General features: G+C 33.1%; 10 protein-coding genes, 2 long non-coding RNA genes and 3 pseudogenes across 16 annotated transcripts; 4 read left to right on the top strand and 11 right to left on the bottom strand.

Annotated features, from left to right (window-relative positions):
• Nucleotides 1-5,932: 5,932 nt before the first annotated feature.
• On the bottom strand, nucleotides 5,933-9,273 carry LOC146898742 (Protein kinase superfamily protein). The gene is made up of 2 exons (XM_085733743.1): nucleotides 8,220-9,273; nucleotides 5,933-6,919 (listed from the first exon to the last, which is right to left on the bottom strand). The coding sequence occupies exons 1-2, from the start codon at nucleotides 8,683-8,685 to the stop codon at nucleotides 6,327-6,329; spliced, it is 1,059 nt and encodes a 352-aa protein (XP_085589869.1). The 5' UTR covers nucleotides 8,686-9,273; the 3' UTR covers nucleotides 5,933-6,326.
• Nucleotides 9,274-15,567: 6,294 nt separating this feature from the next.
• LOC146898741 (acid phosphatase 1-like) lies at nucleotides 15,568-19,758 on the bottom strand. Its single transcript, XM_085731775.1, has 3 exons — nucleotides 19,320-19,758; nucleotides 17,832-18,041; nucleotides 15,568-15,944 (listed from the first exon to the last, which is right to left on the bottom strand). The coding sequence occupies exons 1-3, from the start codon at nucleotides 19,712-19,714 to the stop codon at nucleotides 15,767-15,769; spliced, it is 783 nt and encodes a 260-aa protein (XP_085587901.1). The 5' UTR covers nucleotides 19,715-19,758; the 3' UTR covers nucleotides 15,568-15,766.
• A 3,874-nt stretch (nucleotides 19,759-23,632) lies between these two features.
• On the bottom strand, nucleotides 23,633-25,397 carry LOC146898740 (uncharacterized). The gene is made up of 2 exons (XM_085739062.1): nucleotides 25,178-25,397; nucleotides 23,633-24,943 (listed from the first exon to the last, which is right to left on the bottom strand). The coding sequence occupies exons 1-2, from the start codon at nucleotides 25,317-25,319 to the stop codon at nucleotides 23,775-23,777; spliced, it is 1,311 nt and encodes a 436-aa protein (XP_085595188.1). The 5' UTR covers nucleotides 25,320-25,397; the 3' UTR covers nucleotides 23,633-23,774.
• Nucleotides 25,398-27,306: 1,909 nt separating this feature from the next.
• LOC146898738 (F-box/kelch-repeat protein At3g06240-like) lies at nucleotides 27,307-37,743 on the bottom strand. Its single transcript, XM_085732602.1, has 2 exons — nucleotides 36,322-37,743; nucleotides 27,307-29,089 (listed from the first exon to the last, which is right to left on the bottom strand). Exon 1 carries the CDS (start codon nucleotides 37,610-37,612, stop codon nucleotides 36,455-36,457), a length of 1,158 nt encoding a protein of 385 aa, XP_085588728.1. The 5' UTR covers nucleotides 37,613-37,743; the 3' UTR covers nucleotides 27,307-29,089; nucleotides 36,322-36,454.
• Nucleotides 29,126-36,296, top strand: LOC146898739 (uncharacterized). Of its 5 annotated transcripts, none has more exons than XR_015021471.1 (4): nucleotides 29,126-30,208; nucleotides 32,229-33,346; nucleotides 33,479-34,171; nucleotides 35,780-36,035. It is a non-coding gene; the product is annotated as an uncharacterized LOC146898739 (long non-coding RNA). The 5 variants fall into 5 exon arrangements; XR_015021470.1 differs by having other exon boundaries at nucleotides 29,127-29,383; nucleotides 29,516-30,208; nucleotides 31,884-34,171; XR_015021469.1 differs by lacking the exon at nucleotides 35,780-36,035 and adding an exon at nucleotides 36,252-36,296 and having other exon boundaries at nucleotides 29,128-30,208; nucleotides 32,229-34,171.
• A 2,632-nt stretch (nucleotides 37,744-40,375) lies between the features above and the next one.
• Nucleotides 40,376-43,149, bottom strand: LOC146898737 (geraniol 8-hydroxylase-like). Its single transcript, XM_085739061.1, has 2 exons — nucleotides 42,117-43,149; nucleotides 40,376-41,401 (listed from the first exon to the last, which is right to left on the bottom strand). Exons 1-2 carry the CDS (start codon nucleotides 43,029-43,031, stop codon nucleotides 40,787-40,789), a joined length of 1,530 nt encoding a protein of 509 aa, XP_085595187.1. The 5' UTR covers nucleotides 43,032-43,149; the 3' UTR covers nucleotides 40,376-40,786.
• A 2,837-nt stretch (nucleotides 43,150-45,986) lies between these two features.
• Nucleotides 45,987-47,413, bottom strand: LOC146898736 (F-box/kelch-repeat protein At3g06240-like; annotated as a pseudogene).
• A 1,896-nt stretch (nucleotides 47,414-49,309) lies between these two features.
• On the top strand, nucleotides 49,310-51,757 carry LOC146898735 (uncharacterized; annotated as a pseudogene).
• Nucleotides 51,758-57,557: 5,800 nt separating this feature from the next.
• LOC146898734 (uncharacterized) lies at nucleotides 57,558-59,687 on the bottom strand. The gene has a single exon (XM_085739056.1). The coding sequence runs from the start codon at nucleotides 59,438-59,440 to the stop codon at nucleotides 57,800-57,802; it is 1,641 nt and encodes a 546-aa protein (XP_085595182.1). The 5' UTR covers nucleotides 59,441-59,687; the 3' UTR covers nucleotides 57,558-57,799.
• Nucleotides 59,688-63,761: 4,074 nt separating this feature from the next.
• LOC146898733 (geraniol 8-hydroxylase-like) lies at nucleotides 63,762-66,817 on the bottom strand. Its single transcript, XM_085739058.1, has 2 exons — nucleotides 65,811-66,817; nucleotides 63,762-64,863 (listed from the first exon to the last, which is right to left on the bottom strand). The coding sequence occupies exons 1-2, from the start codon at nucleotides 66,723-66,725 to the stop codon at nucleotides 64,249-64,251; spliced, it is 1,530 nt and encodes a 509-aa protein (XP_085595184.1). The 5' UTR covers nucleotides 66,726-66,817; the 3' UTR covers nucleotides 63,762-64,248.
• A 4,870-nt stretch (nucleotides 66,818-71,687) lies between these two features.
• Nucleotides 71,688-72,274, bottom strand: LOC146898732 (uncharacterized). The gene is made up of 3 exons (XR_015024099.1): nucleotides 72,048-72,274; nucleotides 71,870-71,941; nucleotides 71,688-71,747 (listed from the first exon to the last, which is right to left on the bottom strand). It is a non-coding gene; the product is annotated as an uncharacterized LOC146898732 (long non-coding RNA).
• Nucleotides 72,275-77,922: 5,648 nt separating this feature from the next.
• Nucleotides 77,923-79,687, bottom strand: LOC146898731 (F-box/kelch-repeat protein At3g06240-like). The gene has a single exon (XM_085739059.1). It carries the CDS (start codon nucleotides 79,505-79,507, stop codon nucleotides 78,254-78,256), a length of 1,254 nt encoding a protein of 417 aa, XP_085595185.1. The 5' UTR covers nucleotides 79,508-79,687; the 3' UTR covers nucleotides 77,923-78,253.
• A 1,471-nt stretch (nucleotides 79,688-81,158) lies between these two features.
• LOC146898730 (oxidoreductase/transition metal ion-binding protein (DUF3531)) lies at nucleotides 81,159-88,696 on the bottom strand. Its single transcript, XM_085739060.1, has 8 exons — nucleotides 88,633-88,696; nucleotides 87,270-87,782; nucleotides 86,618-86,703; nucleotides 82,220-82,298; nucleotides 82,063-82,122; nucleotides 81,818-81,939; nucleotides 81,640-81,711; nucleotides 81,159-81,519 (listed from the first exon to the last, which is right to left on the bottom strand). The coding sequence occupies exons 2-8, from the start codon at nucleotides 87,702-87,704 to the stop codon at nucleotides 81,417-81,419; spliced, it is 957 nt and encodes a 318-aa protein (XP_085595186.1). The 5' UTR covers nucleotides 87,705-87,782; nucleotides 88,633-88,696; the 3' UTR covers nucleotides 81,159-81,416.
• Nucleotides 88,697-97,354: 8,658 nt separating this feature from the next.
• Nucleotides 97,355-100,734, top strand: LOC146898729 (large ribosomal subunit protein uL5-like). Its single transcript, XM_085731749.1, has 5 exons — nucleotides 97,355-97,450; nucleotides 97,536-97,643; nucleotides 97,731-97,773; nucleotides 99,707-99,902; nucleotides 100,363-100,734. Exons 1-5 carry the CDS (start codon nucleotides 97,409-97,411, stop codon nucleotides 100,556-100,558), a joined length of 585 nt encoding a protein of 194 aa, XP_085587875.1. The 5' UTR covers nucleotides 97,355-97,408; the 3' UTR covers nucleotides 100,559-100,734.
• Nucleotides 100,735-101,645: 911 nt separating this feature from the next.
• LOC146898728 (uncharacterized) lies at nucleotides 101,646-102,369 on the top strand (annotated as a pseudogene).
• The last annotated feature ends 17,601 nt before the right edge of the window (nucleotides 102,370-119,970 follow it).

The raw sequence follows: 119,970 nt of genomic DNA, 5'->3' as shown, positions 1-119,970 counted from the left end.
CTCATCTGTTTTATCCTCCATTCCAACTTACTATATGCAAATAAATTGGCTTCTCCAAAATATTTGTGATAGCATTGACCAAACCACTCGGAATTTCATTTGGAAAGATCACAACAACAAAGGCATCCATCTTGTGAATTGGAAAACGGTTGCTAGCCCGAAAAAGTTTGGTGGCTTAGGCATTAGAGCAGCCAGAGAAGCTAACATTTGTCTCCTAGAGAAGCTAGTTTGGAACATAGTGCAAAAAACAAATAAATTGTGGGTGAATCTTCTTTCTAACAATTATTCAAGTGGCCACAATTTCCTTCACACAACAACAACCCATCATAATAGCTCTCCTTCTTGGTCATCCATAATTCAAGCCAAAAATGTTCTAAAAAGCGGTTACACTTGAAGAGCCGGCTCGGGTAATTCTTCTTTTTGGTACACTAATTGGAGCTCTCTTGGCCTGCTCGGCACACAGGTACCTTATGTTGATATTCATGATCTTCATCTAACTGTTAAAGATGTTTTCACTATCGGCAGGCAGGACACTCAATTGCTATACACCATTCTTCCAACAAATATAGCAGAAGTCATTAACAATACTCATCTCAATTTTAATGCTTCCATAGATTATGCTTATATTTGGTCTCATAATTGCAATGGTGTTTTGATGAGATCAAGAGCTCATTAAGCATGTGGAAGGAAACATATAAAAAAAAAATGAATATTTTTATTCATTTTTAATACCAAACAAGCATGTTATTTTCCTAGTAAAATAATTTGGCTATTAATCCAAATGGTCAATTATTAGTACTGTTATGGTTTTAATAAAATAATTGGCAGCAGGTGGCAAGTTAGTGATTATCTCATGGAGATGTAATTAGCCCAAGGTGCTGATTCATGTTCTCATCTCAAAAAGGCCAATAACATGATTAATCACGTTGGAATTATGGTGGTTAATGTTCAGTTTTGCCTTTGGTATTTCCTTTGCATAAATCAGTTGGAAACTACTCAAACTTCAAGAATTAAATGAGCCAATTCACTTCATTTTGAGAAGTAACGGCTTGACAATCAAATGGAGAGATTCTTCATTGTTATTGGCCCATTCAATTGGAAATGAAATGCATGGTACTGATTGTGTGAATGATAACAGCTACATGGGAGAATGGAAGTTGTAAACGTGCTCATACTTCATTTGTCATTACATAGAATTATTTGGTGCAGCTCAAGGAAGTAATTGGCTACTCACATCCCTTTAGTAACGTTTTCATAATTTATTTCTAGAGAATAAATGTAAGGCTAATCAGCCATTTATTTGGGTTTATTTTAATTTATTAGAGTCCATTAGGTTACTTTGTGAACACTCTATAAATTGTAACTTTCTCTATGAAATAAGACAAGTGAATTTTGTAGAATTTTACACTTATGTGTATTGAGAGCTTTGTCTCTTATGGTTCTGGATTGAACCATCCTTGATCTTATCAAGAAATTATTTTCTTGTGGCGATCCTCGCATCCATAGACTTATCACTTTCTTGGATTAGAAAGTGTGGCGTCCCTGTCTATCCATTCCATTTCTTCATTATTTTAGTCTTTTCACCATTTCCACCAAAATTATTCATATTTAGCTTCCGACGCTTCCGTTTCACTCATCATGTTTACACTACAAAGAGCGGATAAAATTGGATTCTATCACAATCAGAAACTGTAAACTATAATAATAGTTCTTGGTCTTGGATTCGGAGATTGAAAATTTCGGAAAAATACAAGTTTTTTCTTTGGCTTGCTTGTCACAACGCTAATCCCACTTTATCTCTTCTCAACCACAGGAACATGGTCAAATCAGCCATCTGTAGCAAGTGCGGAGATCACAAAGAATCATTCTTTCACTGTGTTAGGGACTTCAGATTTTCTAGCATTATTTGGCATAAAAATGGCTTTTCTAGTCCGACTTTCTTCTATTTCTCTTCGGTGTTGGACTGGTTGAAGGAATGAATTAGCTGCCACCGTTCCACTACCTTTCTCGCAGGATTGTCTTGTATTTGGAGACACTGCAACCTCATGTGCCTTAACAATGAAACTCGTTCAGTTTACCGACTCAGCATCATTATTAACAGTACAACAAATATGATAAATCGTTGTTTTCAAAGTGATACAAGCGCTCCCCGTCAATTAAGGCTTGTCCATTGGAATAATGAACATCATGCTTGTTCTATTCTAAATGTCGATGGAAGCTGCATCGGAGATCCTATTTGTAATGGTTTTGGAGGTGTGATCTGAAACTTCACAGGTAGTTATGTTACTGGCTTCTCGGGCTTCATCAATAGCCCCAATGACATCTTGTTTGCTGAACTGACAGCACTGCACTGAGGTCTTACAATGGCAGCTAGCATGGATTTTGCAGTTTTGGTTTGCTACTCTGACCTACTCCATTTATATAAATAAAGGGAAGATGCAATTTGGAAAGAGATAGACACAAAAAATAGGGCAAAGATCCTCTCCATTTATAAAAATAAATGGAAGATGTCATTTGGAAAGAGATAGACAAAAAAAAAATAAGTGGTGGGTCCCAACATCATTAATTATTTTTTACTTTTTGTGTGTTTTTATCTCTCTAAATGGAATAAATGGAGAAAGTTATAAATTGAGAGGATCCTAACCCGTAAGTACTTAATTAGTATATGTTTATGATTGATTTTGTTTTATGTTGGGAATAGTTGTAAGTTGTTCATATGGGATTGAAATTCTTGGTCATCCTCCATATGTTCGTCCAGTAGCAGTGAACCAATAAGTTAGTTGTATAATATTATTGATGCATCACCTTCAACTATCATGAAGCTTCCATATAATTGCAATTGTAAAGAGCTTGTGAAGGACATTAGTGACATTATGAAAGATTCTAGATTCAAGAAAAATGAGAAGTTGAAGAAGAAGATTGAATATTCAAGGAAGAAGGCCAATTTTTTTTTTTTTATGGTGTAATTGATTGCAGCTTGGCTAATTTCTTTGCTTATTAGAAGATGTAATGGTGTAGTTCAACCAAAAGTTTGTAACTTGTTGAATTATCAATGAATGAATGAATGAATGAAAGGAAGTTTCTTTTATGTGTCCAATTATTTTGTAGTGTTCAACATCAAATTTATGTGAATTCATTTGGTTTCATAGCAAGCTTGATTGTTACTAAATTACTAGAAGTCAATAAATAATGCAAACTTATCACATAAGCTCGATATATAATAAACTGTCCTAGTGATTGCCAATTACAAATCCATATGGCAATTACTAAAAGCCAAAATGTACCAAAATTAACATAAACAGGAAAATATCCATAGCATAAAATAGCACTATAATGTCATCTAAATGCACCAAAATGAATAGATTGTTCATCATGACATCTTCTAATCCTTAGATTCAATGTCCTCAACAAACATCAACTCATTTTCCTTTCTTTACCCTTCCAACCTTCTCATTCCATTGGACCATTCTAGTGACATTACTTCCAGTTCAATCAATATGGCCTCTACTTGATTTCTTGAGTGGTTTTCAACGCTCTTCACAGTTTTTCCTTGAGTTTTTGAAATATTCCTTTGGCAATTCACAAGACCTGCAACTAAACCATTCATTGTGACATCTAGTTTGTTTGATGGTAGTGTGTTCAAGTCATTCATTATCATGTCAACTTCATTGTCAATATACTGCAAATAACAATATCAAATCATTTTGGTTCTGATTACCCTAAATGTAGTAATATACAAAAGGTTAAGTTATCACTACCTTCTTGTTATTGTTATCAATGTCATCAGCAGTCTGGGCAGAATACATTGGTTATGTGGTGTTTCCCTTAGTCTAGCATTAAATAACAATGAGACATATAAAAAGAACGAGGCATACAAAACAATGAGATTGTTCACAGTTTTTAAGTTTAAGTTTTAAATTTAGATAGGAAGCTTGCAATGTTGACAGTTTGAGAGGAACTACTCAATTGAACACCATTGTTAGACCTTATTGACGACCTTGTTTCAGCTGCATTTTGGTCAAACGTCCGGTTCCTTCGCGAACGAAGTTCCATTTGGGCACATTATTAAGAACAGCCAAATTTCTTTATAGGGTGTATATATAAATATTTTTGCTATATCGGTATATATAACAAATTGCGTCAAAAATATTGACAGATTTTAGCCCAGTCCTTCATCATGTCAATATTTGAGGCCTTTCGGAGAATTTTGCTATATATATTTCTATATACACCCCTACCTTAAAAATAAATTTGGACCCCCTACCGACATGGATCCTAGGCCGTCACACCCCCGACCTATGTCTAGGGCCGGCCCTGGGTGATTTGTATTTCTTTTGTCATTTGGAAGTTCCTTCTATGGTGAAAAATTTCATGTGGAGAATGCTTAGATTGTTCTCTCAACTAGAAGCAAGCTTGCAACAAAAATGGCATTGTATTCGTAGTGGTAATTACGGTGAAAATGCTTGGCACTTTTTTGTTACTTGTCCAATTGCTATAGATACTTAGAAAGGTATTGGTTTATGGGATTTAACTTAAGCCTCGCATTTTTACGGCGTATGGCATAATTGGTTTATTCTTCACCAGTAACGGATCTAAAAATTTTGAATAGTGGAGACAACATACATACAAATTTGTAAAACTAAATATATATAATATTACATTTCATTTGTAAAGGCATGACTATACATCATAATTTTTTTGTACATGTGTGTGTTAGAGTTGATGTCAAATTGTACTATTGATGCTTTCTTTAATGGTATGAGATGAGTTTGCTTTGGTAAAAAAAAAAAATGTAATGGAAAAAATATAGCTGATAAACGTGGGAAGCAAAGTATTGCATGGATCATGTTAGGTTACCCCACCAAGTATTTTATATGTTCCCCACATGCCCCCCAATTTGTTTGGAGAAATCACGGTTAATTGGTTCTTCATCAAGGTGACAACCACGTTCTAAAAGCACATTATATAGATTTGACTAAAGTTTTAGTACCAACTGTTATTGTGGTCTTTAAGAAATAAACAACCAAAATTCTAAACTAATTTATATTGATTGTTTAGCTAGATAGTGATGTACCAGCAGTAAATTATCATAACCTCCAACACCTACCATCCCAACTACCACTTCCCACCTGTCTCAACTTATCATTTAAAAATTATAATGGTGGTTGTTAATGTAATTATCTGTTTGATAAACTTGCAAAATCAGAATCATCTGAATTCAGAGAATAATAATAGGTTACTTAGACTATAAGGTCCATAGCTGAAGATTAATATTTTATTAAATAAACAAACAATGTTTACTCTAGAGAATTATGACTGCAGTAAATAAAATAAAAAATATTATCTATAAACAAGACCAAAAAAAAATGATCTATATTCACGCGATTAGTGTATCGATATTGTCTGATCAAGATTGAACGACTCAGAGTATGTGCTTAGAACTTGGACGGAGCCAAGTTCATGGCTGCGTAAATGCAAGGGATATCGGACTGCACACGACTTGTTTTCAAAAACTATAACTTCTTCTAGGTGAGATTTTGAAATCTACCATAGTTTGAGACATATCACACATGTATAGTGTGCATATGACTTATATGAGCCATGTTCAAAGACCAAATGATCCCATTACCTGGTTTACACTATTATTGAGATTCCTTTGTACCTTTACAGGTTCAAATCTAAGGCAATAACATGGAATTTGATGGGGACACTATTGATTAAAAAACAATTTTCTGTCACAGATCCTATCTTTCCACAACAGAAAAACTCAGACTAGCTACAAATTATTTGGCAGCACATTCTTGAAAGTACAAGAATGTGTCATATCCTTTCATGAAAACTGTGCAATTAAGCAATATACGGCGAGAGTAGTATTAAGACGAGTGACGTAGCAGAAATTTATTTGCAACTGTTAATGTCACATATTCCCTCATTTTACCAAATAATGTTGAAATTAAAGTCAATAATTTGAGAGCCAAAATTTTACATCTAGAAATAGGAAGCATTAGTTTCATGCTATAATTCCTCAATTGATTTTAATACTTAACATCAACATCAACTGTTCAGAAGTCTGTGTTTTGTAGGAATTGAATTGGTACCTCGAGGTTTACAACACTCACACGCAATGCCGTGTACCAATCACTTGCGCTATATCCCGGAGATTCCTGAAGTCTGTTTGATATCCAATTTCACATTTTGTAACCAATACAGTTACATTTTTCTCTTCAATTTCTCATGTACAAATGTGAATTGTCTTTAACCACATTGTTCAAGATGAATTTGAACAAAAATGTGAAATATCAATGCTTGCATTTCCCATAAGACTTCTAATGTATAATTTCTTCAAGCTTCCTAATAACTTGCTTTATGTTAGGTCTAATTGAAGGCGAAGGTGAACAACAAGCCATAGCAAGTTGAAAAAATTTGAGAACACATTCTTCTGTAACTTGAATTTCATCGTCTATGCCGTTTCTGAGAAGAATAGCAGGATGATATAAATCAGAAATTCTATGTCCAAGAACAGCATTTCTCATGAAATTCGGCAAATAGAAGTCCTCGTCCGGAGTTGGATGTTCATTGATAGGTTCCTTTCCTGAAAGCAATTCAAGCAAGATTACACCGAGACTATATATATCGGTTTCTTCGCTAGCATCCTTCATTTTGATTAGTTCAGGTGGTTTATAGCCTTGAGCAGATGAACTTTCAAGCATTTCTTGGCCAGCAGTTGGATTCAAGAGAAGATGGAGTCCTGAATCTGAGATGTGTGGATGATAGGAGCTATCCAAAAGGATGTTTTTCGACTTTAGGTTTCCATGGATAATTGGCTTTTCATGTGATGTGTGAAGATGTTCTAATCCTTTTGCTATACCAATTGATATTGTACATATGTTTGACCATTTGTAACTCTCTCCATTTCCATCTGATAAGTAGTAAACATACATCTTTGATCAATAATTGTAAGATAAAATCAGATTCAAAGAGTAAAATATCCAAATCAGTCCTTGAAATTGTAATACTTTTCAATCCTCACATTACTGATATTCCAAGCGATCCTTGATATTGTAAGAATCTAATCTAATTTGTCCCTCTATTAGTATTTGCAAGGACTAGAACGAAATTTAGTTGATATTATTAGGGATAAATTTGAAACTACATAAATGATTTTAAGTGGACAGTGGGATTGGATCCTTCGGATTAGTCGGTCCTATGACCAGATACCGAGTTTTAAAAGAAAATAACCAGGGATGCATTTTGATATTAGATCAAGGGAAGAAATTGATTAATATTATGCAATTTCAATGTTCATTTTTGGAATATTAATAATGTGGAGGGCTAAATTGATACAACACTACAATTTCAAGTACAAACTTAGGTATTACTCAAAATTCAACATAAAAGACACTGTGTTAGGTAGAAAGTGTATATGAGTATTGATTATGTTTCAAAGAGATAGGTTGCAAATTTAATTCCTAACTATTTGTTCACTTGCCAAATTTAATGGAGACTTTAATATTTACTAGTCCAATTTAAGACATAGTAACAGATGAATGAAAAGTGTTGTCATAAACCAAAACATTGATTAGTAATAATGTTAGCCTTGAAAATGGAAAAAGAAAAAGAAGAAAGGAAGAAAGAAAGAGTAGTAGTATATGTATTCAGCTTTCAACCACTAGAAAAGAAAAAGTTCAATTCAAAAAAAAAAATAACTATTAAAACATTGGAAAGCCAAAAACTATATTTGTACATAGAAAAACTCTGACCATTTTAACATTAATTTCTAAAATAATAGTAAAAAATAATGATCCATATATACACCAACACACATTCTCTCTGCTATGTAAAAATGATATAATTTTTAGGTGCCTAAATATCAATATAGATCAACATTTAACACAATCTGTCAAAAGAAAAAATAAACATTTAACACAAGCTTGTAACCAAAAAAAAACATTTAACACAAGCTAATGACTCTTCATAAATGTTTCTTCTTAAGATTTCAAATCCCCAAAATTCAACATTTTCCATCTCCTAGTAAACACCTAACAAAGATTAGTGAATGATTATCAAATTTATCAAAGATCAAACATTAACATGCCTTCTAAATCTAAATCACTATCTTAAACAAAACAATACACAACACCAAATGAAGAAAGAAAACTCAAAATTTCAAGTAAACCAAATTGGATTAAGAAAAGAACAATAAGCAAGAGAATAATTACCTCTTATGAATTGAGTAAGATTCCCATGTCTATAAAATGGATGAACAAGAAGCTTCTCACCCCTTGGTCCAGTATAAAATCCCAAAAGAGGAACCAAATTAGGATGCTTTAATCTTCCTAGAAACAGAATCATTTCATCCAATTCTTCACCTCTTGTAGTACAAACAGGTCTCAAAAACCTCAACAATCTCACTTTATTACTCCTTTGCAACAAAGCCTTATAAAGTGTTCCATAATTTGATTTTCCAATCACTTCACCTGGTGCATCCAATATATCACATATTGTCAAATCCTCTCCACCTTCAAAGATGATCAAATCCTCCTTCACCTCTTCTTGCTTTTCTTCCAAGCTTTCTATGTCTTTAGTCTCATGTTTTGATGATCTTTTCATGTAACAAATGCCATAAACTGCAACAATAATCACTGGCAAAGTAGCTGAAATTAGTCCTAGAACTAATATCAGCATTAGGGTAATTTTTTTATCTTAAAAATCTAATATTTTTTTATTTTGAGTAGCAAAATGGACTCAGAGAGTGTAGAAAAATAAGAATTTGAGATAATGGGGTTGTAAGATAGTGAAAATTAGGATCTTGGTCTCATGAAAAATATTGAAAGAGGCTAATTTTGTGAAATTGGTATAGGACAAGGAGGAACATGTTGAAGGGAACTTTGTGGTGTGTAATAGAAGGGGGTGGGAATATAGATTGTGAGGTGGCAAAAGTTATTGAATTATTGAAGACATAGGAAAGGAATAGATGCAAAAGAAGAGGAGTTGGCAATAGAGACTTTTTTGTGAAAATTTGGAAGAGTTAGATCACACACGTTGGAATGTTAATGCAATGTGACATAGATAGATCTAGGACATGTGATGTTTTATCTATACTTGACTCTAGTGTCAGTGGTAATGTTTGTGAAAGTACTTATTTGCCACCTATATATGTTTTCTTTTTCTTTCTTTCCCTTTCAAGTGTGTAAATGTGTGTGAGAGAGGGAGAGAGATTTGGAATTTTGTGAGGAATACCAAATTGAAGTTAGATGCTTGTTTAAGGAGAATGAATGATGGAGTGAATTGCGGTATTGTATCAAAGAGATAATGTTGTGTGGAAAATGTTTTTTTCTTTCTTTCTTAAAACTATATTTTTTCTTATTAAGAAAATATGTATTTTTTCTATAGAAAAATTAGTGTAAAGATTATTTATGATCATTTGATCTGGCCATTTAAATGTTGTGTTTAAGATCATCTTATTTTTCAAAAAAAAAATTGTGTTTAAGATTTTCTAAAACATAATGGGGGAGTGTGTGGAGCTGTCTGCTTTTGTTTTGCATGATGGTGTGGCTGATAGGTGGGTGTGCAAGCTCCATCCGTCTCACAAGTGTACGGTGAAATCTGCTTATTCTTAGTTAACAGCGATTGACATTAACATTATTGAAGAGTTTGATCATTTTTTGTGGCTTAAAGCGGTTCCGTTAAAGGTGAATATCTTTGTCTGACGTCTCTTTCTGAATAGACTTGCTACAAAGGATAATTTGTGTAAGAGAAATGTGCTTGATGTTTTCCATGTGACTTGTGCGGCCCTTTGTGGTGAGTTAGAGGATAGGGACCATTTGTTTTTTAAGTGCGATCACTACGGTCGTTTGTGGCTTTTGATCTCGAATTGGTTTGGTATTGTTATAGTTTTTCATGTCGACATAAATATTCATTCAAAACAGTTTAGTGCTCTTGGAGGCTTTTCCAAACATATTGGTGGTTGAAAGCGCACTACATTATGTTCGATTTCGACTATCTCTTTTGGAGGTTAAATCATTTATGTTGTTTAAAGGTTGTTGTGTAATGTTTTTGTTTTTCGTTTTCCATGACTATTTGTAGCCTAACGGTTATGTAATTCTCACTTTTCAGTTTTCTCCAACACGTCTTGAGCTTGAGGGACTGATAGTTGCATCTTTAATATATTTTCGCTTAGTTTATTCAAAAAATAATATAGTATAGTGGAAGAGATTTGATAGCTCAATTGATTTAAATCAAATGAGTTAGATAATTCCGGTTCAAACCTTGATGAAAGAAAAAATATAATAATATAATTTAAATAAGGGTCTTGTTAACAAGTGCCCTAAGGGCATTGTTTAAGGAACCCATAAAAAGAAATTATGTCTTGAAAATATAAGTCAAACACATGTTAAAGTCATAACCGTACAATTTTCAATACAAAAGTTGCTACTTGTAGATGCTTAAACAATGCCCTTAAGACACTTGTTAACATTTTCCTTTAAATAAAAAGGAAAGAAACAATCTAGAGGGGTAATTTAGGGAAATTTTTTTACACTAAACCATATTTAACTGATTGCGGAAGATGAAAAGAGGAAAAGAGAAAATTTCAGTAGCGGCTAAGTTAAGGCGTATGGTCGTAAATCTTGCTATGATTAAATTATGGGTCATGTTAACTTGTGCCCTTAGGGCACAAGTTAAGAAACTAAAAATGAAATTTAAAGATCACTTTTGCATTGAAATATAAAATTTTAAACATTTAATACAATGAATGTACAATTCACAAGAAAAAGTTTTTATGTTTAGTTTTTAAACTTGTGCCCCAAGGGCACAAGTTAACATTTCCCTTAAATTATTACTAGGATCATATTCGAGCTTAAGTGAAAATTACATTAGCTTCCCTCCCTTGAGTTATATTAAAAAAAAAAAGAAATGATATTTGTATAACTATTTTGTGACAATTTTTATGACAACTTTATTTCTCATACTTACATTATATTTTTATTATATCTTTCTATTGATTTTGGTTTCCATGTCAATACCAACATTTTTCTTTGTAAATTTATGATTGTTTTATAAGTTATCAAATGGTTATTCAAATAACATTTTTCTTAAAAAAAAATTATTGAACACAAATCTCCCTTAGACATTAACACCCCTTGCGATGATCAATATATTGTTTTTGGAAAATGTTAACTTGTGCCCTTAGGGCACAAGATAAAGATATTAAAATAGAATATAAAAATAAATATTGCATTGAAAATATAAGTTTTGAAGTTTTTAAGGTTATGAATGCACAATTTCCAATATTAAGTTTCTACATTTAGTTTCTTCTCTTGTGCCCTAAGGGCACAAGTTAACAAGACCCATTGTTTTTTTAATAAAAATAATACTCCCTCCGTTTCAAAATACATGTCCAATTTTTGCAATGTGCACTATTCACTTGATTTACTTTGACCATACTTTTTTACTAATGTACAAATACAAATATTAGCATGTAAGATGTTGTTTGATTTGTCTCGACAAATATTTTCAAAATATTAAATTTTTATAATTTTTTACTTTAGATAATTAAATATATTAACGGTCAAAATTGTGCATTGGCATATGTGAAGTGGTTGACTTAGACATGTATTTTGAAACGGAGGGAGTATACTGTTTTTTTGACAAACTCGCACCATCAATTGATGCGCATCAATGCAATAGATGTCAGCTTCTCTATTTAAGAATTTGGACGAATTCTTACTACTGGCCAAATAATTGTGTTGAATTTGGTGACCCAATTAATGTTTTAATAGCACCGTGGAGACCAGTATCACTTCTACTAAAGAGGAAAATGTCATTCAACCCATAAAAAAGGAGGACGATAATTAATGTATGTTTTGTTTAGTGTGAAACAATCTCCATTTGTTGTTTACATGGGAGAAACATGACAAGAAATTAAATCAAACGGTGTTAAGTAGATCTTTGTACTCTTGTTACAAGCAGTCGTTAGTCAAAGAGGTGGAATGTGTTATCTCTTACACAAATTAAGGGAGGTTTGTGTTCATTCAAGAAATAGAGTGTGTGTGAGACATTTCAAGAAACCTCAAGGTATGTTAGTGTAATTTTCTAGCAATGATTGTCTTGACTCAAATCAGACAAACTCTAAAACAGAAAATTAATCAAAACTAAGAATTAATGCACAATTAAATGGATACTATTAGAGCATATAAAACCAAAGGTTTATAGGAACACAAAAAAATTTAAGTGTGTGTTTGGTTTTCCGTATGCAACATACAAAAATACGTTTGCACGTTTTTTGATATATTTTTGGTGTGATTTCTAGAAACTTCAAATACTAACTTCTACGTTAATGTGGTTTTTTTACTGTGATTTCATCAAACTCCGTTTTGCAAACAGTACCAAACAAAAGCATAGAGTATCTAGATAGACAATTACAATGCTAAATTGGTAATTCAACACATGCAAAACTCTTTCTTTTCACACAATTAGCATAACTAACCTTAATTATTTTCCCAGTAAACAATAGCATAACAAAATAGATGTCTCGAAATTAAAATACCCCATTTCATATTCTTAACAAAATTAGGATAACTAACCTTAATCAAAACAAAATAGATGTCTCAAAATTAAAATACCTCACTTCATAATCTTACTTGCAACAGGTTCTATTGATTGAAGTTATTTAATTTCTTCGTGTATTTTATTTTTTGGTAGATAGCTTTGTGGAGGATTTATAAATAATGCACATTGTTTATGTTAAATATGACATAAGATATGTCATTTTTTGGAAACAGAAAAAATGAGGTTAGTATCCCGAAAAAGAAAACAAAAGAAAAGAGGTCGTGGAACTTGGTCAAGATTGGAAGCAGATCTGAATCACATAAGTGTGCAAAAGAAACTTCCACTTCAATAGTTGAAAATGACTGAAGCAACTTTTTCCCATTAGAGACAAGTTCATATGGGGACCAATTTGTTTTAACAAATGTCACATGAATTAAGAAAATGTAGCTATTTTTTGAAAGAAAAAAAATTATGACTTACTTTTTAAAATTTCCATTCACTACCTCCATTTTGTAAAAAATTTAAGAAAATGAGGATTACAAAGAATTGCAGAAAGAAGGCAAACCACCATTTTGGTTCATAGGAGTATATAACTCATCGACACATTGGTCAACTAAATGTATCAAAATTACAATTACATTCAAAAGTGTCTCTTTTATTTCCTTCAAAAAAAAAAAGTGTCTCTTTTATTAGATTTTGGTCCTCAAATATGTGTTCTGGTAGTCAATTTAGTCATAGAACATGTTTTTTCGTTGATCAATTTAGTCTATAAAATTACTAACAAGATAGGCGTTAAAGTTGTGTTTCCAATTTTAAAATATTTAAGGATCACGGTGACAACTTTTCACAAATTATGAAACCGAATTGATTGTTTGCTCTAAAAAGAAAGAGTAATAAATATTTTATTGATCGTAAAACTATATATATGAGATAATATTTACCAAAATAACTTATAGTCTGGAGTGTATGTATAGTCTTATTATTGATGGTAAAGTGTGGTCCTCTTCCATAATGGGAGTATGCGGCTGATGGAACAAGTACTGCATTACATTAATTATACAATGAAGAGAGGTAGACATTGGCGTGGCCATCTCATCCAGCTGAAAACACAATCTTTATTAAAGGATTGAAAGGGATAGTGATGGATGATCTTTAAGACTTTAAGTAAAGATAAAAGAAAAGAAGAAAAGAAAGTAGAACCTAGCTAGCTACATGCATACAAGCTGCTGACTGGCCAAATCAATCATATGTTGTGGCTTATGAAGAACTTATCTAGGCTTAGATAGATATCGACATAACATAAGTACTTAGCATAGGCTTATGAATAACTTATCTAGGCATGGAAGTTGACATAAGTACTTAACACAATGTTTAACAGAACTTATGAAAACAATTTAAATGTATATTTGGTTCGTTGTTGATAAGAATTGATTTAGAGTGAATTGATGATGTAAAATCGATTATACTTCCTCCGTCTTACAATAACTGTCTCTTTACCCATTTTTCTTTTTCTCAAAATAATTGTCATTGTAAAATACGAATGCAACATTTATAATTTTTTTTTCATTATTATACCCTTATTTATTGAATTTCATCCAACTTAACTACTCTACTAACTACAATTAATAAGGGTGTTTTAGTAAATGATACTAATTTTATCCTCAAAATTAACACAATTAATCATTTCCTTAATAATCATATGCATAAACCTTAAACGTCTATTATTTAGAGACGGAGGGAGTAACTAAAAGTGAATTGAAGGTAAAATGATTTATGTTGGAATAGATTCATGTAATAGTGAATTGAACTATAACTTTGAGTGTAAAAATCAATTTTATAATAAAAAAAAAAAATATAAATTTTGGTTTCAAATAAAACCAATTATACTGAAAATGGAAAGTAACCAAACATGACATAATCAATTCCACACATCCAAAAACAATTTTGAGTCCTCTAAAAGTGGAACCAAAACTTACTCTAAGTCATATTCATAAGTTATTTTCAACTAATTTTGACAATTAATCTAAGATGATTTATAAAAACAGTTTATAATTTATACAAAAATAAATTGACCATATTTTCATTTTGACTAAAAAAGTCGTTTATGTGTAAATGCTTAAATTGTATTCATTTATCATATAAACGCTTTTTTTTCCTTTCAGAAGGCACTATTTGATTGGTCATTCTAGCACATAATAGCATAGCTACATGCAACATCTCATGGTCATTGATGCTGAGTGGGGAGTGCCTCAACTCAGAAGATTAATTTATTTTTTTTTGGTTGTGAGAAGATTAATTTATTTAGTAACTGGGACAAATACACAAAACTGACATAGCATAGAGCAAAAGGAAAGGTTGTGGAATTCAGAAATTCTGAAAATGATTGCATAATAAGAAATCAATCATAAGAAGAAATAAAGAATTTAAATATTGTGGTGGAGTATGCCATAGCCTATAGGAGCATGCATAAAAGCATAAAGTTTATCCTCCCATTTCTTTTCCATTTTTCATTATTTTATGATAAAACAAGAGAAACCTTGTCCAGAAAACAGAAATAAAGGGAAACCATAGAGAATTGGCAGACACAACAAAGCAGATGTATGATAGCCAACCTCATCATGAATCGATGAAGAGAGAAATCATCTTAAAATAATTCTTAAAATAATGCAAAACAAGACAAGTCACATTTGTGTTCATTTCTTTTACTACCACCATCTATTGGACTATACTAAGAGCCTAATTAATTACAGAACAGGCAGGATATGAATTTGGAGAAGGTTGGCACTGCTGCTTTGGTTGGAGTTGAGTGTTTTGCACGGTTTTGTAGGGGGTGAAATTGTGGGAAAAGTATTTACATTCACTACCTATAAGACAATACTACTGCTATAAGTTTAATTGTCGAATTTTAGGGTCGCAAGGTCTTTGATCCATCTTAGTATATTTAGGGTCATAAGGTCTTTGATCCATCTTAATTTGATGTCCTAAAATGACAATTCAATTAGATATGGTGAGCATTAGTTTGAAAATAAGTGTTTGAAATTAAGATCTTGTACTTGAATATAATGACTGAATTATCCCAATGGAAATTATACAAGTTTTCTTTTGGTGCTGACAATTACAAGTTTTCAATGGCATGTGCCATATATGAATTAGTAACTTCCATTTATGTACAGCTCAAAGTTTTTGAGAGCAATTATTTGCAAATAAATGAGCATTGCTAAGCAATGTAATACATGGGATTTGGAAGCTTGAAGGATCTAACAGATACTGAAGAACCTAATAAATCGCTCCATTGATCACCAGAATTTCCAAGAATCCTGAATCCCTCTTTCTCCATCTCACTTCTCTTCTCTGATTTGTAAATTACAGCTAGTTTTCCTTTATCGTCTGAGGATCTGAACACAATAGCAGAACAGATTCAGAAAAATAAGCAGAAAAGAGACAGCATCAAGGTATAAAATACAAGATCAATATTTTAAGTTCACAGACGAGGTAAATTATGCAGGCATTTCCCAACGGTACAATGATCATAAAACTGTATAAGATCACAGTATAAGGAGAAGGCCTTTTTACATTGTAAATAAAGCATAAATATTGAGGAAAAGTGAAAAGCAAGAGTCCTAATATAATCAGTGGCTGAACAAGCCACATTAATGACCAACAACTGTGATATATGAAATGATTTTTTCACACACAATGAAGTTTCAGAGATAAACTAATAACATGAAAAAATGGAAGAGAAATAAGAAGTCATGGAAACAATCATAGATAAATCTCACAAAAACAATTAATTTCGCGTGGATATATTCCGTACTAAAAAGCATTAGTAATAGTGAATGTCCAAATATGATAACAAGTTGACATCAAAAAAGAGGTTAGACTCTTAAAACATAAGCCAAAAACTAAGCGGATACAACTGTGTTTGGAAATCTATTGGAGTTACTTCAAATGTATGTTTGAGGTCTCTCTAATGAATTTTCAAACATGCGCTGAATCATGATTTTCTGATTTTAAGGCATTAGATGTTAAAAAAGTGGGTTAATCCAAATCAATGATTAGGAAAGATTATGGATTTAATTAAAATCAGGTCCTAATATCTTTATTTTATACGGAAGTACACATGCAATATGCATCTAGAAAAAACTTAAATCAATGCCGATATTTCACATTGTTAAGACTGAAGACAGTGGCTGTTAAACCAAACACATTTCAGGTTGAAGGACATTCAACACTACTTCAGTACTTTAATCACAATAGAAACTGGGAGCTATTGTAAGGAAGGAGTATGAAATGGATTCAATTATTTTAGCACACAAAATTAACTTACTACATAAGACAATTTCCACAAGGTGAGGGTCGACTACATGAAGCAGCCAAGGTTGTTAAGTCATGTCAAAAGCCACTTTAATGAGGCCATTTTGATCTAAATCTTTTATTAGTGGTTTCACTAAGTTGTTCTTGAAACCGTGTCTTAATTTCAGATCTTTCTTCATCATGGCGAATATCATCTTTGGACTCCGGCAAAATTATCCTATTAGAGTTTGATATTGTAGAAGTAGAGGGTGGGTCAAAGAGTCACTTTCATGATTCCTCCAAAAGTAAAGACTAAATACACGTTTAGGTACTATCCTATTTCTCAAGCTAATTCATCCAAAATGGACTGATGTAAAACTATTTCCCCCATGCTAGAGCCACTTGTGATGAGGAGGATTTGAGAATAGGTATCAAAGCCTATGTACTAAAACCATATGTCTAACGTGACAAGTACATACAGTATCCACCAAGTGCAATGTATCTGGAGAGTCAATGGATCCTTTCCAAGCTCCTCCTAAAATGGGCCAAAACAGAGTTTACCTTTCTTCAATGTTGTGTGTCATCCAACATTGCTTCTATATCTATATAATATAGTATGTCTTCTCCAAAAATAACATTAAGCATACTAGGACACCGAACAGTTGACAGAAATCATTAAATTTATAGTTGAAAAATCCACCATAAGGGAAATGATAATATTTGTGTCACTGATTCAGGTTATTCCCTACCGAAACATGCTAACTCTTCCACTGTTAAAGATATCACAACAACAAAACAGATAATAATGGAAGGGACTGGTAAAATTTGCATAAGAACATGATTTTGTTTAAACACAAAATAACAAAATATGTCAAAGAAAAACACAAAATTACAAAACTCATCTACATCACATAAGCATTACACACATGTATTATATTCAAATCTTTGAGCATTTAACATATAGACTTAACAAGCTTTGTAGGAATTACCTTAATATGAGCTGGTGCCAATCCCGAAACCCGGCATTTATCAAATTATCAACAGTAACAGCCCTATGACTTTCCCTCCGCCCTGTAAGTAGAATGACCTTATACCCCAGATTCAAAACATCTTCATAAAGCTTTAAACTGGGTTCTATGGCTGGTGCTACCCCCTGCTCCACCCACTCATCAAACTTCGCATGGTCAAACACCTCGAACCTGCAACCACATTTAAAAAATTTGATACAGAGAAATAACTGGAGGTATGTAGAAAACTAAAAACATCCATTTGTTGAGGAAATATATACAAAGAAACCTGCTAATGCCCAAAAATAAGGCCAAATACTTCAACTATTTGTATTAATATTTTTGAATTTTTGGAATCATAAAAGAAAAGAAAAAACTTATTCAAAACTAATTTTTCCAAATCTCTCACCAAAAAGCAACATTGGTGTAAGACTTAAGGAAAAATAAGATGCCACAAAATGTGATTAAATGCACCATGAGTTTAAGTTCCTAGTTCCTACTTTATCCAAACACAACTAAGGACTATTGTTTTTGTACATTATTACTATCTTTTGCGCCTGGGGACAATAAGCATATAGTATTTGGGTATATTAGATCCTGAAAAATACCAAAAACTGCTAACAACTAACCTCAAACACCTAAAATCATAAACAATTGTGCCTAGTGCCTACCCAATGTTCTGTTTATGAGCTGATTAGTTATGTTAATAGTAAGTTCCATTCAAAATTGCATTACTTTTTTAATGTTGCGTATGGCTAACATTTTCCTTATGTTTTGATTCTTGAAATTTAGTTCTTCAAATTATAAAAAAAAAAAATAAACAATTCTTAAAATTGAAAATTCTACAATCACATTTATCCCATTAAACTTGCCAATATTTTTCTAAACATAAGAATTAAACTTCATTCCCTTAACAGCATGCTTAAGGAATCCAAACACTTATTAGTGAAATATGACAATTTAGTCCCTTAATCTTGATTTTTTGTTTCTCATATATTCCCTACATCAGAGGTAATCCTATTCGAGCCATATCTAACCGCTAAATGTGACACATCTTCCAACCGGGATTTGAACATTGGTCCCCTTCCACTAGACCCAACCCCCAAAGATTAATCCATAAATTGTTTCTAACAGATTAATATAACAAATTTATTTATCCAATCCCTATAATTAGAAAATTAAAATAGCAATTCATAGTTTTTCATCCAAAAATTCATCACCACAGCTGCATTATAATTTCCACATTTTTAAAACACATCTAAAATTAGATATATAAAATAATCATACTTTCACCCTCCCTAAATTAACCTCCTAATTCATGAGATACTGATCAAATACAAAAATTATAAACATAAAAAAAATTACATGTAGATTAACCTCCTAATTTATCAAATACAAATCAAACACAAAAAATCATAAACATAAAAAAAAAAATAAATAATATATGAGAAAAAAGATTAATATAATTACCCATAACCGTGTGCAGCATAATAAGGCAAATTAGACAACAAAGTCTCATCAATATCAAAAACCCAAGCATCTAATCCATCTTCTTTAAGCTTCACACTTTTCGCAAATTCACCAGCTTCTTTATTCGCTATTTCCAAATCATATACATAACCTTTTCCATTCATATACTCCTTCACATGTTCCACACATTCTTTCGGCACAGTTTTCCATGGACTCAAGTTATTCGCTTCACCCGCGAATCTCCAACTTCTGCACCGTAACGATACTTCTTCTTCGTGTTCGGCGTATTCGAGAATTAAGGGACGAGGAAAACCGTGGTGGTTGGGGGTTTCTTGAGAGAAGGAAAATGCGAAGAAAGAAAATAGAAGGAAGAATTTCAAAGAAAGAATCGTCATTGTAATGAATGTGGAAAATGAATGGAGAATTTAATAGAAGTGAGAAATGCTTTTCGTTGTTGAACAGTAAACTTCGATGAAGGAGAAGGGGTGTAAGGAGTAACGTGACGTTAGAGAGAAGCAATGGAGAGAGATAAATAATGGGAACTGTTGGGAACGTGGACTAACGAAGTTTGGAATATTCCGTCTTATTGGGATAGAATCAATTGGGAGGGTTTGGTCGGTGGGGTTTTCTGAAAAAGGTTTGATGACGTGGACTCAACTGGGACCCACTCTGGGTTTTTTCGCCAATAAGGATTTCGTATTTTGGTGTTTAATTTTCATTCGATAATTGGGGGTTTTTGTTTTTTTATTGAACAAAAGGTTTTTATTTTATTTTATTAAATAAGAGGAGTTCTTTTTTCATATTTTGTGTTATTTTTAAATACGATGCCACATATGAATGAGTTGACTTGATGATGAGGATGGATGATGGCTCCTAGAAATTGCTAATTTATGTTTCGCCAAACGTGTGACCCAAAACTTAGTTAAAATTAGTCACATTAATTTTTAATTAAGAACCCTTGCACACAGTAATACAATATGTGTAGCATTGTATTCGGAGACCAAACAAAATATTTTAACCAATTTTATATTTGATGAATTGCGGATTTGTATGAACGACTATATCAACTTGCTCATTCAAATTATGTTGAGCTCCATCTTGATCTGCTACACAAAACTTGCACCTGAGTTGAACTATGCGTCATTTTGGCCTCAAGTTAATGTCCAAGTGAAGCTATTGTCTTCTTGGGAAGTGCATCATTGGTTGCCACATGTTTCGCACCACACGATGAGTTATGTGAGTTATGTGTGCTTCAGCTCCACATGCCCCATACAGATGAGTTGCATGTAAGGAATAGCCAAATCCACTTAGTATAGTACTCATGCGTACGAGTTGTGTGAATCTCAAAGGTGTAATCTCTAAGGGGAAGGAAATGGTTTTTGATGAAGGATAGGGGTGTTATCGTTATGTGACGTGGCATGGGAGTGAAAGAATGAAGAGGTTTTGTGAACTATTGGTAACGTGGGAGTGACGGATTTGGAATATTATGTTATGAGATTGGATTCGTGAGTAAAGAAACGTTGGAGGGTGATGGTGAGGATTTGGTTGGTTAAGGTTTTGGAAAAGGTGTGATGACGTGGGTTCAAGTGGGACCTACTTTGAGTTTTTTTACCAATCAAGATTTTGTATTTCGGTGTTTATTTTTCATTCGTTAATTAGATGTTCCTTTTTCTTAAGAGGAATGATATTTTGACAATCAATTTTCAACAACTTTTGTGACAACTATTTTTCATACTCTCATTATACCTTTATTCTCTCTCTTCCTTTTTCTCTCTCTATTGTTATTGTCCAATAAGAATGGAGGAAAAAAGTTGTCCCTAAAAAGTTGTTTAAAATTGGATGTCAAAATATCATTCCTCTTTTCTTAAACATTCCTTTTAGTTGACTTTTTTTTTTTAATACTCCTTCCGTTTCACAATACGTCGCTTTTGAGAAATTTACACATACAAAAAAATTAAATAAATTTTGTTATTTTTGGTGAAATTTTATATGTTTTTTCTATAATACCTTTAACCATTTATTATTTCATTCTATTATTTCTCTCTATATAATAAATAAGTAAGGGCATTATTGACAAGTCAATAATTAATGTTGTATTGAAACTTAGAAGTAACAAGTAATATGAAACAAAATTATTCTTCAAAAGCGACAAGTATTGTGAAACGGAGGGAGTTTGTTTTTAAGTCTTGTAAACATATCAAGTTTTTATTTAAATCTCTCTAAAAAAATTATTTGATTTTTGATACCATTAAACATTCTGTTTTCAATTTTAGTCTAGACTTTTTTTAAGGTTTTATCAATTATGTGTTATAAAAAAAAAATCGTTTGTAACACAAAACGCGTACTTTTGTAAAAAAAATAACTAAAACTGAAAATATAATGTATATTTTTTTTGACAAAGTTGAAAATATAATATTTAAAGGAGAAAAAATTGAAAAAAAAATTAGATAAACTAAAACGAAAATTAGATCTATTTAAAAGGATTAAAAACATGTTTATCTTCTTTATGAATATAGTATTTTCTATGTGTACACACAACTAAAAAGATTAATTTCGATGTTATATTAAGATATCAATGGGTAGAAAATTCTCGCTCAAAAGATTGAACAATTGAATTTGAATCCAAATATTTGGTTAAGTTAAAATAGATTTTTTTTTTTTTTCCTTCTCAATTCTCATCCAAATGTTGTTAGGTATTTTTGAGCTGACTTGATGATGAGGGTGGGCGATGGAAATCATTAATTTATGTTTTGTAAGCCGCCTAATAAAAAAATTAACGCTGGTTGCTTAAAAAAATAAAAATTTAACGCGGTCTTTGTGACATTAATTTTTAATTAAGAACCCTGTACCCCGGAATAGATTACGTGTTGGTTTAGAGCATTTTTCAATACAAACAGTGTTTTTTTATTGTTTAAGCCTTTAAAAGTGATAATTTTTACATTGTAAATTGTGTAGTTATGAGATTTGAATGTGCTTAACTTATATTTAAATGTGTTATCGGAGGAAATACATCTTGCGGTGGTATTTTTTGTGACGATTTGAGAACTCATTTAGGTTCTTTTGATTGTAATTTGGGACATGGTACTGTTTTCCGGTCAAAAATTATTGGTTACATTTATGCTATGGAGTATGCGGCCATGCATGGTTGGAGGAATGTTTGGTTGGAAAGTGATTCGTCTAGTGCCTTGTTGTCTTTCATGAATGTTTCTCTTGTACCCATTAATCTTCGCAACCGGTGGTATAATTGCTTACAATTAGGTGTTCAAATTATTTTGTCACATATTTTTTGTGAAGATAACTGTTGTGCTTGTTAGCATTGGGCGGTATGTTCAAGGGCATGTTTGGTTTGATGAGCTGCATGCATGCATGCATTCATGTTGATTTTTTTAATAAAAATTTTCTGAGATGTCAATCTAGTTGGGATGTTGTGGTTTCTTCCTCCTCATACATGTCTTTTCTCCTAGCCTATTAAAAAAATAACAAATTTTGTTTTTTTGATTCCTTAAACAATGTCCTTAAGATACTTGTTAGCAAGACCCAAATTTGTATTACAAATGAATAAAAAATTCTTTTTGTGAATAATAAACTATATCCCCCTCAAAAATAAAATATAATAAAGTATATTCAACACAATTGCTTAACCTATTTAGGATGTTTGAAAAGATCAAACGTAAGACTCACTTTAGTTTTTATTTTCTTCTCTTGTTATGAGAACAATTTCAAATTTTCAATTGAACTAATTATTTATTTACCAATATATCTTATGTTAATTCTTTGTTTATAATCTGTCGTAAATATTTTAATATAAACAATAATTAATCATCTCTTATGAAGGATAATCTTGCAAAAACAATCAACTAACTTATTTATTATTCATTATAAGTCCACCTATTTATTGTATTGGTGAGGCATTCGATCTTAACTCTTGCGTATGGAGAAAATTCAGTAGATTAGTTACCACTAAACGGCACTAAAAACTTTGTATCAAAATTATGATAACACAACATAAAATCTGTTATTAGGTAACTTGTCTGTTATCCACTATATGTTCTTTCCTATTGAAAATCACCCTCTTTTCTCTACTTCATCTCATTCTCTATTCATTTTAGCTTATTTTTTAGAAATCTTGCGATTATCCAGCAGGTGTAAGACATATTTTTAAATTGTGATCCACAACTACCATTGCAACAACAATATACTGAGTTTTGAGGTCTTCGTCACAGCATTACAACTGCAACTTTGGTCGCATCGGCTGCATTTTCCCACATTTTTCAGCAATATAAAGGTTTGTAGAGGAGTAACCGTAACTTGTAAGAGATAATAGATAACAATTTATATATAATCAAGTAACTTGTAAGATCATTACAACTTTGCATTTGCAATGTAAAGGTTTGCATTTATTGATGTGCAAGTGTGAGAAAGGAATGAGTAGAACTAGTTCATTATAGTTCTCCCTTAAGAGGAAAACCAATATGACACATAGGCTCCAAATGCAGCAATCACTAGAACTGCAACACCTACATTTTCAGCTAAATGTCTCTCTTCACCACTCAATTTCCCTTCAGCAATTCTTGTCACAAACCGAGAAGAAGTAGCAGCAAATTTTCTGATTCCATTCTTCCCTTCTTGATTGGGAGGAATTCTGCAGCAAGCTTCCTTTTCCTTCTCTGGAACATTTGGAGCAAAATTTTCTGCTTTTTCAATTTCATTTTGTTCTAAGTTTTGATTCTTGCTTGACTCATAAGGCTTCTCATTTTTCTCTTCAACTTCCTCCTTCTTTGAGTTCCTTTCTTTCTCAGCATCTTCAGCACTCATTCCTACTATCTTTTCCTCTAAATTTTCTTTGGTAACCAATTTCTCTATTGTTTTTGGCTCTACTTCCTCTTCACCCTTTTGAGCCTTTTCATTTGTTTGTGTTTTGGTTCTCTCTGTGGATGTTGGTTTTGACTCCAAATCCTCTTTACCATTTTGAGGCTTTTCATCTATTTGTGTTTTGGTTCTCTCTATGGATGTTGGTTTTGTCTCCAATACTTGACCATTTTGCGGCTTTTCATCTATTGATGTTGGTCTTGTTTCAAATTCTTCTTGACCCTTTTGAGGCTTTTCATCTATTTGCTTTTTGGTTGTGTCTATGGATGTTGGTTTTGGCTCAAATTCTTGTTGACCCTTTTGAGGGTTATTGTCATTGCTAATTGTTTCTTTAGGAATTTGAGATGGTGTGTCATCATCATTTTGTGTCTTTTTTTCAATGCTTTGAGAAGTTTGAGGTGAATCACTTTTCATGTCTTTAGTTGATTCTTCCAATTTTTGTGGTGGTGGAATATTGGTCTCTTGAGCTTTTTCAACCTTTGCTTCATCTAAATCTTTATTATTTGAAGGACTTTTTTCTACTTCTTGTTGAGGAGCTACTTGTGATGATTGTGAAGTTGGCTTCTTTTGCATTTTAAGAATGAGAGTTCCTTGTTCAAATTTGGCTTCAAGTTTCTCTGCCACACTATTTTCAGGAACAGGATATGTTTGGTCAAATTTTCTCCATTTGTTAACTGGAATCGGTCGTTCGCCTGTAACCCTCAACTTTCGTGACATGTCCAGCAACTCAATCTTCATTTGATCCTTTGTAAAACCTACAAAATCAAAACAGAAATATAGTTTTGGTTTGATTATATAGCAGGCCATACACACAAATTTTGACTTTAAGTAAAAAATAAATAAATTCGAAAATAATACAACAATGACACAGTTGATGCGAGGAATTGTCGATTCAAACTCACGCTGCAATATTAAATATTCTAGCGTGCGTATCATATGAATTGTACTTACGGAATTAACGACCATGTAAACAAGTTAAAGGCATATACCAGGAAGATAAACATGAAGAAGGTAAGCTTCAGGAGTTTCTTTCATCTCTGATAGAGGCTGCAAAGTCTCGTACACACGACGAACTGAAAGTTGCGACCGGAAAGTTGGTGCTCTAAATGTACGTTGTGAGTTGAAAGCCATAATAACTTTAGAGTAAATATTATTATTTGTGCCTCACCAAATTGTAGTTATACAAATGCTTTGATTACGACACTTGTTGAGTTATATGTTTCATTGTTTGTGTATTTATATGAAAATCTAGATATTATGGTTAAATGAGTTTTCTTGTTATAGAGATTATTCTTTATTGTATATTTTGGTTTTTTGATGCAACTAGGTTGGGTATTCCCTTTTCCTTGCTTAGCCAGAATCATATAAGGTATAACTTCTTAATTTGCCCAAGAAAGTAATTGTTCTTTGTTTTACCCAAATGCATGGTTATTCATATTTTGCCCAAATGATCGTAGTTAGATAAGTTTTTTCAATTTTGACAACTTTAGTTTGTTACCGTTCACATTTTTTCTTTTTAAAACCAAAATACTGTAGAAAGTTAGCATTAAGGACCAACAGTGATCATTGACATACATGGTTAAATCTTCAGCTTACATGACATGGATTTTAAGTTCAAAATTTCTCAGTTAGTAGTTTATAAATAAACTCAATTGTAAATCTTTAATGACATTAGTGGTTTTCCATAGCTAACTTTGTATGAAATGTGCTTCCAGTTATCTAAATTTTCTTCTTAAAAATTAGTCTAAAGGGGTACTCTAATCCAATCAAAAAAATTCAAATACAAAAGCTCAACCTATAGAGTATCTCAATTCTCATGTACTCGTTTACCATATTTATCAAATATAAATACGAAAGAACTCTAATGAGTTTCTATTTCTTTCAAGATCTCATGCTTATTTTACATGAGATTCATCAAAATCTCTATGTTCCTGTGATTTCTAACACAAACAGAGGAGCGGCTCACAGATAAAGCGCTCTAAAACACGATTATATATATATATATATATATATATATATATATATATATATATATATATATATATATTCTACAAGAAATTTCAAATGGTTCATCTAATCCCAAATGATGGAGAAACCCATAGCAAACGGACAACTAAAATTCCTTGAAATTGTTCAAGTCACGTTAAACGAAAGTGCAAAAGCAGATGCAATTGACATTCATTACTTTATAAATGCTAGTTGAGGCATAACCTGAATATGCATGTATTATCTACTAAAAGTTTCAATTCCATATTATCAGAGAGGACTTCCACCCAAACTTGGATTGTCTTAGATTTACAATCTTCAACAAATGCAATAATAGAACACACTATTTAAAAGCATTGAAATAATAAATAACTAAAAAAGGCATAAAAATCATGAAGACAGATGTACCAATTTACTAACTTTTGTCTATACACATAGGTTAACTTTTCCTCATCAATGAACCAATGGCAGTAAGGAATTTTTTGTATTCAACCATGTTGCTCTAAGCCCTGATATTCATGAACATTAGGCTTGAGTATGCTGGTTTCTCCAACTCACCACAAAAAACAGTAAATTTGTAATTAGTTTTATATTAGTCAAATGAATCGCTCATTAGAGAAAGAAAAAAAAATAGAACCTCGTCTATTGGAGAAGGATTCTGATTACAGGGTTACTTTCTGATTCAAACCCTACATTTGTTGTTTTCGTCTCATGGTTTAACAGTAGGATTGGATAAACTCATGATCATAATTATTCTGACTATTCATACATTCAATCTCTAAGTATGTGTATTTGGAATAGGTTTTGCTCACAAAGACCAAACCTCAAAACATGATAAAAGAACAAAGCCAAAGAAACATTAATATCAGAAATTGGATTCACCAAACCCAACTTGGGAAGATGTTATTAGTATACAAAATCAGCATATCTAAAGAGTTACCTAACTTGCACTGTTCCAAACTATAGTACATTCATACCTAACTTCTAAATTTTCAATTTCTGCATTTATATTTCCTATTAAGCAGTATTATCAACCAGAAGATTGTGCATCAGAGGCAAAATAAAGCACTGGGTAGTATTTTCAACTGTTTAAAGACGATTATTCACTTTGTTTCTCTAGAGAGTGAAAGAATGAAGAGCAAGACCTGTGGAATTCATTAAACCTGATACTTTAACAAAGATGCTCAAAACGAAACTCGAATATTTCAAAGTCAGCTTGTCTTGATTTTGCCTAAAACCTCATTGCTAGCATACAACTTTTTGCACGTCCAAAATCATACAAATTCAAGTAAACTCTTGTATATTATTATGCAAAACATATTTAGTAACCCAGCAAAGCCAGTTGAAGATTCCTTAAAGTAGGAAATAAACATACAATACATGAATATCAAAATGTTAGGCAAGATATGGAATGAAGAACTGTGCGTTTGGGAATCCAACTTTCCACAATAACACTTTCGAGACACGGGACCAGACATGTTGGAAGTTGGTCTAGAAAATTAACTTAAGATTGTAAATACAAAAACCTTTGATAAAACTTTGTTCATTTTAATCTCAACGTAACATGCATGTATAACCATACACTTCAACATGAAAGTACTGAAATAGAGCAGAGTAAACAAAGCAATCTAGATCAATATATTATACCTCACATGCTACTAGTTAGTGTTAAATCAAAACTATAATTTAGCATTGGAGTCTTTTAGACATTCCATGTCTCAAAATCTACAATAAAGGATTCTTGTTAACTAGACCAGATCTTATGTGTATAAGATGGCACTCTTGAGAAAATTAAGATGGATAGCCCTCAAATCTTAAACTTAAGTTGTTTTAGTATATTAATCAATCCAAGTGAGGAATTAAACAATACGGCAAGCAGTATGGTTCACTGCAGGCAGTAGTGATACATCCCAAAATAAGAGTAACTATAAGTTACAGAAAAGTCCAAGGGTAAATGTACAGCTTATCTGATACATTCACTCTTTCAACATGTACCCGTATATAATCCCTTACAAAAAATCCATGCACAATCACATTATTTATAACACTATATCATAAAACCTTTTGTCTAAAACAGAGAAGCTGAACTATGTATGCTGGGGAATATAAAATCAGTCATTCATAAAACCTATTGTCTAAAACAGAGAAGCTGAACTATGTATGCCGGGGAATATAAAATCAGGCATTCATAAAACTTCGCTTTTATGCACATAACACCTATATCATAAAGCTCAATAGTTAAACTATGCAATACGAAAACCCCCACAAAGAAAAGGTATAATGCCGGTTTGCAAAGGAACACACAGATTGGAATGAAACCTATAATTGAGTTCATCTAACATCAAATCCCTGGCATTTACTCCAACTTATTCTTCCAAATGACTTACACAAGGTATACTATGATTAGGCTAGAAATAATAAATAAAAAAACAAGTCTATTGTACATAAACAAGCAATAATCCAACTCTGCTACGCACACCTAATACACCAAACCAGTCTATCCTCCCAATTTGGCATGTGATATCTTTCTTCTGTGATATGTTTTAACTAAGATAAAGCTTCAATTTTGTAGAAATAATGCAGTCAAATATGTGTATCACCAAAATAATAACACTACTAACAATATCAAGGCCGTTTACAACAAAAGATAGAACTAACTAAGCATGAAGCAACAAAACAATACCAGACCTTTGGTGCTGAGGAAAGGCATATGATGTGGAGAATCATCATTCTGAAGCAACAAAACAATTCTATAACTGACTTCTAACAACCAAATTCGCATGCACTGATCATGTGGTACACTCGAAGCAACAAGGCCTTAAGCTTTTCCACATTACATAAACAGAGTAGAGTAAATAGGGCATTTATATCAATCAATTAGGTTTTAATTGCCACCAAGAACAAGTAGGTTATATGTAATATCCCTCAAGATTTTTTTTAAGCAAGGGATAGAATTGTAATTTTGCCACTCAAGATTATTTAAGTGGAAAAAATCCACAATTTTCTACATTCTTCCACAACCTTTCTACCACAAAAAACATTTTCCCCTTCTTTCTTTTTCCTCCCTCCCACGTGTTCCTTCATTCCTCTCCATCTTTGCACAACCGCCCACTCCTTCAACTTTCCAATTCTTCATTTCTCTTTCAAATTTCTTGGGAAATCACATATAACCTTGTTTCTAGGGGACTCAAGAGTGGTATAATTACAAGGTAAGTGACAAAATTCATTCCTTCTCTCTTTCCCTTATGAACCGCACCATACACACACCATGTGTATAATTCCCTTTTCATGGAAATTTATTTAATTCAAGCTTTGGTGTATGTTTTATGTGTAATTTGAAGATGGTTATGTGTGGTAATGGCATTTAGAAACATGATATGAAGAATGATAGAAAGTTAGAAGCTTGTATGTGTAAAATTGGAGTTTTACAAGGTAAGAAAATTAAGCTGTTTTAAGAAGTTAAGTTGTAGCTTTTGAGTTGGAATGATTATGTATTTTGGGCTATTAGGACCACCAGAAATTTGTTGGGGTGCTGTTTGGAATGAAAATCTAGAAGCCAAAAAGCCATAAGCTGTTTTCGGGTAGGATTAGAAGCTGTTGCAATTGCTGTTCGGACAGCTTCTGTTTTCGAGTCATATCTTTTACTGTGTAAATCAGAATGAAGTGATTATTGGATATTTAGATGGTACGCTTAATTCCCTTCAATTCGGATATAAGATTTGTATGATTCGGAATAGAAATGAATTCAGAAAACGCATTAGAAGTTGGACTTAAGTGCTGAAAATCTGCAGAAAAAGCTATACGGGTTTTGGCGTGGAAAGTGCAAAATAAGCGATTTTGAAGTTTAAGTTGCTGAATAAATGATCTAAAAGTTGTTCATAAGTGTTTGGCTGTGCGGATTGAAGTTTGTAATGAATTCGGAACACGCAGAAGCCATAAGCTATAGTTAAGATGTTTCGGATAAAAGTGCTTACGGAGCACACCGGAAGCTTAATTAGGACTCAAGCAGCGAGGAGACTTTAGAAAATGTTAAGGTGAGTTCCCCTTTAGTTTTATAATTTGGTAACCATAAGTCCAAGCATATGTCTTATTATTTTAGTTGATCAGATATGGTATTTCTCTTAGATTGAGTAATTTATTTTATACGCATCTCATACGTGTCACTTTGAAGGTAGTAAGAACCATCATCATTATTAAAGAATTATGATTCATAATATGCATGAGATGTTTGTGAAATGTCCTATATGAGTATTAGTGTGTAGATTAGATGATTTGTTAGAGTTTATTAGTAATGATATTGTTACTAGTGTATTTGACATTGATAGTTCGTGGATTTAAAGAAGTATATGGATGATTAGTAATAAAAAGAACATATAAAGTTATACGATATGTGTATAGATAATTTAAGAACTTGTTCGGAATTGGATTAAGATAGTGATTGATGGAATGTTTATGAATTAATAGAATAAGTTGGGATAATTATAGCATGACTATTATGCCATATGAATGGTACATTTGAAACATAATAAATATGAGATAGTGGAATGACTATTTCTGAATTAGGTATCCTTATTAGTGTATCCTAAAACCTCTTTTATGTTAATAAGTATGTTTATGCTAGTATAATATAAATGTTGGAGGGAAATTCTATTAAGACAATTGATGTATAAAATTATAGAAATGATTTGAAAGAAAATTTGAAATGCAACCAATGAGTAATATGCTCATAGTGAATTATAGAAAATCACAGAAAAAGGAAATGATGAGAAAAATTGAAATGAGTAACATGCTCATAGAAAAAGAAAGAAAGAAAGAAAGAAAGAAATGAGAATATTGAGAAAAAAAAATCCGTTAGCTGCAACGAAGAGATAATGCAGCCTATGAGTAACAAGCTCATAGATATTTTATGAAATTCCGTTCGCCACAACGAAGAGATAATGTGGTATATTCCGTTCGCCACAACGAAGAGATAATGTGGTATATTACCGTTCGCCACAACGAAGAGATAATGTGGTATATTCCGTTTGCTACAACGAAGAGATAATGTAGCCTATGACGTACGGGTCATAGTAACGAATATGAAAATTCCGTTTGCTACAACGAAGAGATAATGTAGCCTATGACGTACGGGTCATAGTAACGAATATGAAAATTCCGTTTGCTACAACGAAGAGATAATGTAGCCTATGACGTACGGGTCATAGTAACGAATATGAAAATTCCGTTTGCTACAACGAAGAGATAATGTAGCCTATGAGGTACGGCTCATAGTAACGAATGAAATGTATAATTAATGATATGAAATTTTAAGTCTAAAATTATTGGAATAATATTTGAAAGAGAACAAAAAAAATAGAATTGTGGAACCAAAGAAAATTCTAAGGACCCTCCAACATGAATACTAACATAGCATACACATATTAACATAAAAGTTATGTTTAGAATGAATTAGCTACGGAGCAATGTTTCATGGGTGTTTTATCAATAGTTGGAAATGAGGAGTGTTAGTTATGGAACTAGGGCTTAGTTAGCCGAAATTAGATATTATCGGAAAAGGTTCAGATACATACTCAGATAAGTATGTCAAAGTATAGGTTATATCAGAATACGACATATTGGATATATGATTGTGATTGATTTGATTGTGGTGATTATGATTATATTTGATTTGTTATATGATTTTGTTATTGTTGCTGAAATGAATTTTAGAAGTTGGTGCCGAGCGGAGCATTGCTTTCTCTGATGCTAGGGGGAGAAAGGACTCACTTTGTCCTTGCTATTGTTAATGGAATTCATGAGGTTCCATTCTATTATATGGATATTGCCAGTAGTTTAGATTATGGAATTGATTAACGTTAATATTGACGCATCTTGATGACATAGAAAATGATTGTAGACTAATGTCAAACTATATATATATGAAGTATATGATAGTAATTTTGAATCAGAAGTATTTATCTGATAAGATGTTTTATTTTAAATTGTACAATTAGTATGAAAATAAAGATGTTATTTGGATATTCTGGCTGATAGAACAAGTTTTTTTTAAAACAGGATTTACATCTTGGAAATGTTAAAAATACAGAGGAAACTCTGTCGAATTCCAGTGAACATTTATTTGAAATGAAATTCAAATTGGAATTTTTATTTATTTATTATAGTTGTCAAATTTGTTTAATAGGCTTGCCGGACTAGAATGATCTAGTTCGTGCGCCGGTCACGATGATTGTTTTTGGGTCGTGACAAAGTTGGTATCAGAGCTGGTCGATTCAGATCGTGCCTTGGGTCAATGGAATTCAATAAGATGTAGTGTGACTATTGGGTTCCAGATATTTATTTCAAATGTCATGTCTGGCTGAGCCTGATCAACTCAGACTAGTATATGACAGTTAGAACAAATGTCTGAGAGCTGAATATGACCTTGGAGGAATGAAGTACGAGAAGAAGAAAAGTCTGGAAGCTTACAATGAATTTCGTTAAGGAAGTATTCAACGCCACCAGTGTCTGGTGATTTATGAAGATGAAATTTTTTCAAGAAGGGATATAAATTGTTATGGGTAAGACAGAGTACTTTAATATTATTAAACGTTACATCGTATGTGGATACAAGAAAAGTAAGAAATTTAGGAATGAATGAAACCTTAACAGAAGACGCAGTATAAGGAGTATGATGTAAGGTGTGAAGAAATAAACCAGAGTGACGCCGCGGAAGCGTGGTGGCTGGTACCTGTGCAGTTTAAATTAGTCAGTCAGAAAGAACCAGTTAGTAACAAATGTACGTTAGAGCCTAAAGTCAAAAGTATAGAGGAATTATTGGTACTTATTAGCAAGTAAATCCCTAAATTTCGAGGACGAAATTTCTATAAGGGGGGTAGAATGTAATATCCCTCAAGATTTTTTTTAAGCAAGGGATAGAATTGTAATTTTGCCACTCAAGATTATTTAAGTGGAAAAAATCCACAATTTTCTACATTCTTCCACAACCTTTCTACCACAAAAAACATTTTCCCCTTCTTTCTTTTTCCTCCCTCCCACGTGTTCCTTCATTCCTCTCCATCTTTGCACAACCGCCCACTCCTTCAACTTTCCAATTCTTCATTTCTCTTTCAAATTTCTTGGGAAATCACATATAACCTTGTTTCTAGGGGACTCAAGAGTGGTATAATTACAAGGTAAGTGACAAAATTCATTCCTTCTCTCTTTCCCTTATGAACCGCACCATACACACACCATGTGTATAATTCCCTTTTCATGGAAATTTATTTAATTCAAGCTTTGGTGTATGTTTTATGTGTAATTTGAAGATGGTTATGTGTGGTAATGGCATTTAGAAACATGATATGAAGAATGATAGAAAGTTAGAAGCTTGTATGTGTAAAATTGGAGTTTTACAAGGTAAGAAAATTAAGCTGTTTTAAGAAGTTAAGTTGTAGCTTTTGAGTTGGAATGATTATGTATTTTGGGCTATTAGGACCACCAGAAATTTGTTGGGGTGCTGTTTGGAATGAAAATCTAGAAGCCAAAAAGCCATAAGCTGTTTTCGGGTAGGATTAGAAGCTGTTGCAATTGCTGTTCGGACAGCTTCTGTTTTCGAGTCATATCTTTTACTGTGTAAATCAGAATGAAGTGATTATTGGATATTTAGATGGTACGCTTAATTCCCTTCAATTCGGATATAAGATTTGTATGATTCGGAATAGAAATGAATTCAGAAAACGCATTAGAAGTTGGACTTAAGTGCTGAAAATCTGCAGAAAAAGCTATACGGGTTTTGGCGTGGAAAGTGCAAAATAAGCGATTTTGAAGTTTAAGTTGCTGAATAAATGATCTAAAAGTTGTTCATAAGTGTTTGGCTGTGCGGATTGAAGTTTGTAATGAATTCGGAACACGCAGAAGCCATAAGCTATAGTTAAGATGTTTCGGATAAAAGTGCTTACGGAGCACACCGGAAGCTTAATTAGGACTCAAGCAGCGAGGAGACTTTAGAAAATGTTAAGGTGAGTTCCCCTTTAGTTTTATAATTTGGTAACCATAAGTCCAAGCATATGTCTTATTATTTTAGTTGATCAGATATGGTATTTCTCTTAGATTGAGTAATTTATTTTATACGCATCTCATACGTGTCACTTTGAAGGTAGTAAGAACCATCATCATTATTAAAGAATTATGATTCATAATATGCATGAGATGTTTGTGAAATGTCCTATATGAGTATTAGTGTGTAGATTAGATGATTTGTTAGAGTTTATTAGTAATGATATTGTTACTAGTGTATTTGACATTGATAGTTCGTGGATTTAAAGAAGTATATGGATGATTAGTAATAAAAAGAACATATAAAGTTATACGATATGTGTATAGATAATTTAAGAACTTGTTCGGAATTGGATTAAGATAGTGATTGATGGAATGTTTATGAATTAATAGAATAAGTTGGGATAATTATAGCATGACTATTATGCCATATGAATGGTACATTTGAAACATAATAAATATGAGATAGTGGAATGACTATTTCTGAATTAGGTATCCTTATTAGTGTATCCTAAAACCTCTTTTATGTTAATAAGTATGTTTATGCTAGTATAATATAAATGTTGGAGGGAAATTCTATTAAGACAATTGATGTATAAAATTATAGAAATGATTTGAAAGAAAATTTGAAATGCAACCAATGAGTAATATGCTCATAGTGAATTATAGAAAATCACAGAAAAAGGAAATGATGAGAAAAATTGAAATGAGTAACATGCTCATAGAAAAAGAAAGAAAGAAAGAAAGAAAGAAATGAGAATATTGAGAAAAAAAAATCCGTTAGCTGCAACGAAGAGATAATGCAGCCTATGAGTAACAAGCTCATAGATATTTTATGAAATTCCGTTCGCCACAACGAAGAGATAATGTGGTATATTCCGTTCGCCACAACGAAGAGATAATGTGGTATATTACCGTTCGCCACAACGAAGAGATAATGTGGTATATTCCGTTTGCTACAACGAAGAGATAATGTAGCCTATGACGTACGGGTCATAGTAACGAATATGAAAATTCCGTTTGCTACAACGAAGAGATAATGTAGCCTATGACGTACGGGTCATAGTAACGAATATGAAAATTCCGTTTGCTACAACGAAGAGATAATGTAGCCTATGAGGTACGGCTCATAGTAACGAATGAAATGTATAATTAATGATATGAAATTTTAAGTCTAAAATTATTGGAATAATATTTGAAAGAGAACAAAAAAAATAGAATTGTGGAACCAAAGAAAATTCTAAGGACCCTCCAACATGAATACTAACATAGCATACACATATTAACATAAAAGTTATGTTTAGAATGAATTAGCTACGGAGCAATGTTTCATGGGTATTTTATCAATAGTTGGAAATGAGGAGTGTTAGTTATGGAACTAGGGCTTAGTTAGCCGAAATTAGATATTATCGGAAAAGGTTCAGATACATACTCAGATAAGTATGTCAAAGTATAGGTTATATCAGAATACGACATATTGGATATATGATTGTGATTGATTTGATTGTGGTGATTATGATTATATTTGATTTGTTATATGATTTTGTTATTGTTGCTGAAATGAATTTTAGAAGTTGGTGCCGAGCGGAGCATTGCTTTCTCTGATGCTAGGGGGAGAAAGGACTCACTTTGTCCTTGCTATTGTTAATGGAATTCATGAGGTTCCATTCTATTATATGGATATTGCCAGTAGTTTAGATTATGGAATTGATTAACGTTAATATTGACGCATCTTGATGACATAGAAAATGATTGTAGACTAATGTCAAACTATATATATATGAAGTATATGATAGTAATTTTGAATCAGAAGTATTTATCTGATAAGATGTTTTATTTTAAATTGTACAATTAGTATGAAAATAAAGATGTTATTTGGATATTCTGGCTGATAGAACAAGTTTTTTTTAAAACAGGATTTACATCTTGGAAATGTTAAAAATACAGAGGAAACTCTGTCGAATTCCAGTGAACATTTATTTGAAATGAAATTCAAATTGGAATTTTTATTTATTTATTATAGTTGTCAAATTTGTTTAATAGGCTTGCCGGACTAGAATGATCTAGTTCGTGCGCCGGTCACGATGATTGTTTTTGGGTCGTGACATTATATATCTCATTTCTCCATACAAATAAATGTCAAACAGAGTATAGAACTCTGGAACTAGTCACATGTGCAGATACCACACATACAAAACTACAGTTTCTAAATAACTTCATAATAGTTAAACTACAAAAACAATAAATTATTCATTCCTAGGAAAAGGAAGCAGATTTTCCTTGAAAATTGCCATGTGAAATAACGCTCCATTAACTTCAATTTCCTGAACTCTTTGGGTACTTAAATCAAGCCATCTTAGCTCAGAATCTTCTTCCCTGAAGAATATACGGTTCTTGTTCCCTACTGTGATAGGAGAGACAATCGAACAATTATAAGGCCCGACAACAAACATCTTGGTCCATGATTCCTTGACACCCACTTCACCCAAAACCCAGATATGAAAATCAGGCGTCCTGTCGTAATTATAGATGACAGAAAGAGACTCACTTAACTCCACCAAGTTAAAATTGTATGATCTATATGTTACATCTGAAGAAGGTAAGGTAGTTGCAACAAATGTCTCGCTGCTAAAGTCAAAGGACACTATATCATTATCATGTCTATCGGTAAACCAGTGGCAAAATCCATTCAAGTTCACCATAGACGTTATACCTGGGAAATAATCAGGTATATCATCAACCCCGTCGAGTTTCCTCCAAGAATCACTCCTCAGGCTATATATTTCCCAAAAAGGTCCATACAACTTGCCTTCAAATTCCATGGGATATGTAAGCTTCCGAATCACCTTAAAATCATTTGTAACACAGTCATAACCAAACCCATGAGGACGAAACATGTTTTCCATTGGTTGATAGCTTGGTGGAATGATCTTGAATTCTGAGGTACTAGGGTTCCATAACACAGTCGTTAACCCTTGGTAGAGACAAAGAGTGCCATTAACACTGGCAGAGCCCAAAATGAAAATAGGAATGGAAAAAGGAGGAGCATCGGCATCGGCATTGGCATTGGCATCTTGTTGAAATGGAAGTGGCCAATCTAAATTAGCCCTAATCTCAAAACTTTCACCAGAAAGAATGGAAAGAGATTGCTGAATGGGAAACCCTGACCGTTCTAATATGAGGAGACGCATTTCAGTGTCGTCGTCGTGTTTAGAATTGAGGAAATTGGTGCGGAATAGGTTCATGAAATTAGGGTTTTGGAAAAGAAGTGACCATGATTTGTTGGCACAAGTAAAACGTTTGAGAGATTTGAGAGGTAATTTGGAGAGAATGGAGAAAGCAATGTCATCGTGAATGTGAGAATCAGAAGAACTACTAACCTTCTTCTTTGAAGTAGAAGCCATGGAGATTGGAGTGAGTGAATCAGAAAATCACGAAGCAGAACTGAAGAAGAAACCTAAGCAGAAAATCGCTATCGCTGAAGTGTGAAGTGAGTGAATGAACACACTGTCAGTGCAAAGCAAAGTGAGGGGAGATATTTACTCTTCTCCTTGTTGGCGCGTACCATCACACATTGACCCATTTTCAACACATTTTCTTATGTTATTTTTTTAAGCTAACAAAGTTTTTTAAGTTTTTTAAGGTAGTAACCTTAAAAAAAAAAAAATTAAGTTAGTATTTAATTCCTTCAAAAAAGTTAGTAATATGTTGGTTTTAAATTTTTTTCCGTACCACTTACATTCTTTAAATGATTTAATTGTTAAAAGTTAATTCTTTAAGATTTTTTTCGTATGACTTAGATTCTATAAGTTATTTATTTGTAACAATTTAAATTTTAAATCTTAAAAATGTAAGTTATTTAACGTTTAAAAGTTACAATCAAGGAACATTAAAAACCTTAGTGGTATGAAAAAAAATGAAAGACTAACTTTTTACAATTAAATAACGAGTAAATTACGCTCTCCTCCCCTAAGAGAATATTGAATTACACTCTCCTCCCCTCTTATGTTAAAATATACACTCCCTTGAAAAGTAAACTTTATTCTCCTCTTCTCTGTAAGATGTTTGAATTACACAATCATCTTCCTTAATCACTACAACCGATTCACTAACATAACCATCTTCCTTAATCACTACAACCGAATCACTAACACAATCATCTTCCTTATATTTTTTTTGTAAGAAAATCTACGTGTTTTGAGTAAAAAAAAATCATCCAACAAAACCATTTCCAAATCACTACAACCGAATATAATGAATGTGCTAAGAAATTCACAACATTCAGGCTAGTAGCATACCCAAAAAAAATGCTTACAATTATGGCAAAATCTACAAGTATGATGAAATTAATGTGTAAGAAATATTAATCATGCTGATAACGTTGAAGACGCCAAAATATATGCACCGAAGTGAAACCAATCTATCGATATGAGATGAATGGACATCACAACGAGAAGAGAAAACAAGACAATGTTGCATCAAGACAACATATAAGTTAACGTTGCAATAAGACGACAAAATCACAAAAGAAAAAATTAAATATCTATTTCAAATCTCTGTGGCAGCTAGTGCGGTCGTGGATCAGATTTGATGGTGTGGATTCTCAGGTGATTACGTATCATTTTCAGCAGTTCATGTATTACACAGATGGTCTGAAATCGCAGCGGTCCTTTCTTCAGTTGATTTGGTTACTGTGTGCTTGGATTGTGTGGAATGAGCGTAACAACAGGGTATTTAACTAGAAAGAAAATACTATGTTTCCATTATTAGAAAAAGTTAAGTCGTATTCTTTATGGTGGCTTCAAGTTAAGAAAGTTTGTTTTGTTTTTGGGACTCATATGTGGTGGTCGAGCCCGCTTGTATGTTTGGGCATCATCTGATTTGTATCTGTATTCAGGTGCTGATTTTGTAAATTCTTTGTGGTCTCTTTGGTACACCTTATGCTGAAGAGATTGCTTGTCAGTGTTAATATATATTATTTTTGCTTGTTAAAAAAAATATATCTGAAAATTATTTATTTGCAAAATTATAATTTTAGTCCCTTAACTTAATTTTAGGTAACAGTTTGGTCCTTTAACATTTTTTCATTTCTCTTTTGTCTTTTTGGTCCATTTACATATGAATTTTCAAGCTTCAAATTCATGGTTTTTTCAATAATCAATTAATAAATCATTATATATATATATATATATATATATATATATATATATATATATATATATATATATATAAAGGATTACTTACACATGAACAGAAGGCAAGCATGCAACAAGTTGTGCCGCTAAGCCTTTTTGGATGGCAAAACTAAAAGGACAAAATTCATGGTTTTATTTTCCTTAGATTTGAAGCTTGAAAATCCATATGAAAATGGACCAAAACGACAAAATTGAAATTAAAAAATAAAATAAAATAAAGAACCAAACTGTTACCTGAAATTAAGTTAAGGGACTAAAAATGTAATTTTGTCTCATTTGTTTAAACAAAATGAATGAAAATAAAATGTTCTAAAGGGAAATTAAGAAGGAGGTTGTGAGTCCTCTAAACTATCATAACCACTACTCTCTATGCATATGTTACTATAAATCGCTTTATCAATGCAGCAAAGGATTGCCTACTTGCACCCCAAAGTTCTGAAAAAACGGTAGCCTCCAAGACAATCTACAATGAAGTGTGGTTTTATTGAACGCAGGAATAATGGGCAAATGTTAAGGTTTGATGGGGAGGATTGAGTAAAGTGTAATTTATTTCTATTATTTAATTATCATCACTATAAAATAAGACTGAGAAGCGTGGGGAATGTATGTCGTTTTATCTAAGTTGTCACCAAATTGGTTGTTCAAATAACACTCCTCTATTGTCTTTGACATTGATAGATACCCTCATAGTTGTTCAAGATATAAGCTTAGGACAGATGTGTATCTAGATCGAGTGATTACAAATTGTAGAGCTATCATTCAATACAAACAAAATTTTATCGTCAAATTTGCAATGCTACAAGTCAATACCGGTTGTCCACTTGCTAGCAAAGACATCCATCCATATTCTTTTATAGTTTTCATATACTCCATTGTATTCTAAATTGTACTACTGAAGTTGTTAACAAAGCTTAAAAATAAAAACTAAAGCATAAGGTAAAATAAATTAAACTCCAAAATCAAGCTTTCAACTCAACAAAGATGAACTGATCCATTCACTATATTGAAGCTACCAAAATTATACATTCTTTGTAGCTACATCCCGTTGTAAATTGAATATTGGTTGTTCTCTTAACATCACCTAGGAAACTTACTAACACTAAGACAAAAAGGTCACAACAAGGGGTATTACAACAAAGTCAACAAAGAAAACAAAACACCAAATAATACATACATTTGACCATAATTGTTTATTTTATTAGAACTAACACACATGTGTATAGCATGTGTGTATAGCACTCAGATCCTGTCTCACAGTGTCGCGCTGCAGTAAAATATTTTTTAACTAACTCAATATACCACCCATGAGGTAGCACTTTTCTACGCGATTTTTTTGTTGTTGTGCCTCTACATTGTGGGAGAGAATCGTGCATATATGGTAGATTATTGTTTAGTCAATTTGATTGGAACAATTCTCACAGGTTGAGATTTTTCCAAAGTAATCCCATATTCATCTTCTTTATTCAAACCATCCATATTCAATCCATCTTCAAGTTTCCAATCAAAGCAATTAACTAGAGATCCCAACATCATAGGCAATATTCTAATAGCCAAAGGCAAACCAGGACAAATTCTTCTTCCAGACCCAAATGGAATAAGCTCAAAATGATGTCCTTTAACATCAATTTCACTGTCCAAAAACCTCTCTGGTACAAAAACATTAGCATTATCCCATTTATTTGGGTCTCTACCAATAACCCAAGCATTGATCAAAACTTGTGCATCTTTTGGAATAATGTAGTCACCAATTTCAACATCTGTTTCTGTTTTACGAGGAAGTAATAAGGGAACTGATGGATGTAAACGAAAAGTTTCTTTCATAACTGCTTGCATGTATGGTAACTTAGCTATGTTTGTTTCTTGTATTGGAATACCTTTGCCAACAACTTGTTCAAGTTCTTTTTGTACTTTTGACATGATTTCTGGATTGTGCATTAACTCTGCCATTGCCCATTCTAGTGTGTATGGTGTTGTGTCTGTTCCTGCAACAAATATGTTCTGGTAGCAACAAATATGTTCTGGTATACATACCAAAATTATTTAGTACAAAGTTTAGATTATAGAATTTTGAATTAATATCTAATTTGGTATTTGAAATTGTAACACTCTACCTGATTATTAATATTTAAATATATGCAAGTTCAACTATGGACATGTTGAAAGGTGGCCTCCCTTAGATCAATACTTAAAGTCGTTTGAAACTCTAACGATTAGGACACACGTTGGCTCTCAAAAAATAAAACTTTATGGGTGTCCTTGATGAACTGAGACAATGACCTAGATGTTAATTTGACAAAACCAAGCAAAACTAAATATGTGTTCATCAAAACTCAGCTCGTATTTGTTTTCTGTCAAACCGGTACTTATCGGGTGACTTTCTCGGTATCAGAAATAAATATAAGTGAACATCTGCTTCAAAAGAAATACACATATCGTTGATGTTTTAGCCAATTTTAAGTACTAGTCTATGATGAAAGTGGTCCACCACTAAATATATTATGGATTCATTTTCATACCGTGCCAGTGAAAAAAAGTTATATTGTCGACAAATCACAACCACTCTTGTGATTTTAAAAATAGTTATGATTAAAGTTAACTATTTTTAGTGATCCAATGGTCATGATTGATACATGGTGTATATAAATTAAATCCAATATATTAACAAAATAGATTTAGATACCAAATATTCAACCAGGAATCAGAGAAAACATACCAGCAACAAATGTTCAATCTCATCTTTATCCATCTCAATCTTCCCATCATCCAAAGAAATGTTAAGTAAAACATCAAGCACATCATCATTACCAATAGAACCAGTACCTGCCCTCATCTCCAACCTTTCCCCAACAAAACTCCTAAAAATACTCAAAACCTTCTTAACAGAAATAACAGAACGCCTTCTGATACCTTGCAAATCAAAAATCTTCAACATAGGAAAAAAATCTGACAAATTTGGTGCTCCAACTTCCTTCAATATACTCGCAACAATCTCCTTATACTCTCCAGCTTCCTCGGCGGAATGCACAAAATCTACCGAGAAAAAAGTATTTGACAACAAATTAATCGTCGTCATGAAAGCAACTCTTCCAATATCCACAGCTTCCTCAATTTCGCTACACTTTTTGATGTCGTCTAAGAGGTCTTGTAATTTCCTCCGCCTTAGTTCCTGGCTCGAATCGAGAGTTTTGTTCGAAAACAACTGGTTATTGCAAATTTTTCTAAGGTCACGCCAACGCGGGGAAACACGCATAAATGACAAACTATATTGATCATGGTTGAGAACGGAGAGTGCGTCCGGGACAGTCCGGTTTGATAGTATGTTGTCATGTGTTTGTAGGACTTCTTTTGCTATGTCTGCTGAGGATATTACAATGGTTGTTACTTGGCCTAATTTTAGTGTTATTATTGGACCATGTATGTTGGAAAGATTTGCTAAAGAATGATGTGGTTTGCTGCCTAGTTTTAGAAGGTTTCCTATTATGGGAAGTGGTGAAGGACCTGGTGGAAGCTTAGAGTGGTTTTTTTGGTTGATTTTGTTTGTTGGAATAAGAAATTTGAGAAGCACAAGTATAGAGAAAGTGAAAATTATTACTAGGTAGGTAGGTGTGGAACTTTGTAACAAGTCCATTTTTTTTATATAGTGGAACAGAAACAGAGAGAAATATGTGTTGTAAAGAATTGAGACAACTATGAACTATTGAACTTGTTCAATACAAGTGAGTATCATGAGGAGCTCAATATGTCTATTTATATAATATGATCAACTTGTACTTTGTTTTGGTAGATCCGGCAAATAATGTCTAGTATTTCCGGCAAATAAAGTTTTTAAGTGGTTAGGTAGATCAAATATAAACTTTTTTTAATTAATTTTAAAATAAGTGTAGTTTGGTTTCATAGAATAATACTCATCCATCCATAAGGACGTGGATTCAACTTTCGTTACCGGTGTAAAGATCTCTTTGATAAATGATATGTAAATGTCCTTTTTCTTTGATATAATACGTTTTTGAACTTTGAAGTCTGTCTTAACTCTGATGAATCTTTGGAACCCAACTCATCTAAACTTTTTATTAAAAATAAATAATAATAATAATAATAATAATAATAATAATAATAATAATAATAATAATAATATGATTTAAACTACGCATACTTTACTGATTTTCGTAGAATATTTACTTAATTGTTGTTAGTTGACCCAGGACTAAATGATCCGACATGAACTATATGTTTATCATTGATTATTTTTTTTTTTTGAGTGTTCATCATTGAATTAGCTTGGTTTGAAACTATTTAAGAAAATTAGATTTGATATCACGATCCACAACCAAAACCAAGAAGATTTTATTGACCGGATAACAATTTTGGTCAAACCTAGACTTATTAAATTAAAAAAAAAATATGGAACAGCCGGTTAACAATTTTATTGAACTGCAAGGAGGAAATAGGTGCTCAGTTATTCTGTGTCATTTTGTGGAAAACTCCTTGTCAATACACATAGCTAGTCTTAACTTTTCCTTATCAATGAACCAATGATATGTCAGTGAGGAATTTTTCGTATTCAACCATGTCGCTCTAAACCCTAAAATTCATGAACATTAAGCTGAGTATGCAGGTTTCTCCAACTCACCACATAAAACAGTAAATTTGCAATTATTTTTATATTAGTCAAATGAATCATTCGTTAGAGAAAAAAATAGAACCTCGACTATTATTGGAGAAAGATTCTGACTACAAACAGGGTTACCTTCTGATTCAAACCCCTACATTTGTTGTTTTAGTGTCATGGTTTGATGGTAGGATTGGATAAACTCATGATAGTAAATACTCACAATTCATACATTCAATCTCTAAGTGTGTCTTTGGAATAGGTTTTGCTCACAAAGACCAAACCTCAAAACATGATAAAAGAACAAATCCAAAGAAACATTAACATCAGAAATTGGGATTCACCAAACCAAACTTGGGAAGATGTTACTAGAATACAAAATCAGCATATCTAAAGAGTTACCTAATGTTCTAAACTATAGTACATTGATACCTACCTTCTAAATTTTCAATTTCTGCATTTATATTTCCTATTAGGCAGTATTAACAACCAGAATATTGTACATCAGCGGCAAAATAAAGCATTGGGTAGCATGTTCAACTATTTAAAGACGATTATTCGCTTTGTTTATCTAGAGAATGAAAGAATGAAGAGCAAGACTTGTGAAATTCATTAAACCTGAGACTTTAATAAAGATGCTCAAAACGAAACTCGAATATTTCAAAGTCAGCTTGTCTTGGTTTTGCCTAAAACCTCATAGCTAGCATACAACTTTTTGGACGTCCCAAAATCATACAAATTCAAGTAAACTCTTGTATATTATTTTGCAAAACTTATTTAGTAACCCAGCCAAGCCAGTTAAAGATTCCTTAAAGTAGGAAATAAACATACAATACCTGAATATCAAAATGTTAGGCAAGATATGGAATGAAGAATTGTGCATTTGAGAATCCAACTTTCCACTGTAAGACTTTCGAGACACAGGACCAAACATGTTGGAAGTTGGACTAGAAAATAAACTTCAGATTGTAAATACAAAAACCTTTGATAAAACTTTGTTCATTTTAATCTCAATGTAACATGCATGTATAATCATAAACATGAGAGTACTGAAATAGAGCAGAGTAAACAAAGCAATGTAGATCAATATATTATACCTCACATGCGATGCTACCAGTTAGCGTTAAATCAAAACTATAATTTAGTATTGGAGTCTTTTAGACATTCCAAATCTCAAAATCTATAATAATAGATTCTTGTTAACTAGACTAGTCTTATATGTACGTGGGGAATATAAAATCAGGCATTCATAAAACTTCCATTTTATGCACATAACACCTATATCATAAAGCTCAATAGTTAAACTATGCAATATGAAGACCCCCACATAGAAAAGGTATAATGCCGGTTTGCAAAGGAACACACAGACCGGAATGAAACCTATAATTGAGTCCATCTAACATTCTCTGGCATTTACTCCAATTTATTCTTGCAAATGACTTACACAATGTATACTATGATTAGGCTAGAAATAATAAATAAAAAAAACAAGTTTATTGTGCATAAACAAGCAATAATTCAATTCTGCTACCCACACCTAATACACCAAACCAGTCTATCCTCCCAATTTGGCACGTGATATCTTTCTTCTGTGATATATTTTAACTAAGATAAAGCTTCAATTTTGTAGAAATAATGCAGTCAAATATGTGTATCACCAAAATAATAACACTACTAACAATATCAAGGCCGTCTACAACAAAAGATAGAACTAACTAATCATGAAGCAACAAAACAATATCGTACCTTTGGTGCTGAGGAAAAGCATATGATGTGGAGTATCATCATTCTGAAGCAACAAAACAATTCTATGACTGACTTCTAACAACCAAATTCACATGCATTGATCAAGTGGCACAGTCTAAGCGCAACATGCCTGAATGGCTTAAAACTAATTATTAATTGAAGAAACAAGGCCTTAAGCTTTTATACACAATGTCATGTCAATATAACCACGGGAATACATAAACAGAGTAGAGTAAATAGGCAATTTATATCAATCAATTAGGTTTTAATTGCCACCAAGAACAAGTAGGTTATATATCTCATTTCTCCATACTAATAAATGTCAAATAACAAAGTCACATAGTGTTATGGAGTATAGAACCCTGGAATTAGTCACATGTTCAGCTGCAACACATATAAAACTACAGTTTCTAGATAACTTCATAACATTCATCTTGATATAAAATGCTAAATCTAAGAACAAAGTTCATGAATCACTAGCTGAAATTATTCATTCCTTGGAAAAGGAAGAAGATTTTCCTTATAGATTACCATGTGCGTACAAAATGACTCGCCTTGAACTTCAAATCTTTCAACCCTTTCGGTACTTAAATCAAGCCATCTTAGCTCAGAATCTTCTTCCCTGAAGAATATACGGTTCTTGTTCCCTACAGAGATAGGACAGACAATCGAACCATTATAAGGCCCGACAACAAAGAGCTTGGTCCATGATTCCTTGACACCCACTTCACCCAAAACCCAGATATGAAAATCAGGCGTCCTGTCGTAATTATCGATGACAGAAAGAGATTCATTTAACTCCACCAAGGCAAACGAGTACGATCTATATTTTACATTTGAAGAAGGTAAGGTAGTTGCAACAAATGTCTCTGTGCTAAAGTCGAAGGACACTATATCATCATCATGTCTTTCGGTAAACCAGTGGCAAAATCCATTCAAGTTTACCATAGACGTACTTGCGGAAGAAACAGGCATATCATCAAATCCATCAAGTTTCCCCCAAGAATCACTTTTGAGCACTTTTGAGGCTATATATCTCCCAAAAAGGTCCATAGAACTTGCCTTCATCATTCGTAACACAGTCATAACCAAACCCATGAGGAGGAAACTTGTTTTCCATCGGTTGATAGCTAGCAGGAATGATCTTGAATTCTGAGGTATTAGGGTTCCATAACACAGTCCTTAACCCTTGGTAGAGACATAGAGTGCCATTAACACTGGCAGAGCCCAAAATGATAATAGGAATGGAAAAAGGAGGAGCATCGGCATCGGCATTGGCATTGGCATTGGCATCTTGTTGAAATGGAAGTGGCCAATCTAAATTAGCCCTAATCTCAAACCTTTCACCAGAAAGAATGAAAAGAGATTGCTGAATGGGAAACCCTGACCGTTCCAATATGAGGAGATGCATTTCAGCGTCGTCATCGTGTTTGGAAATGAGGAAATTGGTGCGGAATAGGTTCATGAAATTAGGGTTTTGGAAAAGAAGAGACCATGATTTGTTAGCACAAGTAAAATGTTTGAGTGATTTGAGAGGTAATTTGGAAAGAATGGAGAAAGCAATGTCATCATGAATGTGGGAATCAGAAGTACTAGCCTTCCTCTTCTTCGAAGTATCAGCCATGGAGATTCGAGGGAGTGAAACTGAAAAGCAATGTTCATGGTACTATTGTTTCTCTCATTAGGAAGCTATCATCTCTTCCTTGGATAGTCTCCTTTACCCATACCTTGAGGGAAGACAATGAATGTGTTGATTGACTAGCTAAATTTGGGGAAACGAATGTCGTCTCATTTACTACATGGACTTCTCCTCCACCACAATTAGTTCTCACTCTATTAGCCGACTCATCCGAGGTCTTTAGGCAACGAGTTGATTAGTTTGTTTGTTTTTCTTTTTCCCATTATTAAAAATAAAATAATAGAAAAAAACCGAACAACACAAATTCAAAACTGTTACAAAAAATAAATATGCAAACAAACTTACAACATTGAGATTAATAATAACATACAATGACAAAATGCTTCCAATTATGATAAAATGCCTCCAATGTATTCGGGTCTATAATGTTGGAGACGCCAAAATATATGCACTTTGTCAGAGCTAATATGTCGATATGAGCTTAACGGATACCACAACGAGACGAGAAAACAAGACAATGTTGCACCAAGAGAATGAAAAAACCAACGTCCACACTAAGACAACAAAATCACAAGAAAAATTAATATATGTAAAAATCACTTATTTAAACAAAATGAAGGGAAAACGATATGAAGAGGTGATTTCAGATGAAAAAAATTAGCTGCAAAAAATAATCCGTGTAGAATTGCAATGACTAGCAAAGTTTTCCCTCAAGAAATTTAGAGTGGATTTGTTTTGACTTAAAATATATATCATTTTACTTTTGAAAATATAGAGATCTTTTTTTTTTTTGACTTTTGAAGAAAAAAACTGAAGTTAATTTTCGTTTGTTTTCTATCATAAGTTTCTCTCTCTCTCTCTCTCTAATCTTAAGTTCTTACACTTGATTACCTTTTTTGTTTTAGAAAAATAGATTTTACAAAAGCTTTTAGGAATAACTTTTCATTTTAAGCTTAAAAATAATAAAAGTGTGTTTTTGTTAAAAAAATTCCAAACAAATTGGTCCTTTACACCGTACATGCACATAGCTGAATTCAAACTCAGCCCTCTAGCTAACCTAAGAGATGTTACGATTCCCTCTAAATGTTTTGAGTATGTTACATTTTTGTATTAACTCTTCGTTTCTAGGGAAAAGGACACTAGTAATCTCGAATTTTGCTGAGAGGTAAGTATAGTCTGACAAAAAAGTATTTACTCTAACAATCGAGCTCAAATTCTTCCAAACAATTTATCATTTGATGATCCCATCTAATTGGTTTAATATGTTACTTTTTTCTAATTTTTTTTATTATTATATATTGAGAAATGGAAATAATTAATTACTCCCTCAAACTTTTTTTTTTTTTAAAGAATTAATCCCCTAAAACTTGTAACATTTATTTTACCATCTACGATTGAATTTGATTTTCATCATATAAATAGTAGCTATAGATCTTTTAATATCTTTCAAATGATATAAAGAGAATTTTACGTGGACAATTATATTTACCACTAAAAAAGAAAATCTTTCAACACTTTTCGACATGTGGTGTTCGCTTTTGCATATGACTTATGTAGTTAAAGATGATTTGTTACCAATAATTTTTTTTAAGTTGATCTTGAGTTGTTCGTGAGATATGCTGTTAGGTGTTTGTTTCATTTTAAAATGACATTTGTAACTCAAAGAATGACATAACATTTACATTATTAAAGTTATTAACATAAAAATTATACGAAATGATTAAGGGATATTGAAAGAGTATTAAGAAGGGGTTGTGAGTTGGATCTCGTAAACTATCATAACCACTAAACGTTAAATTTGCCTAATTCAATGCAGCAAAGGATTGCCACCAAGACAATGAAGTGTGGTTTAAATGAACGTAGGAAGAGTGGCAAATGATAAGGTTTGATGGGGAGGATTGAGTAAAGTGTAATGAAAATTGGTATTGTCAAATTCTGTGCCAAACTCCCTTCAACACACGCTCACACACAAAAGCCACCGAAGATTTATGTTACAGTAGTGCACTCTGCTATCATTCTTAAAGGTATGGTAAATATTACTATAGTTTGGTATAGAATTTGATGGCACTATAAAGATATAAATGTAATATAAGCACTGTATATGTGGAGTTTAGACAATTTGCTTTAGATTTTAATTTTTCTACGTAGTATATTTTTATTCATCGTTGCCAACTTTTTCTAAAAAAATAAGTTTTAATCTTTATTTTACTTGGTAATAGTTAATCATTTTTTGCTGAGCTATCATTACTTGTTTAATACATACAGTTATGATTTGAAATATAGGAATTAATGGAAGTTGTTGATGGGAATGATGACAATGTTATTGATGGGAATGAAGAGCAATCTTTCACTGAGATTGTTGAGAATGATTCATGTACGGTTGGGAGGCTAATGATAGAGCCATACATTGGAATGGAATTTGATTCACAAGAAAATCCTTATTCATTCTACACTCATTACGCTGTCTGTTAGGTTTATAGAGAGTTTATTGATGTAAGTTATGCACTTATGCTCGCACAAGATAAGGGAAGACGCGGGAATCCACTGCACAAAATTTGCGTCGTTGTTTAAAGGTGGAATGTGAGGCTAGCTTGCGTATTAAAAAAAATTGTGATGGAAAATGGATTGTTCACAACTTCATTAAAGACCATAATCATGAGCTTTTTCCAGCATATGCACATTATTTTCTTTGCCATAGAAGAATCAATAAAACTCAAAAGCATTGTATTGAAACTATGCAAGATGTTGGAGTGAGAACAAGCAAAATTTATGCCACTCTGGCCAAACAATATGGAGGATATGAAAAAATTGGTTGTTTGCAGAAAGATATCAGAAATCATTTAGATATAGTCGGCGTTTGACATTAGAATTGGGAGATGCAAATGCAATGTTGGACTGTTTTATGCTCATGCAAGAAGAAAATCCAAGATTCTTTTATGCAATTGATTTGGTCAAAACAACAATTTGAAGATAAATGGCATGAAATGGTGGAAAAATTTCAACTATTGGGAAATGAGTGGATTCACTCTTTATATGAAGAACGTGAATGATACATTTTTTGGTGGCATGTCAACAATTCAAAGATCAGAGAGCATTAATTCTTTTTTTTTGTTGACAAATATGTATGTAGAAAACTACATTAAAGGAATTTCTAGAAGAAGGATCACTAAGTTTTGAGAGTTACAATTTGGCTTGCCATGCACTTGATGAAACATTGAAACAATGTGCAACTATTAACCAATCTTTGAAAATGTCAGAGAAAGATCCTAAAAGTGCAAACACAAAAGGGGCTCCAAGAAGAATGAAGAGTGCGATCGAGAAAGGTCGTAAGAGAATAACTAGTTGCAAAGTAAAAAAGGTTAGAAGATTTTAACTATATCAAAATTTGTATAATGCTCTTATTTTAGCATGATTTCTCATTGTTATGTTATTGCTGTGATTTTAAGTCTGCTATTGTTCAAAGAGAAGCAGTAAATACCTCAAATGTTTCCAATAATGAATCGACAGTTGGATCAAGAAGAATGGTATGCCACATTATTCTGAGGTGATTTAATATTTAGTTAGTAGATGCATTTTGAATTTTCACCTAATTGTCTTTTGTTTTGTCATTTTCACAGGAAAATCATTAGGGTTCAAGGAGTTAAGAATGTTGTTTTAGAGACTTGTTGGATATATTTTTGTAAAGACTAGATGATGATTCAATTGGATTTGATAATGATGATGTGATAATCAACTGGATCTCTTTATGAGGAGAATTTCTGTTATGAACTTTTGATTGATGTATAATTTATTAAAACAAAAAGTTGAGTGATATTTTGACATTTTCTATTATTCATTAAAGAAAAACGTTGGTTTTACTAGTTTTTCTTTGCAATATACACACAAATAAATATCATTGGTAGTTAGCTGGAGACTACAACTCATGTGATGCTAACATGTCTCTCGTCCAGGTCTGTACAAAACTAGAAATATTGTCTCAAATTGAACATTTTAAAGAGCCTTATAGTGAACAAGCAAAACCATGTTTTCAATGTGTCATTGGAAGATGAGGATGTGAATCACATAATGGAACAAGCTGACCCTACCAAATTTGAGCATCCCATTTTCAATGAAAAAGATAATATTGCCAATTGCAGGGATAAGATGGAGTTTGATATGTTGATCTCTATATCATATACATGTTACTCTGGTTGTGAAGCAGTGGAGTAACAGAATTGCTCAGTTGGCACTTGGTAGAAAAGAGGACATTTCTGTGTCACCCACACTGGCTGAAGCACTAGGTGTTAGATGGGGGCTACAAATGGCAAAGGAGTTGAATTTGCAGCAGATCACTGAATGTTCATTGATAAGGAAAAGTTAACCTATGATATGGCAGTGAGGAATTTTTCGTATTCAACCATGTCGCTCTAAACCCTCATATTCATGAACATTAAGCTGACTAGCTGAGTATGCAGGTTTCTCCAACTCACCACAAAACAGTAAATTTGCAATTATTTTTATATTAGTCAAATGAATCATTCGTTAGAGAAAAAAAAAAAACAGAACCTTGACTATTATTTGTTAATGGAGGATTCTGACTACAAACAACGTTACCTTCTGATTCAAACCCCTGCATTTGTTGTTTTAGGGTCATGCTTTGATGGTAGGATTGGATAAACTCATGATAATAAAACAACACATTTCATACATTCAATCTCCAAGTGTGTATTTGGAATAGGTTTTGCTCACAAAGTCCAACCTCAAAACATGATAAAAGAACGAAGCCAAAGAAACATTAACATCAGAAATTGGATTCACCAAACCCAACTTGGGAAGATGTTACTAGTATACAAAATCAGCATATCTAAAGAGTTACCTAACTTGCACTGTTCCAAACTATAGTACATTCATACCTACCTTCTAAATTTTCAATTTCTGCATTTACATTTATTATTAGGCAGTATTATCAAGCAGAAGATTGTGCATCGGCAGCAAAATAAAGCATTGGTTAGCATGTTCAAGAGTTTAAAGACGATTATTCATTTTGTTACTCTAAAGAATGAAAAATGAAGAGCAAGACTCGTGAAATTCATTGAACTTGATACTTTAACAAAGATGCTCAAAATAAAACTCAAATATTTCAGTCAGCTAGCCTCAATTTTGCAGAAAATCTGATTAGCTAGCATACAACTTCTTGGACGTCCCAAAATCATACAAATTCAAGTAAACTTTAGTATATTAGTTTGCATAACTTATTTAGTAACCCAGCCGAACCAGTAAAAGATTGCTCAAAGTTGGAAATAAATATACAATACCTGAATATCAAAATGTTTGGCAAGATATGGAATTAAAAAGTGTGTGATTGGGAATCCAACTTTCCAAAATAACACTTTTTGAGACACAGGACCAAACAGGTTGGAAGTTGGGCAAGAAAATTAACTTCAGATTGTAAATACTAAAACCTATGATAAATTTTGTTCATTTTAATCTCAATGTAAGATGCATGTATGATCATAAACTTAAACATGAGAATACATAAATAGAGAAGAGTAAACAAAGCAATTAGTGTTGAATCAAAACTATAATTTAGCATCGGATTCTTTTAGACATTCCATGTCTCAAAATCTATAATAAAGGATTCCTGCTAACTAGACCAGATTCTATGTGTATAAGATGGAGAGCTTGAGAAAATTAAGAAGAATAGCCCTCAAATCTTAAACTTGGTGCTGAGGAAAGGTGTATGAATTCTGAAGCTACAATACCATACCTTTGGTGCTGACGAAAGGTGTATGATGTGGAGAATCATCATTCTGAAGCAACAAAACAATTGTATAACTGACTTCTAACAACCAATTTCACATGCATTGATCAAGTGGTACACTCTAAGCACAACATACCTGAATGGCTTAAAACTAATTACTAATTGAAGAAACAAGGCCTTATGCGTTTATCCTCAATGCCATGTCAATATAACCACGGGAATACGTAAACAGGGTTTAATTGCTACCGAGAACAAGTAGGTTATATATCTCATTTCTCCATACAAATAAATGTCAAATAACAAAGTCACATAGTGTTATGGAGTATAGAACTCTGGAATTAGTCACATGTTCAGCTGCCACAAATACAAAACTACAGTTTCTAGATAACTTCATAACATTCATCTTGATATAAAATGCTAAATCTAAAGTTCATGAATCACTAGCTGAAATTATTCATTCCTTGGAAAGGGAAGAAGATTTTCCTTATAAATTACAATGTGCGTACAAAATGACTCGCCTTGAACATCAATTCTTTCAACCCTTTGGATACTTAAATCAAGTCAGCCTAGCTCAGAATCTTCTTCACTGAAGAATATACAGTTCTTGTTCCCTACTGTGACAGGACAGACGATTGAACAATTATAAGGCCCGACAACAAAGAGTTTGGTCCATGATTCCTTTGGAAGCAGAGAGAGGGAGGATAAGGAAATGAGCTTGAAATCCTTCCAAAGAAGAAAACAAGCATTTCCCACTAAGTGGGATTCGCAACCCAGATCATACGACATCAATGTATTCATATGATGAACCAAACCTTCAAAAATTCCACATAAATCCCTTTCTTACGGTTTCACCTACAATTTTTCTTAGTTTTCCTCTACCTCTAACTATAGTTCAACTTTTCATCAATATATTTTTTATTGGGGCTTCAATTGGTATTTTTCTTTCATAACCATCGCAAGTCTTATAACCATACAGTAATTTTTTAAAGCTTAGAGGCACCTTTCAGTAGTAAATAACACCTGTTATATTTTTGCTTTTCAACTGCCCAACCCGCTATTTTTGCAGAATCTTGTATGATAAATACAAGATATTTAAACCTTGCTTCTCTTGGGAAGGCAGGCACTATACTACATTTTCACTGCTATGAACATTCGATCATCCTATCATGCTCACTTTAACCTCCTCTTGGGTAATGTTGTGCATCCTATCATTCCTTCATTTAAGCTAATCTTAAGCCCTGCACTAAAATATCTGAAATTCAAATCGTTTTCATGATTGCTACTCTTTTGTCTTTACATTAATGGACTCCCTTCAATTGCTTCTAGTTCCATTCATTGTACCACCCTGCTTTATTTTGCCTATAGTTTAACTTCATTTATCAACTAGCAAACAATTATACTGACTTGAAACTCAGTACCAAAATAATTTCGGCTAAGCACACTGCTAGCCAGTAAAAAGTGGAGGTTAAAGAGTTGATGGATCTTACCCAAGCTCCTCCTAAAATGAGCCAAAACAGAGTTTACCTTTCTCCAATGTTATCTATATACTATAGCATGTCTTTTCCAAAAATAACATTAAGCATACTAGGACACCAAACAGTTGACAGAAATCATTAAATTTATAATTGAGAAATCCATTCAACCATTAGGGAAATGGTAATATTTGTGTCACTTTTTCAGGTTAATCTATACCGAAACACGCCAACTCTTCCACGGTTAAAGATATCAAACCAACAAAACTGATAAGAACGGAGTGGACTGGTAAAATTTGCGCAATATATGTACACGATTTTGTTTGAACACAATAACAAAATATGTCAAAGAAAAACACAAAATCCATCTACATCACATAAGCATTACACAAATATATTCAAATCTTTGAGCATTTAACATATAGGCTTAACAACCGGTCAAACAAAAACATATAGGCTTAACAAGCTTTGTGGGAATTACCTTAAAATGAGATGGTGTCAATCCCAAAAGCCGGCATTTATCGAATTATCAACAGTAACAGTCCTATGACTTTCACTCCGCCCTGTAAGTAAAATGACCTTTTACCCCAAATTCAAAACATCTTCATAAAGTTTTAAACAGGGTTCAATGGCTGGTGCTACACCCTTCCCCACCCAACCTTCAAACTTTGCATGGTTAAAAACCTCAAACCTGCAAGCACATATAGAAACTGGGCTCTACAACAAACTGTGATTGACATATATGGTTAAATCTTCAGCTTACATGACATGGATTTTTAAGTTCAAAATTTCTCAGTTAGTAGTTTATATATAAACTCAATTGTAAATCTTTAATGACATTAGTGGTTTTCCATAGCTAACTTGGTATGAAATGTGCTTCCAGTTATCTAAACTTTCTTCTTAAAAATTAGTCTAATAGAAAAAAATACAAAAGCTCCACATATAGAGCATCTCAATCGTCATTTACCATCTTTATCAAGTGTCAATATGAATTCCAATCAGTTTCTATTTCTTTCAAGCTCAAATGCATATTTTACCTATGAGATTCATCAAATGCTTATTTTACCTATGGTTTCTAACACACAGAGGAGCGGTACACAGATAAAGCGCTCTAAAACATGACTATATTCCACAACAAATTTTAATGGTTCATCCAATCCCAAATGATGGATAAACCCAAAGATAATGGACAACTAAAACTCCTTGAAATTGTCCAAGTCACGTTAAAAGAAGGTACAAAAGCAGTTGAAATTGACATACATTACTTTATAAATCCAAGTTGAGGCATAAGGGTGGCAAATACATAATCTGAATCTGCACGCATTATCTACTAAAATTTTCTATTCCATAAAAAGATCTAAATACATTTATCAGAGAGGACTTCACCCAAACTTGAATTTCTTAGATTTACAATCTTCAACAATTGCAATAATAGAACACGATATTTAAAAGCATTCATATAATAAATAACTAAAAAGTCATACAAATTATTACGACAGACATATGCACCAATTTACTAACTTTTGTCTATACACATAGGTTAACTTTTCCTTATCAATGAACCAATGATATGGCAGTGATGAAATTTTGTATTCAACCATGTTGTTCTAAACCCTCATATTCATGAACTTTAAGCTTGAGTATGCCGGTTTCTCCAACTCATCACATAAAACAATAAATTTGCAATTATTTTATATTAGTCAAATGAATCATTCATTAGAGGAAAACAAAATAGAACAACCTCAAAACAGGATAAAAGAACAAAGCCATAGAAACATTATCAGAACTTGGATTCACCAAACCCGACCTGGGAAGATGTTGCTAATATACAAATTCAGGATATCTAAAGAGTTACCTAACTTTTACTGTTCCAAACTATAGTACATTGATAACTACCTTCTAAATTTTCAATTTCTGCATTGATATTTCCTATTAGACAGTATTATAAACCAGAAGATTACACATCAGCTCCAAAATTAAAGAATGAAGAGCAAGACTTGTGAAATTCATTGAACTTGATACTTTAACAAAGATGCTCAAAATGAAACTCGAATATTTCAAAGTCAGCTAGTCTCAATTTTGCAGAAAACCTCATTAGCTAGCATACAACTTCTTGGACGTCCCAAAATCATACAATTTTGCATAACTTATTTAGTAACCCAGCCAAACCAGTTAAAGATTGCTCAAAGGAGGAAATGAACATACAATACATGAATATCAAAACGTTTGGCAAGATGTGGAATTAAGAAGTGTGTGTTTGGGAATCCAACTTTCCAAAATAACATTTTTGAGACAAAGGACCAAACAGGTTCGAAATTGGGCAAGAAAATTAACTTCAGATTGTAAATACAAAAACCTGTGATAAAATTTTGTTTATTTTATCTCAATGTAAGATGCTTGTATGATCATAAACTTAAACATGAGAATACATAAATAGAGCAGAGTAAACAAAGCAATCTAGATCAATAAATTAGAACTCGCATGCTAGCAATTAGTGTTAAATCAAAACTATAATTTAGCATTGAAGTCTATTAGACATTCCATGTCTCAAAATCTATAATAAAGGATTCTTGTTAACTAGACCAGATTTTATACGTGTATAAGATGGCGAACTTGAGAAAATTAAGATGGATAGCCCTCAAATCTGAAACTTGAGTTGTTTTAGTATATTGATCAATTCTGAAGCTACAAAACAATACCATACCTTTGGAGCTGACAAAAGGCGTATGATGTGGAAAATAGTCATTTTGAAGCAATAAAACAATTCTATAACTGACTTCTAACAACCAAATTCACATGCATTGATCAAGTGGCACAGTCTAAGCACAACATGCCTGAATGGCTTAAAACTAATTATTAATTGAAGAAACAAGGCCTTAAGCTTTTATACACAATGTCATGTCAATATAACCACGGGAATATATAAACAGAGTAGAGTAAATAGGCAATTTATATCAATCAATTAGGTTTTAATTGCCACCAAGAACAAGTAGGTTATATATCTCATTTCTCCATAATAATAAATGTCAAATAACAGAGTCACATAGTGTTATGGAGTATAGAACTCTGGAATTAGTCACATGTTCAGCTGCCACACATACAAAACTACAGTTTCTAGATAACTTCATAACATTCATTTTGATATAAAATGCTAAATCTAAGAACAAAGTTCATGAATCACTAGCTGAAATTATTCATTCCTTGGAAAAGGAAGAAGATTTTCCTTATAGATTACCATGTGCGTACAAAATGACTCGCCTTGAACTTCAAATCTTTCAACCCTTTCGGTACTTAAATCAAGCCATCCTAGCTCAGAATCTTCTTCCCTGAAGAATATACAGTTCTTGTTCCCTACTGAGATAGGACAGACAATTGAATAATTATAAGGCCCGACAACAAAGAGCTTGGTCCATGATTCCTTGACACCCACTTCACCCAAAACCCATATATGAAAATCAGGCGTCCTGTCGTAATTATAGATTACAGAAAGAGATTCATTTAACTCCACCAAAGCAAACGAGTACGATCTATGTCTTACATCTGAAGAAGGTAAGGTAGTTGCAACGAATGTCTCCTTGCTAAAGTCGAAGGACACTACATCAGGTCCTTGGGTCAACCAGTGGCAAAATCCATTCAAGTTCACCATAGACATTATACCTGGGTACGAAACAGGCATATCATCAAATCCATCGAGTTTCCTCCAAGAATCACGCTTGAGGCTATACATCTCCCAAAATGGTTCATACAACTTGACAATGAGCCCCTTCTCCTCCCAAAAACCGTCATTCATGTCAAGGTAGTGTACATCAGTCTCCCAAAAAGGGTCATCCTTGTCCGGCAAACAAACCCAATCATCACCTTCAAATTCTAAGGGATATCTAACCTTCCGAATCACCTTAAAATCATTTGTAACACAGTCATAACCAAACCCATGAGGAGGAAGATTAAACTCAATGTTCTCCTTCGGTTGAAGGCTAGCAGGAACGATTTTAAACTCCGCAGTAGCAGGGTTCCACAATACAGTCGTTAACCCTCGGTAGAGACAAAGAGTGCCATGAACACTAGCAGAGCCCAAAATGAAAATAGCAGGAGTAAAAGGAAAGGGATTGGCATTGGCATCACCCAATTGAAAGGGAAAGGGATTGGCATTGGCATTGTCATTGTTGTTGCCCATTTCAAAAGGAAAGAGATTGGCATTGGCGTTAGCATTGTTACCAGCACCCATTTGAAAAGGAAAAAGATTGGCATTTTCATCACCCACATCACCCACTTCAAAAAAAGCAAAGTCATTGACATTGATTTCGTTACCACCCACTTGAAAGGGAAAGAGATTGGCATTGACATTGTCATTGTTGTCGCCAAATTGAATAGGAAAGAGATTGGCATTGGCATTGTTATCACCCACATCACCCTCTAGAAAAGCAATGTCATTGACATTGATTTCGTTACCACCACCCATTCCCATTTGAAAAGCAAAAGGAAATTGATTGGCATTGTGACCTTGTTGTTGAAGAGGAAGCGGCCATTCCAAATTAGCCCTAATTTCAAACCTATCACCAGAAAGGATGGAAAGGGATTGGTGAATGGGAAACCCTGACTGTTCCAATACGAGGAGACGCATTTCAGCGTCGTCATGGTGTTTGGAAATGAGGAAATTTGTGCGGAACATGTTCATGAAATTAGGGTTTTGAAACAAAAGTGACCATGATTTGTTAGCACAAGTAAAACGTTTGAGTGATTTAATAGGCAATTTGGAGAGAATGGAGAAAGCAATGTCATCATGAATGTGAGAATCAGAAGTATTTACCTTCTTCTTTGAAGCAGCATCCATGGAGATTGGAACCTAAGCAGAAAATCGCTATCGCTATCGCTGAAGACGAAGAAGAAACCTAAGCAGAAATTGCTGAAGTGAAGTGAGTGAGTGAGTGAGTAAATGAACACACTGCCAGTGCAAAGCAAAGTGAGTGGGAGATATTTACTCTTCTTCTTCTTCTTGTTACGCGTACCATCACACTTTTTTGACACATTTTCAACACATTTTCTTATGTGTTTTTTTTTTTTTTTTGAGAGAAACACATTTTCTTGGGTGCGTTTGATTTGCGAAAGGATGGATACTGGACAGAACAGTACAGGACAAATGACTGAGTTACAGGACAACCTTTTGTACTTCACTCTGTTTGATAGTTGATGCACAGGACAAAGAATTTTGTGCTATACTTTGTTTGATATGTTAAGGTCCTGGACAAAATAATACAAATTTACTATAATACCATTTTTAATTGTTATATTATTATTATTTTGAAACTTTTTTTAACTATTATATCTATCATTATATTATTATTATTATTATTATTATTATATTATTAACACACTTAAAAATTATTTAAGCAATATGAATTTATTAATTGTGTTTATATATATAAATTTGTTCATCATCCCACTACGTAAAAAAACAATTATAAAAATTAAAGATAAGTAAAAAAATACTATATAAGAAAAATGGAATACATTTTCTACTTTCTTTTACACATGTATAGATCAGGAATAAAACAAATAATTAAGAAAATATTATATCAAAGATGAACATGTCTATTGTGGGTACAAACAAAAAATAGAAACTAAAAATGGCTTTTATGTGATGACAAACACGTGAATGAGTTAAGGAAAACACTATACTGACATGAATGGAGACAAAAGATAAAGTAAGCAAACAATAACTGGAAGAAAAAAATAAAATTAAACGGAATAAGAAAAAGCAACGAGAAAAATATAAAATAGCAAACACGAGAGATGCAGCGAGAAACCGAAGGATGAGAACGTAAATTTAGAACAGTAGACCGCTGGACAAAAAGTTGTCCCCAACTAATGCAGTGGACAGAAAAGCGGATAGTTGTCCTGTTCTGATTACTTCTTTTGTGCTGTCCTTTTTTGTTTTTATAAATCAAACGCAGTACAAATATTTTTTGTCCTGTCCAGTCCTTATGTTATATTGCCTCAGTCCTTACTTACTTATAAGGAGAATGTTTTTTTCCCCTTTGTATAAGACTTCTTCCATATTTTCAACTATGTTAATTATTTTTTTACATACATGCTTTTATTTATTATACATATTTTTCTTCAATCGACAATAAATAACATGTTGAAAACATAAACTAACCATCTTTCTCAAGGGGTAAAATTGTAAAAACAATAGTAATTACAAACAACTTTAATATAAATATCCACTATCTTAATTCCCGTGATTTTGATAAAAGGGTCTTATATATAGGGACGGAGGTAGTATTTGCTTTTTTAAAACTACTCCCTCCGTTTCAAAATACATGTCCAAGTCTACCACTTCGCATATGTCAATGCACAATTTTGACTGTTAATATCTTTAATTATCTAAAGTAAAAATTTATAAAAATTTAATATTTTGAAAATATTTGTCGAGACAAATCAAACAACATTTTTACATGCTAATATTTGTATTTATACATTAGTTAAAAAGTATGGTCAAAAGTCAAGTGAATAGTGCACATTGCGAAAATTGGACATGTATTTTGAAATGGAGGGAATAGTATTTTAAATTATTTAATCATGATAAGTTGATTTTAAGTTTTTTTCGTACGACTTAGATCTTTTAAATTATTTAACTGTTATAACTTAGATCTTATAAGTTGTTCATCTGTAACAATTCGGAGAATTTCAAATCTAAAAAATGTAAGCTTTTTAAAAAAAAAAACCTTAAAAATGTAAGTTATTCGACATTTAAAAGTTTCAATTAAATAACCTTAAAGACATAAGTGGTATGAAACAAACATAAATGACTAACTTGTTATAATTAAATAATTTAAAGGACGTAAGTGATAAAAAAGAAAAAACTTAAAAGCCAACTTGTTATAATTAAATATCGGGGTAATAATCATTTTGGTCATTAAATGTGTAAGGAGTAGTCAAAATAGTCCCCAATGTATCAAAATTTCAAAGTAGTCCTTGATTGTGCACTAAGTTATTGAAAATAGTCTTTTACGATAAAAATGATTCGTGAATATTGTCATATTAATCCCTCAATATCCTTACTTATTATCATATCAATCCTTATAAATACTTACTTACTGTTTTTTCAATCCTTATATGAAAATAATTAATGTCAGTATTGAGGAATTATTTTGACGTTGGGGACTATTTTGACTAACGAAATGTACATCCAGAAACTATTTACAATTTCGATACATTGAAGATCATTGTGACTACTTGTTACACATTCAGAGACCAAAATGACTATTACCCCTTAAATAACTTAAAAGACCTCTAGTGCAATTTAACCTTTTTTATTATAAAAAAGTTACTTTTTCCATAAAATTCTGTTTATTTTGAGTAAAAATACATTCATTCATTCAAATTGATAGAAGTACATCGAACAAAACAATTTCCAAATTAATCACTATAACCGAATAGCATGAATCTGCTAAAAAATGATAAGTCGATTTATCATTTTTCACACATTAAAAAATGCAATTGTGGGAAAGAGAAATTAGTGGTGATTTTACAAAATTATCTTTTCAGCTAAAGACATAGGAAAAAGATATTAAAAGAATTGAAAGAAGATAGAGTAATGACTCTTGCTAGTTTCACCCCATATAATCATAGTTACACCCAAATTTATTAAAATTTTTACAATAATACCAAAATTGCCCTCTTCATCTAAATTTCTAAAAACCCTTCTTTCGAAAAACCCTTCTTTTATTATCATTCTGAACCCTCACCCCTTTTTAACCCACAAACCACCATGGATATGCAATCAATACCTACTAAAATCGTCAATTGAATCAACATATCTTCCATTGATACGTACTCGATTAATACAAGTAAGAGAATTTCATAAATTTCTTCGAGTTTCTATTTATCGTTTGCTCTATGATTTATTCGATGTTGTTAATTTTACCATGGATGTTTATAGTTGTTGTTAATTTCACGTTTGTCTATCGACATCGATTTGTTTGATTTAAGTTTACGTAGAAGGGTAACATAATTTAAGTTTACATATTCTAAAAAGGAATAACATACACCTAAACTCAGTTTACTTGGTGTATGTAAACTCAGTTTACATAAACTACGTAAACTCAGTTTACATGAACTAAAAACTCAGTCTTAACTTACTTATGTAAATTCAGTTTACATAGTGTATGTAAACTCAGTTTACGTAGTGTATGTAAACTCAGTTTACTTAACTCATGTGAACTGAATTTACATACACTACGTAAACTGAGTTTACATAACATGAATAAAGGGTATATTAGTAACTTTGGGGTGTAACTTGGATTATTTGGGGTGTGGGTAGTATCTGTCTAGAGTAATAAATAGCAAATGATACCATAGAAGAAAATCATTAACGGTACATTAATATTATAAATATTATAAAGTGACATATAATAAAACATAATTTTTTTTTTCAAAAGTGGCATGTAATAAAATATTGGAGGAATAATTGCTAACATTTGCCTAATTCAATGCGAAAGAATTGCCTACCAAAAAGGGGCACACTAAAGTGCTGGAAAAATGGTAGTCTCCATGACAATGAAGTGTGGTTTTATTGAACGCAAGAAGGGTGGGAAAATGTCAAGGTTTGATGGGTGTAATTAATATGCATTATTTAATGGATCTTATTAATAAGTGTATGTGGGACACTCTTTAAACATTTCTAATTAAGAAATTATTATTTAAAAAAATTAAAGACTTCAATTTTCAATACAATATATGTATAAACTTTCATAAAATCTTTCTATTTTGGGTGCTTAAAAAGTGCCCCGGAGACACTCGTTAATATTTCCCTTATTTAATTACCATCAGAATAAAACTTAGAATCCTGGAGATTGGATTATAGACCATAGGGTTAATTATGTTTCTAGTCCATATAAAATAGTGACCTTGTAAGTTTAGTCCCTACTTAATTTTAATAGCATTTTTAGTCAATTTTATCCAAGCCAAAACTAAATGGTGTGGGTCTATTCTTTTTATCCCCGAATGAGAAGCTTGGCGACTGTATTTAGCTTTATCTAAGGTTTGATTTAGACCATGTTGTTTTCATATTGATACCCTCATAGTTATTCAAGATTTAAGCTTAGGACATATTTATCTAAATTGAATGTATAGAAATTGTAGAGCTATCATTCAATACAAACAAAACTTAATTGTCAAATTTGTAAGGCTACAAGTCAATAATGGTTGTCCACTTGCTAACAAAGAGCCAAAGACATCCATCCATATTCTTTTATAGTTTTCATATATTCCATTGAATTCTAAATTGTACTACGGAAATTGTTTATTTATATTGTCTTAACATCACCTAGGACACTTACAACACTAAGACAAAAATGTCACAATAAGGGGTATTACAATTTTCAACAAAAGTAGACAAAGTAAATAAAACACTGTATAACACTTACATTTTACCCTAATTGTTTATTTTATTAGAACTAACACACATGTGTATAACATGTGCGTATAGGACTCAAATCCTCCCTCAGAGTGTAGTGGTGCAGTAAAATATTTTTTAACTAACTCAATATACCATTGCATGAGATAGCACTTTTCTACACGATTTTTTTTTTTGCTCTACGGCTACATTGTGGGAGAGAATCATGCATATATGGTAGATTATTGTATAGTCAATTTGATTGGAACAATTCTCACAGGTTGAGATTTTTCCAAAGTAATCCCATATTCATCTTCTTTATTCAAATCATCAATGTTCAATCCATTTTCAAGTTTCCAATCAAAGCAATTAACCAAAGATCCCAACATCATAGGCAACATTCTAATAGCCAAAGGTAAACCAGGACAAATTCTTCTACCAGACCCAAATGGAATAAGCTCAAAATGATGTCCTTTAACATCAATTTCACTGTCCAAAAATCTTTCTGGTACAAAAACATTAGCATTATCCCATTTATTTGGGTCTCTACCAATCACCCATGCATTAACCAACACTTGTGCATCTTTTGGAATAATGTAGTCACCAATTTCAACATCAGTTTCTGCTTTGCGAGGTAATAACAAGGGAACTGGTGGATGTAAACGAAATGTTTCTTTTATAACTGCTTGCATGTATGGTAACTTAGCTATGTCTGTTTCTTGTATTGGAATACCTTTGCCAACAACTTGTTCAAGTTCTTTTTGTACTTTTGACATGATTTCTGGATTGTGCATTAACTCTGCCATTGCCCATTCTAGTGTGTATGTTGTTGTGTCTGTTCCTGCAACAAATATGTTCTGGTATACATCCCAAAATTATTTAGTACAAAGTTTAGAGTAGAGAATTTTGAATTAATATCTAATTTGGTCTTTGAAATTGTAAGACTCTATCCAATTACTAATATTTAAATATATGCAAGTTCAACTATGGGCATTTTTTTTTCTTTCAAAAAAAAAAAACTATGGGCATTTTGAAAGGCGGTCTACCTTGAATCAATACTTAAATTCATTTGAATTTCTAGCAAAGATGACATACATTGGCTCTCAAAAATTAAAACTTTAAGGGTGTCCTTGGTGTAACTGAGACAATGGCCTAGATGTAATTTGAAAAAACCAATCAAAACCAAATATGTGTTCATCAAAACTCAGCTCACATTTGTTTGTAACAAACCGGTACTGATCGGGTGACTTTCTCGGTATCAAAAATAAATATAAGTGTGAATATTCGTTTCAAAAGAAATATGCATATCGTTGATGTTTTAGTCAATTTTTAAGTACTAGTCTATGGTGGAAGTGGTCTACCGCTAAATATATTAGGGATTCATTTTCATACTATGCCACTAAAAAAAAGTTATATTGTCTAGAAATCACAACCACTCAACCACTCATGTGTGATTTTAAAAATGGTTATGGTTAAAGTCAAATATTTCAGTGATCTTGTGGTCATGATTGATGCACGGTGTATATATATTAAGGGAAATGCTAGCCGGTGCTCTTAAGACAGTGATTAATGATACTAAAAAGGAAATTATATAGTAGTTAATGCATTGAAATTATGTAATTAATTTATAAAAGTCAAAAAAGTTTTTTTTTATGGTAATAACTTCCTTTTTTGGTATCTTTAACCAGTGCCCCGGGGCACCGGTTAACATGACCCATAAATTAAATCTAATATATTAAAATAAACAGAATTAGATAGCAAAGATTAAAAAACTTAAATAGAGAAGGAATCAGAGAAAACATACCAGCAATAAATGTTCAATCTCATCTTTATCCATCTCAATCTTCCCATCATCCAAAGAAATATTGAGCAAAGCATCTAGAACATCATCATTCTCAATAGAACCAGTACCTTCCCTCAACTTCAACCTTTCCCCGACAAATCTCCTGAAAATACTCAAAACCTTCTTAACAGAAACAACAGAACGCCTTCTAATACCTTGCAAATCAAAAACCGTCAACATAGGAAAAAAATCCGACAAATTCGGTGCTCCAACTTCCTTCAATATACTCACAACAATCTCCTTATACTCTCCAGCTTCCTCAGCAGAATGCACAAAATCTGCCGAGAAAAAAGTATTCGACAACAAATTAATCGTCGTCATGAAAGCAACTCTTCCAATATCGACAGCTTCCTCAATTTCGCTACACTTTTTGATGTCATCTAAGAGGTCTTGTAATTTCCTCCGCCTTAGCGCCTGGCTCGAATCGAGAGTTTTGTTTGAAAACAACTGGTTATTGCAAATTTTTCTAAGGTCGCGCCAACGTGGGGAAACACGCATAAATGACAAACTATATTGATCATGGTTGAGAACGGAGAGTGCGTCCGGGACAGTCCGGTTTGATAGTAAGGTGTCATGTGTTTGTAGAACTTCTTTTGCTATGTCTGCTGAGGATATTACAATGGTTGTTACTTGGCCTAACTTTAGTGTCATTATTGGACCATGAATGTTTGAAAGGTTTGCCAAAGAATGATGTGGTTTGTTGCCTAGTTTTAGAAGGTTTCCTATTATGGGAAGTGGTGAAGGACCTGGTGGAAGCTTAGAGTGGTTTTTTTGGTTGGTTTTGTTTGTTGGAATAAGAAATTTGATAAGGAGAAGCATAGAGAAAGTGAAAATTATTACTAGGTAGGAAAGTGTGGAACTTTGTAACATGTCCATTTTTTTGATATAGTGGAACAGAAACAGAGAAATATGTGATGTAGGAAAAAAAATGTGACAACTATGAACTATTGAACCTGTTCAATACAAGTGAGTTTCAAGAGGAGCTCAATATGTCTATTTATATATGATGTTAAGTGGTTTCTTGGTAGATCAAATATAATTTTATGAGTTAACTTTAAATTATGTGCAGTTTGATTTTGTTGAATAAGAACAGCCATTTAATTTGAACTACTCATTCTTTAGTAGTTTACTTGGAATATTCTACTTATTGTTTATTGACCCATGACTAAATGACCCGACATGAACTACTATTTGTTTATTGACTCATACTTTAGTAGTTTACTTGGAATATTCTACTTATGGTTTATTGACCCATGACTAAATGACCTGACATGAACTACTACTTTTTTTTAATCATGGACATGAACTAAGCGCTACTATGTTCATCATTGAACGTCAAAAAAAGAAGTTCATCATTGAATTAGTTTGGTTTGAATATACTCTCTCCGTTCCAAAATGAGTGTCGTTTTAAGTGTTTACACACGTATTAATAAATGCAATGATTAAAAGAAAAAGAATGATTATTTTACCAAATTATCATTATTAACTATTGGTTAGTTTTAAAAGTAATACTTTGGAAGTAGTGTGCATAGTATTAATTGGAGGGTAGAATTGAAAAGAAAAAGTTATTATTGCGTTGGAAACTGAAAGTGACATTCATTTTAAAACAATTTTTTTTGGCTAAAGCGACACTCATTTTGAAACGGAGGGAATACGATTTATCGATCCACAACACAAACCAAGAAGATTGTATTGACCGGTTAACAATTTTGGTCAAACCACCAAGAAGATTTTATTGACCGGTTAACAATTTTGGTCAAACCTAGACTTATAAAATTATGAAGGGTTTGTGTAACATGTGCAACATAGCACATGTTAAAATAACTAAGGGTCTTGCTAATATGTGTCCTAAGGGCAGAAAATAAAAAATTAAATGCAAAAATTTAACTTTGAAAATTATGCATTCATAACCTTAAAATCTTAAAAACTTATCTTTTCAATGCAACATTTATTATTTAATTCTATTTTAAGATATTTATCGTGTATCTTGTGTCCTAAGGGTATAAGTTAGCATTTCCAAACAACTAATAGTAAACTTTTTATTGGAAAACAACAATTATTTATTCAAAAGTTTTATATTTAATATTAAATGTACAAGTTTCAATACAAAATTTCTATTTTAAACTTCTTAACATGTACTCCCTCCGGTCCTTATTATAAGAAAAAGTTGACTTTTTAGGTTCATTGTGTAAGTGATGTATCTAGTCCATATTTATAACAAGATACATTAATTATTTTATGAACAAAAAAAGTCAATTGTTTCTTATAATAAGGACCGGAGGGAGTACAAATTTGCACATGATAGAAAAACCAAATTATGAACTGTGATATTTGAACAACCATTTGTGACAACTATTGTGATAACTTCCTTTTTACTCCTTTTTATTGGTCAAAAACAATGAAGAGAGACAAAAGAAGAGAGAGAATAAGAACATTTTTTTTTGAAGAAGAAGAGAGAGAATAAGAGCATAACGTGAGTATGATATAGAAAGTTGTCAAAAAGTTATCACAAAATGATTGTACAGATATAATTTCTCATGTACTTCATTATTTTAATCGATTAAGATTTTTTTTTTATGATAAATATTATTTCTGACAAATTTTATTCATAAAAATTAGTAGTTTTGGTAAAAAAAAAATGATAAATGTTAGTAGTTAGTCGTTTGGTTAATATTTTATTCATTATTTGAATTTAAACTCAAAATTTCAAACTTTTATTCTTTAGTCCCAACTTTATCCACCCAACCATTGAGTTTTGGCCAAGAATAACTCAAGTTTAAAATTTATTAGACCTTTTTTTTGGGAGAAAATTTATGAGACTTTATTTATTTATTAAGCAAACTCCGTGCATATAAAACTAAGGGTTTTTCTATCATGTGCAAATTTGCACATGATAAGAAGTTTAAAATAGTCAAAGCACATGATAAGAAGTTTAAAATAGTAATTTTGACTTGGAACTTGTACATTTATATTAAATATGTAAGTTTTTAATAATTAATTGTTGGTTTTCAATGAAAAGTTACTACTTTTAGTTTCCTTAACATGTGCAATATTGCACATGTTAGACAAACCCTAAAACTAAAAGAAACCATAGTGAGGGAAGCAGCTTTTACTTTTACTTATATGTTGCAGCATTTAAAAAAAGATTTTTTTTGGAGCAACCCATGCATCATCATACGCAGCCACCCTCCTCCCCAACATACACTATCAACCAAATGATATGATAATTAAGCATACACTAATAAAGTTGTTCATGACTCTCCATCAAAGCTCATGAGTATTTTTTGACCAAAAAGCTCATGAATATGTAAAAACACACCCGGGCGGTCATGTAAAAGCGCAACAAACAAGTGCAACAAGATCTTTAACACATGACCTTGAAGTAACGGAGTTAAATTTTTTTAACATATATATTATGTAAGTTGATGATTTTTTTTTCTTCAAAAAATGTCGGTTTTTTAATTAACTAGAAGATTGATGTTAGCTTGAAATTGTATTTTGATGTTATAGATCACCTCCTCTATTTCAAAATACATGTGGCAATCAACTACTTCACACATGTCAATACATAACTTCGATCATTAATATTTTTAATCATTTAAAGCAAAAAATTATAAAATCGTAATATTTTGAAAATACTTATCGAGATAAATCGAACATCTTACACGCTAACATTTGTATCTATATACTAGTTAAAAAATATGGTCAAAGTAAATCATGTAAATAGTGTATGCGACATGTATTTTGAAACGTAGCGAAAAAAAAATATTTTGTGCTTTTTTTATGAAGGTTTAATTTTTAAAATTAGAACATGACATTTGAATTGTTTAATACAATCCCGAAAAACATTTAACACTGAAATCAAGACAAATATTTTCTCGTATTTTATTATAAGCCATTTTGACATTTTGTATTTATCTCCCTCTTAAAACACTATTGGGGCTCGAACCAATAATTTTTGAATTTGCTTTACCACTAGACCAAACTTTTGGCTCCGCGTCTTTACAAATACATTGAACCTCAATAAAATGCATAAGATAAAATGCTCTAGAAGACGTTTAGATCTTGTGATATGCCAAAACAAACTTCATTGTATTCTGAATTGGTCGTTTGGTGCCATAAATGTCTTGAAAATTAAATTGGAAATTTGATGCGACGGTCTTTTGAGACAATTGTTTAAGGAATATTCAACTACAGCTAGCAGATTTAGCTTCAAGTCCCTTTTAATGTGAAAATAAAGGAAGAAAAATAATAATAAATTTCACTAAGATTAAAAAAAACAACTCTTTGCCTTTAAGATTTTAGTGATACTTTCTGATTTATACTCTCCGATTCTATTTATAAAAAAACATTTAAGTCAACAAAAGTTGATTATTTGGTCCAAATTTTGAATCAATACATCAATTTTTGTTAATTCAATTGTCTCTTATAAAAAATGATACTATGAGATAGTATTTTTTTTTTAAGGAGATATGAGATAGTCTTATAATTGTAATAACTGCAATTGGTTAAAAACTTACTATTAAACGTCTTTAAAAAATACTTCAGGACACTCGTTAGCCTTTCTTAAAATTAAACTATGATCAATGCCATCAGTTATGACCAAAATATTTTGCTTTGCTAGTAAAAAAATAAAATATAAACAACCAGTTTCAACAATTATATTTTGGGTAAAAAAAAAAAAAACATTACTGTTATATTAGGCCATCAGATTCTTTTTCCAAAAGGCAAAATAATTGTATTAATTACTATAACACACTCAAAAGTGAGCAAGGATGAAAATTACAGTCATAAAGCTATAAAACCAAACTCAAATTACAAAAAAAAATAGACAAGCATCAAAACAAGGCTTAATACTCTGAGTTTGGATCTCTCAAGTACATGAGGTCTATTTGGATAGGAAAAATAAAGTAATAATTTAATGATTAAAATATTCAATACATCAATTTTCATTTTTCTCTCTTCAGATAAACCTCTCAAGACAAGACAAAAATAGAGTAATAGATTGGTCTAAATACCCAAGACAATAATTCCAAATATTCCACACCAAACTACATTGTCAAACCATGAGACCAACAATTCATACTATCCACCAACCATCTTCATAAATAGCAAGAATGTGATCAATGTAACATATTCTACACCTACAACCGATTGACTATTTCAAAATATTTCTTCAAGTGAATATTTTAAATTTAATCGAACTAATATTGAATTTATTGCTTCAGAAACCCAATAATAAAGATATTAAAAATAAATGGTGTTAATCCTTGTTTCTGGAAGGGGCCTAGTAATTTAGAGTTCGGCCGGAAATTAAGTAAATTTGGCTCAAATTTATTATTCAACTCAGTTTTACAGATGTCTGTCAATAGATAAACAACTTTAAATTAGACACACTTTTAACTGAAACATTCATTCAAAATTAATTTTTGTCAGTTAATAGACACATGCTAGTGGAGTTGTGAATCTCCACAAATTCCATAAGCATTTTAGTACCTGCTGCGAAATAATCAAATATACATCCAAGAGAATTTAGTTTTTTCTTAAAGAAATAAATTTAACTCATTTCATTCATCAAAATTGTTTCAATACAAATACATGATGGGATATGATCAAACTCTTGATGGCTAATGAAAGACTGTGACGCTCTTGCTAACAAATGAGCAACATTGTTGACTTGTCTCCTAATAAAATTTATCTAAAGTTTGATGACAATTGTAACCATGATTTACTCTTCATTTGACCATATGCCTAGAAAATTTACTCTTCATTTGACCATATTCCTGGAAAATTGGCTAGATCTTATGAACACCATAACCTGAATCCTCTGATGTTAAATCCTCTTTCCAATTCTCAAATTCTTCTCCATCAAACACTACTTGCTTGATCCCAACAACGCTATCAGAAAACAAAAAGCCAAATCAACTAATTGGATTAATACAAACGTGTAATGAGAAAGAAAGGGAAAATAAATGAACTGCAGTAGTTAATTAAACAAACAGAGAAAGTAGAGATCGTACTCAGAACTTATCTGTGTCAATGCATTTATCAAAACATCTAGAATCAATGGTTCATTAGTCCCAATATCTATCCTGTTATATCACAAGAAGAAATTATTAGAATTTTCACTTCAGTTTACATTAACTAATATGTATGACAAAGCATTAAGAATGAAGGAATATGTGATTAGTTCTGCACCATATTCAAGCCAAGTTGTCTTGAACCTCAAGATCCCCAATGTTGTAAAAGGTTGTTGGTGTTACACTCGCTCCCTGAATATAATCGTAACTTAGTCGTTTTTCTATCTGAGACTGTGAAAAAAGTCTGGCTGGTTAATTGTATGCAACAGCAACACTTACATTGTAAACGTATAGCATCTCTATTAGATACAAAATATATGTGATATTTGGAATACACACAATTATCTCTAGCAAATATACTAACACCGACTAGATCTTCGGTAATTGATGATACAAGTGAAAGATTTGTGGGTGACATATTCAAACACGGGGCTGTGTTGGAGAATGATAGGCACGTTCTGCATGTGTTGTAAAAAAGGTAAAAAGGGGCAGGGAAATGGAAGGGGGACCAAGGGTGTAGACTTGTGTGAATGAGAGAAGGAAATATGTTACGCGAGGGGGATTAGAGAGGAAGGAGAACAACAGAATGCCTACATGGAAACAAGTAAGTTGGTAAGGGATATGGAAATCATGGAGAGATGAGGTATTTAGAGGAGGGTAACTGAAATACCGAACCAAAGGACAGCGAGAAGTGTGAAGTAGGGAAATTATGGTTCTCACTGCTCGATTAAGGAGAGGTTCCTATCTTCTTGAGAGTACAATTATCATTTCTGCAAGGAGAACAATCCGTACATTGTTATGGTTCAGTTCATTGTTCTTTTCTTTTGCATCATATCATGTTAGGATATAGAAATAAACTAACACATTCTTGTGGTGTAAAAATATATACAGTTTCTACTGATTCTATTTGGCTATTAGATAAATATGATATGATGTGGCATGCAAATCAGCATACTTATGATGCTGTGTGAAGAATTTTTAAAGCGCAGCAAGAGCCGCCATTCAGAATGGCTGTTGAGGAACTGGCAAATATGAAACTGGAGCTGCAGTGAAGGAGCCCTTTGTAGGAAATAATTTGACTAATCATAGAGGACAAAGAACTTGAACTTGATAAGATAAAAAATATCAAACTCAAGAGAAATGGAACTACATGAGAGATTGTATTCATAGCAAAGGAAATAAACATATTTGGATTCCCCTTATGCAGGAATTCTGGATCCAAAATAAACCAGGAGAACAATCTCAGAAAATATTCCCAAGAGAAAAGCTCTTCTCAAGAGAAATGGAACTACATGAGAGATTGTATTCATAGCAAAGGAAATAAACATATTTGGATTCCCCTTATGCAGGAATTCTGGATCCAAAATAAACCAGGAGAACAATCTCAGAAAATATTCCCAAGAGAAAAGCTCTTCGCAAACAAGAACTCTCCCTCCATAATGGTTCATAACCTATGTTTAACACCGACAATGATACCCTCATACTATTAGTACCCCACACCTCTCACATTCCTTGTAACCGACAACCAGCTCCCAACAGAAAATTCCCCAGCCTGCCCGTTATTCTTCATACTCAGCATGTGAGACAATAGGACTCATATTTCCAGATTGGGCCCATATGAAAGTTGGTCAATGAGTTCAAGACTTGGATGTCTATCAGATACTCCTGCTTCCAACATGAATGAAATGATTGTGAAGACGCTTATGAAGAACAAGATAATAAGGCGTATTTGTAGTAAAAGGAAGTTGATCATAGTTATGGCCAAAAGTATGGTAACCAACTTAAGCATCATGATTTTCATGACTGGTCTTTTAGCATACTAGACACCATGCCTTGAGACTAATTTCGTTGACCAGAAGCTTAAGAAAACATACACTCATGAAAAGCATGCAATTGTTCCTGACTTAAACTACACAGATGCAATAATGAAGTTGTTGACTTAGTTTTGGATTGTTTCCGCACCATATTAATGGGAAAATATTCCACAGTTGAGGCCTTCTTTCTTGTTATTCTAAATTCTGGCTTCATGAGCAAGCACTAATGATCTATTTTACCACCAGGGTAGGGATCAAAATGGCTATTTACAGATGTTACAGAGGCACTATACATTCATAGTCATATGGTAAACCATCCAGAACTGCCTCTAAATGTTCTTGTGATGATACAGGAAATCCAATGGACACTAAGAAATCAATCAAAGCTTTAACTATCAGTAGACACTTGTTAGACAAGAGGATGAGCCCCCCACAGAAACTAAGAGAACCCCGTAGGTCTAATATAAATGAAGCAGAATAGGGGTCAACTAGACAGTTAGGAGTCTGTTAGTTTCAGTTCTACAATAACCCTCTAAAGTCTAAACGAAGAGGAAGGCATGTGTGAATGATTGAGTTGTAACCGGTTAATCCAATGATGATGTTTACAACTAGGCATACCAAAATTTACTAGTGCTAAAATAGTCAAATTATCAAGACTCCAGATTACAAGTGGATTTTGATGTAGTTAGTGATTGTTAATCAAAAGCCAATGGTTTTGGAAACCTGTTGGAGATACTTCAAATGTATGTTTGAGGTCTCTCCAACGAATTTTCAAACATGCACTGAATCATGATTTTCTGATTTTAAGGCATTGAATGCTAAAAAAGCGGGTTAATCCAAATCAATGATTAGGCAAGATGATGGGTTTAAATTATAAAATCAGGTCCTAGACCTACTAGATACTGTGATTCAAATTATCGTACTCCCTCCGGTCCTTAATATAAGAAACAATTGACTTTTTAGGTTCATTGAATAATTAATGTATCTCATTATAAATATAGACTAGATACATCATTTACACAATGAACCTAGAAAGTCAAATGTTTCTTATAATAAGGACCGGAGGAAGTATAGAGTAAAATTTTCAGGCATCCACCAACCAATAAAATTCATCCATCAAAATTCAGTCAACATTTCAGTTCACTTCAACAAATGTTCTGAACAACAACAAATGCATAAAGAGCTGACAAAATGTCCACGACAGAACAGCAGAAAAGATTGTGGAATTTAGAAAATCTGAAAATGAATTTCTTAAAATGGAAATAAATTACGAAAAGAAATGAGGAATTTAAATATTAGAGTATATTTGTAATTACAGAATAAAGGCATAACATTTATTCTTTCATTTATTTTCCAATTTTCATTATTTCATAGCAACGACATTGACAGCAACGGTGATTCAGTAATAACCTTATCCAAAAACTTTACATGAAGATGGATAGAGCATTGGCAGACACAACAAATCACATATATGATAGCAGACAACATTAGGATTGGCTTAAGAAAATGGACAAATGCACGACAAGACCAGCCACATTTGTGTTCATTTCTTTTACAATAGATGAATCAGCTCATAACTTAAGCCTAACAACTTTATTTTATACGGAGTATACATGCCATACATATGCATCTAGAAAACTTAAATCAATGCTGACATTTCACATTGTTAGACTGAAGACAGTGGCTGTTAAACCACACACATTTCAGGTTGAAGGACGTTCAGCACTACTTCAGTACTTTAATCACAGTAGAAAATGGGAGCTAATGTAAGAAAGGAGAATGAAATGGTTTCAATTATTTTAGCTTAATTTTACCGCGCCGCTCCGCTATATCGGCTGAAGCGACCGCTTTTGACAACAAAGGCTCTAACTATAGGTCAATTTTTCCTCAATATATTTTTTATTGGGGCCTCAATTGGTATTTTTCTTTCATAACCATCGCAGGTCTTATAACTATGTAGTAATTTTTTAAAGCTTAGAGGCACCATTTAATAGTAAATAACACCTGATATATTTCTGCTTTTCAACTGACCAACTTGAATACTAAAGTTTACATCTCCCGCTATTTTTGCAGAATCTTGCATGATAATACAAGTTATTTAAACCTTGCTTCTCTTGGGAAGGCAGGCACTATACTACATTTTCACTGCTATGAACACACAATCATCCTATCATTCCTTCATTTAAGCTAATCTAGAATTAAGCCCTGCACTAAAATATCTGAAATTCAAATCTTTTTCATGATTGCTACTCTTTTGTCTTTACATTACCGGACTCCCTTCAATTGCTTCTAGTTCTATTCATTGTACCACCCTGCTTTATTTTGCCTTTACTTTTACTTCATTTATTAACCTTGCAAACAATTATATTGACTTGAAACTCAATATCAAAATGATTTCGTCTAAGCACACTGCTAGCCAGTAAAAAGAGGAGGTTAGAGAGTCAATGGGATCTTATCCAAGCTCCTCCTAAAATGAGCCAAAAGAGAGTTTACCTAATGTTCTGGGTCATCCAACATCACTTTTATATCTATATACTATAGCATGTCTTCTCCAAAAATAACATTAAGCATACTAGGACACCAAACATTTGACAGAAATCATTAAATTTATAATTGAGAAATCCATTCAACCATTAGGGAAATGGTAATATTTGTGTCACTTTTTCAGGTTAATCTATACCGAAACACGCCAACTCTTCCACGGTTAAAGATATCAAACCAACAAAACTGATAAGAACGGAGTGGACTGGTAAAATTTGCGCAATATATGTACACAATTTTGTTTGAACACAATAACAAAATATGTCAAAGAAAAACACAAAATCCATCTACATCACATAAGCATTACACAAATATATTCAAATCTTTGAGCATTTAACATATAGGCTTTACAACCGGTCAAACAAAAACATATAGGCTTAACAAGCTTTGTGGGACTTACCTTAAAATGAGCTGGTGGCAATCCCAAAAGACGGCATTTATTAAATTATCAACAGTAACTAACAGTCCAATGACTTTCACTCTGCCCTGTAAGTAGAATGACCTTATACCCCAGATTCAAAACATCTTCATAAAATTTTAAACTTGGTTCTATGGCTGGTACTACACCCTTCTCCACCCAATCATCAAACTTTGCATGGTCAAAAACCTCAAACCTGCAAGCAGATATAGAAACTGGGTTCTAGGACCTACTGTGATTGACGTATATGGTCAAATCTTTGGCTTTCACGACATGGATTTTAAGTTCAAAACTTCTCACTTAGTATGTTATAAATAAACTCAATTGTAAGTCATTAATGACATTTGTGGTTTTCCATAGCTTACTTTGTATGAAATGTGCTTCCAGTGATCTAAATTTTCTTTTCAAAAATAGTCTAAAGGGTACTCTAATCCAATAAAAAAAATCAAATACAAAAGCTCCACATATAGAGCATCTCAATTCTCATTTACCATCTTTATCAACTATCAATATAAACTCCATTGAGTTTCTATTTCTTTCAAGCTCAAATGCTTATTTTACCTATGAGATTCATCAAATGCTTATTTTACCTATGGTTTCTAACACAGAGGAGCGGTACACAGATAAAGCGCTCTAAAACACGACTATATTCTACAACAAATTTTAATGGCTCATCCAATCCCAAATGATGTCTTAGATTTACAATCTTCAACAATTGCAATAATAGAACACAACATTTAAAAGCATTCATATAATAAATAACTAAAAAAAGTCATGCAAATTATTAAGACAGACATATGCACCAATTTACTAACTTTTGTATACACACATTAATTTTTCTTTATCAATGAACCAATGATATGGCAGCGATGAATTTTTTGTATTAAACCATGTTCCTCTAAACCTTCTTAGTCATGAATATTAAGCTTGAGTATGCCGGTTTCTCCAACATTAAGCTTGCAATTATTTTATATTAGTTAAGTGACTCATTCATTAGAGGAAAACAAAATAAAACAACCTCAAAACAAGATAAAAGAACAAAGCCATAGAAACATTATCAGAGCTTGGATTCACCAAACCCAACCTGGGAAGATGTTCCTAATATACAAAATCAGGATATTATAGTATATTGATACCTACCTTCTAAATTTTCAATTTCTGCATTGATATTTCCTATTAGGCAGTATTATAAATCAGAAGATTACACATCAGCACCAAAATAAAAGAATGAAGAGCAAGACTTGAGAAATTCATTGACCTTGATACTCTAACAAAGATACTCAAAACGAAACATGAATATTTCAAAGTCAGCTAGTCTCGATTTTTCAGAAAACCTCATAGCTAGAACAAGTAGGTTATATATCTCATTTCTCCATACAAACAAATGTCAAAAAACAAAGTGACATAGTGTTATGGAGTATAGAACTCTGGAATTAGACACATGTTCAGCTGCCACACATACAAAACTATAGTTTCTAAACAACTTCATAACATTCATCTTGATGTTAAAGACTAAATCTAACAACAATATTCATGAATCACTAGCTGAAATTATTCATTCCTTGGAAAAGGAATAAGATTTTCCTTGTAGATTACCATGTGCGAACAAAATGACTCTCCGTTAACTCCAATTACCTCAACTCTTTGGGTGCTTAAATCAAACCAACCTAGCTCAGAATCTTGTTCCCTGAAGAATATACTGTTCTTGTTCCCTACTGAGATAGGACAGACAATCGAACAATTATAAGGCCCGACAATAAAGAGCTTGGTCCATGATTCATTTACACCCACTTCACCCAAAACCCAAATATGAAAATCAGGCTCGTAATTATAGATGACAGACAGAGACTCATTTAACTCCACCAAGGCAAACATGTGTGATCTATGTTTTACATCAGAAGAAGAAGAAGAAGGTAAGGTAGTTGCAAAGAATGTCTCTTTGCTAAAGTTGAAGGACACAATATCATTATCAGGTCCTAGGGTCAACCAGTGGCAAAATCCATTGAAGTTCACCATAGACGTTATACCTGGGAAATAATCAGGCACATCATCAAACCCATCGAGTTTCCTCCAAGAATCACTCCTCAGGTTATATATCTCCCAAAATGGTTCATAGTCATACAACCTGACAATGAGCCCCTTCTCCTCCCAAAAATCCTTAATCAAGTCGAGGTGGTGTACATCTCTCTCCCAAAAAGGGTCATCCTTATCCGGCAAACAAACCCAATCACAGCCGAAGGGATACCTAACCTTACGAATCACCTTATAATCATCTGTAACACAGTCATAACCAAACCCATGAGGAGGAAGATGAAACTCAATCTTTTCGTTCAGTTGAATGCTAGGAGGAATGATCTTGAATTCTGAGGTACTAGGGTTCCACAATACAGTTGTTAAGCCTTGGTAGAGACAAAGAGTGCCATTAACACTAGCAGAGCCCAAAATGATAATAGGAGGAGTAAAAGGAAATGGATTGGCATTGTCACCTTGTTGCTGAAGAGGAAGTGGCCATTCCAAATTAACCCTATTCTCAAACCTTTCACCAGAAAGGATGGAAAGAGATTGCTGAATGGGAGACCCTGGTAAATGTTCCTTTATGAGGAGACGCGTTTCAGCTTTGTTCTCGTGATTTGTGCGGAGAGTGTTCATGAAATTAGGGTTTTGGAAAAGAAGAGACCATGATTTGTTAGCACAAGTGAAACGTGTGAGAGATTTGAGAGGTAATTTAGAGAGAATGGAGAAAGCAATGTCATCGTGAATGTGAGAATCAGAAGACCTAACCTTCTTCTTTGAAGCAGCATCCATGGAGATTCGAGTCAGAAGAACAAGAAGAAGAAACTCGCTCTCGATGAAGTGAAGTGAGTGAGTGAATGAACACACTGTCAGTGCAAAGCAAACTGAGTGGGAGATATTTACCGTTCTCCTTGTTGGCGCGTACAATCACACTTTGATACATTTTCAACACATTTTCTTACAAGAAACGATGAGTTTGTTATATCAACACCTCCTTGATTTTCTAATTTTGCATGTTTTTTTTTGTGTGGCTAGAAAAATTCAGCATAAACGTATTCAAGTGGGATGTTTAGGGTTCGAACCCCGGCCCTTACATATAATATGCATTATTCCTTACCAAGTGAACTAAGCTCATGGGGACATTTTTGCCTTTTTTTATATATAGAAATAATGTTGTTTTTTAAATTTTTTTTTTTTTGAAGCGACAATTTTTTTTAAATTATTTAATCATTAATCATGATAAGTTGATTTTTAAATTATTTAACCGTTATAAGTTGTTTTTTAAGTTTTTTCGTGCCACTTAGATCTTATAAGTTGTTTATCTTAACGGTTTGGGGAACTTCAAATCTTGAAAATGTAAGCTTCTTAAAAAAAAAAATTAAGAATGTAAGTTACTCAGACGTTTAAAAGTTACAATTAAATAACCTTAAAGACATAGTAAGAGGTATTAAACAAACATAAATGACTAACTTATTACAATTAAATAACTTAAATGACGTAAGTGATCTAGAAAATACTTAAAAGCTAACTTGTTATAATTAAACAATGGGGTAATAATCATTTTGGTCCTTGAATGTGTCAGGGTTGTAGTCAAAATAGTTTCTAAATGTATCAAAATTTCAAAATAGTCCTTGATTGTGCACTATGTTATTGAAAATAGTCCTTTAAGTTAAAATGATTCGTTAATATTGTCATATTAGTCTCTCAATATGCATACTTATTATCATATCAATCCTTATAAATACTTACTTACTGTCGTCTCAATCCTTGTATAAAAATAATTAATGTTAGTATTGAGGGATTAATTTGACTATTTTGACTAACGAAATGCACAACCAGAAACTATTTACAATTTCGATACATCGAAGGACCATTGTGACTACTTGTTACACAGGGACCAAAATGACTATTACCGATTAAATAACTTAAAAGACCTCTAGTGCAATTTAACCTTTTTTATTATAGAAAGTTACTTTTTTCCGTAAATTTTTTTTATTTGTTTTGAGTAAAAATACATTCATTCATTCAAATTGATATTGATAGAAGTACATCAAACAAAACAATTTTCTTGTCCTACTGAGCTTAGTTCAATTGGTATGAACAATGCATAAAATATGCAAGGTCTAGGGTTCAAACTCTGGCCACCACAAAAAAAAAAAAAAACAACAATTTCCAAATTAATCACTACAACCGAATGGCATCAATCTTTAGATTTACAACATTCAGGTTAATATCATACCAAAAAGAAAAAAAATAACCCACAAGTGGGGGTTGTGGGACATTTAAAAAAATTCCCACAAGGGAGGATTGTAGGATGACAGGGAATCTGAAAAGTAGTAGGGTGTATTTGAAATTTTTTTAAGAAGTAGGGTAGAAAAATAATTTTCGATTTTTTTAAGGGTGGAAAAAAAAATTCTCAAATATATATCCCGGAAAATTGTTATTTCTTAAAAGAAATAAATTTCACTCATTTCACTCATCAAAAATTGTTTCAATACAAATATTGGATGGGATATGATCAAACTCTTGATGGCTAATGGAAGAAAATGACGCTCTTGCTAACAAATGAACAACATTGTTGACATGACTCCTAATAAAACTTATCTAAAGTTTGATGACAATTGTAACCATGATTTACTCTTCATTTGACCATATGCCTAGAAAATTTACTCTTCATTTGACCATATTCCTAGAAAATTGGCTAGATCTTATGAACACCATAACCTGAATCCTCTGATGTTAAATCCTCTTTCCAATTCTCAAATTCTTCTCCACCAAACACTACTTGCTTGATCCCAACAAAGCTATCAAAAAACAAAAAGCCAAATCAATTAATTGGATTAATACAAACATGTATTGAGAGAAAGGGAAAATAAATGAACTGCAGTAGTTAATTAAACAAACAGAGGAAGTGGAGATCGTACTCGGAACTTATCTGTGTCAATGCATTTATCAAAACATCTAGAATCAATGGTTCATTAGTCCCAATATCTATCCTGTTATATCACAAAAATAAATTATTAGAATTTTCACTTCAGATTACATTAACTAATATGCATAACAAAGCATTAAGAATGAAGGAATCTGCGATTAGTTCTGCACCATATTCGAGCTAAGTTGTCTTGAACCTCAAGATCCCCAATGTTGTAAAATGTAGTTGGTGTTACATTCGCTCCCTGAATATAATCGTAACTTGGTCGTTTTTCTATCTCAGACTGCGACAGCTGTAGAAATTATGCCAGTTCTATAAGCAATACAATTATGTTTTAAAAATTCACTATAAATAGAAAGGAAAAATGAGAGAGAAAGAAATTTGGTTTCCATGGCAGAAGAGAAGAACAACTTACTTGCATGTTCATGGCATTGCATCCTCCAAGTCGTCCTACAATGTGCCATGCTCGAATAGCCTGCAAAGATCCAAATTCAACAAAACTTCCTAATTGAAGCATGTGTGCATCGTGGAGAATGTACAACAAAATAAAGTCATAGGATGGAGTTACTTACATCACAAATTAAGTTGATGTCTTTTGCCAATGGAGCATTGTAAAATTCAAACCATATATATGAGTTTGAAAAATCAAATCTGGAAATGCCAGCATCAGGGGTAAGAAAGACAGAATATCTTTTTGACAGAAAAGCAAATAGAATATGTGATCATTGCAGCATGTGGAACATGGACAGGCATTTCGGGAATCAAAAGTAAATTTTTTTTAAATATGATGTGGCATCTCTATTAGATGCAACAGAAACACCTACAATATAAATGCGTAGCATCTCTATTAGATTCAAAATATATCTGTGATATTTGGAATACAAACAATTGTCTCTAGCAAATATACTGAGAATAACAGAATACCTACATGGCGACAAGTGGGTAAGGGAATCATGTAGAGATGAGGTATTTAGAGGAGGATCACTGAATCAAAGGACAGTGAGAAGTATGAAGTAGGGAAATAGTGGGTGGTCGGTTAAGGAAAGGTTCCTATCTCAGTGAGGAGGCTCTATCTTCTTAAGAGTGCAATTATCATGTCTGCAATGAGATCAATCCATACATTGTTATGTTTCAGTTCATTGTTCTTTTCTCTTGCATCATATTGTGTTAGGATATAGAATAAACTAACACATTCCCATGTGGTTTAAAAATTTACAGTTTCTACTAATTATATTTTGCCATTAGATAAATATGATGTGCTACGTGAATCAGCATACTAATGATGCTGTGTGAAGAATTTTTAAGGTGCAGCAAGAGCCGCCGTTCAGGATGGCTGTTGAGGAACTAGCAAATGTGAAACTGGAGCTGCAGTGAAGGAGCCCTTTGTAGGAAATAATTTGATTAATCATAGAGGACAAAGAACTTGAACTTGATAAGATAAAAAAAATATCAAACTCAAGAGAAATGGAACTATATGAGAGATTTTATTCATAGCAAAGGAAATAAACATATTTGGATTCCCCTTATGCAGGAATTCTGGATCCAAAATAAACCAGGAGAACAATTTCAGAAAATATTCCCAAGAGAAAAGCTCTTTACAAACAAAGAACTCTCCCTCCATAATGGTTCATAACCGTTTAACACCTACAATGATACCCTCATACTATTAGTACCCCACACCTCTCACACTCCTTGGAAACCACAACCGGATCCCTACAGAAAATTCCCCAGCCTGCTCGTCGTTCTTCATACTCAGCATGTGAGACTACAGGACTCACATTTCCAGATTGGGCCCATATGAAAGTTGGTCAATGAGTTCAAGACTTGGGTGTCTATCAGATACTACTGCTTCCAACATGAATGAAATGATTGTGAAGATGCTTATGAAGAACAAGATAATAAGGCGTTTTTGAAGTAAAAGGAAGTTGATCATAACTATGGCCAAACGTATGGTAACCAACTTAAGCATCATGACTAGTCTTTTAGCATACTAGACACCATGACTTGAGACTAATCTCATTGACCAGAAGCTTCAGAAAACATACACTTATGAAAAGCATGCAATTGTTCCTGACTTGAACTACACAGATGCAATAATGAAGTTGTTGACTTATTTTTGGATTGTTTCTGCACCATATTAATGGGAAAAGATTCCATAGTTGAGGCCTTCTTGTTATTCTAAATTCTGGTTTCATGAGCAAGCACCAATGATCTATTTTACCACCTGTGTAGGAATCAAAACGGCTATTTACAGATATTACAGAGGCACTATACATTCATAGTCATATGGTAAACCATCCAGAACTGCCTCTAAATGTTCTTGGGATGATACAGGAAATCCAATGGAAACTAAGAAATCAATCAAAGCTTTAACTATCAGTAAACACTTGTTAGACAGGAGGATGAGCCCCCCCCCCCCCCCCCCCCCCCCAACAGAAACTAAGAGAACCCCGTAGGTCTGCTATAAATGAAGCAGAATAGGGGTCAACTAGACAGTTAGGAGTCGGTTAGTTTCAGTTCTATAATAACCCTCTAAAGTCTAAACGAAGAGGAATGCATGTGTGAATGATTGAGTTAACCGGTTAATCCAGTGTGAAAGGAGAGTGATCCATTGGTTACTCTTCTGAACTTTCCTTTCTCTGTTCTTGCCTGATACAGAATTCTATTCTTTCTTATCCTTCTCTATTTTTGCTAAGTGTTCTTCTACTGAATCTTAACTTTCCAAGGAAAAGATTCTAACGATGCTCTTATATAGATCTTCCACCATTTTTTGTATTCCCCAAGTCAAGAGCAGAACAAAACTGTCTAACTCTAACCTCTAATATCAATATGGATATTTATGGGAAAACCACAGATAAGTGCAATAGATGACCCCTAATAATGGTCCCAATCTGTTGCTACTACCAGATAACAAAGTTTTTGTCATCAAACTTCACTGAAACTAGATGCAAAAAAAGGTCATAAGGCTTGTCTCCATATTTCTAACTTTCTATTTATTTCTCTCAATTCTCTAATTAAAACTATATCGTCTGAAAAAAACATGTATTGTGGCAGAGTCTCTTGCATATATTTAGAAAACACAACTAGAACCAGGATAGAAGCCATATATATAAGGGCTCCAGGTTTTATTCTTGGTGCCCAACCGTAGTTACAGGAAAATCTTTTGTATTTTCACCATGTGTTCTCACACAAATGGCACCCTCCTAATATGGGATTAGTAGTTTGAATATATCAAGTGCTTTCACTTTAACAGCATGTTTCAGATCGAAATCGTAATTGAGGACCTGGAACATACCTGAGGGAGAAGTGGGAAAATGAAATTAGATTTTACAGACACAAACTACACATGTCTACAGAAAGATCTCAAAAGAGCACGAAATCTTCAGCAAGACTAATGCAGTGTAGGTCAAATATCGGCCATGGAAGATTGCGGTGATGGATTTTTTGACAACTGGTCACAGCCAATTTGTGAAGATTGGCAGTACGGCGGATTTTCGGTTTTCTGGCATAGTCACAATCCACAATCGGTGACACCGGACTGATGTCCATGTTCACAATTTTGTTGAGTGTGGGAAGAAATAGAAAATCATGTATTGAGTCCTACCTAAGAAGTATAAGCTTTCATGGTTATCATTTGTTGACAGAGATCAGAATAGGCCAAAAGTTAAAACTGTTATGAGCTACAAAATCAGGGGACAATGATACTTTCATACAGTACAATCGGTCATGCAATAATACAGAGATTTTAGGTCTGTAATCAACAAATCATGGACCTATACTTGCAAATAGAAATGAGGTTCAGAAGACCAGTCTTTCTGTGTGTAGATTATTAAACGAGCATCAACTAAAATAGTAAAATTGTAGAAACTAAACTTCAATTGAAACTAGTATCGTGGCAAAAGCTGCAGATTTGGTAACACCAGCAATCGGAAGGTACTCTTTTGTCCCCTATAGCATCATTTTAGTTACTGTCATAACCCTAAACCATATGATTATTGTTCTTAGATTGCAGAATATAAGCAATCTGAATTCTTTTATTTTCTAGAGTCTCCCACTACATCTCTATGGGTACTTTATCATATGTATAAATCATTAATCATATCAAACCATAATCGTAATTCAAAGTACTTATTATTTGTCTTTCCTCTTTCCACATCTAAACCCTACAGCTTCAAACTGAACCATCCTAGCATTCTAGTTTTATTTCAATGTGTCTTGAAGAAATTATGCCTGAGAAGTTATACCTGAGATAATCATAATCTAAAACCTATTTAAATGCTTATTTCTATTCTACCCTTAAAAAACATGAGAAGTTAAGCCTGAGTAATCAATATATCACATATGTTCCTTAAATACATTGAATTCCTCATTCAATAATTTAATTGTTTATGTTACATTTTCAAGTCACTTGTCCTGTCAGGCATCTCCTACTCTGGCTGTTATTACTTACTAGAGCAGATATACTGTTAGTTGAAAGGAAATATCTTAAACATCATTCTTTGGTGAAAATTGTAGAATGAATTTACATTATATAGACTATTCCTTATTACTACTTTCCAATAATAGAGCTACACTAATGGCTTAAAATCTGTCCTGATAAAAGGAAACTAAGTAACAAATCAGTACAAGGAAATAAAATAATAACAGGTATTACAACTCTCAACACCACCAACGTTGTATTTATGTCCTACTTCCTAGTCAGTGGGAAAGAAATTATGAAATTAAAATATGACCAATCTTGCTGGCTATGTGAATTTACGAACAATAATAACTTCAATTCCTCCACTGTACAATTCTACATTCTTGTAAACTTAACAGTAGAAGAGAAAGAGAAACTTAATGATAAGAAACATGCAACTACATCAGCACAAACAATATAAACTGCATGGTTCAGTCACGTATATGTATACAGTTTTTTTTTTTTTTTTTTTTAATATAAGCATACGTATATACAGTTGAATTGAACTTACTTATTAAATGACACTTTCATTGGTACTCCTGATCCAGTCTTTGTGTGGAGTATTTTGTTCCTGTTTTTTCTTAGTCTCTCTTCCATCTGCAAATCAATCAGGCTCAATAGATTTAATCTTGGTATCATAGTTGGAAAGTAATTTGAAGCTGCTACTCTTAAATTTTCAACAACGTTAAAGGTAACAAACATCACCCTTAAAACAATGGAAACGAAAGAAAACACCCTCATGAAGATAGATTCCACTACTTGATGTGTAAGACTAAAGTCATTAAACCAATGTTTTAAAAAGCAGACCGGAGATCAAACCGGTGAGGCTTCTAGGTCATGGTTCAATTGGTTCAACCGTGGTTGAAGCGGATTACATATAAATAGTTAAAAAATAAAACAATACAGAAAATAAAAAACAGTTGAATTGAATCAACCGCTATATGGAAACCTTATAAAAACAAATTTAAAATCAAGGGCATATCTGATATACTATCCTTAAATATAAGGAAAAAAGTCAAAATTGTTTATATTTTGTCATAACTAAGATAGTTCAACTAGACTGCGATGCAACCAAAATCACATCAACCAGAAAAACATTTCCGGTTCAACTGGTTCTGATTTTTAAAACATTGTATGAACTATCAATAGATGACGTTGCTTACTCTGGACTGTGCCTTTTCCGGATCATCTAGATAACCACCAAGTATTTCAGCAAATTCTGGATTTCTATCAAAATCCTTCTCATCCCCGCCTTTATACGGTCCTCCACCTGAATATCTTCTGCCATCACCATCATCTTGTCCTTCATCTACATCAATAATATCATTTGTTTCCATCCCTTGAGCTGAAAACCCACCATAATCATCTTTCTCAAGTATTTGATCTTCCTCATTGATGTCTATATCAAAGTCCAAACTGTTCGAATTTTCACTTCGTTCACTTCTAGCACGACATAATAATGTTGATGTTCTGTCATTTCTCAAGAGCAGAAAAGGAGGTATATAGGATTTGATAAAGTGATTGTTACGGGAAAAAGGTTTGGAGCATGTAATGGTAATACAAGAAGGAACAGGTGTAAAAGGGTGTGATATAATCATGTGTTGTTAGAAAAAAGTGTATTGTTGTGTCTCGGTTATTGAAAAACTAAATTCAGCTTTTGAACTCTATGAATTAACCTGCAGCACAAATCACAATGTTACCACAAATGAATCAACATGAATATACAACACAAATCAACTATTACTAAGTTTTTTTTAACAACAAATGTTAGTAATTAGTTGTTAGATTAATATTTACTACTTCGTCTGAGTTTGAACCCATGACCTCAACTCCTAATCCCTTAGGTCAAATCAGTTGAGTTACCCAACTCCCCGCAATTGCTTGTATTGCTCAGTTAGTATGTCAAGCTATGAAGCACGGATATGGACATAGACACCAGACACGACACAGATAGTGACAGCGCTAATAATTTAAGAAAATCACATAATTTAGCATTGGTGTCGTGTCGGACACAACACGTGTATGACACCGGAACACCGGGACACGCCTAATCTGAGGAGTGTCCATGCTAGATGGCAAGTTAACTACCAATAGATATTTCAATTTAAACTAGAAATGCCTTGTCCATTAGAAACATTAACCTAACTAAAATCATAAAAATTGTGTGTTTTTTTCTCTCTCATAGGTTCCCTTTGGTGGAGGTAAATCCTAAACCCAATCCTCATTGGTATTTGTGCATGTACATATAATATCGACCATTAATATCTTCATCAAATATTAATATAACTAATTCTTAACTAACTAACAGTTGAGTAATTCTATCTCTAATATTACTCAAAAGAGAAACTGAAAGAACAATGAACAAAATTGTAAGATAATGAATGTTGCAGAAGTGGGAAATTGATTCGGAAATAAAGAAGATATCGATAAAATAATAGCCAGGAAGAGAATAAAACAAGTTATTTGAACACAATGAAGACGACAGTTAGCGAAAATGAGAAGAAAAGATAAAAGGTTAGTGCTCACAGTCACAGAGGTTGGCGGTTGTGTGAGGGAACACTGAGTTGAGCAGTATGAAATGAAATGAATCAAATTTTTAAAAGCAGATGACTCGTTTTATCAAGCACCGAACACTAATTATAGGTCTCAAATTTAAATTGAGTAAATAGGCAATTACTTTTAAGTTTCATCAATTATCGCTCTGGAATTAACAAAATTTCAATTCTCCTCCTGAAATTGTACAACTTTAATCAGTTTACCCCCTCCGTCAAATTCTTCTGTTAGTCAGCATGACGTTTTACAAATACCCCCTGAAGTTTTGCACTTATGTGCAAAATGCCCCCGAACTTGAAAATTTATATATTTTTTTCTTATCCATGGATGAATTATAGTAGTATTGATATTTCTTCATCTCCTCTTCCACATTTGTCAAGGATAAGAAAAAAATATATAAATTTTTAAGTACGGGGGTATTTTGCACATATTTGCAAAACGTCATGTTGACTAACAAAAGAATTTGATGGAGGGGGTAAATTGATTAACGTTGTGCAATTTAAGGGGGGTAATTGTCTGTTTACTCAATTTAAATTTGAGTTAAATATCTCTCTAAAATTTTCTTCCAACTTTTGTCCTTGTAAAAATTTCAATCATTACTTTTAGTCTCTATTTTTAAGTTAATTTTTTTATTTATTAATGAAATGTTCAAAAATGTATAGAATATTATAAAAATCTTTCTCAAAAATATTAATTTTTTAAAATAAAAAACGAATATTAAATATAAATTTTTAACCGTCAAAAATCATATTTAATTCATGTTTAGTTAAAAAATTCTAATTTTTTTGAGAGATTCTTATAATATTATAAAAAATTTATTCAAAAATATGAATTCTACATTCGAGTTTACTAAAAGTGAAGATGAAAAACTTTTGGGAACTAAAAGTTGAAGAAATTTTTTAGAGAGACTAAAACGAAAAGTTGACATATTTAACCCTTTAAATTTAATGAAAATAATAAGTATGGTTAAATATGTTTTTAGTTCCTACAAAATTACAAACTTTTAAGTTTAGCCCCTACAAAAAAATTTATTCAATTTTAATCCTATTTGCATTTTATATGGATTGTTTTAGAGGATTAAAAAATATTCATTTTTGTAAAAAAAATTTGAAACAGGGACTATCGTTACAAATTGCTATATTTTGTAGGACTAAAATTACCACTAAAATTTTATAGGGATTAAATTTGAAAACTCGTAATTTTATAAGGACTAAAAACATATTTAACTTTAATAAGTAATCTCTAAAATATATCATATTCGTCAATTTAATTTTTAAAGTACACCACCAAAAAAAATTAATTTTAAAGTATGTGAAAATATTTTTTTTTTCGTAAACAAAAAATTCAATTATAAGGAATACAAGTAGTGCTCAAACTTTATATAATTCAAAGATATATAATCCTTATACAAAAACATGTTAATTTATTCTCTAAAATTGAAGGAATTTATATACTTCATGAACCACATTATATTTACATAGTTCAATGACTTATTGATTGCTTATTCCAAAAATATTACTCAATCGTTCAGTTTTTTGTTTTGTTTTATCAGTTTTGCTGACAAGTATCTTAATGGTAATTGTTAAGAATTTAAAATTAAAAATGATTGATGAAAATTTAGGTAGAAAAAAAATTACTTTTGGTTGTTTCAATGTCTTGAATGTACAATTTCTAAGATAAATTTTTCATTTTTAACTTTCTTAACAATATCTTATTTCTCTTATTTTATAAGAATGTGTTTTCAAATTGGTTTTTGGAGAATTTTCAATGGGATGGGATGTCTATGTCTATATTTTGATACATATTTCATATTTAAAAAAAAAAAAACAATATGAACAATACGAATTGTAAAATTGGACACGTCCCTTTTCTTTATTTGAGGCTTCCTATTGGGGGTGATCCCAGCAAATTGAAATTTAGGTAGAAAAAATTACTTTTGCCTGTTTCAATGTGTTGAATGCACAATTTCTAAGATAAAGTTTTCATTTTAAACTTTCTTAACAATATCTTATTTCTCTTGTTTTATAAGAATGTATTTTCAAGTTGGTTTTTGGAGAATTTTGAACGGGATGGGATGTCAACATCTATATTTTGATACCTATTTCATATTTAAAAAAAAACAATATGAACAATACGAATTGTAAAATTGGACACATCCCTTTTCTTTTTTTTTGAGGCTTCCTATTGGGGTGATCCCCGCAAATTGAATTTCTTGCAACCTTTCCTGGATCGTATTAAATCTATATTGTTGAGTTGGAAGGGTAGAAACATTTCTTTGGGTGGCTGATTGGTTCTTCTGAAGTCTGTCTTGTCTTATCTTCCAGTCTACTTTCCTTCTTCAAGGCTCCCACATATATCATTTCCTCTATTGAATACATTTTTAATTGTTTTTTCTTGGGGGAAGTGAGGATGTTAGGAAATTTTCATGGATAAATTGGGATATTGTTTGTTATAAAAAAGGAGAATGGAAGTTTGAGGGTTAGGAGGTTAAGGGAATTTAACATGGCCCTAATAGGTAAATGGTGTTATAGGTTGAAGGAGGAATGTGTGAGTTTGTAGTATAGAGTGTTAGTAGCCAGGTATGGGGAGGAAGATTGTATTTTGCGTTTAAGGGGAAAAAGGGGCTTAGTGTGGTGGAACAATTTAATCAATATTAATTTGGGTGTTGGTGTGAGTGTGGGAAGATGGATAGATGATAATTTTGTGTGTGAGTTAGGTGACAGAGTTTCATTTTTTTGGTGGGATCCTTGGTTGGAATGAGGGGTTTTGAAGGATAGGGTCAGCCGCCTTTTTGAGCTCTCTGAGAATAAAATGACAATTGTGGCTTAGGTGAAGCATTTAGATTGGGGCGAGGGTGGTGAGGTTTGGAATTGGCGTAGGAGGTTATGGGCTTGGGAGGAGGACCAGCTGAGGGAGTTTATTGGGTCATTGAATTCAATTGTTTTGCAAGATGATGTTAATGACAGGTTGTGGAGATTGCATGCTTTTAAAAAAAATACAGTCAGTGGTGCATATAATTTTTTATTATCAGCAAAACATTGGAGATGATAATCATGTAATTTGTTTGTGTGTCGCTTACTTCACAACCTTCTTCCAACGAAAGACAATTTGATCAAAAGCGTGGTAATTATGCTAATGTTCAGTCTTGCATGGGAGGTTGTGGTAATCCGGAAGACGCGCCTCATCTTTTTCTTCATTGCGGTTGTTTTCGTCACCTTTGGATAGCTTTTTATAATTGGTTATGCTTTGTTGTGATCACACCTTATTATCTCTCGGATCACTTATCACAATTTAGTGTCTTGGGAAGCTTCTCAAAATACAAAGGGAACCTACTTCGATTGATTTGGTTTTACACTCTTTGGGTCATCTGGAAAGGAAAAAAAAAAAAGCTAGAATCTTCAAGAATAAAGATGATACTATCCACTAGTTATGAGTGGTTGAAGGTGAAACACGTCAACTTTGCTTTTAGTTACCATATGTGGCGGTTCAATCTTCTATAATACTTGTAATAGTATTTAACATTCTCTTATGCGGGGAAAAGTAAAGTCGTTTGGTTATATAATTTCATTTTAGCTTTTTAAAAAAATATATTCTAAAATGATATTTATATTTAAGTTTTTTTTAACAAATTTATATTTCAGATTTTTAATATTAATATTATTAAAAAAATCATCGAATACCAAAATAATAATTCTATTATTCTCTTTAAAAAAAAAAATCTTCCATTCTAGAATGAGTGACAACTTATAAAAATATTTCTCCAAAATGAATGTCTGTTTATTTTTAAATACAATATTGTTTAATTGGCGAAGGAGTCTTCAAGTGGCGAAGGAGTTGAACCTTCAACACATCGCAGTTGTCTCCGATGCACAAGTTGTTGTCAAGAGCAGTAATGGCAAGCCATTCCCAGCTGAAATAGTTTTAGTGATATGCAAGATTGTATTTCCCTCTCTTTTTTTTTGTTGGTCAAAGTATTTTCTTCTTTAATGATTGGTTTTCTATTTCTTTTGTTTATGTTGAGAGAAGCCTAAAGGTGGAGGATGCTCATTTCTTAAAATATGGACATCTCAGTTACTATAATTTTGTTGTATAAATGTCAAATTAATGTCTTTAATTATAGAAATATATGCATTTATAATTTTTATTTAATGCATTTTGTTGTATAAATGTCAAATTAATGTCTTTAATTATAGAAATATTTGCATTTATAATTTTTATTTATTGCAAAACTATAGTAATGGAAATGTCCATTTATTTTAAGAAATGAATAGGATCTTACCTCTATTTCATTGGCCTAGACTGTTTTAAAAGGTTCAGGACTTGGATAAGGGACTGTATCAAATACGTCAAACTTATCATACTATTCTCATGTTCCTTTTATTTAATCTAAGAACAATGTTTATTGTCAAAATAATTTAATAAAGGAAAATAATTATTTTTTTGCAAACTAATTTGAGAACAACGTTACTTAAGAGGAAGAGTTTTAAGAGGTGGAAAATATAAGCAAAAATGGAGAAATCATTCATATTTTTTGAAAAATATTTTTTAGAGAATCATAAATTAATATTTTTTCAAGAAGATAAATTAATACTTATGATTAATATATTTTTATTTAAAAAATATTTTTTAGAGAATCATAAATTAATAATTTTTCAAGAAGATAAATTAATACTTATGATTAATATATTTGTATTTTAAAAAATATTATAACAACATAAATTAAAATTGAAATTTTTTATATAAACCCTCCAAAATCATTCTCCAATACAACTTTTGAGTTTCTTTAAATTATGAAGGTTTTGTATTATAAAAAAAAAATGAACTCTCAAAGTCTTCCCTCTCTCAAAGTTCTATATTTCTTATACTTACTCGTCCTTTTTTTCCCCTTTCTTCCAAACCTTCTCCCTCCTTCCTCTTCAAAATCACATTCCTTTTTTTTTTTTTTCTTTCTTCAAACCTTGATCTCCTTCCTTCCTCTTCAAAATCACAAACAAAACATAATATTTGTGTCTAACGCAGGTTCGTTAATAAAAAGTAAAATCATATTCATAACTATCACCAGCTAACTATCATATCAACTTTGATTTGATATTTCATTTTCACTATTTTTATTGTAAATATTTATAAAACACAACATATATTTGTTAAAAACAGAAGTAAACAGTGCATGAAAGAACATAAAGGAGCTAATAAAGTCAACCAAAAACTAATGGAATGCATTCGGATTAAAGTTCAACTGAATCAATAACAACTGAATTCAAATAGGATCACGAAAGTCGTGTAAATATTAGATCGAGGTCTATTTGGTTTAACGTTTATGCTGTCCAAATTCACGTTTCACTCTCCAGGCACAACATTTCAATTTCTTGTGATGTTTGGCCATAATCAAACGCAAATCTGGAGTCATGCATGCTTCTACCTCCAAAATGCGAGTCTACTCCAAGTCACATATTATAGCTTCTACGGGAACTCAAAGCGATTATGGATATTATGGGATATTTTTTTGTGACAAGTATATTTTCCTTAATTACCTAACTTCAACTCAAGCTTCAATGTTTATTTTCTTTCTCAAGCTTCAATTTTTTATTCTCTGACTTTTTCCTTATTTGTGCAAAATTGGAGAATAATGAAAGTAGGCGAGGAAGATTGAGGAAACTCCAATCTTTATAGAAGCTTCAATGGAGAACACAATGAAATATTAAAAAAAAATTGGCAAACTAAAACAAAATTAAAGGGAAGAAAGGATGTTGTCATCCATGAAATTGAACAAATTGAGACGACAATTAAGATTACAAAATAAACAACTTGAGAGAGATTAATTTTCGCAAGAGAACTTTAGAGACATTGAATGGTTGAGGAGGGGAAGGGAGGGGAGGATTTTCTTTTCATTTTTAAATTACGGACATTATGAAATGTTTTTAAAAAAATTAAGATATCAACATGATAAATGATCACATAACACTTCAGTCACATTGAATTTATTTTAGAAAAACACGTTATATCGTCCGTAATTTACAAATGAAAAATAAACACTCCCCTCCCTTCCTCTCCTAAACCCTCAATCCAAACACACCCTAAAATGATAGTTTGGTCATTACACATTCAAATAAACTCTAATTCAAACCGGCTAAAGAACATCAACTCATAAGAATCACTTTTAAATGTGTGTATCTAAACATAAACCAATTTACATCCAACTTTTTTTTAACCAAAATCAATTCTCTCAAACTTAATTTTATCAAAATCAATTCTGGATACTGCCAAACCAAATACATACTCTGTCAAAGTTAAGTGAAATTTGACAACTTGACGTTTCACTTGAGTTTTATGTTTACTTGGCCACTAATCAAAGCAGATATGGTTTGCTTCCTCTTTAGATGTTGTATTTAATCCTCATCATCCCAAGTACGTACCTTTTTCGGAGTGGTTGGAGAGAAATATTATTGATGCTGATGAAGATATTATACTTCATGTTTTGGCCCTGTGTTATGAAATATGGTGTGCTAGAAATAAGAAATGTTTTGAGGGGACTGATGTTTATGTGACTGTCATTGTTCAAAAGACACAAAGATCTATTGTGAATTTTAAGAGTGCTCATACGGTGTTGTTGGAGGCACTAAGTGGAGATCCAATTTTGTCAATATCTGATGTTCACTAGACACATCCTTTTAGTGGTTTCTATAAACTTAATGTTGATGCATCAAGTTCGACAGATGATGGTAAGTGGGGTATTGGTGTTGTGGTCAGAGATAACGAATGTATTGTCATTGCTGCTAGCTGTTGTCAAGTCTTTTCTTTATCAGACTCAGAGGTCGCAGAAGCTTTAGCTATGCGAAAGGGTTTGAAATTTGCGAAAGACATGTGTTATATGAATCATATAGCAAAATCAAATGCTTTGAATGTGATCTTGGCGTTGAATGGTCATCAACAATCTTCCACCTATGTCGACTCTATTATTGAAGATTGTATCAGTTTCAATGTTCGTTTTCCTAGTTTAAATTTGTTGCATGTTAGGTGTGAAGCCAACCAAATTGCTCATTATTTAGCTAAACATGTTCTTTATAATGTAGATTGCATACGGATCGAAAAGATTCCACCTTATATTTTTGTAGTCTTAGTATTTAATTTATTGCTAGACTTTTGTTAATAAAATTATCTCTAACGTAAAAAAAGGGAGTAAGACGATGTGTTTCTTACGTACATCTTTATCCCATTTATAAACTAGTTGACATTCCCAAACATATTTGATTGCTTCTTCTTGATCAAACATGATTCTAGCTCGTCCTTCATGCTTCAAACTTTTTAGCCAATATAACAAGCCTTCCGTAGCCAAGAGCTTCCTCCCAATATGTTGTTCCTTCCACTAGCTTACTATGTTGTACACTAGGGGTAAATCACGGGTGGCACTTTGGTGACATTAATGTCACCGTGCCATTGCATCTGGACCACACATTGTCATTGCCATTGCATCTGGGCCACACAACACATCTAATGTCACCCAATGTGTGACCCAGATTTAATGTCACCGTGACATTAATGTCACACAAGTATTTCCCGGTAAATCACTATACCCTTGATCCTATGGAGGTGAGTTGTTGTTTATGGCATTTTTTTTTCTTTTCTTTTTATCACTATTTTTTTTTATCCTTTTAATTCTTTATAGGCTAAGAAAAATCTCAGTAGGTTCTTAAAAAAAAATCTCGGTAGGTTTGGATGCAGAGCATCTTTGGCACGGGTAGCATAGATGAGTTTGGGAACAAGTGGTCTAGTAAACACACTCACATAAGACTGACTGGTAATTTCTTAAGACGTTGAGAAGGAACACACTCTCATATCCTAAATTAAGTCTATCAAACCAGCTCAAGTGGATTAATGCCATAATCTTTCATATTAATAATATATTAATACATTATTTCTTATTAATTTTTTTTCTTTTCGAAACTAGTAAGAATAAGAAATAAATAACAATGTAAATGTGTGTGTATATATATGTTTGTGGTTTAGTTCAATTTTAAAAAATCAATTCAAATTCTCATCCGTTCCAAACAATGTTCTAATACATTAAATAATATTAAATAATAATTCCTTCAAAAAAAGAATACATTAAATAATATTAAATTTTACCTTGACCCAAAATAAAAAATTTACGCCATTTTTTTTACCGCTTTATGATTTTAATTTCTTCTTATGATTTTTTTTTGGCATTAACTCTCTGGTTCCTAGGATGAAAGAAGATTTGCTAATTGAAGTTCGATCATGAGGTAAAAATAACCTAATCAAAAACTGGTCCACTTAGAAATCAAACCCAGATTCTTAGGAACGATTCGTCTTTGATGGATCTCATTAAACACTTAAACTCGATTAATTGATATTTTACGAAATTTTTTCATTCATTATATGTTTCGAATTGGAATGCATAAATGTAAATGGAGTTGATAGAAAAAAAAATATTGTACAAAAAAAACCAAAAATATAACTAAAAAAATGTCCAAGTTTTGTTTTTTAATTTACCAAAAGACTTCAAAATAGCAGGGTAAAAGTCTGTTAACCCAAAAATATTTTACAAAAAAAAAACCAAAAAAAAAAACTAAAAAAATGAAATACAAAGGGGTATTATAGTCCATACACATCCATCAAAACCCTAGTAACCTTCTCCTCTCCAGTATTAAATCTCGTTCTTTCTCCTTGCTTCACTGCAGCACCGCATCACATCACATCACAACCTCTCTTCTTCCGTTTCCAATCCCAAATGGCACAACAACAACCTCTCTTCCGTTTCCAACCCCAAATGGTACGCTTTCTTTTCCATTCTTTCTGATTTTCGTTCCTTTGTTGTTGTTGTTGTCTTCTGAATCGAAAAATGCATTTTCTTACAGGTTTCGGAGAAGAAACTCTCGAACACCATGAGGGATATCAAGGTTCAGAAACTCGTTCTTAATATCTCTGTTGGTGAAAGTGGCGATCGTCTCACCAGAGCTGCAAAGGTAATTTTAATTTTAGTTTTAATTTTTACTTTTTTTTTAATTTTATATATTTTTTTATTCTTACATTTCATTTTTTGTATTTATCAGGTGTTGGAACAACTCAGTGGCCAAACCCCAGTGTTTTCCAAAGGTTTATTTTTAATTTTGATTTTTTTTTTTGCTATCTTAATTTGATTTTCAACTTTAAATTAAATAAATCAAGACTTTATTTTTATTTAAATATTAACATGTATGTATATGTATATTCATTGATGTTAATGTAATTGATAGTAATTTGTGCTTAATGTGAATCAATATCCTAGTTGATTGTATATTGAATAAACAGTCAATTTAGTTTTTAAACTATTACTCTCTTCAATTCGATTCGTAAACTATTAAAATCAACAAAAAGGTCCAAAAAATGTACGTCTCATCCTTCAATTTGGTTTACTTCGGAGGGACTAAATTGAATGGGTGGATGCACATTTAAGGGACCTCCTAATTGATTTTAATAGTTTAGGGACTAAACTGGCGAGAGAGTGATAGTTTAGGGACTAAATTGACTGTTTATTCTCTTATATTTGAATAAGATTGTTGATAAAAATTAAGGGCTCTATTATATAATGAGTCAACAGCAGGGGTCTGTTTAATGACTACCTGACTGCCGCTTGGAGCCTAAATGTAAATACCAGAAGAAGATCCTTGAAAGTTTTTGGTTGTTTTCAAGACACAATTATCTGGTGAAATTCTTACGTTTGTATCATATGTTAAATTGCATTGATAGAAAGGTACTTTATAATCTCATCAAATTGATTTTCATATGTTCCCAATTTTTTATTTTTGTCTTGAAAAAAATGGTTGAAAACGATAGAATGGTTATATATCCTCAAATAATAAAATGTGTGATCCATGTTTAATAGTGGCTGCTTGACTTGTTTTTGATTTGTATGTGTTTGTGTATTGCGTCGATGTTTTTCATTACACCGATGTTGATGATTTATAAATATAATTGATAGTATTTTTTTTTTTTGCTGCACAAAGGAGTAACAAGAAATGTGAAATATCACAGTTTAGTAGTGATTGTGTTTTTTTACTAAAAGGAGCGATTGTTTTGTATATCAGTAGGATCATTGAAATGATAGTTCATAAGTTTATGAATTTGATCAAATTATGATTTGAATGAGAATAAAAAGGAAAGGGCTCCATTTTATAATTGAGTCAACAGCAGGGGTCTGTTTAATGACTACTTGACTGCCGCTTGGAGCCTAAATTAAAATACCAGAAGAAGATCCTTGAAAGTTTTTGGTTGTTTTCAAGACACAATTATCTGGCGAAATCCTTAACATTTGTTTTCTAAATTGTAATACTATAATTCATAGCTTAAATTAAAATGCCTAAATGTCACATGTTTTGAGTTGAAACAGTTTTTGTTGAATTCGTGTTTCCTGCATGCTAAATAATCAAGTTTTCTGGCTGCAATTACCATTCTATTAGATACTGGTGCTGATTGTTCCTTGCTTTTATTTTCCTCTTCTTTTCTTATTGACAGCAAGTTACACTGTACGTGAATATTACAGGATTATTGATATGATTGTTTATAAGTTTTAGGATCTTGAACAAAATATGTTTTTAACGAGAATTGAACTCAAGGGCTCTATTATAATTGAGTCACAGCAGGGGTCTGTTTAATGACTGCCTGACTGCCGCTTGGAGCCTAAATGAAAATACCAGAAGAAAATCCTTGAAAACTTTTGGTTGTTTTCGAGTCACAATAATTTGGGGAAATTATTACATTTGTATCATATCTTTAATGTTAATGATGATAGAATGGTGCTTTAATTTTCCTATACACCAATTTATTTTTATTATTTTACCTTGAAAATTGGTCGAAGATGATGGAATGATTATTTATTCTTGAATGATAAAATGTGTAAATTCCACGTGTTTTGTGCTGAAATAGCTTGTGTTGCTTTCATGCTAAGAAATCAAGTCTAGTTGCAATTATCGATCGCCAAATTTTCATATCTATTAGATGCTGGGCCAGTTAACTGATTGTTGTTTTTCTTTCTCTGTCTTTTTGACAGCTCGATACACTGTCCGTTCTTTTGGTATTAGAAGAAATGAAAAGATTGCTTGCTATGTGACTGTTAGAGGCGACAAGGCAATGCAGCTTTTGGAGAGCGGTTTGAAGGTGAAGGAATATGAATTGCTGAGAAGAAATTTTAGTGATACTGGTTGTTTTGGATTCGGAATTCAGGAGCATATTGATTTGGGAATCAAGTAAGCTCTAAATATCTTGTATCTGTAACTGAAGTATATGTGCACGTTATACTTAGTATGTGCCATGCGAAACTGGTTTAAACAAACTTTTCTAGAATGTTGCTTTATTTATGTTTCATTTATCTACTAATCATTTAGTTCTACAAAAGGAATAAAGCATTCATTTATCTACTAATCATTTAGTTCTACAAAAGGAAACTATGGTTTAAGCTATTAGGTGTTCAAAGTTTTACATAATTTTAGGATAGGTGTTTATCACAATGCATGTTGGATTTGAAGTTATGAGTTGAGTTAATCTGATTTTTGTCTTTTGAGTTTATTATAAAAATTTGAAATTATGTCTTTGGTTTCCTTTGAGTGTTTTATCATTTCAGTCTTTAAGCTTATAATCCGATTTCTAATGATATTCCATCACCACCAAGTTTGTTATCATTTATGTTTAACATTGTTTCTTTCTCAGGTATGATCCTTCAACTGGCATTTATGGAATGGACTTTTTCGTTGTTCTGGAGCGTCCTGGTTACCGTGTGGGACGTCGTCGTCGGTGCAAGGCTCGTGTTGGAATCCAACATCGCGTAACAAAGGACGATGCTATGAAGTGGTTCCAAGTGAAATATGAAGGTGTGATCCTCAACAAGTCCCAGGCGATTGTTTAGTTACTTAGGCTAGTTGACAAAGCAATTTGCAAGTTTTGTTAATTATAATTTGAAGTTTCTCCAACCTTTATTTTGTTATCTCAACAATGAATTGGATATTCTATGTTTTTGCATTCATTTATCAATGTTTGAAAAACATTACAAAAAATCATAATGATTCGGTTTCATTTATTTTATTTTCTCTTGTTTTGGTCATTTGAGAATGTTAACCAGTATATTCTAAGCTTTTAAGTTTTAACTTGTCTATCTACATTTGAAAATTGCACTTGAATAAGATAGCTGGTCATCCATGGATGGTAATCCAATCACTATCGCTGTCAATTACTATCATTCAACATGTTTTTAGCAAACTTTACCAAGATGATTAAGTTGTTTTTAGCAAACTTTTAGTAAGAAATTATTATATGTTAATTTGTTTTTTTATTTGTTTAAACAAAGCAAATATAGTTATAAGAAAATAATGACCACTGAAGTTACGGAAGAATAACACTACGGTGTCAATTTTAAGGATTTAAAAGTATGAATTCTGCTCTTTACCCAACTGGAAATTGCTTGCTCCCAACTGAATTGACCATTTTGCTTCTGCGTGACTTAACTCATGCGGCGTGAGTTAACTCACGCGTGAGTTTAGCCATGCTGAGTAATTTTTTCGAACAAAACCCAGTAGTCCATATTCACACTATTTTTCTTTCCCTCCTCCAAAAACCCAAAAAGTGCAAATTTTTGGGTCAAAATCTTCATTCCAAAACATTGCAAATCGTCAGGAAGCAAGTTTCCACGCTCATCAAGCATCAAAGAATAGTTAATGTATCCTCAAAATTCATCAGATTTTCCTAGTTTTATTGGTTGGTTCGTCAGTTTTTTGAACTAGGTGATAGGGCTCAGCGTGAGTTAGCTCACGCTAGTTGTATGGGTTGCGTGAGTTAACTCATGCAGGAAGTTAACACTAGCGTGATTTAAGTCACGCTATTGTGATGCCCAAAATTTGAATTTTTGCGTCACTTTTTTTCCTTGCTTTGCTTGCTGCACAAGTTATCTATTTATTTTTTCCTTGATATTTTTTTTTATTCAATAGACATAGAGTGATATGGTTGAAAATGTGGCGGATGATGGCGTTGAACCGAAACCGGCCAAAATTAAAGCTTCCGGCATAGGCGTAGGTTCCGGCGTACCATCTGGCGATGTCAAACCAACTAAAGATGTGAAGTTTAAAGTGAAAATTCCTTTTCAAGCTCACATTGTTCACAACCAAGCAAAACCGGTACCTACCGGTAACTTTGATGTAAAGCCTAAACTGGTACCTACTGGTGTTCGTGTTATTGAAGTAAACACCGGGTCATTTTTTACAACAAACGAAAGATGGAGAGATAGAGAAGAACTACTTGGTTGGGTTCGTCGACAAGCGGCAAGGGTCGGATTTACTATTTATATAGATAAATCTAGTTCAATAAGGTCATACATGACGATGCAATGTGAAAGGAGTGGTGAATACAAGCCACCTTAGACGAGGACGAAACCGAAGATTGAAGGCACGTGCTCAAGGAAATGTCAATGTCCGTTAGGTCGAAATGCTTCTTTGAGAAGAATACACAAGATTGGTGGATTGCAATGCTTTGTGGAATTCACAACCATGACTTGGCACCAAAGTTAACCAGCCACCTTCTTGCGGGTGGACTTAAAGCGGAGGAGAACCAAAGAGTTATCGACATGACAATGAGTTTGGCGCCGCCTAGGAATATTCTCACGAATTTGAAGGAAAAAAACAAAGAAAGTGTGACAATCATCAAGCAAGTGTACAATGCGCAAACTAGATGGTGCGAGGGGAAAAGAGAGGACAAGACGGAGATGCAATACTTGATTTCAAAGTTGGAGAAGCTTCAATACGTCTATTTCACAAGAGCAAATAATGAGGAAACCACTCTTGAAGACTTATTTTTTGCTCATCCGAATTCAATTGATATGCTTAACACTTTTCCCACCGTTTTGGTCATGGACTCTACTTACAAAACCAATACCTACTGTAATATCCCGCTTATCAGTAACGGAATATTACCCATCAGATGCGTCAGAGGACAAATGTTCATGGAAAGTAAGGGTAATGGAAATGTCTATAAATGGCAGAAGTCAGGTATGAGCTAGATATCAGAGATTAAATGTTACAGAATGTCAAGTACGACGGAAGATGTTTTTATGAAATATCAGTCAAGCAGGGGTTTATGTATCAGTGTCAGGTTAAGCGCGACCAAGACGAAGGGCATTTAATTAAACTCGCACAAGGGAGTATATAAGTGATTTTGGGGGTGGAAACCTCATAATTTCTTCTTCTCTCTCTCTCTCTCTCTCTAGGTTTTGAGAGAAAGAATTCTCTCCTCCTTCTCTCTAAGATGTCGCCCATCTCTCCCTCTCCAATCCATCCAAGGCTTTCCAAATCATGCAATTGGTAACCAAACAAGAATCATAGAAGCTTCAAGGACAAGAAACAACAAAGAGAAAGGATTGAGCAAGGATTCTTGGCTTAGGATTTGAACTTGGGAAAGCTTGGAACTTGAGGAATCACAAGGAATATGTTACGTGAGTTCTTAGATAGAACCTACCTTGGGTTTATGTGCTTAATTTTGCAAGGAAATCATGACTTTAGTTAAGTTTAGAGAAATATGATTTTTAGTACCCTAGCATTGATCTTGTGTTGTACATGTTAATATTGCCATGAAAGGTGTTTTATAATGATATATAAGTTGCTGGATACTCATAGTGCATTGCAGGATCGATTGGGACGAGTTTTAGGTCAAAAATTGCAGATTTGGTACCACAGACCCGAAGAACCACGCTATTAGCGAAATCTACGCTAATAGCGAAATTCTTCAGGATGAGCCACGCCCCAGGTGAGCTATTAGCACAGCTCTCTGGTTTTGGCCAACATGCTTTTGGCTTGTTGGTCCATCCTTGGGTCGGTGGTGCATTCCATAACCTTTCTTTCATTGTTTTATAACTTTGTAACCCCAAAACAACATCTAGGCAATGCACATAACATCAAATGATCCTCGAATCAAGAATCATGGTAATTTTAACATGTCCAACAAGAATGGCACGAGAGAGTTTTAGCCGAATACTCGGGTAGAAATGAACTAAGAAAGGTATTAAAGTAAAGCCTTGACATAGCTTGTCAAGAACTAGAATAGTTAGTAAAGAAGTAGAATGCTATGCATTAGTGATATGCTTGATAAGTCGCAGAGTAATATAGAGTATTATTTTCGCATAGGAGCTAAGTGCCATACGAGTATGGCAAGACGTGAATCGATTAGATATCTATTCACGGAATAAGTTAAGCAAGTATATTTTACCTCTAGTTGGATCGTATATGAATCCGAGGTAAAAGAGATAGCATGTATAGATTTAATACTCATGCATTATTAGACTCAAACTTTATTAAAGCTGTGAAGTGATTAGATATCTATTCACATAGAAAGCTAAACAAGACGTAGGTGTCGTGTCTCTTGTGATCCACACTAGGTTGGACATAAGGGGTTTCCACTAGGTGAAACGAGGTTAGCCGTAAGGAACCTGCACGCCACTGAGGGAGTGCCGTTGGTTATACCTTAGATAGGTTCCATCGATTAGATAGGGATTGTGCTCGGGTTTACTCCACCCCGGGGCTATCCGTAAAATGAACTCAGATAGTATTTGTTTGTTACACGCTAACTTTATCAATAAATCTGACTATGCATAATTATTAGACATGTTTATGTTATGTCATAGAGCGTTGACGTAGATCGTCAAGAATTAGTAGAGCCTTGGCGTAGATCGTCAAGAACTAGTATGATAGCAAGATAAGGTATGTTGTTAGACACAACGTAAGTATGCATAGAGCAATAGAGAAAGTCATGCCGATGATGATCTTAGTTTCCCCTGATCGTCGGGTTTAGAATTGTATCATGATTATGTTATGTTTAGGCCTCGATGCGTAGAGCGTAATCTTGGCAAAGCGGTCCTAGATTCCCTTTAACCGTCATGACACGTATAGGAAGTGAAGCCTATAACAAGTGAGATAAGACTATGACGAGTCTAGCATGCACTACCGTCTGGGAAACATGACCACACACGTATAATCAACCGCCAGGTTGTATTTTAGACACGTGGTGACCGTAGGTTTTCCCCGAGGTTACATATAGCCTAGGATTTAGGGGAACTCAATGAGACATTATGTCTCATCCCAATTCTTATTTGTTTCAGATAAACAGGTTGGATGGCAAGCTAGTAGCCGAATGGATATATCAGCAAGTGTTCGTTCGTACCCGCTGCAGGATGATATGGATATGCAAGGACGCATTCATCATATTTTAGAAAAGTTGAGTTACTTTATTATTGTACGAACGCACATTGTTGTATAAGATATTCATTGTGAGTTTTTATGTTGTAAATTTTTAATGTATCCAGTACTAAATAAACGCACATGCTAGACTTTCTAGATACGTCTAGTATGGGTGTTACATTTGGTATCAGAGCAGGTCGATTCAGATCGTGCCTTGGATCATTAAGTTACAACAAAGGTAGTGGGACCATTGGGTTCCGGGTAAATGTTCTAGTTGTTGTTGTTAGTTGAGTTTGATCAACTCAATTTAGCATTCGACGATTAGAACAGATGCTTGAGAGCTGAATAGGACCCAGGAGGAACGAAGTATGTGATGAAGATGCACTGGAAAGTGTGAACTCAGAAGTAAGAACTCGGAATGAGTATTAGTAGGAAGTTGATCGTGCCAGTAGGTGGCCGGCAAACTAAGGAAGTAGAAGTATGAATCCTCCGAGAATGTAAGGCAATGTTAAGAAAGGACGTTTAGACAGCGTTGGGTAAGTTTTGGATGATACTTCGTTTACCGTAAGTGAAGAGTATGGAAATATCTTAGTAGGATCTGAAGCTTCAGAAAGAGTCGTTTTTGGACACGTATATAGTGCATAGAAAGAAGTCGATGTATGTTGACGGAACTAGTAGACTTTCAGGAGTAGCGTTATGTTATTGAGATTATGGACTTGTATGTTCAGAGTGGACAAGGTTCTAGTATTCGGGAAGTATTATGTTAAGAGACATGATGAACAAGACATTAGTTTCTAATGTGCCTTGAATTGAACCAAATGATGTCAATGCTTGCCATGCAAAGGTTATAGAATTGTTTTAAGATGTTTAGAAGGAATAATATGCATTGGGATACTTGAGGAAATAAGATTTTTAGGTAAAATATGATTTTGAAAAACTGAGTTGAAGAAAACACGCCGATAGCGAAAATTGCGCTAATAACGAAATTACTCCAGAGGATTTCGCTAATAGCGAACCTGGAGCGAAATTTTCAGTTTTTCCAAAAATTGTCATTTCGTCTCTAGGGTTAGTAGTAGCTATTGGGGGTTGTTTTCACAATCTTTTATGTAACAAACACTCTCTATAACATCAAGTATCAAATGCACATCACATCCTATGATTTCTAAGGAAGGAAATGCATGGACAAGTATTAACGGAATCAATCCGGTTTCAGGTAGCTTTGGAAGTTAATGTGTCAAGAGCCAAGATCAAGAGCACAAAAGTTCTGGCATTTAGAAGGAAAGTCACCGATGTATATACATGAGGTATGAAGTAAGAAGTTAAAGCGGTGAAGAGTTTTATGAAATCACAAGGTTCTTGGATTTTGCGGATGAGTACCCCTCAAATCTATGTTTTGCTTGATTGACTTGCTAAGGCTCGTTAAGATGTTAAATCACAAAGTTTATCAGAGTTTAGAAAGATATACACATATGGGTGATTGAAGTTGACATTTTTGGAAGTTCAAATGAAATTTTGTAGGTACTGGTTTGTTACGACTCATATAGTTGGGCTAAACTCACTAGGACTAAGATTTGATGGCACGTATGCGGTGTCAACTCGTCATGTGAAGTTAGAGTAACAACTGGGGCCTAAGTTCAGTATATTTTATAAATATATATATAGTGGAAAGTTATCAACGTCAATGACCCGTGTGTTAATTTATGAAGTTTTCTTTTAAAGAAAAACTAACGAGCAAGCATAAGAATGTTTAAGCAAAACGTAGTATGCGAGAATGCGAAGATACACTTTTAGATGCATAAGGAAGGTATGTCGAGCGCAAGATGAGTCTATCATGGAAAGTTGTAAGAACGGTTCATGGAATAGTAGGTAAGTAGTAGTCAAGCTGTTCTCTTTGAGTTAAGCTTGCTCGGAAACAAGTGACAGGATAGTATTGATATGACAAGAGGTAAGTTTACCTTAAGATTTAACCTTACAGGCAAAGGGTAGCGCAAGGTTGTAGAGTAGGTTGCAACATAAAAGACCTTGAGAATAGTTCAAGGAGATAGAAATGTAATGATAGAAAGAGTGTGAAGTTTACTCGTCTCAACGGATTAAAGTATTGGTTAAAGCCAACCGGTGGGAATCAGAGTAGTGCAACAGAAGTTAATCAGTTAAGTTGTGAACAGTAACCATGGAACATGGAATTTTGTAATAAGAATCTTCTTGAAGAATGTTCGAGATAGTAATACCATTTCAGTGAAAAGTATTATGAGGCAAACGAGGAGTTCTCGTTATGTTAAGTAAGTATAGATGCTTATACAACCAGTATTGATTAAGGTAAAAGTTTAAAGAATGTATCTTCACTCAAGTAAGATGAGAAAGACTAGAGTTACCACAGATGAAGGAATCGGGTTGCCTAATTGGTAATGACGAATGCGTAGAAGAGCTATTGGTTAGTCAGAAAGAGTATGTGCTATGATAAGGAAGTCCGGTTTATCAGATGTGTACCATGAAGTGCATACCCTCTTATACCATACTTCTCAAGTGATAACGATACTTGCTAGGATAATGTCAAGTCATGATGTTATAACTTTAAAGTTAATATTGGTAATAAGGAACTTGGGAACGATTTTGTTTAAAAAAAAATAAGAAATTTTTTCATTGTTGAAACTGATGAGGTGCGTCGTAAGCGAGCAAACTCACTTAAGATGTACAGACTTCAGGACCAACTAGTTAGAGACAAGTTTGGGGGCGAGATGAACACCTTTTTCAAAATATAGAGACTCGTCCTGTGGTTCTGCAGTATTATAGACTCGGTTTTAAAGTGATATTTTTTTTAAGTCATATATCTAATCGTTCCAAGAACCTATGTACCAATGTTTAGAGATTTCTAGAAGTAAATGCTAGACCGAGTACTGTTATTAACTAACAAGAAGCGGTATTTGAGAAGTATGCAAATACTATGGAAAATAAGGTTTATGTAAAAACGGCAGTGTCCGTGTGATATCAATAGCATACGGGATGCACGTAATTTAGTTAAGAATGTTCAAGTGCAAGTGCAAATGGTTTTAGTAGGGAGTTTCAAGAGTATGTGAACCGCTAGATAGGATAATAGATTGTCAGATGAATTAGAGTAGTTAATTTCACTTCTTCATGCCAAGCTAGACAAGTTACCCATGAATTGCAGTACAGGGAGATTATGAAGAGATAGAAAGGTTCCTTAAGACTATGATTAAAGATGAGTAGAATCATCAAGATAAGTAGCATCAGTAAGAAGCATAAATCGCAATGTGCGGTAAGAAAGATTATGTATGCATGATAAGATGTATACATGGAAGTTGTATAGATGCAAGTAAGCACTGCAGGGCAAACCTGGATTTCAATTAAACCCCAGTTTAAAGGCAAATCCTGAGTGTTATAGTTAAAGAAGGTTACTTATATAAATGATTAATACAAAGTGGGAAATTTATGGATCCGAGACAACTAAATTCACTTATAGCAGAGGTGTGTTCGTAAACGTGATGTTCTAAGATAGTTCTGTGATTTTGAAAAGATATTAAGAATGAAGAGACTATATTCGTTTATGCGGAATAAGAAAGAGGATGAGTTACATGTTTGGATGAGGAAAGTATGCTTCGAGCTCTTTAGAATAAGTATACTCAGACCTTTTTATAACCGAAGCCAAAGAAGGCAGGTTTTAGATGCAATAATCGATAGATGATCTTTAAATTTTGAGGACGAAATTTCTTTAAGGGGGTAGAGTGTAATATCCCGCTTATCAGTAATGGAATATTACCCATCAGACGCGTCAGAGGACAAATGTTCATGGAAAGTAAAGGTAATGGAAATGTCTATAAATGGCATAAGTCAGGTATGAGCTAGATATCAGAGATTAAGTGTTACAGAACGTCAACTACGACGGAAGATGTTTTTATGAAATATCAGTCAAGCAGGGGTTTATGTATCAGTGTCAGGTTAAGCGCGACCAAGACGAAGGGCATTTAAGTAAACTCGCACAAGGGAGTATATAAGTGATTTTGGGGGTGGAAACCTCATAATTTCTTCTTCTTTCTCTCTCTAGGTTTTGAGAGAAAGAATTCTCTCCTCCTTCTCTCTAAGATGTCGCCCATCTCTCCCTCTCCAATCCATCCAAGGCTTTCCAAATCATGCAATTGGTAACCAATCAAGAATCATAGAAGCTTCAAGGACAAGAAACAACAAAGAGAAAGGATTGAGTAAGGGTTCTTGGCTTAGGGTTTGAACTTGGGAAAGCTTGGAACTTGAGGAATCACAAGGAATATGTTAGGTGAGTTCTTAGATAGAACCTACCTTGGGTTTATGTGCTTAATTTTGCAAGGAAATCATGACTTTAGTAAAGTTTAGAGAAATATGATTTTTAGTACCCTAGCCTTGATCTTGTGTTGTACACGTTAATATTGCCATAAAAGGTGTTTTATAATGATATATAAGTTGTTGGATGTTCATAGCGCATTGCAGGATCGATTGGGACGAGTTTTGGGTCAAAAATTGCAGATTTGGTACCACAGACCCGAAGAACCACGCTATTAGCGAAATCTACGCTAATATCGAAATTCTTCAGGATGAGCCACGCCCCAGGTGAGCTATTGGTGCAGCTCTCTGGTTTTGGCCAATATGCTTTTGGCTTGTTGGTCCATCCTTGGGTCGGTGGTGCATTCCATAACCTTTCTTTCATCGTTTTATAACTTTGTAACCCCAAAACAACATCTAGGCAATGCACATAACATCAAATGATCCTCGAATCAAGAATCATGGTAATCTTAACATGTACAACAAGAATGGCACGAGAGAGTTTTAGCCGAATACTCGGGTAGAAATGAACTAAGAAATGGATTAAAGTAAAGCCTTGACATAGCTTGTCAAGAACTAGAATAGTTAGTAAAGAAGTAGAATGCTATGCATTAGTGATATGCTTGATAAGTCGCAGAGTAATATAGAGTATTATTTTCGCATAGGAGCTAAGTGCCATACGAGTATGGCAAGACGTGAATCGATTAGATATCTATTCACGGAATAAGTTAAGCAAGTATATTTTACCTCTAGTTGGATCGTATAGGAATTCGAGGTAAAAGAGATAGCAGGTATAAATTTAATACTCATACATTATTAGACTCAAACTTTATTAAAGTTGTGAAGTGATTAGATATCTATTCACATAGAAAGCTAAACAAGACGTAGGTGTCGTGTCTCTTGTGATCCACACTAGGTTGGACATAAGGGGTTTCCACTAGGTGAAACGGGGTTAGCCGTAAGGAACCCGCACGCCACTGAGGGAGTGCCGTTGGTTATACCTTAGATAGGTTCCATCGGTTAGATAGGGATTGTGCTCGGGTTTACTCCACCCCGGGGCTCTCCGTAAAATGAACTCAGATAGTATTTGTTTGTTACACGCTAACTTTATCAATGAATCTGACTATGCATAATTATTAGACATGTTTATGTTATGTCATAGAGCCTTGACGTAGATCGTCAAGAATTAGTAGAGCCTTGGCGTAGATCGTCAAGAACTAGTATGATAGCAAGATAAGGTATGTTGTTAGACAAAATGTAAGTATGCATAGAGCAATAGAGAAAGTTATGCCGATGACGATCTTAGTTTCCCCTGATCGTCCGGTTTAGAATTGTGTCATGATTATGTTATGTTTAGGCCTCGATGCGTAGAGCGTAATCTTGGCAAAGAGGTCGTAGATTCCCCTTAACCGCCATGACACATATAGGAAGTGAAGCCTATAACATGTGAGAAAAGACTATGACGAGTCTAGCATGCACTACCGTCTGGGAAACATGACCACACACGTATAATCAACCGCCAGGTTGTATTTTAGACACGTGGTGACCGTAGGTTTTCCCCGAAGTTACCCATAGCCTAGGATTTAGGGGAACTCACTGAGACATTATGTCTCATCCCAATCCTTATTTGTTTCTGATAAACAGGTTGGATGGCGAGCTAGTAGCCGAATGGATATATCAGCAAGTGTTCGTTCGTACCCGCTGCAGGATGATATGGATATGCAAGGACACATTCATCATATTTTAGAAAAGTTGAGTTACTTTAATATTTTACGAACGCACATTGTTGTATAAGATATTCATTGTGAGTATTTATGTTGTAAATTTTTAATGTATCCAGTACTAAATAAACGCACATGCTAGACTTTCTAGATACGTCTAGTATGGGTGTTACATAGCTCAATTGGTAGTGGGAATGCATTGAAGTAGTACTTAACCCCAGGTGCTATGTTCGATTCCCACGGAAGGCAAAAACACTACTATAGGGGGGAGTAGTGATTAAGCTTGTGAGTAACAGTGCCGGGGGGTACAGTGCCTAGCCGGGACCCGCCTGGGCTGTTACACCTACCGAATGCCGTTATTTAAGATTGTTGGTGTTACCTCTACCAAATTGAAGTATTCGGTTGCGTTTGCCTTCTTTCCTTTGAACAAGAGAATAAGTTTACTTGGGCACTTGAGATGTTGGTTGGTCTTTTGAACTCAAAACTCAACATGCCTAAAGTGATTGTCACCGATAGGGACACCACTTTGATGAATGACGTTGCCAAAGTTCTCCATAAAACAGACCATATACTTTGCTATTTTCATATTGAGAAGAATGACAAATCTAAGTGCATCACGGATTGTAGAGTCAAAGCCAAGCCTTCGGAAGCAAAAGTTGTTGATAAATATGTGAAGGAAGCGAATGATGAGAAACATTGTGAGAATGTTAAGAAAACAGCGAGGGCTTGGAGAGATGTGGTTGACTCTCCTACAAAGAATTCATATGCAATTGCATGGTTGAAATTCAAAGATGAGGTATGCAGACCATTTCCAATGTTTGTTAAATATGTTGAAACCATAGTTTTGCCCCTTAAGAAGCATTTTGTGAGGGCATGGACGAATAAATACTTGCATCTAGAGTGTAGAACCACCAACATTGTTGAATCGGCTCATGCACAATTGAAAAGATATTTGAGGAGTGGTGTGGGAGATTTGGCATCACGTTGGGATGAAATTGACAAAATGTTGAAAAACCAGTTAGGTGAGATACAAGGAAGTTTTGGGAGGAACATAACTGTCATGGTACAAAAATACAAAAAAAAAACAAATTATTCTCTGAGTTGGAGGGGTATGTCTCTAAAGCCTCTTTGGGTTTCCTTGATGAAGAATTACAATGCTCTAGGACATTCGGTTTTACTAAAGAAGATTGTGGTTGTGTGCAAATGACAACGTTCGAGTTCCCTTGTGCTTGTATTATTGCCGAGAAGAGAAAGAAAAAATTGCCTATTCTTTTGGATGAAATACACCCTCATTAGCAAAGGTTAAGTGTAATTGGACAAGAGGTTGATGCACATTTTTCCGTTACGGATGAATGAATCGCCATTTAAGAACGTCTCAAGAGGGCCCCCTTACAAGATAAAACTCCACATCAAAGAAAAGTTGTCCAAGACACCAAAACTAAGATGTGCTTCTTTTCTCACTTTCACATTCTTTTGCACATCTTAAAAGTCACAAATTAACTATATCATTTGTCAAAAATTCCATGTTTTACTGCATGAATCGATTCATACATGTAGTGAATCGACCTAAAAAATCATTTGATGCGTATCAATCTTTATAGCTTCTCCATTTCTCAGATTTTCATATAGTGGTCTGAATCGATTCACTCATTTAGTGAATCGATTCAGTTAGTTGTTTTGGCTCGAAATTTTGCTCTTCCTTGCCTTTACTATATAAACTCTTCTCCTCATAACTTTCAAATTATTGAATCATTTGCAACTATTCTCTCTAAGTCTCAAAAACTCATTGCACATAAATTATTCAAGATTAAACACTTTTTTTTAGAATCACTTTGTACATTGAGTCATATTGATTTGCTAGGATGCTAGTAGGGATTGTAAGTTGGTCAAGGAAATTGATTGGGCTTAATCAAGGTTCTAAAGTGAAGTGAATAATCTCATTCCACCTCCAAAGGACTTGGGGGTCTTTCTATCTGTTCTTGAAGTCAAAAGGGATTCGTTTACCGGACGTAGCATCGAAGACTTGAGTTAAGAGTTCGAACGGGTGCATGAGTAATCAAGGATTCGAAGATTCAAGGAGCACCAAATTTAAAGGTTATTTGAGGTTTGGGGGAGTGTTTGCATAGGTGTTGAAGAATTAGGTTTAATTTCAAGGAACTCTTGTAAACACATTGTATTCAACATTTGTTACTTAGTGGATGACCTTGGTGAAGGTGTACTTCATCAAGAAGGGTAGACGTAGCTCTAGCGAGGACGAGAAAGAGCGAACTAGTATAAAAATATCGATGATATCTCTCTTTCCCCATCCTCTTTACTTTTCATTATTGCATGTGATTAATTGAAAAATTGTTAGGACTATTGCTTTTATTGATCTAAGTTGTTTTTCATCAAAAGTTAATCTCATTCGTTGAATTAGGTTTATATAATTTGCTTAGATCAATAGAGTGCTAGTTCTATTCAATTACTCAATTTTATATGCATTGTGTTTTTAATTTGCTTAGTGATTTTGTTCATATAGGTTTGGTTTGAAATTGTCTAAAAGTTTTTTAAATTGTTCAAGGTTCATTAAAGTTTGATTGAATATAAGATTTGTGTCATGAATCTCTTAATTCAAGATTGAATCTTATAGCACATATTTTTATCCTTTTGTTTATTGTAGTGATTGTTCGCGCACGATTCCAATAGTCGATTTCATTAAACTCAATTTTTATTAATTCCGGAAAAACTTTTCAAAAAGCTATTCACCCCCCCCCCCTAGCTTACAATCTTGTTGGCCACATAGACCAACAAACGCCGGAAGGGTTCGACCTTAAAGGCACCCATTCTTTTTTCTTAGTTATAACTGTCGATTTCCCTTTATCAATATTCACCGGAGGCTCTTTATTTTCCTTCCTTGGATACAACCAACGGCAGCTAGTTACATTATGTCCAAGGTTCTGACAGTGCGTGCAAAATTCCAGAATCCATTCATAAATCACCTCAAGAGGAAAGGAGAAACCCTCCCGTTTGACCAATATCTCATAGAACAACTTAGATAAATCCATATAAACTAAAATTCTAGCGTAGTGTCTGTATAATCTTTTCGATGTTGCATTTTCAATCACCAGCGGTGTGCCAACCGCGCTTGCGATTGCCCGGAGTGTTCTTTCCATCCAGTATTCTTGCGGAAGTTCCATTAAGCGAATCCAAACTTGGGCGTGCGTGTTTTTCTGTTTATGCATATTGAAATCACGTGTCCTGTAACTTGGGCGTGCTTGGATGATTTGGATGTAAGGGATAATTTGACTATTGAGACTTGACCAGTTAGGATTGAGGATCGGGAAGTCAAGCGTTTGAGAGGCAAAGAGATAGTTTTGGTGAAGGTGATTTGCAGGCTGTTTGAAATTGATAGCCATTTAATTAACTTCGGAGACTAGCTCGTACTATCAGTGTTTGTATGCAAGATTAAAATGTCCTTTCATTAACTATATATGGCATTCACAATTCAAAGTAATAGAGAGAAACATGTTGAATCCACACTACTTACTAATCAAATTCATTAATTATGAATGCACAGTGATCTCACATGTATTGACATTACGAGACCCTGTTGTTTTTGGCATACCATTCGTTTTGTTTTTTTGTTGCCAATTGCCTTTGCTGCTATGTTAATTTTTAAGTTGGTGCAATGGGCTTCAAGAAAGATATACAACTATGATCAAATAAATTAAGTCTCTAATAATGTCTTTTTTTTTTTTTTTAATTTGATTACAGTGGCGTGTAAGGGCTAGAAGTCATGTATATATATTTTTATGTTCCTGTGTGTTTCAATTTAAATGCCATGGCCCTTTTTATCTTTGAATTGAACTCCATGGTTCAAAAAGAGATAACAATTAATGGTGGTTCTTATTTAGATTGTTGGCTGGAGCTGTCCCTATTCTCTTTAATGAAAACCAAGTATTTTAATTGGCCGAAAGAGATACCAATATTAAGATTAATAATTGATATCAATCTATTTGATTAGTTTTGGAATGCAAACCATTTGTTGATGTGAAAATGTCAAAATAGACGAACTCTGCCAAACTTGAGTTTTATGATTCCATAACCTGTAAATGACTTTTTATTCATGATGATGTGATATAATAAGAATGAATCTATGATGATTGGTTGTTTAAGATGATGAATAACATTGTGTGCTTAGTTATCAGTCTTTGTTGTGAAATATGAACTTAAAACGATAATGTTTCCTTAATGTGAAAGATGTTGATTAAGATGACGATTCTTTTGGTGATTTTGATTTGATTATATAATGGTGACTCTTGTTTGAATTGTGACTTGTTGATTGTGTGGATTGTAAAACTTGATAATGCATATGGTGTTGATTTAGAAAGAATGTAATTGGAGGTGTACTTTTACATTGTTTGGGTGATTATATAGTTGGTGTTAGGTGCATTGTCGAGTCTTACTTGAAGTACATGTATCATGATCATATTAAGTCATATGAGAAATATAAAAGTAGGTGTACTTTTACATAGGTGAAATATGTAACACACTACTTCTAATAAGCGGTAAAACGCGCGAATATACGAATATATTCTAGAAATAGATGCTACGTCATCAAAACGAAAACAAATCACACATGTACAAATTATCAAGTTTCATAATACAAATTATCAAGTTTCATAACATAGCAGCGGAACATATATATAAACCATATGCATAACATCTCCAAATCTCATGATAATAAATACATCTCTCGATCTCAGATACAATAAATATCTCCACTCCAAAACAACATAATCAAATTAGAATCCAGCATGCAAGTACTACCCTAGATCAGAGCTCTAATCTAGACACTTGTACATAAAAAGAGGAACTCCGCTCCTCGGAAACATCAAGCACACAGTCTAAGCATCCTGCACTCCATCTATCCGTTCATACGGAAAGGTAGGTGGTAAACCACTGAGGGTTAGCATTACATCATCATAATCCATAGTAGAATTAACAAGAACATTGGGAATGAAAGATATATTCAAGAACGATGAATAACAAATCATACATGTACTCACAAGTATTCACAACATTCATATCATTCAAGATCATTCAATATCATCATTCCAAGTTCATATCAACAAGTGTATCATACACACATCACAATTTCAACCATGTCAATTAACAATTAACAAATTCAATCATCATGCATAGCTCAAATGCATTTCAATTCACCAACAATGTATGCAATGTCTCTAGACTCATCTAGATGCATGTGGTACCAAGTCTCCTCCAAGGTCGTCACCTCCGATGCAACAAAAACATCGTAATCCCCTCAATTGGATATAAAATCCGCCACCATCAGTCATGAATGCATGAACATATGACTCGACTACAATGCATATGTTCACACAAGCAATAATCACCTCACATCGCCAACATTTAGTATATATGCAATCGACAAAAATCACCACCACTTGACATATATACAAGCAACAATATTATCTTCTTCACATAGTTCACCATTAACAACCAATACTTCCTATAATTCGGGTAAGGAAGACAAATACACAAAAATATGATATATAATATTATCATCATCCAACATCCACTCACAAGTCTATAATTAATCATAGGAATCCATTTACAAAAGGGTTTATCATTCAAAGGAACTTTAAAACAAGTTTGCACAAGTTCGTCTCATATTTCACAACTTTGAATATATAGGAAGTTATGAACCAAAACCAATTAACCAGCTCAATTGCCTATGCCATGTGTTCTCACAAGTCACATATGTGTGCAGTAGAGGTTACATAAGCATTTCATCGGCCACATGTGAAGAATTCCCAAAATCACGAGATTCATCTCACTTTTGCCACTTTTCCAAAATTATAAGTTTCCAAAACAAAATGAGTAATTAATCCATGGAACCAGTTGTAATCATCATTAAAAATCATATAAACATTATTCAAGTATAATCCCACTTAGTTTCCTTGAAAAGAATCAAGTTCCGGAAAGTCCGTGTTCTCGACTATTTTCAAGTTTCAAGCTCAATCTTTCAAAATCATTCCAATTCGATTCAAATGTTACTCCAGTAGGATTATAGATGCAAACAGTGTTTATAGAGGTTGAAAGAAGTGTTAGAAAATGTTCGGAAGGGTCCTAAGGTTCACGGAACAAAAATCAAAAATTGATGTACAGGACCCAGCACGCTTAAGCGTCCGCCGCACGCTTAAGCGTCCTAAACACCGTAGCTCAGTGTTTGCACGCTTTCAGCACACTGGCAGCACGCTTGCTGCTCGCTTAAGCGTGGTGAGCATGCTTAAGCGTCCTCCTTCAGTCTGTCAAAAACCAGTTACGGGTTTCACCCCAATTCATCCCAAAATTCCCAAATTTGATTTTCTAAATGCCCAAACTTGTTCCAAAAGGTGTTTATAGGTCATAAATACTTCAAGACACTTAAACATGCACAAGATTTGAAATTAAAGCATCAACACAACAAAATTCATCACTTCACCAACTTCCACAACTTTCAACAACAACAACAATTCTCATCTCCAATTCATCAATACATGATACCCAAAGCATCAATTCAACAACAACATATTCCAAATCAATAACAACAACTAATGAACACAAATTCATGCACAATTCAACACCACAACTTCATTTTTCATCAAATTTGCTCAAGAACACAAGGAACCAACAATTATGCATTTTAACATGTTAATCCACATACTAACATACAATTATCATGCAAATCATGTTCTCAAACATAACAACAACAATCATGCACGAATTTACAACAATTAGATTCAATTCATCAATTTCTCAAAAATGGGTAAAGAGGGAAAATTATGAAATTATGAGTGGAGCCTAACCCTCTTACCTCTAGCACCAAGAATCTCTAACCCAAGCTTCAATTTAGCTCCTAGATGATGAATTCCTCTTCTAGTTCTAGCCTCCAACCCCTTTCTCTTGTTCTTCCTCTTCAACCCTTATCTTCTCTCTATCTATCTCTTCTCAATTGAAAATGTTGGTGAAGACCTATTTTCTCTACTAACAAGAGTTTATATAGGTCTTATTTAATTGGGTTCAACTCACAACATCTTAATGGGCGTAACCCATTTCTATTTTAACCAAAAATGTTACTACTCACTTAACGGTAAAATGTAATACTAACGGTCACCTATCGGTAATAAAATAATTACTACACTCTCTCTAGTGGCTTAGTAAAATAACAACTCTCACTAAGCACTAAAAATAATCCTCAGCAAAATTACAAAATTACCCCTACTCTCAAAATGACCAAAATACCATTCTAATACCGAATTCTACAAATCCCGACCAAAATACACACATAGGCATATACTCACATAAGAGCACATATAACACACATAAATAAATAGTAAAATAAATCTAGCGAAAAATCGAGCTGTTACAAAATACGTAAGAGGAGGTGTACTCTTACGTGGGTGTGGGTTCAAACGGTAAAATTATCTCCTGAGTCCAATGGTACCACATGCATCTAGATGAGTCTTGAACATTGCACGCATTTGTTAATTGGCGAGTCGAGCCGTACTTGGATATGTGAATCGGTGTATATGTGCATTGGTGAATGTTTGGTGATCATTGTGAATACTTGAAAAAGGTGAATTGTATGCATTGCTTGATTATGTTTGTATACTTGATGGTTTAAGATGAAGCTGAATTTGTTAATCATGTGAATTTAAATTACGTCACTTACTTTCAATTGATTATACTTTAATTATGGGTGGACGGTGTGCAGGATTAATTGCTTAGCTTGCTTGGTGAGTTGCTTGAGGTAGCAGAAGCTTCCTCCTTTATCTGCTTTGAAGTTTAGTAGTGTCGAGCTCTGATTAGGATATCGAGTCTTACTTTTATCATTGCTTTATGTTGAGACTATTATCTGACTATTGAGATATTACTTATGTTTTGAGTCTTGTTATGGCCTTTGAGATTGTTACTAGATATACTTGAGGATGACTGTATGTCACTAAATTTTTTATGTTGACTGTTGACATTTTTCCGCTACGATGTTTATGAAACTGAATCTTTGCATGTTCTTGAAATGAATGATGACGTGATGTCTATACTCTTTTGAATATTTATTCTTTAAATCGCATGATTATTGCTTTCAAGGTTTAGAGCGTTACATGTACATTCAAAAAGCCTCAACACACCCGACTTTAGATGAATAGTTCCCATAGCCCAGACAGAGTGCATATCTGCTTCATAAGCAAAGTAAAACTTAAAGTAACCCCTTCCCAAGGATAACAGTGACCATGGACCTGTAGTTTTCCATTGTTTTTGTAGCTTTTGCTGAATTTCAGACAATGAATAAGGCTTATCTCCCTTGCTCAAAATCAGTCTACCACGATGATTCCTTACAGTATTCAATCCCCTTCTTATACGGCATCTGCGAAATACGAATACTAACTGATTCCCCTCTGATTGTAGGTTGCGGTAAAGGTTCATTGCAGGTGGAGGAAATTGATGATGACAGAATTTGGGGCAAAGGATTGCACATGAGCAGTGGGTCGCACCAGTTGTAGAGGTTGCACTTGCGCAACAAGTGATGGAGCCACCGGTGCAACCATCTCCACCTGCCAATCAAACGACATGGCCACGAAGGATTCTTAAGAGCACGAACAAGAAACTGTAACAATTGTGAGAGCTAACTATGTCTTGCGATTAGGAAACAGTGGAAACAGTGGAAAAAGAAGAAGGAACATGAAACCCTCAAGCACTAAATTCAATTGTGATAATGCACGTAGCCAAAAGGGAGAGCTTGGTATCAATCTCTAAAGCACCGGTACTCCAATTTGCAAAAAGTACCTATACCAGGTACTTCACGAGTACTAGTACTCGTACGGTACGCGTACAGTACACAACCATGACGCGCCAATTTATTTTTTTTGTTTTTCTAATGTTGGTACGGTTACGGTACGACAGTGGTACTCTCAGGTACTCATAACCATTATTTTTCTTGAGAAAATGAGGCTTTTCATAAGAATTAATAACAATTATTGTTTTTTTTGTTTTTTTATAAAATCAAACGGTTCAAGAGCCACAACAACATT

Source organism: Medicago sativa, chromosome 8 (genome assembly GCF_051527215.1).
Source record: "Medicago sativa cultivar Bolivia chromosome 8, Bolivia_mono, whole genome shotgun sequence".
In the NCBI taxonomy this organism is placed as follows: domain Eukaryota; kingdom Viridiplantae; phylum Streptophyta; class Magnoliopsida; order Fabales; family Fabaceae; genus Medicago; species Medicago sativa.
Note: the sequence above shows the minus strand (reverse complement) of the source record. Positions and strands in the feature narration are given on the sequence as shown.

Bases quoted from the DNA above. Each gene is read 5' to 3' on its own strand.
- LOC146898742 (XM_085733743.1), bottom strand. From the start codon at position 8,685: ATGCTGATATTAGTTCTAGGACTAATTTCAGCTACTTTGCCAGTGATT. The intron at 6,920-8,219 runs GTAATTATTCTC...ACTACTTATCAG, and splicing joins TCTTACTCAATTCATAAGAG to ATGGAAATGGAGAGAGTTAC.
- LOC146898741 (XM_085731775.1), bottom strand. From the start codon at position 19,714: ATGACGATTCTTTCTTTGAAATTCTTCCTTCTATTTTCTTTCTTCGCA. The intron at 18,042-19,319 runs GTAATTATATTA...ATGTGGTTGCAG, and splicing joins TATGCTGCACACGGTTATGG to GTTCGAGGTGTTTGACCATG. The intron at 15,945-17,831 runs GTAATTCCTACA...TATTGTGTTCAG, and splicing joins TGGCACCAGCTCATATTAAG to ATCCTCAGACGATAAAGGAA.
- LOC146898740 (XM_085739062.1), bottom strand. From the start codon at position 25,319: ATGGCTTTCAACTCACAACGTACATTTAGAGCACCAACTTTCCGGTCG. The intron at 24,944-25,177 runs GTATATGCCTTT...TTGATTTTGTAG, and splicing joins TCTTCATGTTTATCTTCCTG to GTTTTACAAAGGATCAAATG.
- LOC146898738 (XM_085732602.1), bottom strand. From the start codon at position 37,612: ATGGCTTCTACTTCAAAGAAGAAGGTTAGTAGTTCTTCTGATTCTCAC.
- LOC146898737 (XM_085739061.1), bottom strand. From the start codon at position 43,031: ATGGACTTGTTACAAAGTTCCACACCTACCTACCTAGTAATAATTTTC. The intron at 41,402-42,116 runs GTATGTTTTCTC...TGTTGCTACCAG, and splicing joins AGATTGAACATTTGTTGCTG to AACATATTTGTTGCAGGAAC.
- LOC146898734 (XM_085739056.1), bottom strand. From the start codon at position 59,440: ATGGATGCTGCTTCAAAGAAGAAGGTAAATACTTCTGATTCTCACATT.
- LOC146898733 (XM_085739058.1), bottom strand. From the start codon at position 66,725: ATGGACATGTTACAAAGTTCCACACTTTCCTACCTAGTAATAATTTTC. The intron at 64,864-65,810 runs GTATGTTTTCTC...GATGTATACCAG, and splicing joins AGATTGAACATTTATTGCTG to AACATATTTGTTGCAGGAAC.
- LOC146898731 (XM_085739059.1), bottom strand. From the start codon at position 79,507: ATGGATGCTGCTTCAAAGAAGAAGGTTAGGTCTTCTGATTCTCACATT.
- LOC146898730 (XM_085739060.1), bottom strand. From the start codon at position 87,704: ATGATTATATCACACCCTTTTACACCTGTTCCTTCTTGTATTACCATT. The intron at 86,704-87,269 runs GTAAGCAACGTC...ATTGATTTGCAG, and splicing joins CGGAAAAGGCACAGTCCAGA to ATGGAAGAGAGACTAAGAAA. The intron at 82,299-86,617 runs GTAAGTTCAATT...TGGCATTTCCAG, and splicing joins ATGAAAGTGTCATTTAATAA to ATTTGATTTTTCAAACTCAT.
- LOC146898729 (XM_085731749.1), top strand. From the start codon at position 97,409: ATGGCACAACAACAACCTCTCTTCCGTTTCCAACCCCAAATG. The intron at 97,451-97,535 runs GTACGCTTTCTT...ATTTTCTTACAG, and splicing joins TCCGTTTCCAACCCCAAATG to GTTTCGGAGAAGAAACTCTC. The intron at 99,903-100,362 runs GTAAGCTCTAAA...TTTCTTTCTCAG, and splicing joins CATATTGATTTGGGAATCAA to GTATGATCCTTCAACTGGCA.